The sequence below is a fragment of the Haliotis asinina genome, chromosome 4, assembly GCF_037392515.1.
Source record: "Haliotis asinina isolate JCU_RB_2024 chromosome 4, JCU_Hal_asi_v2, whole genome shotgun sequence".
Taxonomy (NCBI): Eukaryota; Metazoa; Mollusca; class Gastropoda; order Lepetellida; family Haliotidae; genus Haliotis; species Haliotis asinina.
Window position 1 is genome coordinate 8,505,183 of NC_090283.1, and position 132,883 is coordinate 8,638,065.

The window sequence follows — 132,883 nt, forward strand, 5'->3', positions numbered from 1 at the left end:
ATGTGTGACAACAGCGACAGCTTATAATGAATATAAACATCTATATATCGACAGTACACGAGCCAGCTTGTAACAATATCACATGCATATGGAGCTTGTACTTAGATCATGCATTGCATGTAATGGTATGCATGTGCAACTCATATGGATATATATATATATATATGGATATGAACATACACAATCACATAAGGGGGCTTCATATTAATTGGATATAAGACTGAATCGAATACTCACATCAGCTGCCAGAAGGAGTTCAGTTTGAAATTATAGATTAAATTAAAGGTGTTCCAATTCTATTTTGTAATATGAACTTTCACTAGTCCTAAATGAAAGCATGGTAGTCATGTGTGATTACTGTGTTGGGGGTTGAAGTATTCAGGTAGCCAAGTCAGGGGAACTTGCTGTTTGGCAACTGCTAGTAATTGAATCAGTGGGTCAGTATGCTGCATTTTAATTAAATGCACAGAAAGATGAACATCTCAAATTTTCATGTGAACATACACGTCCGTTGCATGCCGTTATATTCTGTTTTTAAATTATTGTAATTTGTTTAAAATAATGCATATTTCGAATCCCTTTAGTTAGGTGAAATTCCTGATATTTTCGTCTACCTTAAGAACACATTTTGTGTTGTTAGTTTCTTGGACAGCTTTTGGTGCATGAGCACAAATCAAACTCTTTAAGCCGCATTCAACCTCTTAAAGTTAACGCTATTGAGTATTTTCCTACGGCTATTACTACTGACTGTTGATAGACTGTTTACAATCTTTCGCATCCTGTTATCTTCCAACTGTCTGTCTTTTCGTTTCGATGTAACATAGTAAATTAATTACAATCTCAATTTTCAACGCCATTGTTGATATTTATTTGATGTCATAAACAGTCTCACGCAGATTTACATTGATTGAAATCCTGTTTGAGAAGAAACGTCAGTTATCTAAAGTTTAAAAGTAAATTAAATCAAAACAGTACATTTTGACTTTCGGTGGCCAATTCCAACTGTGTCTGCTGTTCTAGGAAAGAAACATATGAGTGCAGATGTACTTATTCGGATCTGTTTGCTTACTGAGTGAGTGAGTATGGTTTTATGGCGCTTTCAGTGTGATTCTTGCACGATCGCAACTGGGAACGTCAGCAAATAATATAATTACGTATTGTCGCCTTGCGGGGAATAGAACCCGGGCTTTCGGCATGACGACCAACAAATCTATCCACTTCAGTACCTAACCATCCGCACGTTTAATATGAAAACGTGGTGCAAATAGGTGGTATCGATTTGTGTACAGGTGACACATTTTACAGAACGGTTGTACTTCACCGTACCGTATGAGTTGAATGACAGGAACTCGAAGCTTCACAAGAAATGTATTGTAACATCGGTGAAGGGTAATCGGTATTCGGACGTTCTTCTTTAGAAGTAGCTCCACAGTCCTGGCAAACTCGTAGCAGCTGATGTATTGACGGACGTGGCGTCGTAATAACAACTGGCAGCTGTCACTTTGGTTTCATATTGTTGCATTTTCGTCCTTTTCTATACGACGACCACACTAATTGTACGAGGCGTGAACGTCCTCCTTTGGGATTTGTTTGGGCGTTTGCGCAGGTTTCAGCAATATTCCAGTAATATCATAGTAGGGGGCTGCAGAAATGGACTTCACGCATTGTACACATATAGTGAATCGAAATCGGCCTTCAGCGTGACGAGCGAACGCTTTAGCCACTAGGCCACCCGAGTGGTAACGATTAGCGCACATTTGCAATAAAAGCCATACAAGTAATTGCACTGTCTTCCAAACTGGGAATATCACAGTGGGTTTAGGAACCAGTGCTCTCTGCAAATTGTCTGATGTCCTTCAACAATATCAAGACTTTCATGTGTTACAAATCAGATGGAAACTGTCCGCCTTCAGCTTCAGCATATTCATCCGATACTCCCTCTGTGGCTGTGTTCTTGAAAGATGATAGCTAACTATTATTTAAGTCAGCTACATCCCGATTACAAAGAATTGTTCTCATAGCAAGTTATTTCTTTCATTCTGCCATATGTAAAGGGGAGAGTCCGGATTCTAAAACAAGCTTTAATGATAAAGCTGTTCTGATACGTTAAGGACAGTTTTGTCGTGAATAGGCTGGATTATGGGGAAAACTGGTTTGCTAAGAGTCCGGATCAGGCAACATTGATCAGCTGGCATTTGATATAACTGGTGAACATAGAGATGTGTCGATGAGGTGTTAAAAGTTAACTGGTTGAGTGTTGGTGTTATTTGTGGTCATCTTATGGTCATCTTCATGGGATACATTCGCACGTGCATTCAACAGACTCCAGTCACTGTACTACGCAAATGCCTGAAAAAACAATTAATAGAACTGTTTTTTTGACTTTCATTGTCCTTGTCAGGATTGACTTAAGTAACCCTACTCAGAAATCTTCACACAGGTTTTGACTACCTGCTCGTCCAGTGGAATTGTTGATGTTGGTTTTCAGTGTAGATTCATTCTTTGTGTTGAAACTATGATAAATCCATCACATGATAAACTAGAAATATTGTATATTATTAAGCAAATAACGCGTTAAACTAATAAGGTTTTACTAGTCTTAGTGTCCTATACGAGCATGTGGTTTCTTTCGCATCTGTAGTAGAGGTAATGACAAAGGGTAACAAGTAATATCGTTTAAATACTGATGACAGAAGTTTTGTACGGTAACTTATACATACATTCGTCCATGTATCTGCACCATGGAAATGAAACCTGGAGCTTGTAAATCATTTAAACGATACATTGAGAATCTGTATCTACTGTGAGACCAAATATTGCAGTAATTGCGACTTTGTTCCCATGACTGAAGTAACAAGAGAGTGACAGCATATTATGGCTAAAGATCTACATTTCCAATTCTTCTACTTGTATTTCTGGTCCAGAAGTTTGTTTCACAATAACGTCATCAAACGACCAATATAATATTAAGTATCCTTTTTCAGTTTTGTCTCGTCTTTGATAAACGTTGTCTTGTCTTTAAACAAAGGGCATGTTTGTCTGTTTGTTTTTAATGAAAAGAAATACAAGGTATATCAACTTCTATTACATGATTAGCCGGCATGATATTATTATCAACACATATTGTATGGAAACATGTAGCGATCGGGAGCGAAATATATTCGCATCCAAAGAACAAAGAATCTTATTTGTAAACGTTTTATTTTTTAAACAAAGTACAATGTAAATGGCAAACGTCGGATGAAGTTTATTCTCATGTCAGAAAACAGTTTGAACGAATTCCTGTTAGACGACAAACTGACAAGCTGTGATACGAGGTCCTGTCAACTTGTGTGCTGTTCTTGCAAACTTTCACACTAACAAAATATGATAAATAACCAGCAAACTCACAAAATGCACCACACACACACACACACACACACACACACACACACACACACACACACACACACACACACACACACACACACACACACACACACACACACACAAAAAGTCCGTTTCCAACACTTTACGTCTTATGTAGGTGAAACTTTGATTTCTCAAACTTCCATCTTTGTTTCGCAGTCCCGTCGCACGTTTTCACCCAAAGGGATGAATTGTCACCAGCTGTCAAGCATTTGTCTGAGTTTTTCAAAAGAAGGCATCCGTCCTGCAGATCAAACAATATGGGTCAAATTCTGCATGTGAAAACAAGGCCAAGCCGTAAGGGTTGGTTGTATGTACAAGCATCCTAGTGTCGTTTTAGAATTGCATTTGACACGTCTGACATCCTGTTAAGCAGGCAGAATCTCGTTCATTTGGTAACATTGAGTTTGGTACCTTTGAGATGACATTTGACTATTTGAGTGAGTCACACAGGAAATATTTCAGCCATAGTATGAAGGCGAAATGTCACGTACTGATAATAAATATGTTTATATTTATTTTAAAAATCTGTAAGTGAAAGGCAGTGTAACAACTAGATTATCACACATTGATTAAAACTGGTTTGAGTTCAGTGTAAATGCTAAATCATTTCCATACAACACAAACTAAAATCAGACTGTAGATCGCCAGCAACTGAAAGTAGATCACCCTATGTATTGACTTTGACCTTGAAGACTTAAAGACAAAACTCTGTTTTAAAACAACAAATCTTATCAACATAGATATTCAGTGAATTTGATCTCAAACTATTACAGCAATTTGCATTATTAAGCAACAACCTACTTTAATCAATAAAATACCAAAACGGTGAACATTTTTTAACGATCCTGTGCAGAAAATGTGGGCCACCCCCTTCACCGAATGAGGGGTGGATGAGTTGCCAACCACAATTACTGTAGGCGAAATGCGAGGTAGGCGAAATGGGAGCATCCATATCACCATGTTCGGGACCATACCTGATTACATTACTTGTTCTACTTGTGTGGATCCTTGCTGGTTTACTTCATCGTTTCACCCGCTGACGAGTTGTGAGGAAATTAGCCATAAATTAAACTTTCAAACATCCAACGTTTAAAACTCTGTCAATACTGGCAAGTCTACGAATGATATGGTGTTACGTACGCTCTAATTACAATTGGTTAATATCGTGTTTTCATCCATTATATGTATAACGACTTATCCTGAGGCCTTTATAGTTGTTTGATCTGTTGTAAAAACTAACCCCCACTGTGTTGCAAAACATATATTTTCTGAGCGTTTCTGTTTGCATATAGGAATCGGAAACGTTGTACTTCTACATAGCAGTTGTAAGTCGCAATGCTCTCACTGGAAATTTACTGTCCATCGATCACTTGATTGTATGATTTGTTTGCAGTACGCCGGCATGAGTACTGCTCTGCATCGTTAAGCAAAATAAGCAAAATAATTTCCAAGTGTATGAAACTGTAGTTAGCGGCGGATGAAAACGGAAGAGCGTGACATACCAGGTCTGGCATTGCTGACGAACTTTTTGTATTCCTTTATATTCCTTTTATTCCACCAAACGGGATTTGTTTTAAATAATGATAGCAACGCTCCTGGACTTGGTCAAAATTCTTTTGTACTTACATTCTACATTGAGCATGGGATGACAATGCAGAATCAATGCTGATAAAGCACTTCTTGAATTACTTTTGAGAAAAATAGGAAATTTCTGCTCACAATTACATAATTATGTGATCTCCAAATCGGTTACATTCGGTAAATGTACTCCTGTAATCATACATCGACATAGATACTACAGCAATATAAAGGCACAATGTATACTGTAGTGTTGCTGGACAGGAAAGGTTCTGACCTCCGTGAAGATCCAGTGGAACAGGTCATCCACATTGCAGTGGTCATCTGTGATCTTCCCTCCCCTCACACACAGTCTTTGGGCCACGCCCCCTTCTAACACGCCACTGGGGTATAACCGCCAATACTGAAACAAATATTGCCAGTGAAATAGGGTTTTGAGTATGTCATTTTTTAAAGCATAAGAGCTTAAAACCTGACATAATCGATAAATAAAGTATTCTTTTTCAAAATGTGCAAAGTTTTATGCTTTAGTCCGGCAAGTAACGATCAACCTGACAAAGACCCTAACCACCTAAGCCACTGCACTGCATTAAAATCGTAATGCTTCTCTTTTATCTGTTAATTCAGCTGAAGATGCTCTCTGATGTATGATTATCGGGTAAAGCAGAGTTGCGTCCCTTGAGCGCACCAGAAACCTGTTACAGTACGCTTTACTTCAGCAATCTCCCGTGTCTGTGTACGTGGGTTCAGCAGCATAGTTTTATGCTGATAACATGTCTGGGCACTTGTCACGGTACTCAGCTGATGCAGCTGAAATACTGCTCAAAGTCAAGGCAAAAAATTCCGAATTACCCAGTAAGAGACCCTCAAAAATGGTCTGATAATTTAACGCACACACAGACAAGTCTTGCCGCACGATATGGAACATGAGGAGCGCTATATGCAAACCTGATCCCGCCCGTTGCCATGACAGGGATTGAAGTTTGTTCCGTCTCTGCTCTTCGCACTCACACACAGTGTTGGGTGTGAAACGCTTCGAATCTGTGGAAGAATAGTCTCAGTCTACTGATCATGTGTACATATCGGGGATATCGTTCAGTACCAGCACGTGCAAACGTTTGTAAATGACATACATTTATCCTAAGATTGTCCGTATTATGATACAAATGGGTTACTACTGTTTTAGCGGCTGATTCTACTACTTTCAACCTAGGGCTTTATTCGGGATGCATTTGGAAACAAGACTGATCGCCATGTCAGTGTACTCTTAAATCCTATGTAGACGCTATGTAATTGTTTCAACATATGCGTGATAGTGTTATATTTTTTAACAATATGTATGTATGTATGTGTGTGTGTGTGTGTGTGTGTGTATGTGTGTGTGTGTGTGTGTATGTATGTATGTATGCATTCAATTTTTTTGCGTGGTTTGCGTATTAAACCACATAATATTCATTATTAAACGATGTATCCCGCAAGTTAATGTGTTGAAGAACGCATGGTCAATTACTAACAATGAAATTATAATTGTTTGTTTGCTGTGAATTGCCACACTCATGTGTATCCCACCTAACTGGCGCCGGGTTGATATAATCGATTCTGGACCAGACAATCCGGCAATCAACAGCCGATCTACGCATTTAAGTTGCGATAAGTCATGTGTCTACTAAGTCAGCTAGCCTGCCGAACCGATCCCTTTAGTCGTCTTCTCGGTCTTGTCCTCTATGGACGAAATGGCAAGTGATACCATGGGATCATATTACTGGAGAGAACAGGTTCACCTGTTCAACAAGATTAAAATCATTGTCACTACCTCTCCTGCATTTAGGACCTTGACGATGGGACACTCTGGGTATATATGTTCAATATACCATTGAAAGTCGTGACAATTGAGACTTTTACGTAGTTTCTTCCGGTCGGCAACATCACCATAGTCTCTGCCCTGAAAGGCAAGTGAACACTCCTCATCACTACAGCCGTCTGCTAAAGCAAGAGCATAGTACATATTAATAACATGTGATGTCATTATTACGTTGTAAAATGGCGGGACCAAACTTGTAAGCCGGTTCTGGTAGTATATAAAAATTCAGTCAAGTGAGTACTACAATTAGTTCCGGTGTCTGGTTAGTTACCATGTGCACACATGTCAGTCAAAGATGTTGGATAAAGGCTGAATTTGCTTAAGGCCTATCCTTTCTCTTTCCAGTGGAAATCCCCGAGACTGCGGCCACCCTTGGGTTTGTGTTGTCGTTTGGGAATCGGTACACCAAAACCAAAACGTTTTACGGTCATGAGAGGAAGATGATTCCATGTGCCCTCGATGTGTGTTGACAAGAACAAACGTCGAGGTGCACCAACTCATGGTCCCAAGGGACCAGTGAACAACATGTTTTTCTAACAAAACAATGCAATGTTAATTATGAATTGTTTGAAGTACGGGTACAAACCTCTGTAGCCATTGCTAGAATTTGCAGACAAGAAAAACAGATTTAGAGTTATCTGCCTTCCATCGATTTGCATTTGCAAAACATCAGCAATTTCCATAAACCATACGTGATTATATGTTATTCCAAATGAAAGATTACTACCGCGAAGTATCAATGAGCGGGGCATTAAAAGTAACAGAAGAATTATGAATAAAAAGACACTTATATGAAACTCACTGGTAGCACTGCATTCGCTTCATAAAACAGATACTTGAAATCATCAAGCCAGACCTCTGCCACCCGCATGGCGTTTGTGAAAACAGGGATACCACCCGGCTTCCACTTCACGGGATTCCTATAGCGATACACGTGACCCACGTGAGAACAAGGAAGTGTTTCCAAAGTCCCATTGCACATCCATATCTGAAAAAAAAATCAGACGATTTATTGTGACAGTCTTATTTATAACAATCCATCATGGCTGGTTTGTTCTTTAACGCCGCACTCAGCAATATTCCAGCTCTATGGCATCGGTCTGACATTATCGGGTCTTGAACAGACAATCCGGTGATCAACAGGATGAGCATTGATCTACGTAATTGGAATAGATGGTGTGTCAACCAAGTAAGCAAGTCTGACTACCCCATCCCCTTACGACAAGCATGGGTTGCTGAAAGCACTGCAGATGTATCCCCTAATTTTAACTCCGGAGCTTCCCTGTTCATTCACTTACACTAAAGAAGCAGAGATAACGCTCAGGTATACCAACCTTAAGATCTATCGCTTTTGATTCATTTCTACGATATAACAGACTCACATTACAATGTCTGCGTGATTCTGTGAAATTCTACATGTCAATGAAAGAGACACTAAAAAAAGAAAAATATGCGGCTTTCCTGTACACATATTGCGTACTGAGTAATGGCTTGTCAGCTCGTATGTCCATGCTGTCTTAATGTGCTTTACTTATTGAAAAAAACACATTACAGGAGTTAAACCCTTGACCGTTCCTGTCATTATTAAATGCTTAGTGTGGGGAGATCTGCAACTAATGATTGACATCTTTTGAACCAAACCTGTTCACTCTGAACCTCTGGATCTGATCCTGTTCATATTTTATTCGCTAATGTAAAGGTTAAGGAATAGAAGACGTACTTTAAAAGACAGTTCCATGTTCTCACTGCCCCAGAACACCAATCCCGGGTCAAACGTTCCAAGAGTTGTGAACCATTGTTTATCTATAGCAAACAAGCCACCGGGCATTGCAGGGGATCTGCAAGGAGACAGAGAGTTCCGTAACACATTGCATCATATTTGTGGCAGCGACTTGTAGCCAAAATTCCTCATCTGTTCAGTTTGAAAGCAATTTCCATATGATCTTTATAACTGACTCAATGTAATCGGTTTAAATTTTATTGTCACAAAGCAGAGAATACCAATCAGTCTGTCCTCATTTGTAAAGTCGAACAGTTAAACTGTTTTCAGTGAAGCATGAGACAATTTACCAAGTAAGGCGTCCTCCTATATTACGACTATCCCCTCAGCACAAGGGTCTGTACATGAACTCATAAACCCCGATGTACTTAAGTGGCATGCTACCAAACCAGTCAACCTGACCACTTTATTGCACTGGTCGCATAATACCGACGATGACCAGTTCTAACCCTTATCCGCCATTGCATGGCTGAAGTGTTGCAACGTTAACTTTCAAATCTCTCACGCACTGAGATCTTTGATAGTTCCACCTATATGGTAGGATAGGATAGTTTGTTATCATCTGTTCTTAATTATTAAGAAGCTTTCGTTTTTCCGTAGTAACAGTAACAGTAACAGTAATCTGCTTTCAGCATTTTCCCTGAAATTGAACTTGTCGCATGAGCGCCCGAGAAAGGGTCAGGATGCCAATCCCCACTGGTAGCCTCAGCCACTGAAACGCATGCCTCAAAACGGAAGTATTAAAAACCTGACGCTGCAAGGTACTACTGTCACCATGCGGCGAGTCGCTAAAACAAACCAGACAAGCCAAAATCTTCTTATCGAGGAGAAAGTAAAATAATAGTAAAAAACAATAACACAACTAACCTGATAGGATCGGTTGGTGTCTTGAGCTGATTTCTCCTCGCGTCGTGGACATGCCCCCATTTGAAGATAAAACGCTTCCAGGCAAACTCTCCTAAACGCTCGGTAGTATTTATAATTCTAATATCAAAGACTTCATGTCCAATATTGTCCACCATAGGAAAGGGCACATTCTTGGGATTCTGTCGAATACGATCTAGCAGCGGTTCTAGCCAACCTAAGATTGAGAGACAACATGTATTAAACTGTGTTATGATAATTGTGATTTGTTTTTGCCTTAATTTTTGCAGTGGGGCGGCGATTACTGAAATTTGACATGTAAAGAAGGCTTTGGCTTAACACATCACTCCTGCTCTCGATAAACTGCACTAGTCTGCTGTCTCCTCTCGAATTATCTTCAAGGTCTTTATTATTACCGTTACTCCCTTAACAGTGATAACTATCCTTCGTTCCTTACAGGCTTGATCTCCTTGTACTGTCCACCCATGAAGATCGGGAAAACATCTTCAATAACCCGTAATTGTCGAGGGATCATGGAATCGAGTGGTCCGACTCGCTAGTTCGTTTGACACTTGTCATCGTATCCTGAACTGCCTAGATCGTTTCAGCATCCATGTCATGAACATGGATACTAGATGCTATCGAAATAAATCATGACTATTAAATGGAGGTACGGCAATGCAGTGACTGACATTTGTTGGCTACCGAGTCTGGCCATCAGTGACTGACTGTGTAAACTCGTATTGTAAGAATTATATGAAATTCACCTGGAAAACACTCGATATGGGAATCAAGGAACACCAATGTCGGACCAGCAGCCACTTCATATCCGGTCAGCCTCGCTCTGATTAGACCCTGATGCTTCTGGTGTCTGAGAATCTTCACCTTGCCCAACTTTGACATATACTTTTTCAAAGGTGCCTTTAGGTGATCTGAGAGAAATTACGGAATCATTGGTATGAACATGTTAAAACAGTGACACAGTTTGTTCTTTGTCTATCAGATAGCAATATATGTGAGCAATTTCGGCAACGAAGGTGACTTCACAACTGATTTCTCAGGTACAAAAGTACATACAGACGAGCAGTCGTTGATCTAAATTCGCTGTACAAGAGCCACGTCTAGAGACGTTTACAACTGACACACAAGTTTTGGGTTTTTTTTCATTTAATACGTTGGGCACAAAGGGTCGACTGTATCACTAGCAAAGATCGTATGACGCTGTTTTATATCTTGGACAAAATATGAACACCAATGACTGGAACAGTTGGAACATTACTGGACACTGGACACTGGACACTTTGACTCATTATTCCTCTCAGGCTTTCTTGTGGATACTAGTTGTTTGGATTTATGTGGTATTTGATGTATGGTCATGGAGACCAGGGCAGATATTGGTGCCCAATTTTGGTCTTGGAGGTCTGTTGATGGGTGAAAATTCGACTCTTGACACTACAGCCCTGCCCCCAAGGAAGAACGCGTGACACACGTGACCTAGCGTTACCCTAGTCAGGTGAGCTTGTTCATAACTTGGTTCTGTTCACCAAAAGGTGATTGTGTCTCGGTGGTATAGGACGTGTGACTGTTAACACAATAAGTTAGTGCCTTGAACATGTTCAAATGTGTGGACCAAGCATGTTAAGATAGCCATCACTATTTATTTGACAGGTCATACCAACCTCAGAAACCCTTTCCTGTCTTGCATGGTGACTAACAGGTTAGTGTGATCATGCCCGCAGTCTTGACTCATGCGTGTAATTGATGCTAATGATGTCAGTCAATGCAATGTCTCATGCAGAATCTACTATTTGTATACTGAACAGCAAAAGAACACATTGTTTTAAATAGATAACATAAATGTAAACTCTTACATTAATGATATTTCATTTTTATTCTTATTTTTCTTTTCCTGTTCAGTATATATATATATAAACAGTGTCGAAACATACTCCATCGGTTAATTCTCTGGTACACATACCTTGAGTGGAGGCATCATCGACGAGAATAATCTCCCTTATGAGATGTTCAGGGGAGCGGTCAAGGACACTGTGGACAGATCTTAGGAGAGTGGACCAAGCCTCGTTATGGAAACAGATGATGACACTTGCTCTCGGCAGATTTTCTGGATATACACGTGACTTGCATCTGTAAGAAGTCATGCATAGTTTGCTAGAATATGAGAAAAAATACAGAAATGAGGTTGCGATTGGGTGCGAATAATCTGTGGTTTAGTTATTAACAACCAACCAGTAAAGATCCTGGTTAGAATTCGGCTGGTCAGGCTCCTGACCTGGTGTCACGCGTATCACAAGTACGTAGAGCGATGCTCATGCTGTTGATAACTAAATTGTCTGTCCGCTGCTCTGTTATTTACCGACCGCCGCCATATAGCTGGAATATTGCTGCAATAAACAACTCTGAATCAACCCATAAACTGATAAAACCTTGCAATGATGAAGATCAAACTCGCAGCGCAGGTTGGTGAGTTTGTGAAAGTCACGTAAATCAAGGATTGTATACTTACTCTTCTATCCTAGTATCCAGAAGACGCCGATGTACAGAGATCCTGTCGCTCACCAGTTGGTTGAAGCCATTTCTCCTCTTTCCTTCTCTGTATTCCTCCTCCTCCTGCCTCGTGTGTTTGTAGACGTAGGCAGCTCCCCACTCACCTGGGAACATAGTTGTCTACAGTTCATTCTCGATAATGTACAAGGTATGCGATGCGGTAAATATCTTTAAGTACCTACGGCACGGCTTGTTAATTTTATTATCTCTCTTTGCTGTTTTGTTTAAATGTAATTGGGGATGTCTACAGTTATAACAAACAGTTGGAGCATAAATATGACCAACCTTTCAAACGTCTTGCTTGGCATATAAGTTGTAGTTATGTCATGTTCATTGATTTATTTGATATAGGGTAAAATAATTCGGGGTCAATATTTACCGACCGTCTGTACATTTATTCATGAATGAGGTCACTTCATTTTAACAATAACCAATATATCACGTCTGTCACATCAAGCGCACAGAGGCAGAGGGACGTGCCGTTGATGTTTGGTTCTAATTATATGTTGATATATATCCAAATATAATAATAACCGTATTTATATAGGGCTAGTTATACATTACTGAGTCGGAGAGAAAGGTATGAGGAAGTGGTAGCGTCAGAAAAGGTGATTTGAACCAGATTTATTTGCAAATATCGTAGATGCACTCATGGAGCTAAATGGGAGAGTTGCATAGCGAAACCGCTGCATGGCAGGAGGATTCAGTAGCATATATTTAGTGTTATACGCCAGTGCAACGTGTGTTTTGTAGTCATATATGCTATGTAGTTTACTATTTAACATTAAACGGACGGTAATGAACTGGTCACAGTCACGCTCGTTCAAGATGTCATGTATCGGCTTACAGGCTTGTAAACTGATATGTGATATGAAAACTATACCGTTTCTGTTAACAAATGCGCCTACGTTCCCAGCATAGTGATATGAACTGAATATGAAATAATGCAGTTCAGTATTTTAATGAACTGAAGAGCGTCTGCCGGAGGAGCGGAAGAAGCCCGGTCGCGCTACAACGAAATACGTTCAACTGTTGAAGTTGTTAGTCCCTAGTAGCCTGCCACTCGCTATACATTAATGGGCGCATCAAGGGCTGGTTGGCCCGGATCAGTATAATGTGTCTGAGAGTGCTCTTTATGCTTATCTGTAGCAAGCTATCTCAGTCAGCTAGTACTATAACACCAGCTTAGGTCTAGGCTGGTACAAGCAGCACACACACACACACACATACACACACCGCATGCACGTTGTCATTTGAGCGACGTTAAACACCGGTTCCCCTGATCTGTTACGTACAACTTCCATAAAACCGATTCAAACGTCTGAGAATAACGGGCATGACCGAAGATTATGTGTTCGTGATGGCTGTGACATTATAGGGTTGGCCCCCACTGGGTGAAATGTTCTTTTCCCGGCACACAACACGAATCAGTGACCTATATGCTTCGTCAGGCTACTGACTTGCTTGAAACATGTCATCGTACAAGTCAAATCATTGATTACAGAACAGACTCCTTTCCTGTTTACTGGGTTCCGTCATATTGCGCAATTTAGTGCGATAACCAGTCCACATTTTATAATCTAATACATTTAACTGGATTCATAAATATTTATCAGTAATCAGTAGGCACTTGCAAATTTCTCCTTGTAATCTTTGCCAACGTGTCGTACGGCGAGTTCCGAAAAAAGTAGATCATTGTCTGAACAAATTAATGAGTCTCTTGTTTCGGTATGCGTAGATCGATGCTCATGCATCACTGGATTTTTTTAATCCATACAAGAGTATTTACAGACCTCTACCATATAGTCGGAATATGGATTTAAACAACCGAACCTAAACAAACTAAAAGCCTATTTTAACCTCTATATATACCTTCGTAGGGTGCGTTGTTTGGCGCTCTTTAAAGAAAGGTCATAATCATAAATCACAACTATCGGGAAGTTGTATGTATAAAATGGAGATTAGTTGTGTATGAACAATGGGCAAGCGTCAGTCAGCACGAAAAATATGCATTAGCATCTCTTACCTGGCCCATCCTCCGGACTGTACTCCACAAACGGCGGATATGTCACATTACTGTCCTCTCCTCCGTACTCTTCCACGAAATATTCCACACCGTGTGTGTTCTTTTGCGAGTGCTGACCCTGATGGTCCTTCGTCTCGTCCAGGCGCCCCTGGTTCCGTCTGATTCGTTCCCCTTGATAACCTTTTCCCAGGATCGCTACCTGCCCTTGTCCTTTGAGTTGTCCTGCTGTGTCATTGAGATGTCTCCTCGTTACAACAGCCTCAACAATGTCTATTTTCATAACATTTTTACCACCATCCTCAAACGTATTATGTGATTTCAATGGCGTTTTTAAGTGATGCTCAAAAACGAAATGTTTTTCTCCAACAGCACTCCCACCTTTGGTGACGCGCTTTTCAAATGTGTCATCATCAGACAGTTGCTTGTCGACAGATTGTAGCAAAGAATAGGTTGTACACAGTAACAAAAACAACGTTGACAAGACAACAACCTTGATGATCCGAAACTTCAGCCTCATCTTTGGCTTGATTCCTGTAATATACAGTGTGTTCTGCACGAGCACAACATTCTGCCCTGTCCTGTGGTCTGTCTACAGGAAATCCATATGACAGGACGCTGCACTGTTGTGACTGTATACCGATTACAACCATAACAGGCAGAGCAGACCGAAGACGTGGTGCAGATGTTTCATCATAATGGCGAGCATACTGAATTCAATACTGTTAGTACAGTGTTGTTTTGTGTACCGCCGCAGGTAACGGTATTTAATTGTGTTACTATGTCAACGACTCATGCTGGTTATTGTCAAGATCTAAAATATAAATTTCCTTGGGGACGAAAAGGAGAAAGGAAACAAAATAACCAAAACGAAAGAAAAAATCTGGAAATATGTCTATTATCTGTTTAAGCTTCAGAAATATGATTCATGACAAGGTCCATCTCTATTACTCCAAAGGGGCACAAACCAAAAACGAAATTTTGAAAAAGCAAACATACGACGACCTCCTGTGGTTGATATTAGGAAGTATTCCTCTCTTGGAAATATTGCAACGATTTCGAGTCTAAAAACGCTTTTAATTCATTACAAAGGTGCATGCTATAATGTCCCCGATGCCCAATAGTCCTGCCGTATGTATCATATTTGTGAGAAAGCCGAAATTGATGACAAATTACTGTCAAGCAGTCAACGTTTACATAACTGAACATGACAATATTTTTTTCAAAGGAAGTGGTATCATTAGTTTGAATGATATCTCATGATGTTAATGTTATAAGGTGAAAGTGCATCCGTAATGCATCAAGAGAACCACATCAGATTCCGTATCACGACTGAACACAAAATGGAGACAGAAGATGGGGAATAAGTTAAAGATCAACATTGACATATGAACGTGGCAAAGTTTCGGCGAGGCAGGAACCCAACAAGGCTGTCCTAAGTACGAAATACATGCGTTATAGGCTGATGACGCAAGTAACAAATCACTGAACGGTACTGCTAGAGACCGTTCTAATTATAACACACAAGAGTGAATAGTGATCTTGTATATTAGCATCATCGATTTTGACGCCAGCTTGTCTGCTGTATTCACGCATTAGCAAAGGAACGCATGTACAAAGGCACGCATGACAGACAATCCAGATCGATTGTCACCCTATAGGTTCAGGCTGGCGCTGAATTTACAACGCCTAGTTGTGATGATATATTGATAACTACAAGCTAGATAACGATTAGAGTGAGCGTGTGTCTATGATCCATAGCTTACAGTATTACCTTGTTTTGTGTAAATACTGAGATACAAGATGTAAGACAACAAGCGAAGTCTGCCTTCAGTACAAACCTTGAATAAGACTGACATTTTGTGTGGTTTACTTGATGCATATTACCTTCTGAGGATCTAGATGATCCTTTGAATATATCAATCAAAAGACTTTACTGCAAATACGTCAATGGATGGTGGATGTATACTGTAGCAAACATTCTTCCATCTCGTTTTTGTAGCACGTCAATGTGAAGGACATTGCACAAAAACGGCACTCCTTTCGCGGCTTGTGTATTAGTCAGGAAAATATCAGTTTATACTGCATATTAAAGCTCGTCCCCACTCATTTTAATGCAACAAGAAACACATACACACATAAACAAACAAACACACACACACGATCGCCCATCGTTTACGCAAAGTGCTGAAAATTCAGCTACCCGGGATTTTCAGGTGCGGAGTGTGTTGGTCGCTATTAGCAATACCAGAAACTGGTTTCACATGCAAGATGGGGAATCGAACCCAGGTCCTCGGAGCGATTAGCCAATGCTTTAACGATAAGACTACCTCACATTACTTTTTAGGTTAAGTGGAGCTGTAGTAGAAACTACTTCCGCTGCACATTAATGAATTACGTACTGGTAAATGTGACATTAAAATAATAACATTATGTGACATATGCTAGCTACATAAAGACACTGTGCATTGTCAAAATATGGTGATAAGTACGAAAACAATGTCAAAGGTAATATATACTTTAATGAAGGCGATCATGAGACCAAGCAAGTCAGGAGAATTCCAATTGAGTAGTCAATCACAATGATATTACGAGTCCACAAGTGAGACAGGATCAAACGACCATGTCACAAGCTCAATAATGGGTATGTCCACAATTGGCATTGAGAACAGCAGTGTATCGATAACGCGTAGAGCCTACCAAATTTTAAACGTGTATTGAAGGCTTGTGGGATGTCACGCCAGATTCTCTCAAGTTGCAAGGTCAAGAACGTTATCTGTCAGATGAGGAAGACGGCGTAGACGTCGGTCCATCTAACCCCAAACATGCTCTATCGGGAACAGATCCCGTGAATTTGCATGTCAAGGCAGTAAGTCAACGTTGTGGTGTTGCAAGAAACCCTAAAGCAACACTTGCGGTATGAGGGCGGGCATTGTCCTGATGTAAATTAAATAAATGTTAACACAGGGCTTGGACCTTGCAGAAAGAGAATTCCCACTGGTCGGAGAATCTGATCTCTGTAGCCTACACCAGTCAAGTTGCCCTGAACAATCACCAAGGCACGTCTTTGACGTGCCGTTATTCCACACCAGATCATCACGGAAACACGACCACCAAAGCGATTCCTCTCCAAGGAACAAGGCTGTGCAAAACGCGCTGAGCAAACCTTTCTCCCACGCGTCTGTAGGCACGTCGAGGTCCATCACTCTGGGAAATGTTAAACCAGGACTCATCAGAAAAACATATCTCTACTAAAACAAGGGTCTGCTGACATGATTTCGGCACCAAATTCGGCGAGCGTTATGATGATGTTAGGATAGATCGTATGGCGGGGCGTCGTGGTCTGATCCCATGATGATGCAAACGTTGTCGCGCTGTATCGGGGTGAATACGACGGAGTCCGGGGATGGCCCGGGCAGTCAGAAACCTGTAGCGAAGATGGGGCCTCTACTTATCCATCTGTCCTGTCTTAGCGTTGTTACACGTGGACGTCCAGAACGTGGCCGACCGATGACGTCATTTGTTTTCTGGTAGCGTCTCACTAGTGCAGAAATGGTGCTCCGGTGACAGTGGAAATGTGAAGTCAGTTGTCGTTGAGACATTACCCCACGCACCATCCCAATGGCATCATGACGTTGTGCAGACGTTAGCCTTGGCATGCTAGCCGTTTAATTATTTTGAACGATCGCAAGGGCAGGGGCTGAGGCAGGGGATGGGCTTCCCAAGGTGACAGTATTGTGTGGCATTCATTTGCTCTGTTTCACTTTCCCGGAATGCACATACACCAACCTGTTGCACGTTTCAAGGACGAAACCAGTGACGTCACGGAATGTGACACGTGCATGCATGTTGGATACATGTCATTGAGTTTAAATCCTTAAATGTCTATACAGGTTTGATAAATTTAGATTTTAAATTTGTGTATGCACAGTTTCATTACATGCCTAGTATATGATGTAGATTTATGATGCATTTGCTGGCACGTGCACATTGTGTTTATCTGATAGCAGGCTAAAGAAAACCCATGTTCCACGTGCCAGCATATGCATCATGCATCATGTCCAAGTATCATGTAGATATCTACAATTATTCAGCTTATAAAACGAATAGGAGTGAGATTTTTTTTCGCGTCATCGATCAGTTCCCAATAATTATTGCGCAGACTGATGGTCATGCCGTTGGTCACTGGATTTAACTGGTCCAGGGTAGGTTCCATATGAACCGCTCCGTATCCCTGGAATATTGCTGGGTGCGGGGTAACACTAACCTCACTCACATTCCTAAGTCTGTGAATATAAGACAAAGAAATAGTGTTGGTACATATCCTCTTGTCAACATTCACGGGATGTGCAGGATGCACAGGTCTAGAACATCGAGGCAACGTCATGGGCACGTGCGTCATTCTACAGTATTGTTATAAATTCAAACAATACGGTGACATAGTTATTCAATGTGCTATGTAATGCCAAGGCATTGGAACGCAGGAAGGTTTCCTCAGCGGTACTGACAATGGCGCTGTCATGACATAACACTACATGGGTAAGTGTGATTCCCACGGTGAAGTAAGCAGCAAAACAATGTAATGCAATAAGCAGCTGTATCTGAACATATTTATGTCAACGAATCAATACATATCCTTAGACAATTATCATGGTAATTACAAAACAGTAGCAGTGCAAATTCACAGCCAATAGCGCACAACCAGTGGTTATGAGTATCTAAGTAACAGCGATACAACCCGCAGGGCAGGTACAGATCAATGGCCATAACACACAAAGCTGATTATTTCGTAACTTACAAAGCGATGCTAGCTGACTGGCAAGAGTTAACTCCCCTTATATACGTAATGCAAATTTCCAAATCTCTGATCCAAAAATAGCTCACAGGCGGTAGTACCTTCCAGAATTCTTTACAAATACATCGCAAAATTGCCCAGCACTGAATAGCACATATGCAACAATAGAACACGTGGAACGATATCATACAGTGTCACTACCACTTAACACAACATTAACGCTTACATATTACTGTCGTTAAATACTTGACAATATTACAAAATATTTAACATTGCAAATGTCCACGGAAACGTAATGCGTCTTCAGACTGATCAAGTTTTCTTCTTATACCACATCGGCTATCTAGACTGGGCGATTCAGTGAACGCCATGCGACTCCTCCTAAAAGTGGTTACAGAATTCGAGGCCTTACCACAAGCATACACAGAACATTCCTCGTCAATAACAAAATCAGTACAGAATAGTGTAAATCCACTGCCGAATCTTTTAGGGAGATAAAATCCGATCTCAGTAGCACTTGATATGAGTCACTTTCGTCACTTCACAATATACGTATAAGTTCGAAATGTCAAAAATCGTACAGGTGTTCAGTCATAATCTGTACTTTGAAAATGGAATCAAAACACGAAGTCCTCTTATGCGTTCCGTGTTATGAAGCTGAAACTTAGATTTCTCAAACATCCATCTTTGATTCAAAGTGCCGTCGCACGTTTTCACAAGGAGCGTTGAATTTTCTCCAGCTGTCAAGCATTTGTCTGAGTTTCGTAGACGAAGGGCTTTATCCTGAAGATAATCATAAAATGTTTTAATCAACACCATCAAATAACTGTCATTTCTGTTTTTTCTGGGAGTACTTCAAATAGAAGAATCATAATTATATTTGAGACTGCACTATACAGCTTTGTAAATGGTAGAAATGAACGGATTCGTCTTCTAACCATCGTACACGCACAGTTCTTTTCCGAGGGATTACCCCAAAACGGAACCTCCTCCCCTTAGACCCGTGAACACCGGGAATACAATTGACCATCAGCAAGTCATGCTCGTTACACAAGGCGAATAACGGGATCGGGGGATGAGGCTCGCTTTACGTATGTACAGGTCATCGTAAATAAATTACGTAAATTTATCATCATGGGAGATTCAGTTCTTAGTTAGACTGCCAGCATATAACTGCATATACTGTCGGGTGCTGCTTTAAACAAACAAACAAACAAGCAAACACACAAACAAACAAAACAAACAAAACCGATCCCTGACCTTGGGAGATTGGTTAAACCATTTCCTGGTGTCGATTTTCCGCAAGGCTACCATGTGTGAAACTGATTTCTGGTGTCTTCCCGCCGTGGTAGTGATGGAATGTTGCTAAAGGCGTCGTAAAATCACATTCCCTACTCCCACACTATCCTTCCACAGTATCCTGCTACTAATAAGACACTATCGACTCACCGAGACCGAGGAGCACGGTTATTTTGCCAGCGAAGCAAAAATACTAATCTTTCCAAATATAGCCTAACGCCTAGTGGTCTAATTAGAAACCATTAAAGGGTGGAACACGAACAAAGTGTATAACTGGGTTACGTTTCACATCGCTTTTGGCAATATTACAGTAACATCACAGGGGACACCAAAAACGGACTTAACACATGGTACCTATGTTGGACATCTAACGAAGGTCTTCGGTTTGACGATCGAAATCTAAAACCCACTAGACAACCCCGCCGCCAAGGTAAAGTACCTGGAGACAGTATGTTCATTCCTCTGTGTACATCCAGCGAAACAGATCCTGCACGTTGCATCGGTAATCAGCAATCTGCCCTCTCTTCACACACAGGCGTGTAGTGACGTAGTCTTCTAACACTCCACCGGGGTATAACTTCCAATACTGATACAAACACGACCCGCAACATCTCTCACGTGGAACATAGTATGGTTTCTTTGATTCGGACGCCACACTCGCCAGTATTCAAGTCATATAACGGCGTTATAGTGAAGGTTAGACCTACCATTGCAGTGGTTGATATCATTAGCATCGATCGGGGCATTAACCAAACTGAAAGAATCAATGCTAATGCTGTTGATCACTAGTCCAGAAGATTATGGATACACCTACTGCTGATCTGCCTGCGCGGACACGTGTTAGCCAGATTGGATTATTGCAACACCATTATCATTATGTTTAACGGATTAAAGATAATATGTAGCAGTGAGGGTTCGGGTGATCCTGGCACAGTCAGGCTGGTAAAGCTCATTACCAGCTCAAGGCCCTAGTCCCATATTCATGACCTCTCCTAGGAAGCACTGCCTAGGCGAACCCACCAACAGCATTTCGGAGAAACAGTGAAAGTGACGACACGAAAAGGTGTGCATGTATCGGCGAACAGGTAGTACACAATCCACTCTCACAGTTTCAGAAAAAGTAAGGTTAAAAGTTACATGATCAACAACCCTTCATATACTCACCTGTCTCTGTTCAAAGTCAAGACAAGGGCGAAGACATGTTACCCTGCCCCTCGTCGCACTTACACAGACACTTGGATGGGAACCGCTCCTAATCTGTTGAACAGAAAGTCGGAGTTCCCTAGTAACTGCATTACTAAACATTAGCCATCAGTTATCTTCAGTCATTATCATATTTGCCGAAGAAAAGTTTGCTTTGGAATTGTGTTGGTAGAAGTTGCACGTGTTAATAGTTAGGGACGTATATTGGCATTAAGCACGTTTAATGTCCAAACAACCACCTACCAAATGCTAGAGTATGAACAAATCTAAATCATGTCAGGTATAGCAACTTCCACATAATGTATATACCGTACATGAGCTGGGCTGGTGCATTCAGCTACCATGAGAATCTTATCACTGCACACGCCGACTTTCTTTCAGTTACTAGTAGAAGGCAGCTTTTGCGCCAAGTCCAACCTGTCCAGCATTTAGACGTTGGTGATGGGGCACTCTGGGTATATATTTTCTACATATCGCATTCAATCTGAACGTATCACAAAACAGCACACATGTTTTCATCTTCACAAATCAGAGACGAGTGTACAATTGTACTCATGTACATGAGAATGCATTTATGTACTTTGACCATAGCATGAACAATGTATGATCAGCTCCCATCAGAACTTTTTATTTCATGCCTTTAAGAAATGTATTTATGTACATTAGACCTACCGTGATCTGGAGTCTCTTTACTAATGCTTTATTTACAAAGCGCATAAATATAGATTAGTGTCAAACACAATTTACCAGTGTAATTCGTGAAATGCCCTATTGTATGATCAGAATGTGGCTAAAAAAAGTGTATGTAATGGCCAAAGTTGTTTTATTTCATCACTGGTAAATTGTATCCATTTATTTTCAATATTAGTGTAATTTTTCTCAAACATTTTACTTTTGTAAAATATTAATAAAAAATGTTTTCTACATCTGGCTTTGAACCCACGTCTCTCTGTTTTTACTTAGTTTCAGTTAGAGGTTATATCAAGGGACTATCAACACTAACCTAGTTATTCTTGCTTGGATCGTGTGCTTGCTTCTTGATGCAGCACCATAAGATTGGAAGTTTTACCCACAAAATAATGATAGGAAATCAATTCCAAATACCAAGGAAATGTCTTTTTCTTTCATTAAGTATTATCAAATATTTTTATTTCAATTAGAGAATTTATCATTTGTAATTATTTTCAGTAAAGTCGGGGTTATTGAGGCTTTTAGAAAGTGTAATTTCAGTGTGTCGGATCACTAAGGAATATATGAACTCAAACTAGAAGAATTGTCACGCAAACAGTGTACATCACAGAATTTAGCAATGAGGTCAACGTTTGACATTGTGATTCATCCCCGTGGATATACCCCAACTATTGCCCCGACACGTGAAACCGTCCTACCAATTTGTAAGGTGTGTCACAAATAACCAGTATTACAACGCCATATTTTTCCTGCAATGTAATATTCCATTGTGTTGACAAATACATAAATTATCATACACGTACAAGTTATGCCACATCCTGCTATCTCCTACTGGATAACACTTCGCTTTGCCTCCAGTTATGTCCCACTGCTGGATAACATATTTACCCGGATAACAGTGTCGGACCTGCAGCCACTTCATATCCAGTCAGCCTCGTTCTGATTTGACCCTGATGCTTCCGGTGTCTGACAATCTTCTCTGTGCTCAACTTTGACGTGTACTTTTTCAAAGGTGCCTTTAGGTGATCTGCAGGTCGGATATGGTGCAAACTTCGCCATACACACTGGTTTCACCATTCTTCTATCACAGAAATGTAAAAACTTAACAAAAGACATAGCAATGTCATTTTGTTTCATTGCATCCGGCAATCCGCGTGGAGCTCGCCATGTGATATGCGTGCAAAATAAGATGCTGCACGGGCAACTAGCCTTAAAGTGATGAAAAGTAAACCATACTTCATTGTTCAGAACAGATGTCAAGGAACGGAAATGTAGATCAGATAGGCAAAATCAAAACGTGTTACAGAAGTGAAAAACAGTCTTAACACCCGGAAGACGAAGGAGGAGAATATAGGAAAATGTAAATTAAGGTAATTCATGGGTCATACTTTAATTGTAAGACATTTGCAAACTAGGACAGGAATTTGTCTCACTAGAAAACCCTATACAATATATGCATTCGCCATGTTTCATGGTAGTTATCGGTTTATTTTTTACCTTGTGCTGAGGCATCATCAACGAGAATTATCTCCCTCCTGAGATGTTCAGGGGAGCGGACACTATGTACAGATCTGAGAAGTGTGGACCAAGCCTCGTTATGGAAACAGATGATGACACTAGCTGTAGGGAGATCTGTCGGGAACACACGTGACTTGCATGTATAAAGTGAAATAGTGTGAAATATATCTTAAGGTTATAAAATAATGTCTCTAAAGGACAGTTCACAAGGACCACTACTTCACATTTTATATAAAATTAGTTAGAGAGCATATGAAGTAGTGCACTGTTAAGTAACAACACTATACAAAAATGGGCGATATAGCATACAGATCGCTAACAACTGAAAGGATATCACCGTACTAGGGACCATGGGGAGTTGGATTACTTTACCTACCTGCACGGGTACTTTCATTACCTGCATGCACCCACATGGACTTACATCATCCCTTCAGCAGCTGGCGATTGTGGGAAACGCATATCAATAAGGCACAGTTTGCTCCGTGCATGCTGCTACCACGGACTACTGAAGTATCGCGTGTGTCCTGACCAGTTGTTAGACCAGACTGCAAAAACACACTGCTTAACATCAGTTGTCGATGAGTATTATGTCAACATTGGGCGTATGCTTATGACTGTTATAAAAATCATGTACTTCAATGCAAAAATATAAATATGCAAAATCCCAGTTTTGTTGGACATGGATATTGAATTTTGATCGGGCAACACTTCACTGTAAGTGTTTTCCTGTTGATATGTTATTCATGAACAGTATTTTTAAAAATTACTTTAGAGTGAGTGAGTGCGTGAGTTTACTTAAATTACATCGCATTCAGCAATATTCCTCGCTCTATATTTTCGAAACTCTCCCCGAGTTAAGATGATGGTAATTGTCATACAGCAAGATTAACTTTCGACTATCTTAGCTAAAACCAGCTTCGAAAATCATGGTAATGGCGGCGGTTTCAGTGATCAACAGCATGAACATCAATCTACGCTATCGGGACACCATGACATGCGTCAACCAAGTCAGTGACTCTGACCACCCGATCCCGTTAGTCGCCTGTTAAAACAAGCATGGGTTACTGAATATCAAATCTATACCCGACCTTCACGGGTCTTTTATCCTAGAAAGCCATTTACATCCCTGTCACGTTTAAAGTCACAAGTGTTTCGATACACAAGAAAATGTTTAAGAAGATAAAGTTGTCCATTTTATTTGATTTCAAGCTTAAATAACCAGTGCATATATTTTACTGAATAGGCTTACAGTAGTGCACGTGAAGCACCGCTGATGTTGCTAACGCAACCCAGCAACCATTCTGCTATACGTTGAGGTTCAGCATGGGTTGCGTAATATCAAATATTGTTTCTTCAAATTGTTTCTATGTCAAGTGTATTTTTAAGAGTGTGAGACTGAATTAGGAGCCACAACTGGAGTGGACATGTTCAGGCCTATCCTGCAGTATTCCACTACTGTCCAGTCATGACATCCCTCTTTGCATCTAATGTTTCAAGAAGATCGCCGGTTGTATAAAGACTACCTTTCGCCCTCAACACTCAGCCTTGGCCTCTCTTTGAGATCGCCAGTTGTTACACTGATGCGAACCTATGTCATCACTACCCGTTCTACCCTTACACGTGAATTAAGAAAATGGATGTAAGTGTACGTTGTCCAAAGGTAATCGGAATACTTTCAGATTATTGAACACATTTGTTTCGAGATCCTGATACCATTTGCAAGTCCAGTAGACAAGTAATTGTGTATGTCAATCGTTCTGTGTTCGGATCGAGGCAATATCCACAGTAACATCCAATTACAGTAACTTATCTGTCCTACATGAGTAACATGACGTTTACTATTCCCATGTATTGTGAGTGAGTGAATGAGTTTAGTTTTATGACACTTGTAGCAATAGTCCAACAATATCACGGTGGGAGACACCAGATGAAGCCACTTTAAGTGAGTGAGTGAGTTATTATTTAACGTCACACCGGCAATATTTCAGCCATATCGTGACGAGAACAAACATGATTATCAAAAATATGTACATATTCTAAAACCCTGCGTAAAAGTACGGTAAAATAACTAGAGTATCACAATTTGGATTTAAAAATAGCATATGGAGTTAAAACTAACAGCACAACAGGCTATATAGATCACCAACAACGGAAGGTAGATCACCATACTAGGAACCAAGGGCACTGGCATTACTTGCATGCATGCCTGCATGGACCCTACCTGGATTTACACCATCTGCTGCTGGTGATTGTAGGAAAATGTAGCCGAAATTTAAAATGACAAAATTATTACGGTTAAAATACTGGTAAGTTTAAATTTCACTTTGAAAGTTTTGGGACTTACGTACGAAACAAGTTTGATGATACGGCTTCCCAGGATTAGTTTCCGTTTCGGTAATATCTGTTACGCATTTGCTATAATAATAAGAAAAAAAAACGCTTTAGGGCATATTTAATTTGACACAATAGCAGCGTAAGGAACAAGTCAAAAGTAGGCAATGCATCGAACATCCCCCTAGTCTCCGCGGCTTTGTGGTGTTTCTTCGCTAATGTGACCAAGAAAAAACGGGCTAGAAATGGTCTCTAGGAGCGCTTGCTTCTCGTAAGAGGAGGCTAAAGAGATCGGATGATCGGGTTCGCTCACTTGGTTGACACATATCGTATCCCAATTGTGTAGGTCGATGCTCATTGTGTGGATCACTGGATTTTCTGATCCAGAAACATACCTTTTCATCAGTAGAAAGATAACAGATTACAGAAGTTGGTATCCATAAACAGGTTACATAACAATAAAAAAAACATAATTGATTTGCCTGCATATTTGGTGAATGCACATCTTGACTTGAAGTAAGTATAATGGCAAACTTAGCATTGCCTCTAAATATTGATAGATATTTTTATGTTGTTTATTAATTTTCTAAGGTAACTGATCGGTATATGCCTTTTTCTTTTTTTTTATTTAGAATTTGTTCTGTTTTTTGGGGAGGTTGGGATTTTTTTTGTCTCTGAAGAACATACTTATGGTGTTGAATTATCTCTTTTGGCGAAGACTTTTAAGACACTTTCATTTTTAGAAGCAATATATTCTATTAATCTATTTGTGAAGACAAAAACCTTGATAATACAAATAACGCCATCAAAAGTGACAATATGTACGAGAAACGCGTCCATTTGGTCACGGACTGCTAATACATCGATGAGAAAGTACATATTTTATCAATGGATGAGCAGAAATCATTAAGCTAGTCGTTGAAAATCGTAATTTTAATATCGGAAGTTCTCTCTCTTAGCTTTGCTTAAAATCAGATGAAGATCGCAGTCATTCATGCCAAATGTTACACGTGAAATGAAATGGTGATATCAAATGAAAATAATATCATAAATAATATGTCAGGTGTTGGAATTCTTTTCATCAAGCTGGGACCTTCATAATATTGTCTCTGTGTATGCTGCTTAGAGCTGAAATAATAGCCATCAGAAATGTAATAAATTTTTTATTAACGGCGAATACTGGTAATGTGAGCGTTTATGCGCACCTGATAGGAAAGATGAGATATGTAATTATAGGAAAAGGAAACAAATAACGTATTTGCTTTACAAGACGTAGATACCTAGACTCGCCTCTGAGCTATGCTGTTTTATATTGGTTACGGGTATCGTGACAGGAATCAAGCACATTACACAGTCAGAAAGATAAATGGATTTTCGATTTGTTGGTTAGTTAGAAATCCCCCATGAACCAGCAAAATGCAACACTGACAAATCCAAAATATTCAACAATATATTGAACAAACCACGAGCAAGTTGCAATAGTTCACATTTGAGGTTTCTAGTACAATGCATCTGTGTAAAATCTAAAAAAATGGGTCACAAGTATAATGTCAGCTCATGAAAGTCTTGGTTTTCAGTGATAAAATGTTATACTAGACATTCCACAGCGAGCGGTCAGGCACAGACGTGTCTGTAGGTCGATGTTGTTGCTTCAGTGGAAGGGGGTAGTTAGAATGATGTTCAGAACCTCAGTTATTCCATGTGTAAATCCGCGTGTGTGTCCCGCCAAAACAACAACCAGCCTTAAACTATACACTCACATATTTTTTAACATTCGAACACAGTGCGACCGCATCGCCATTAACTTAGAAATTTCCAGGTCGGCAGGGAGCTCTAAAGTACTATCATAAAAGGCGTGCCGCTAAAATAATGTTGTCGCTGAACACATATGATGTGAACCATAATAACTACCACGTATTCAATGATTATACAAATTACAGATAAACACACGCTCCTACCACTTCATATACCTACTCTATAAGTCTTGTGTCTGGAAGACATCGATGTACAGAGATCCGGTCGCTCACCAGTTGGTTGAAGCCTTTTCTCCTCTTTCCTTCTCTGTATTCCACCTCCTGCCTTGTGTCTTTGTAGATGTAAGCAGCTCCCCACTCACCTGGGAACACAGTTGTCTACAGTTATGATCTTGTACATACGGACCAATGTAATGATCAAATTTCATCATTTTAATCACAATATATCGACAGTGTCTGCCGAACATATGGGTTGTAGAAATTGGTAGTAGAAGCCTGAGAACCTAGCCAACCTGATAACCTACAGTTATTGTCAAAGTAAATATCACTATCATAGTGTGAAGACCTTCTTAAGAGAAACTTTACATTTGGATGTTGTTAGACTCATCAGCCACTTTCGAGATCATCACAAAACAACATGTTCGACTGCATTTCTTTTTACCCAATCATTTTTACAATGTCGACACCAGCTGATGCATCAGCTGGAATATGCCAGTAGTAATACATGTACCATAAACTACTGTGAAAAACAGTTACAATACAATAAATTATTCACTAACGACTGTGTGGGAAGGTATGCTGTAAATGCACGTTACACATGTGGTATGGAAAGCATACAAAAGTATAGGATGACCTAAAACATGGGTGTAACGTATCGCCCACATTTCATAAGCTTCTGTCATGTCGTCAGCAAGACGTGCTCAAACATCCCTCACAACCAAAGAGAGGTAGTGAATAAACCTTTTGTCTTCCCTCTCACCTGGACCATCCACTAGACTGTACTCCACTAACGACGGATATGTCACATTGCTGTCATCTCCACCGTACTCCTCCACATAATACTCCTCACTGTGCCTGTTCTGTGCCTGTTCTGTGTCTGTTGGTCATGTTGCTCTACCACCTAGCTCGGGAGCACATATTTCTTGCGTTTTCTCAACAACTCTACTACCTTCTCATAACCCGCTTCATAAATACTTACTTGTTCCAAGCCATTGCCATTCTGAAAAATCCTTTTAGCATCACGTTCTAGGCGGCTCCTGTCCCATTCAACGAATGCCGTAAAGCTTTCAGCGATATCACCTTGTTGGTTTGACGAGTCATATTAGAACTGAGCAATGACCTGCATCAAGATCCCTCCTGCATAAACGATTACAATCAACACACCAGAAACTTTGAGGGTGTCCAGTGTTGAACGTCTCATTCTTTACGCCCAGAATGACAGCTAGGACGTTATCTCGCACATCTTAATATTTCCTCAAGTGCCGAGTACACAGTGATATCACAGTGCCAATCATAACTTTAGACTTATGGACCTCTGTTATTTAATTGATTCATGTTGTAGTAAATATAACCATGTGGTAAAGGTTATCTTGTATTTCACACAAGAGTCATCATTAACGTAGTTAGAGGTATATCGATTAAATAATGATGCTATTTTATGCTGCTATTGAATATTGCTTTAAAAACTGTGAGGTGAATGAGTTATATCAAACAAATTGGCAACATATTGTCAACAAGTAACGCGTTATCACATTAGGCGACGGTCACGAACAAGGTATAATCTGACTGTCACAGACCTGATATCAGAGGACTGTCACAGATCTGATATCAGAGGGCTGTCACAGACCTGATATCAGAGGACTGTCACAGACCTGATATCAGAGGGACGTTACAATCATGTTATAAGCTGACGGCCATGGACCTGATATTGGGTGACTGTTATAAACATACCACGAATTGACTGTCATCGATAGGACGGTGTTGGACTGTCACAACATGTTATCAACTGACTGTCATGGAACTGAAATTAGAGGACTGTTATAAACATACCACAAATTGACTGTCATCGATAGGACGGTGTTGGACTGTCACAACATGTTATCAACTGACTGTCATGGAACTGATATTAGCGGACTGTTATAAACATACCACGAATTGACTGTCATCGATAGGACGTTGTTGGACTGTCACAACATGTTATCAGCTGACTGTCATGGAACTGATATTGGACGACTGTAATGAGAATGCTAGCAACTGAATGTCGTTAACATGTCATCAGCTTAATGTCAACCTGTTTGCTTGGTCATGATTGATATAACAAAAAAAGTAACAGCAAGCAACAATGTCATCAACTGCCTGTCAACTACCTGTTCGCTGCACAGAGTGAAAGGTGTGGTATCAACTCTCTCAATTTTTCTGACTGAACAGACATCAGAGCCAGAAAATACCCTGCATGAATGTTTAACCACTGCAACATATTTTTCATTTTCATGTAAATGGACCCCTGAAGGTCGTGCGTAGAATAGGCCTTGAACATCCCATGCTTGCCATAAAAGGAGACTATGCTTGTCGTAAGAAGCGACTAGTGGCATCGGGTAGTCAGGCTTGCTGACTTGGTTGGCACAGGTCAACGGTTCCCAGTTGCGCAGATCGATATTCATGTTGTTGATCCCTAGATTGTCTGGTCCAGTTTCGATTATTTACAGACCGCAGCCATATAAGGCGGTCTGAGGCGTAAAACTAAACTCACTCACTCACTTAATTTAAAGGACAGAGAGGTTAATAGTTTTGTTAAGCATTATAATTTTAATTTTATTTAGTCGAGTGCACTGCACTCATTGTGTAATGTGGTTGACGGAACTCGTACATGGGTACTCTCTGGAGTCGCGAATCCACATACGGACATTTTGATTTGCCTTGAGCTTAAGATCTAACCCCAGCTGTATTAAATTGGATACCACACTCTGCTATAGTATTTTTTCACTAGGCTAGATCTATACTGGTCATGTTCTAGTCACTCAGTGATGAGCGCCTGGTAGGTTAAAACAAGCATTCTCTTAATGTCGTTCATGTGTCTGGTGAAGGTAACAAAAGCGTGTCACTCAGTCCAGCTAATCGGCCTCAGAAGATACTTGCTGCTGGACAAGGTGAAATCCTTTACCAAATGTTAGTTGTTACCTACAAATAAAAAACACCCCCGAAATTAACATTCTTACCTTCTGTGAACACCCGCTGTTATTACCTATTCGCAGAGGTTCATATGATTTCCCAAGGTAATATCGTCTTAAACCAAACAGAATCTGTTTCTGGGCATAGTTAGGGCTGAGCATTTTCACTGGCGTTATATACGCTCGTTCTACCTGGTGTTCTTTATAATCTTTTCACGTCGCCATGAAATTCTACATTACAGACGAAAAATGAAATAGTTCTCCTTTATTTGGTGAAGAGAACTTGATACTTTGTTAGAAAATATAACGATGTCTGATAGCAACACGTCCATGAAGGTGGCAACTTTGCCTGAAACAATTCAGTCCCATATGTCATTGATCGCAAGAGTGTATGTGGCTCAAAATTAACAAAATGCCTCACTATCAGTGTACATACTAAACCAAATAGAAATTGGATCATTGTATTTGAAGACACACTATATTCCAAAGCTTATCAGCCCATTCCGAAAACATGACTGTTCAAGTTACAAGGACAAGGACATAACACAAGTACATATGCAAATGACCATCTGAGCATACCTACACCATCTGAGCATACATACACCATCTGAGCATCTGGTACATATGGGCAAATGATAACATAACAATAGGTAGAAAACAACGTATATATGAACACTACCTACAGTTCAATGTGAAATTTAAAAATGACGACACATTTCGTTCCTATACTGAATTCGTAGAAGCAAATTTTCTTGAATACACGGGTTTATTATCTTCAATGAAAACAAATACCATCCCCTTGCAGTCAAGGCTGAGTCTGGTCATTAATAACACTGGCGTTCCTTTTGGACACTCCGACGTTACAAACAAGTATCATCTGTGCCGTCATCTGGTATAAATCATATGAGTTTAATGATAAATAATGAGGAAATTATTGAGGTTTCATGATGAAAAGCACAATGGTTCTCAAATATATTACTTGGAAAAAATCAACAACATTCTGTATATAAAGTATATATTACCCTTGGCAACACATACAAAAGGTCACTCTGAAATATATATACAAACATTCTTGACCACAATGAAGCACCTGACATCTCAAATATTCGCCTCAAAGGTGATTAGTTTCCTGTTCTTACTGCACTAAAGTGACGATTTTAGTGAACGCAACACAACTCCGCCTACTTGAGGTTTGATCTGTTACAACATTAGAGGCCTTAACACAATCTGAAAGGTCGGGCACATACTGGACCAACCCGGACACGACCCGTACATCAGTAACAAAATGATTATAGAAAAGTTGAAATGTCCAGTCGTTGTTATAATGATATAGTTACAGCAGCGTCTAATCACTTTTGTAACATCACAATATGCGTAGATACATCATGACGCTCTCTCACATAATTCAACAATGCAATCACATTTTCCAGACGCACCAAGTAAATGAACAACACACGAAGTCCTCTTATGTCTTACGTGTTATGAAGCTGAAACTTAGATTTCTCAAACATCCATCTTTGATTCAACGTACTGTCACACGTTTTCACAAGAAGCGTTGAATTTTCTCCAGCTGTCAAGCATTTGTCTGAGTTTCCTAGACGAAGGGCTTTATCCTGAAGGAAAACATAAACATTTCAGTCAAAAACATTAAATAACTCCAATTTTTGTAGTTATGAGAGTACTGCACATAAAAGAATTATGAATATGTTTAAAACAGTACTTTTTCAAATGGTTAAAATGAACGGTTTCGTCTTCTAAACTTGGCATATGCACAGTACATTCCCAAGTGAGGATCCAAAATGGACCTTCCTTTCAACATTGGACCTATGAAGATAGGGATGAGAATCGATCTTCAGCAGCTGTGCTCGTCACCACAGACGATGAACGGGATCGAGTGCTTAGGCTAGCGTAGATCGATGCTCATAAGAGGATCACTGAATTGTCTAGTCCAGATTTAATTATTTACAGACCACCGTCATATAGCTGGAATGTTGCTATGTGGTTAAACAAAAAGAAAAATACAAAACAAACAGATTCCCCGCCCCATATGGGTTTGTGGTCAAGCCACATGAAGTTAGTGTGTGAAGCCCAATTCTGGTGTCCCTCGCCGTGTGTTGATGGAATATTAGTAAAATGCCACGCAAAACCAAACTCACCCCTCCCACATTTCCCTGACACTTTCCCTGGGCCTAGCGAAATAAACCCCACTCACTCACTTATTACTCACGCTGGAACTCTATTTCAAATCCGGATTCCAATACATGAGCACGTTTACTGTGACGGCGAAACGAGAACACCTCAAACATATCTATGCTTTGGACTCGCGATAGCTTGATTCTGAACAATTAAGGGGTTGATATCGAACACTGCTAAAGCCACCATGACACAACAGAAGAGTGAATGAGTCTAGTTTTACGCCGTTTTCAGTAATAGCATGACGTATGATACCAGAAGTGCTGGGAATTGAACCCGTGTCTTCGGCGTGACGAGAGAGCGATTTAACCACTAGGCTACCCCCCCCCCCCCCCCCCCCAAATACAATGTGAGTTATAATCATACCTCAGTGTACGTCCAGTGAAGCAGGTCATCCATGTTGCAGTGGTAGTCAGCAATCTGACCTCTCCTCACACACAGGCGTGTGCTCACGTGGCCCTCCAACACCCCACCGGGGTATAACTGCCAATACTGAAACATATACGAACCACATGACCTCTCACAAGGAGCTTGGTATGGCCGGTTTGTTGCTTAATGCCACACTCAGCAACATTTCCGCTGTATAACGACGTTTGTATATTCAAATTAATGCGGTGAGAAATATTATCAGCATCGATCTACTCTTTTGGGATACAATTGCATACATCAGCTAAGTCAGCGAGCCACACCCCTAGGTCCTGTTTGTCGTCATTTGAGATACGCATGGGAGGTTTGGTTGGCGGAATTTAACCCGGACACGACTCTCACATAAATAGAGAAGTGAGGGCAGTTTATTCCTAAAGAACTCAATTAGCCATTTAGGGTTTCTTCGCTTTGCCTTTTTCTCTTCTTTGCAGGCTACATACATGTTATGAGTTATGTTGTAACATATATCTGGATTCGTCTTAGTGACTTGGTTGTGAACCGAATCATTGAACCGTTTCCATCTCAATGAATGGTCTGTGTTATTCAGGCTGAGGTGTCGACTTGTCATTGTCAAGTGTCTTGTGTGGTGGTAAATGGGAGGAACAAATGTATGTTTTCGGTCTTACACTTTGCTTTGTTTACTTTGCAAGAACGAGGAAATTCGGCATTGACAGCAATGTTTCCTAATAGCCGCATGGTGTACATTCCCAAGCTTAAAATAAAAAAAGTAAAATAAGATAAAAAAAGAAGAAAGCAACGAAAAAAACCCGATAACGCCCTTACCTAAACCCTAAAACAGATTTCATTGATTTCATTGATCATAAAGTGCAAAGACCTGTTGAAAAAGGAATAGATTGATCATTGCAAAACCAGACTACAACTCAGGTATAACCATGTTAGAACTGGTCTTCAGAAAACCTACATTTGTCGTACGATGCAGATTCAGTTTGTACGTACAAGATTCAGTTTGGTTGGTCAGGATCACTGACTTGGTTTACACATATTATCGTATCCCAGATGCGTAGATCAATACTCATGCTGTTGATCACTGGAGTGTCTGGTCGAGACGATTATTTACAGACTATCACCACATTGCTAGAATATTGAGTACAGATCAAAATGATGAATCATAAATGTGTGGTTGTGGTCGTCAGGTTGTCCGCGATCCACTTTGCATGTTTGCACATTGAACAAAGTCAGGTAAAAATAAACGTAATCAGCAGCCAATCAGATGCTCACCTGTCTCTTTTCATACTGACGACAAGGAAGGAGACCCGTAACACTGTCACGTGTCGTACTCACACAGAGACTGGGGTGGGCAGCGCTTTTAATCTGTTGGTCAGAAAGTCGTAGTTCACTAGTCACTGTATTTACGAATTGACATTCTGCTTTATCATCAACCGTTACCCTACTTCACACAGAGTGAGAGAGTAGTTAATATTTTATCTCTCGTCTTCAGTGTTTCTGACATATCGTGACTAAATAAAATCATAGGTTTACAGTAACTGACAGTAAGTCATAAAGTCCTGTTAACAAAGGATAGTGACATTAGCAGTCTAAGTAAACTAGTCTCAACACTTTTCTTTACACTCCACTACTGAGTCTAACAAAACCTAGCAGGAGGGGCTGGGGCTAGTTTACTTTGACTGGTAACATTAGATGATCACAGTTATACATTTAAAGCTAATAACTAAATCTAAACCATTTAACTACAGAATATAACACAATATAAAAACAGGATATACACTGACAGCTGAAATGTGATCTCCATACTTTGGACTAGGGACTTAGGGCACACAATTGGTATTACATCATCACTACAGCTGTCAGCTATTTCTAGCCATAAATTAAATTCACAGAGATACGACAATTAACCCTGACATATATAGAAAAAAATACTGGGGCAGATATGGACGTAAATTCCCTCAGTTGCCACAGATTTTGATATCGTCATTGGTAGACGTTTCGCGTGTTTAAATATTGAGAGCCGCTTATGTTGTTATTGATTACGCACTACCTATCATATGGTGAACTTTGTACAAATCAAAATCATGTCACATGTTTTCATCCATGTACATATATAGATATACCGAGCACTGCATGACCTAGGCTGTTGTATTCGAAATACGGCACTCTTCAGAAAGGTAGAACTATCATTTGAGATGTAGCGTAATCAGTAGCACAACGTGTTAAAGACTAACCTGCCCAGCATTCAAGACCCTGGTGATGGGGCACTCAGGGTATATATTTTCTATATACCAGCGGAAGTTGTGGCAGTGAAGACTTTCCCGTAACTTCTTCCGGGCAGTAATGTCACCAATCTTCACCTGCAACTGAGTCAAATTTCTTTTCAGATTTGATTTGTCCTCTTCAGTCTTTCGCCAAACGAAATTGAGCCAAAAAATCTTACGAAGTATGATATTTCATTTATATATCACCAAGTATCTTTGAATGTACCTTCATGACATTAATGTCATCCGCGTCTATCTGCAATTACCAGATCGTCACGAGCTTGTACATGTACATAAATTGTGAAAGCGTTAATACGTGTCGTGGACCAATATCTCCACATCGGGTGATGACTACACAATAAATTAAATTGTAGCCCATGCTCATCAGAGCACAGCCCCTCGATCTTTCCGAATCTACCCAAATGGGGTAGGACGGCATGTTTACACAACTTAGTGAGTCTGACCATCCGATCCTGTTAATCACATTTTGCGGGAAGCTTGGGTTGCAGTTCGAGTAAGGAGATTCCGACACAGACAATGGAAACATTCAAATTTAAATGTTCTGTCGATTGTTTGGGATATTCATTGCACATGATATTACTCATGTTGTGTTTCATACACCCCAATCACTAGTCGCATTTACAACTAATATGATTACAACATCTCACAATGTACTTGCTTACCGGGAGCAAACGATTCGCCTCATAGTACAGGTGCTTGTACTCGTCAAGCCAGACTTCTACGACCCTAACAATATTAGTTAGAGCAGGGTTTCCACCCATCTTCCACTTAACGGGATTCACCCAGCGAAACACGTGACCCACGTGAGAACAAGGAAGTGTTTCCAAAGTTCCATTGCACATCCAAATCTGAAAATACATGAATCATTGGCTGATGAAAACGCGTCAGCCTCTAGTTTCATAAGTATTCCTTTATATCTCGTTTCCAAATGTAAATTATAAAAGAGCGGAACTTATTGTATTAAGGGAGGTAACATGGCCGTCACACAACCACGGTCTTGATGGGATGAAGAAGGTGCTCGTTTGTGAAGTCCACATAGCTTCTAGAAAATACTAATCTCCACTGCTTTAATCCAACGCTGTTCTACAACTTTAGACACGTGCCCGTAAAATATAAAAGAATATTGAGGAACTGAAAGAAAGAATCAGTGCACAATAAACTTGAAACAACGGTAAGCTGTATATTTCATATGCGCGTGACTCTAATGCCATATACGACTGACAGTCTCATCTATTAAACCCGCAGGCTATAGCCTCTGTTTGTTGATCTGGATATGTTCGACTTGTATAACTCTTGCCATTCAGGAACAAAGTTTTTCGTTTCTGCCACTGATTGGACAATGGAAACAGTCATACGAGCGGATGTCAATAAGTTTTGGGCCTTGAGCATTTTTCATACCAAGGTGTCACAGCCTATGGCACGACATTGAACCTTGGGGTGTAGCTGATGTGATATATAAGTTTTGGTATCCTACTTTCAGAAGTTATTGAACAGCTCACATTGACAGAAAGACGCCCCCCTCACGACAGTAAAAATGAATAAAATTGAGTATAGAGCAGTAATTAAGTTTTTAGTTCTTGAAGGAAACTCGGCGAGGAATATTGAAGAAAGGCTTTCAGCAGTTTATGGGAAGTCTTCCCCTTCATCTGCTACCATCAAACGATGGGTCAATGAATTTAAGCAGGGTAGAGAGAGTCTTGAAGATGACCCCCGTCCAGGTCGCCCAACAACAAGCACTAGTCAGGAAAACATTGACAGAGTGCATAGACTTGTGCTGGCAAATCGTCGAATCACAGACCACAGGCATCGCACACGGATCCATCGAGACAATTCTTCATGAACATCTCGTCATGTCTAAGGTGTGCGCAAGATGGGTGCCAAGAATGCTTACAGACGAAATGAAGCAAACAAGGGTCACCATAAGCAACTGCTAACCAGATACAACAAGAATCCAGAAGATTTTCACTTTAGGCTAGTAACCTGTGATGAAACCTGGATCCACCACTATGATCCTGAGAGCAAACAAGAACCCATGGAATGGAAACGTGTCATTTCTCCTAGGACCAAAACGTTCAAAGCCTCCAGATCAGTGCATAAGGTAATGGCAACAGTCTTCTAGGATAGCAAAGGCGTCATCCACATAGATTACTTACCAAAAGGAAGAACAATGAATGGGGAATATTACGCTAACTTGTTGAGGCATGTGCGACAGTCAATCAAGAGAAGCACCAGGGCAAGATCAGACGTGGTATTCTTCTACACCAAGGTAATGCTCCAGTAAACACCTCTCGCGTTGCAGCTGCTGCTGTCCAGGAATGTGGGAATCTTGCCGCATCCCCCCTACTCTCCAGACCTGGCACCACGTGATTACCATCTGTTCCCAAATCTCACCAAACACTTGCGCGGTCGTACATTTCAGGATGATAATGAGCTTATTGCTGCTACTGAGGCTCGGTTTGAAGACCAAAATGGCGCCTTCTACAGAGATGGCATCAGCGACTGGCAGAAAAAATGGAATAAGTGTCTTGACTCACAAGGGGACTATGTTGAAAAATATATGTGGTTCATACCAATATTTTGTGTTTTTCTATGCAAGTCTTGAAACTTATTGACATCCCCTCGTATTACAATGAGAGTATTAAGTCATGTTTGAATTTTCTTGATGATGACGGCTTCTGGTACTGAAGTTTGCCGTTAGTGTATACATACACATGGTCCTGTATACCTAGCCCTCAGCTTTTCTACCCTAATAATTCACGAAGATAATTACAATGTGTCAAACTGCTATACTGGTTAGGGTCACACAACATTTACCCATGTAATTCATGGTAATATCCTCATTTCCTTTTCACTAGTCTGTGACTAGAATATAGCTAGACAAAGCGTACTTTGAAAGACAGTTCCAAGTTCTCTGCTCCCCAATACAAGAGGCCCGAATCATATGTTCCTAGGGTTGTAAACCACTGTTTGTCAATAGCAAACAGTCCACCAGGCATTGTAGGCGATCTGTGAAACAAAGAAAGTGTCAATTTCGAAAGACGGCATAAAATCAAGTGTTTGGTTTTGTTCAGAGTATTATCGCCCACAAAACATGTAATTGGTTTTGTTTGGGTTATTACCGATCCGTACCCGAGACTCCACTACCACTATTCTTCCAAAGCAGTAAAAGCCTTGGACAGTTAATATTCCATTTGAAAAAAATAACACCTATTCTTAACGCGGAGTGGTGTAAACGTTATGCTATTGAGACAAATGACAGACTATTTACTCATTCATCCGGTCAATGATGTATCACAAGTTCAAATCCTGTCTGGTAACACTGACAGAACCATGTCCGAAAACATTGACAAAACACACCTGGTAACATTGACAAATTAAACATCTTAGAATATTGACAAAACACAAGTCTCAAATTACGAAAATAAACCACGTAAATGCAGTGACTACGAGACGGGAGGTGTCATTCTGCGTGGGCCCACCCTTTTCATTTACATAGTCGAGTATATATCTCAATGAATATTTACTAAAGGAAGCATCTTTTAATTTGAGAATAATTGACCTTTGCTTTATAAATTATGCATGCTGCTATCTCTGTTAGTGTAGAATTTCTTTATACACAACTTGCCTGATAGGATCAGTAGGTGTCTTCAGACTACTCTTCCTGTCATTTTCGACGTACCCCCACTTGAACATGAATCTCCAGGTAAACACTCCTAGACGGTTGGTCGTGTTCATGATACGCGTATGAAACGTTTCGTGGACAATTTCGTCTACCATAGGAAAAGGCACAGTCTTGGGGTTCTGTCGAATCCGATCAAGTAGTGGTTCTAGCCAACCTAAAATGCAAACATAAGTTCAAGATACCAGGGTTACACTATACAACGCTGATTCTGCAAACATGGGACTTATTATCAAAAGAAAACAAGGACACACACTAATTTGTGAAAAAGAGCATGTGCTCGCTTGATGTGATATGCGTGCTGATGTATGTATCCCTACACAGGTGAAGTCATATTAGCTATTAGTCAAGTATGATACGACTAACGTATCAATACGTTGCCTTATCATCTGCGAGATCATATTCCATTGTGTTGACCAAATAAATGTCACACTCTTAGAAGTTGTGACACAGCCTTGTGTCTAACACATTACTATCCTGCTATTACAAATTTGATCATATTTCACTTTGTCCAACATATGTTCCACTGCTGGATAACATATTTACCCGGGTAACATTCAATATGAGAATCCAGAAACACCAGTGTCGGACCAGCAGCCACTTCATATCCAGTGAGCCTCGCTCTGATTAGGCCCTGATGCTTCCGGTGCCTGACAATCTTCACTTTGCTCAACTTTGACATGTATTTTTTCAAAGGTGTCTTTAGATGATCTGCAGGTCGGATATTGTGCAAGCATCGTTAAAGGAAATGGTATCATCATTCTTCTATGTGGGAAATATAAAAACTGACTCAAAGATAAACCGGTGTCATTTTGTTTTGTTGCAACAGGCGACAAGCACGGAGCCATGCGTATGCTATACGTGAAACTTATACGCTTTACGAACAACTAGCCTTAAAACACTTAAAAAGTATACTTCTTTGTACATCATAAAATTCACTTACTATCAATCTTTATTTAATACTCAAAGGCCACCGGGTTATAGTACTAATCAAAGTTTACATTTTTACATCAATCATCTGTGGATAGCAATACACTGTTTCTATGATTAAATGCTTTATAGATATAGATGGAGAATTTTTCTCAGTTTCTCTTATTAACATTGTTTATAAGTGATATAAATTTAAATGTTTCAGGATGTACATGGTAGTATTTATTCATATAAATTTTACGTAAATGTAAATATGTTGGACAGACACATAAAAAATGGAATTCATCTTCAATACAGTTTAGGTTACACATTTTTGGCTAAGATATTTCAGGAAAATAGAACGTAAAACAAATACCCACGACAGTGGGTAGTAGAAAATTCGAAAATGTAAAGAAAATCCATGGGTCATGCTTGTTCACTGCAAACCAATTGCAAACCAGGGCGCGACAATATTCTGGTATACCCTACACAGTTTACATTCAGCATGTATCGTGCTAATCATGTATGTATTCTGTACCTTGTGTTGAGGCATCGTCAACGAGAATTATCTCCCTTATGAGACGTTCAGGGGAGCGGTCAAGGACACTGTGGACAGATCTGAGAAGAGTGGACCAAGCCTCGTTATGAAAGCAGATGATGACACTAGCGTGAGGGAGGTCTGTCGGATACACACGTGATTTGCATCTGTAAAGTGTAAACAGTCAAAATGTCAGTGCCCACTCAACACCGAGCATTCGCCACCAAAGTGTCCAATATACCCTAAACCTTTCCCGGTATCCAAAAAAAAATGATGCCACTGGGTGTGAGAGACAATTTAGCAGTGAAATATCAAATGATCCCTTGAAACGATGACGAGAGGTGTGTTTTTGCCAAGGTGCGATTGGAGCTTTCCCCTCTTAGATGACCTATTTATGGTGACAGTAAATTGTCGATTGAGTCTTACATACCTTATGTGGCTTGTGTAGACGTAAACGCAAGGGTTGATTGGATCTCACATCCCTTAAATGATTTGGCTATGGTCACAATAAACTGGCGATTGAGCCTTACACCCCCTCAATTGTTGATTGGAGCTCACATGCATTAGATGACTTGCCTATGGTCACTGTCGATTGAGTCTTATATCCCTTAGGTAGCTTGTCTAGACTTAAAATCAAGTGTTGATTGGAGCTCACATCCCTTACATGACTCGGCTATTATCACAATAAACTGTCTTGCATCCATGATTCTTGCATCCTTTAAGTGGCTTGTCTATAGTTACAGTAAAGTCTTGGTTGGGTCTTATACTCTTAGATGGCTTGACTGCGATGGACTCTTGGTTTAGTGGTTTGTCTTTACTTATAGTGAACTGTTGATTGCTGCTTACATACTTTAGATAGTTTATCATGTCTTACAGTGTGCTGTCGATTGGAGATTGCATCCCTTAGATGGCTTGTGTTTACGTACAGTAAAGTTTGGATTGTTGTATATATCCTTCAGATGGTTAATCATTACTTACAGTTTACTGTTGATTGGGGCTTACATCCCTTAGATGGTCTGTCTTTACATAAGGTGTTACCTTATACAAGTTTGAGTTCAGAGGGGAGAGTATTCAGTGACGCAGTTAACAGTTTTCCCTCATCACACTGGAGACCGGATTCGCTCCCCATCATGTGAAGAATGGGTAAGGTCCATTTATGTTTGCTGCTAGCATTGTCACAGAGTTGTGATCATACAATCAACAAAAGTACATAGGTACAATAAACACGTGGTAATACTACGTATACAAGCGTATAAACAGCAAAGATGTGAAAAATATTAGGGTGACGCTAATTGGATCTGGTCAGTAGATGATGAGTCACATATCTATATTACCATAGGCCAACTGTTGCCGATTTGGTGTTACCTCGCACAATCTGCAACGATTTTGATGTTGTGATTCTTCAAAGGCATTTAGAATTTAGGCATTTTCAAGTTGTTCCTGCTCCTGGTGTTGACAAGGCAAATGTATTGGCTACGATCTCTACATTCCATTCCTTGTGGCCCGTGGATAACCAATGTTCCCGGAAATACCACGTTAAGGTCAAATAATTCATATGGCCGTGACTCAAGTTAGTACATCGGTACAACTACTTGTTTGATACAGACATCTGGAATCACCTAATTCAGCCTAAGCGTCCTTTATCGTTGTCAGATAAGGCGCTTCCTTGTCATCATATTGCGCAATAAATATATCATTACTGGCATGCTTTTGATGCTTATTTTTTATTTTGCAGCTGTTACCAAATTGATGTTACCTTGCATACAACAATCTTTTAAGAGATGTGAAGCATTTCGTATAGAGTTGAATACCTATTTTCTGCAATAACCTTGTCTATCTGTATTTGAGAGTATGCCTGATTGGAGGGCTGCCTGTTTGGGAGCGTCCACTGTAGATTATGCTCTAACTACATCACATTGTAATTGATTTCATTTGTTTCTATTCATATGACCAGGATGTAAGTGGATGGACATGGGTGGATTATCTTCAAGATTATTATAATTACCATTACTTCCTCAACAATGATGACTATCCTTCGTATCGTAAAGACTTGATTTCCGTGTACTTTCCACCCGTGAAGATCTGGACTGACACTGATCTTCAATAACCCATGATTGTGGTACGGATCACTAACCTGGTTGACACATGCCATCGTACTCCAATTGTGTAGATTGATGGGCATGGTGTTGATCACTGGACTGTCTGGTCCAGACGAGATTATTTCCAGACTGCCGTGTGCATGATATTGCTGATTGCGGCGTAAAATTAAGCTCACTCATTCATTCCTTCACTGATCATATAGCTACTCTCTCTCTCTCTCTCTCTCCCTCTCTCTCTCCCTCTGTGTATATTTACCATCTGAACATCATGCCACCTTGCGCATGTACATTGTCAAAATATTGACTAGAGAAATGCCCGAAGGCGAGGATTTATGGAGGTGATCTTAGTTATTTTGAGGGGCATGTGTATCCTTACTTTTTCATGCGGTGAAAGATACCAAATATAGAAATTAGCATCAATAATTGTTATTGCCTTTATATGTATCACTTAAGAATACCTACCCTAAACGATGCTGTTTCTGTAAAGTTACAAACAGTTTGACAATCCCTCCTTGATGCATCCGTGTATTTGGTGAATGCATACATCATGACTTAAGTGTGATTGCTGGCATTGTTTTATTGAACATTTCTTTTTGAATCGAAGCACTTTGTGACTTTAAAGAGTGATATGTAGATTGCTATTGTTTATTTGTTTCCTTAGTAACATTGGGTGGAATTTCTGAAAATGATCTTCCTGAAACCTCTTACTGAAATGTGTGCACCGGTCAAAATTAATTATCTACGTCTAGCAAAGCCAGACATTCCAGACAAAGCTTACTTGCATTTTCTACGACTCTTGTCGACAAACACAATTTACAAAGAAACATATAACCTTGATTATAAATATAACGATTTAAAAAGTGTCGGTTTGCACAGGGCAACGCATTTATATGCTGAATGCTAAAATATCAATGCAAATTATATGCATGAATAGATCACTAGAAATAATCAATGACAACAGTCGTTGAGGACTACTTCTGTGTGCTCTGCAAGCTGGTAGCCTCTGTTTAGCGTTGTAAACAATCAAATGTCGATGCCAGTCATTGATACAGGATTGTACACATGAAAATAAGGATATAATGAATGTGTCAAGTGTTGGAATGCTTGCCCACGCATTGTATTATAACACTTATCCTTAAATGATACATGCTTACATTTACAACAGGTATTGGTAACTTAAATGTATGTGGGTACCAGATAGATAAAGTTCCATATAATTTAGGAAATCCAAACAAATAACGTATTTGCACCATGCTTTACATGACGTAGGTGATCAGCTTCCCGCTACGTTATGCTATATTTGTGACTGCAGCAAACGTCTGCAAAGTATTTCCGAGCACCTGATGTCATCATAAATGCCAGCAGTGATTTCCAGTAGGTTCAGGTTTGATTTTCATGCATAATTATATATATATATACTCATATATATTTGGTCTTTCTATATACCTACTCTTCTATCCTAGTATCCAGAAGACGCCGATGTACAGAAATCCGGTCGCTCACCAGTTGGTTAAAGCCATTTCTCCTCTTTCCTTCTCTGTATTCCTCCTCCTCCTGCTTCGTGTGTTTGTAGACGTAGGCAGCTCCCCACTCACCTGGGAACACAGCTGTCTACAGTTTTGAACCAAATAGTCAGTCGTACATGATCAAACAGTTCGATCTTAAATGTGTAATTGCTACCACAACAGGCGTAGTTTATCAGTTGAAGCTTCTAACGCACAGACCTAAAAGATGATTCAATTATATCATTTGAATGACTATATACCCACAGAATAAGAAAGGTTGGTAAAGGCATACGAGCAACACATTTATGGTCAATGCAGTGTAATATTGAAGTGTACGGGTTTTAAAAAGGCAGACGTAGGTTTAAAATGCTGTGACAGTCATTAACTGAATTATTTTTAATCATCGCAAAAAGAGCATATTTGATTGCATCTCTTTTACATAAGAAAAATATATTGTGGACACAACTGCTGCATCTGCTGGAATATGACACTTATCACAAAGGAAAGGGAAAACAATACGGGAAATGTTCAAAATACTACACCAGCCGTATTCACATCTGTGTCTAGTAGAAAATACATTCCCATTTGGTGAGTTTAACCCATTTTGGCAAGACGAGCGAAAACACTACCTCAGAACCACATCACGAGACTGGTCTCACCTGGACCATCCTCCGGGCTGTTCTCTACAAATGGTGGATATGTCACATTAATGTCCTCTCCACTGTACTCCTCCACGAAATATTCCACACTGTATGTGTTCCCTGTGTGTCGGCCATGTTGCTCTACCGACTTGCCCAGGAGCACACTCTTCTTGCGTTTTCTCATCGCGTCTGCTACCTTTTTATAGCCGTCGTCATATATATTTACTTGTTCTAAGGCATCAACATTCTGAAAACTATTTTTGAGATAACTTTGTTTGTGCCTTTTGTCCCTTTCAATATATTTCATAACGCCTTCAACAATGTCACCTTGTGAATTTGACGAATTTTCTTTGTATTGAACAATGATCTGCATCAAAATCCTTGTTGTATAAAAGAGTAAAACCACCAAACCGAAAATTTTGAGGATGTTAAGTTTTGAACGCCTCATCCTTTGCGCCCAAAATTCCAGCTAGGACACACACATCACAATATTCCCACAACTGTCAGATGCACAGTGATTTGACAGTATCATGCAAAGACGAGAAGGTACAGGTGTATGTTGGTGTATGAACATTGTCGATGCGAAAGCAGCTGGCGATAACATCGTTGCTGGAAAATGTACTGATCAATGTATTGTTACAAGGATAGTGCAGTTCCGTTAACAATGTGGCGGTGAACTAAATACGTGCCTGTATAGTACGTACTATAGGTATTGATGTCTTATTGTAACATGTGGTCAAGTCTTTATGTCAAACATTAGAAAGTCGGTACATTAAAGTAGGCACAAGTGTATTTAATAAATAATTATGCAACTTCAGTTTTGGAAACACCACAGCGAATAATATTCAATATTAGTTCAAACAGAGTGAGGTTAATTGGTCATGTCAGACAAGTTGCCAAGGTGTTGGTAGACGGCATGTCAGAGGACTGTCACAAACACGTTACCAACTGACTGTCACCGACCTGATATTAGAAGACGCACCCATAAGCACATGTCATGTCACGAGTACTGTCACAGGCATGCTATCAACTGTCTGTCTTCAACAGGATATTATCGAACTGGCCAAAAGAAATCATAAAAGAAAACAACCAGAGAAACCATGCTGCATAAATGTTGAAACATTAAAATTACTACAACCTGCACACTGCACTCATTGTGTAATATGGCTGACAATGACATATCCTGACAGAAGACAATGGCGTATCGAGACTGACCTTGTACACGAGTAATCTCGGATGTCGTGCCTGCACCTACTCACATTTTGATTTGTCTATAGCTAAAGGTCATGTTGAACATTACTGCACTTAAATAACGGGGATAAGCATGCCTGTGTCAATCATCGATATCTCCAGCGTATACGTCCTGGTAAGTTTCCACTATACTCTGGATGCATCTGCGGTTCGACCAGATAATTTTATTACCTCCTTGCCTGGCTCCGCCTTCTCACAGAGGCCAATCAGCAAAGCTGCCTTTACAACCGAGCCTGCCAGTATCAACAAAGAAGGTTTGTTCGCAGTGCGACTCACATTTGGGGGAAATCGTGAAGACGAACTGGCAGGTCCGAATACATGCACAAATCCTTCAAACGCTTTCAGTGTATCTCCACATTATTTGTACTGTCAACTGTAATCAGTTAGATAATGTGAAAAGTGAAAGTAAGTTGTGATTGGTTCGCTCAACTTCCCAACGCAGGCACCTGATTGGGTAAAAATTCAGCCGAGGGAGGTAAAAAATTCATCTGGCAGGGCCGGAGATGCATCCAATATGTAGTGGATCCGCAGAGTCATCGGAACGTATACATTTGATATTTCGAGGATGGCCTGTGCCAGAAATGCTACAAATGATTTTTAGCGTTAATATGCTTTCATGAGGTGATAAAAGTAGAGACATTTGAAATAGACTTTACGTTTATTCTAATAATGCAGATGGTGTATAAGTATGTATTAACGTACGGTTTTCACAAACAAATAAGTGTTAAATATCGTTTCGTTATTTAAGAAATATTGACAAAAATTTTAAGTGTTAACGCATCCGCTTCCTGTCATGCATGCAAATTCTTATCTTTATCTATTCTTTATCACAGCGTTCACTATGCCAATGATCCCACTATGCCATTGTTGCAAAGGCTTATATTACGTGTTTGCACTTTAAAAAGACAGCGACTAACCTTTCATTAGTTTAGAAAGGGTTTATTACAAATTGTACAGAGCAGTTAGTATGTGTTACCAACAACTTTACAATATTGCAAACACATCAGAAAAAGTAGGGTCTTCTCAAACCGGGACTGAAAACCATTATTGACAATTCTGACAAGGGAGTGACTAGATGACTGTTATAAACGTCTCCAGAACCACGTGACTGGGTTCAAGTACAAAGCCCGTGTGATGACAGTGCGATTCTTGAGAACTGTGGCAGAGTACCACACCCTTGACCTCCAAATAGTTTACCTTGAGGAAACGTGGGTCAACAAGGACTGACCTACTGACTATATGTGGTTACCCACTAACGGCCGTGAACCCCTGTGTGGGAAGGGCAACCGAGTGGCTGTACTTCATGCGGGAACCGGTTTCATCGACTGTTGAAGATTCTGTAGTGGATTACGACGTCGAATTACCCGTCTATCGATCTGATCCCAAAGGTGTTCGACTGGGTTTAGATCCGGGGATCTGGAGGACCGGGGGAGGGCATTGATGTTGTTACTGGCCAGGTAGTCCACGGTGACATGCACTGTGTGGGGGGCCTGGCGTTGGAAAAGCTGTCATTGACTGTCAACAAGGTGAAGGACATGCTAATGGAGAATCTGGTCGATGTATCGGTTGGCCGTGAGACTGCCTTGGACAAATTCCGATCTGCGGGTGTATGAGATCTCCCCCCACACCATAACACTTCGCTACTGATTCTGTCTACCGATCTGATACAGTTAGGAGCAAAAGGCTCATGACGTTGTCTGTAGACACGGTTTCTACCATCACGTCGCCTGAGGAGTTAACGGGATCCATCGCTCCATATGCGCCTCCAGTTTGCCAGGTTCCATGACAGCACCGTGTTACACCATCTCACTCGTCGACGTCGATGTAGTCGTGTCAAGGAGGGGGCAACGTTTGGACGTTTGGCTCGTATTCCTATTTTTCGGAGTCAGTACCTGATTTCGTGATCAGACATCATGACAATCCTGATGGATAAAACCGTTAACACTAATCTTTGGTTGTGTTTGGTCAAGCATAATCTTCTAGAACATTCCTGAAACAATGCGCAACCCTAACAAATGTTTGTGTTTACATATGTGTACAAAACTGTATCATTTTTCAATTTCATTTTGCGTTTCTTTTCTTTTCTTTCTTTCTTTCTTTGCTCATTTATTTTTGGAAGAATGTATTATTTCAAAAATAAAGTGGATACCACACTCTGACATACTAGTTTTATACTCGTCAAAATCTGACTCTATCGTCCCTTGTCCTTATCCCTGAATGTCGAGAGGCTGACATAATGAAAATATGCACGTTCTCGGTAAGACGTGTTCCGGGATGGTTACACAGGTATATATCAGTCCCCGTTCACCTGATAAGTCATAATGAGTACAGAGGTGCTTTCTGTCGGACATTGTGTGACAAAGGTGACATCCTTTACCGAATGTTTCACTGATGGATGTTACCAACAGAAAAGAATATACCTGTTTGTAAACACCCGGTGTCCGTTCACATGACTTCCTCAGGTAATTTGGCCTTTCAACAAACAGAATCTGTTCTGGGGGAAATTTATAAGTGGGTATTTGCACTGGCGTTGTATATTCTTTTTTCTTTTTAGTGTTCTTTGTCTGTTTGTTTTCAGTATCCGTCAGGTTAATGGTATTGTAGACCAAGTGGAAAACCAGTCCATATGGGGTGTGACGTATGAAGCGTGCACCACACTAAGGAACAGTGTTTCACAAATTTGAGCACGTTGTAAAGAAACTTAGAATCCGAGGGCCGTATTACCGGCCTTTGAAATATGTGTAAATATGGCTGTCGTTTCCAAATACTTACAACGTCTGAAATGCCTGTTAGTGTTACTGAAATCGTGTATAACTAGATTTAGATTCATACTTGGCTATTTTACAGATTCACCTAAATGCTGGATCGTTACTATCTTCACAAAGCTAGCATTTATTGTACTGGTTAGATAATATGACGGCATTACCACTCATGGTTCTCAAGCGTGCATGGTTCTCAAAATCGCATACAACTAATTTTAAAATGTAAATACGATATTGTAAAGATCTTACGAAACATCATCCCACTATTTTTGTCTGATGTTAACACAACGGTTCCCCCAAATATTACTTGAAATCAAGAAACCTCGCTTACTGCGCCCATAAAAAGTATAATTTATTACCTGTGGCAACACATACAAAACTTCACTCGTACAAAGTGTAAACTTGAATTAAATATGTTTCATGATATTCCACTTAACAAAGTTTTATGCTTTAGTCCTTCAACCTCTAAATAGGACCTAAGCCAGTGCACTAGAGCGAGTCCGATAGGTATTTATTTATTTATTTATTTATTTATTTATTTATTTATTTATTTATTTATTTATTTATTTATTTATTTATTTATTTATTTATTTATTTTTCAGTGGGTGTGTAGGCAGGGTATTATGTGCGAGCATACGAACATATGTTTGATCACATTATAACGTTAACACTACCAGCGACATTTTATTACTCATGCTTGATTTAAGCAGCAGTGGTTAAATCCCCCATGACTCTAGAATTATATATCAATCTCAGTGACAGACGATGAGTGTTTGCCTTCAAAAACTGTTAATGAGACTCTCATTGAAAATAAGACACATTTTTGGCTTTTGAAACAGTCTTGTTAGGGAGATAGTTGCATTCAATTCCACCTCAGTGGGTCATATTTACGACTATGCCTCGGATGGGCATGGTCCGAAATGCTAAAAAAACACAGTGTCCGCATCCGTCCAGCATCCTGACAGGTGTGTTCGAGGAACCCGTGGGGCGACCTATGTCAGCGAAATGTTATGACTATAAACTTGTTTGTCAAGAGACTGGGAGTGATTTACATCTCAGAATACGTAGCAGGTGCATTGATAACATAATCCAAACTTGATATGAGAAAATAAATACCTCCGTATTTTACAGATGATGTGGATCTTTAAAATATTACTTGAACAAAATTTATACATTGTGTTGAACTTGGAGAAGGAAATGTACTGATGATTCCATCCAAATTCCCATGTTTGTCACACGCTTTTTAATGCACTGGAACTGTTTAGGAAAGTATTCAAAATGCGTTAGCTATGAGATATGTAATTTCCGATCCCCCCGGGCGGAGATGATTGTATATAAGTGTACCCTCACTGCAAGTGAAGCAGGAAGAGCGCTTTGAAACATTAGAACTAAAATAAAATCACTTACCGTCGACAAAGAAAAGATTAGGAAATATGGATTACAGATCATCCCACGTGCTGTAGTGGACAACAAAATGCATGTTGCCATTAAGCTATACAATGCAAATGATTGTTCAGACTTTGGCAAAGATTAAGAGTTTAGAGTCTTGTATTCGTAGACACATGTCGACAGAATTTGCCCATATGAACACTACCAAGCCGGCTGTTGTCAAGCGCATTGTTGCAACAGACGTTTCCAGGTCACAAGCTGTGATCAGCACAGTGTGGGCTCAGTGAAGAAAACCTTATGGCTGCCATGTGCTGTAGACATTTGTGCATGCTGCTGACACGTCACACAACTACATCCTAGTCCATTTCTTTTGTCATGTTTATTTTGGTGTTATGTGATGTGGTCATCTCGTGATGTGGCCCGTCTTAGCTCAAAACTGAAATATAGATATTTACAAAGCTAATGTTATATGACAACTCGGTTGATGAAGAACTTATTCAAATAACAATAACTATAACTACATACATACATACGTACGAACATCATTCCGTCAGTCCGTCCGTGCCTGCCTGCCTGCCTGCATGCATACATACATACATGATCACGAGGGGTCCATAAATATGCGTTTATGATCATGTATCCTCGGGGTTTGTTTATGTTCCCAGGGGCGCATGTACGTTCGCTGTTTCTTTATGTTAACACAGAGAAACTTCGAGACTACATGAGCCCATGGACCCCGAGGTACCAGTGAACAATGTATTCATCTTACCGTACACCTGAATTTTAATTTTGAACTGTTTGAAGTGTCTTCTTTTGAATATGAGGCAAAAACTTTCGTCGACTTTGTGCAGACGACACAAGGAAAACACATTTAGAGTTATCTCCCTTTCATTCACTTTCAATCGCAAAACATCGGTAAGTTCCGTGCATCATACCAAGAAGAATGAAATGAGTTCGGCATTCCCAGCGGTGTGCATTGACAAAAATACATTTTGAAGGACTCTCTTCGATATTTCATGAGATAACAACGTCTGAATTCATGCTTGCGAATGTTTGCACAGCTGCTAACAGAATGCATGACCTAAGTGCTTGTCACTACAAGATGAGATTAGGTGAGGGAGGCGTCACATTGCATAAGTTTCAAAATAACGGGAGTATCTGCAAACCTGTTCATATCAAGACCTTCCAACTGTATTTAAGCATATTTCATTGCTTACGTGCTAATGGCGACATTGCTGAGTGTGATGACAACACATTATTATTGCAATACCAGTCATAGTCTGGACCAGTAGTACACCACTGAAATATGCTGAAGTAAACATGGGGACTGCATGATATGATATCAGGTACTGATAGGTGCAATCAGGTCATGCAAGTCCTATACGTCAAGAGTGATCGCGCGTTGGGATTAGCTGGTAGTTACAGCGTTTGTTCATCATACCCAACACCCGGATTCCCATCCCCACATAAGTTCAATTTATTACTTGGCTTGGCCCTGGATAATCGCTGCAGCAAGTGTTTCACAAATGGGCTGTAATCGTCAGTCAGTACACAAACCTGTTCCGTTCTCGATTGTCCTTGACACTGGCGTGCGTCACCCGAAAGTGACAAATATATATCAGCGACCGTCATCGCTACAACATATATGTGTCTGCAACCACAACAAAGAAAAAGTCAGCATTGGACTTGCACCATACCTCCCCACTTTGCTAATAATCCAATCCTTGCATATGTGCATGGCGGTGTCATCGCTGGGGATACGCCCATGGTTTTCGCGAAAACCTGGTGTCATCATTATTTGATAGTGATTCATAAATACAAGCTCGAATACGAATCTGAGATACTACACTCGGTCCGATGTTTAGCTGGGATTGCATGTGATCGTGGAATGGGTTTTATTCAGAAGTAGCATGTTAGTACAGAAAATACAACGCTATAGTTTAATACTTTTGCAATAAAATGATCCCGAAATTCATATTTCCTAGTTCGTATCGTTACCTTTTTGTTAGCTATATGACACACATCTATGTTCACGCACACACTCTCTCCAATTCAATTTTGCAAGTCACCTTTTTAAATTTTGCTTAGTATAGTTTTGACAGTATTCTGACAATTGGGAAGACCGATTCTTTTGTGCTTCAAACGGAATGTGTATTCACACTAGTTTGTAGGCTAGTGCAAAACAAACCAGATGGCTAGCATATACATGTAGTAACCTTCACCAAACTGGTTGCAGTACCTAATTTTGAAAGACATTATATCTCAGAGTCTGTTAACGACACAGGTTTTAACTCTAAAGTACTAAGAATATCAATGTTACAAAAATATTGTTTATTTGACATATATTCATACACATGCATATATATTGATATTATGTACCAGGAAGATGAAACTTAGATTTTGGAAAATTCCACCTCTGAGTTGTTTTCCCTTCACACTTCATCATAATGAGCGTCGAGTCGTCAGCAATTGTCAAGCACGTGTCCGAACTTCGTCGATAGAGGGTCTTGGCCTAAACGTTAAAACAAGGGAAAATATAATACCAACGTTATTTCTGTGTACAACACCTGAGCCTCCGACCTACAAAACCAAATTGATCCAAATAATAGGTGGTTCACTGAGCTTAGGTGTGCCGAAAGGGAGTGAATATAGTTTACTCAGCGTTTTTGCAATATTCCAGCAATGCCACTACCAGGAACACCAGTAATGGGTGTAACACACATTTATCATGAGGTAAATTGAATCGAAGTGCAATAACGAGAACAGAGACTACATTGTCTCTGACAGGTGTTCACATACTATCCTCGTCGCTATTGTAATTATGTCGTGTGATGTATATTCTATGTATGTTAGGTGACCGCTTGGTTTGTTGTTTAACACCGCACTCAGCAGTATTCTAGATATATGGCGGCGGTCTGTAAATAATCTGGACCAGCCTCGATCACGCAACTGCTTTTCAATTATCATCGATCTACACAACTGGGATACGATGACGTGTCTCAACGTCGATAATCAATATTACAAAATATCATTTAGTACACAAGGATTCGTGCGCATGCAGGTACATAGAACATAGACCATATGGTGTCTGCCAGAAAGGCAGAGATGGTCCTCGACCCTTTTTTAAGCAATTTCTACGTTTTGTATTACTTGCCGAAACTACAAGGGACATAACAGATGGCTCGTATCTACACGGCATGGAGTTCAAGCCGTGCCATTTGAACAAGTAGCAACACCTGAAATGGTCGATAATCAATATTACAAAATATCATTTAGTACACAAGGATTCGTGCGCATGCAGGTACATAGAACATAGACCATATGGTGTCTGCCAGAAAGGCAGAGATGGTCCTCGGACCTTTTTAAAGCAATTTCTACGTTTTGTATTACTTGCCGAAACTCGATAAAATCAAAATACTCAATGTCCGATCTTGCTATAGATAGCTGAACATAACACAATCGCTTCTGGTTTACGAATGTCATTTGAACTCGCGTCTACCTAAGCGCGTCTTGGCCAATTTCACAATAAATGTCAGTGCATTTTCAAAGCATTTCAGCATGCATAGGTGCAAAATATCTTTCCGTAGCCTCCTGAGTCGACTAGAATGCAGATAACACAACTGCCTTATGAAAGAAAAAGTAGTTTGTGTGATTGTTTATAGTGTAATTGAAGAATTATTTGTGTTTAATTGGGCAGTGATAAGTTACCAGCTTACACCGCGCCATACCAATAGACATGAGTGGAAGAAAAGTAGCGTTTCCTGTGAATGATGTGCAATAGTCAGAATTGCATCAAGGAATGGAATTCACACTGTTCTGTCACTGAATTTCAAAATGAATGAATACGAATTGTTCAAGAAAGTACAATTACACTACTTTTTACTTATGTTATATTTGTAGCAGCAATGTCACTACAAGGGACATAAAAGATGGCTCGTATCTACACGGCATGGAGTTCAAGCCGTGCCATCTGAACAAGTAGCAACACCTGAAATGGTAAGGATGTCATGTACATAAAGAAGAGGGAAGAGGGACGCTACGTCGGGAAACACGTTTGACGGTTCGCTCGTCACAGTTCCTGAGGTACCGTCAGTCATGCCCATTTCGAGGAACACTCTTGGAGACAAGTGGCTAAATCAGGGTTACGTCTTTAAGGATCGTTTCTATAATGGTAATCATCATGCTGTTATCGAGTTTTTAAAAGAGGTAGAATCGACAGTAAAAAAATTAAATATATGTCTTGTAAATAGATATACTTTCATGATGGGTGGTTTAGATGAGCAAGTGTTGGTGGCTGTATCCTTAAAGGTGTTTGAAGCTTTGCATAGTTACCCCCTGAGAGACCACGTAAGTGCGGTTAAATGTGTGTAAACTGTAAACGCCTGAGGGGAAGGTGTAAATCCAGCTCGGGTCCATGCAGGTAATGAATGTACTGTAAGTCTCCATGGTCTGTTGTATGGTGATCTACATTCAGATGTTGGCAGTATATAGCCTCCTTTCACACCGTCTTGCCATTTCTAGTCAACACGTTTTAAATTCAGTTACTAGTTTTAAATAAATAGCCGTTATACACTAGCAGTTTTACTATTCTCCGTCAAAAGGTTTTAATTGATATGATATTATAATCTTAAATTGGTCCCGTCACGATTTGGCTGAAATATTGTCGATGTGACGATATTGATACAACTAATGAAAAAGTTTGGATCTCCATCACTGCATTACCTCCGTATATAACCACTTGACCACAGTATTACATTTGCTATTGCCAGGTGTTGTGACGCAAAGTTGTCGAGAGGGTGACACCTGTAATATGCCAGACGGAAACAGCTGCCATTGCTGAAATCAAATGAAAAATAATTGTTACCAATGTATATTGAACTCTGACGTGAAAATGAACAGCTACGTAGGGCTACTGAAGGACAGTGGTCAGAATATGAAATATAACAACCCATAGATGTTATTGAATACTGGGTGCCAGTATGATTCTATCAGTGTGATTCTATCAGTATGATTCTATCAGCTCCCATCAAAATGCCAATTGCATGTAATTGTTCTAGGAATGATTAAACCTTCCATTTTGATAAATCTCAAATAGAAATCGGGGTCTACTGTAATAAATCCCTGGCGTTTTATGTGATTATCGCCGTCATATTGCTGGAACATTTACCATTTCTAAAAGCGACGTAAAGCTAAACTCGGTCACACACTCACTTACTTTTCTAAAAACGAATCTTGGTGTTGCTCTGGTTAAGCAATCCCTAGAGATCTAATTGCAGGTGCTGGTGATATTTAATACTGTACTCTCAGCATTGTTTGTACAAGTTTAAAAATCACTGGCTTGTTTTGATTCTCCAACTGTAATAATCTAGTCATTTTAGTGTCCTTCGTCGAAATTTGTGTTTGATACTTTAATTGCGTCTATTGTTAATTTGAAACTTTTAAAGTCATAAGTGTGGATGAAATATTTCTGATGTGACTTTAAATTTTACTCACCCACTATTTACATTTTACATTGCATATATTATGCCTTGATTCAGTTGTTTATGATTCAGTTGTTTATGATTCGGTTATTTCACAGTGACGTGACGTAAGCGTATTTTAACATAAACATGACTTGATGTACTCACACTCATCGCTGATGTAAGCTTACCTGATTTTTACGAGGTATTTTTGTTCGTTTGTATATTTCCTGCTTCAATCGCCAGCGGTTGAATGGATGGTGTAAAACCAGCTAGAGTCCAAGCAGGTAACAAAGGGACTGCACGTCCCCATGGGCCCTAGTGTGATGAGCTACCTTCACTTGTTGGCAGTCTGATTCTTACTTGTGATAATCCAGTTATTTCACTGTCTTTCGCTGACAGGCACAAACGCTATCGCCAACATACTTTTCCACATGTCAGTGATTTGTCTTTGAGTTATTTTCAAAGCTGGGGTCAATCACAATGCGAGATATTAGTTACATATTCGTCAATAGCAAGGATTTGCATAATTGCACTAAGGACCACGCAGCGAACACGTTGTTTGTGTATAAATGTACAAACACTCTACTAACTACAATGGACAAATACTGCACTACTGCTTACTGTGATGATCGATTATGGAAAAGTAAATTGGTATGTTTGGAAGAGGTGAATCAATACTCGAGACACGGAGGGTGTAATATACCTACCTGGGTATCATAAGCCTGTCGACAAGGTCGAAGAAGTGTTGGCCTATCGAAGTCACTAGTCAGACAATGAGTTGGCTTGGAAACACTTCGGATCTGCAAATAGGGGAATGTATTCCACTATTACGACTATGATGTTTCATCACTGCCGTTTATCAGTCTTAAAAGACCAATCCTGGGTTCAACCCAGTCTCGTTGTTGCTATGGGCGTTACTAAATATCATAATTGAATATATAGAGATTAATACCCTGTTACCCTGCCAACTAAGGGGATGAGACCCTTGATGCTCCCAGTTAGAATCACTCTTCAACAGCAAATGCTTCCGTTATGTCTAGGAGACTAACGGGGTCGGATGGTTGGGTTCGCTGACCTGCTTGACACATGTCACCGTATTCCAGTTGCATAGATCGATGCTTGTGACATTGATCACTGGATTATCTGGTCCAGACCTGATTACCGCATCCAGCTGGAATATTACTGAGGATGGTGCTAAACATGAAACTAACCAGTCAACGTATTTTCAGCATTGCCGAGTGCGGTGTAAGACTAACTCATGCATTCACTCATTCACTACTAGGGTGAAAAAAAACACTAACTGTCCACTTTGTATACTGTGTCAAACACGGACGGTCACGCCAATGCCCACGCGCACATACACACATACACATACACACATGCACATACACACATGCACATACACATACACTCATAGACATACACACATGCACATACACACACATACACATACACACATACACATACACATACACACACACACATACACATACACACACACATGCACATACACACATACACATACACACATACACAAACACATACACACATACACATACACACACACATGCACATACACTACACAAAAACTCATACACATACACACATGCACATACACACAAACACGTATACACACACACGTACATACACACAAACACGTATACACACACACGTATACACATACATACATACATATACACACACATACACATACACACACACATGCACATACACACATACACATACACACATACACATACACATATACGCATATACACATACACATACACATACACACATGCACATACACACATGCACATACACACATGCACATACACACATACACAAACACTCATACACAGACACATACACACATGCACATACACACATGCACATACACACATACACAAACACTCATACACATACACACATGCACATACACACATACACGTATACACATACACGTATACACATACACACACACACATACACATACACACATGCACATACACACATACACATACACACATACACGTATACACATACACGTATACACATACACAAATACACATACACATACACACATGCACATACACACATGCACATACACACATACACATACACGTATACACATTTACACATACAAATACACACATACACATACACACATACATGTATACACATACACACACACATACATATACACATAAACATACACATACACATACACACATACACATATACACAAACACATACACATACACGTATACACATACACACATACACATATATGCACATATACTCATAAACACATACACGTATACACATACCCATGCGCACATACACATACACACATACACAAACACTCATACACATACACACATGCACATACACGTATACACATATACGTATACACATACACAAATACACATACACATACACATATACACATACACACATGCACATACACACATACACATACACGTATACACATACACACATACACATACACACATACACACATACACACATACACACATACACACATACACACATACACACATGCACATACACACATACACACACGCACATACACACATACAAATGCACACATACACAGACATGCACATATACACATATACACATACACATACATGCACATATACTCATAAACACATACACGTATACACATGCCCATGCACACATACACATACACACATACACAAACACTCATACACATACACACATGCACATACACGTATACACATACACGTATACCCATGCACAAATACACATACACATACACACATACACATACACACATGCACAAACACACATACACATACACGTATACACATACACATACACATACACACACATACACATACACATACACATACACACATACACATACACACATACACACATACACGTATACACACATGCACATACACACATACACACACGCACATACACACATACAAATACACACATACACATACACATACATGCATATATACACATATACACATACACATATATGCACATATACTCATAAACACATACACATACACACATACATACACACATACACATACGCACATTCACACTTACACATACACACATACACATACAGACATATACATACACACATGCACACATACACATATACACATACACACATACACATACACATACACATACACATACACATACACATACACATACACACATGTACATGCACATATGCACACATACACGTACACATACACACATATACAAATACACATACACACATACACATACACATACACATACACATACACATATACATATACACATACACATACACACATGCACACACACACATATACACATATACACATACACATATACATATACACATACACACATACCTACACACATACAACCATACACAAATACACATACGCATGCACATACACTCATACACGTATACACATACACGTATACACATACACAAATACACATACACATACACACATACACACATACACATACACACATGCACATACACACATACACGTATACACATACACAAATACACATACACATACACACATACACATACACACATCCACATACACACATACACAAACACGTATACACATACACACATACACATACACACATACACATACACACATACACGTATACACATACACACATACACATACACACATACACATACACACATACACGTATACACATACACACACATACACATACACGTATACACATACACACACACATACAAATACACATACACAAATACACATACACAAATACACATACACATACACATACACACATACACATATACATACACACAGACAGACACATACACATACACATACACATACACATACACGTAAACACATACACACATACACACACACATGCACATACACACATACACACACGCACATACACACATACCAATACACACATACACATACACATACATGCACATATACACATATACACATACACGTACATGCACATATACTCATAAACACATACACGTATACACATACACATACATACACACATACACACATACACATTCACACTTACACAAACACACATACACATACAAACATATACATGCACACATGCACACATACTCATATACATACACACATACACAAATAAACATATACACATACACATATACACATATACACATATACACATACACATACACATAGACATACACATACACATACATACACATACACATACACATACACATACACATACACATACCCATACACATACACATACACATACACATACACATACACATACACATACACACACACACAGAGATACACATACACATACACTCATACACACACATACATATACACATATGCACATACATATACAGATACACATACACACATGCACATGCACACATGCACACATACACGTACACATACACACATATAGAAATACACATACACACATACACATATACACAAACACATACACACATGCACATACACACATACACACATACACACATGCACATATACACATATACACATATACACATACACACATACACATATACATATACACATACACATACCTATACACATACAACCATACACAAATACACATACACGCATGCACATACACTGATACACACACACACATGCACGCATGCACATACACTCAGACACACACATACACATACACACATACACATACACACATGCACACATACACGTACACACATACACATACACAGATACATATACACATACACATATACACATACATACACATACACATGCCCATACACATACACACATACACACATACACATGCACACATACACATACACATACACATACACATAGAAATACACATATACACATACACATACACATGCACATACACACATGCACATACACTCATACACACACATACACATACACATACACATACACATACACACATGCACATACACTCATACACACACATACACATACACATGCACATATACACATACACATACACACATGCACATACACACATGCACACATACACGTACACACATACACATACACAGATACACATATACACATACACATATACACATATACACATACACACCTACACATAGACATATACACATACACATACACACATACACATACACATATACACATACACATACACATACACATACACACATACACACATACACACATACACACATACACACATACACATACACACATACACACATGCACATACATTAACAAGCACGTTAATGTTTGTTTGTTAAATACGTGACGGTAGAGATCTTGAAAACGACATTGAAACCCATTTCACCATAGAGTTTAATGAGAATACACCACTGAGAAACGCCTAATCGTGTTTATTATCCATACAGTGAACCATCACCGAGTCGATGAAAAAATCATATGTTGCGCACGTGTAACAAACCCTAAAATGAATGGTTTTCAAATTCAAACCAATGAAATGCTATCAAGTACAAAACTTTACAAACAATTTTTCACAGACAGTGTTTATTGATATGAGATTTCAAGAAAAGGTAAAAATACACTCGGCTCGAAAACGACAAATGGAGCACGCGCCACTGGCGACAAACGGCTAACTAATCACTGTGTCCGCGAACAGTTGATTCAGAAGTTGCAAAGCAATAACGTAGCTCCAACGAAAATCGTGCAAGTGTCTGGACATAAAAATGTACAGAGTGTGAACAATTGTTCACGCAATACTGATGTGCAATACTGTGAAAGTGGGAAATCCGTTGTCTTCGACCGGAAATCAGCCTGCTATGTTTCCATGCTCGCGCTGCGCGTTTTCAATCCTTCCGTCATCGGCAGTTTGTCCGAAATAAATCTAACATCCCAATGCATGTCGTACACAAACACAAGCAAAGCCTTGTCTAGTGATGTTGTTCACACTATCTTCGGAGGTCCAGTATACGGGGGGACATTCCACATCAAAATTCTTTTTCTATGGCAGTGAGTGAGACCGAGCCGTTAGAAACCGTTACTGTGTTGCTCGCTCTCCTCTCAGTCCTTCTCACGACGAGTAACTTTCCCATTATTTCTTACAGTTACTTAAGTTGATAAAGATTAAATTTCAATTCAAAATGTGTTTGTACTTTTTGTCTTCGTGCAAGAGTAGCTAGTCAATATGTCGCGCTTTTTTCATAGTAGCATTACAAATAGTGCCGTATCACTGTATTCTTACGCGGCCTTGACGTCAAGAGACAACAGCTGATTTCGTTTTACGTGGAGTTGTTCAGGAATAAAAAGTTAGATACAAATGGATAATAAAGAAATGAACACACTCGAGAGTGTCTGATATAGTTTTTACGGAACTCGTGTCAGACAAAATCCATATTTTAATATGAATTGTTTCTGACATTCGTTTCGTAAAAACAATATGACACACTCGCTCGTGTATTAATCTCTATATATTCAATTATGATATTGTTGTCATGACTGTGTACGTAGCTCCCCATCAGGCCCTTGTTACAAAGAAACGAATATTTTATGTTATTTAAATGAATCTTGACAATGAAGAAAGGAATTTAACCGCTGACGTTTAGTTGTTAAAGAAAACAAAGAGTGTCAAACGACTACATGTATGGTATCCGTTGCCTGTTCTGCAAACCCGGTGCTCAATGACAACATAATGTCAGCTTGAGAATAACAGTGCGCATAGTAAGTTTGGCTGACACAATAAGACGGTTTATTTACCTTACATTTATGTTTTTATCGGTTTAGCTAGGTGGTACAAGCATTCACTCCATTACGACAAAGTCCAGGGTTCGATTCCCTACATGCGTACCATGTGTGAAGCCCATTTATGGAGTCTCCCGTGATATTGAGAGAATATTAATTACATCGGGGTAAAAACCTCACTCAATCATGCTTTTATCTATAAATTAACTCCTAAATAAACCGAAACGCAGAATTGGGTGAAAACAGTCCTACCTGTCCAGAATTCAAACGTTTGGAGATAAAGCACTCGGGATAGACATTTTCTATATACCAGTGGAAGTCATGACAATGAAGACTGTCCCGCAGTTTCTTCCGGTCTGTCACATCACCGAAATAAATACCCTGTAAGAACATCAGATTTATCTTGAAGTCCCAAATCCTGGTTACAGTTTCAAAACAACAGCAAATAGAACACATTTTAAGTAATGCAACGTGGGAATAATTATATAAAACACCTGTTTTGAAATATTACACTGATCGATACTTCTGTACTGACAATTCAGAATCTCATTTAGAACCAAAGGTGACGTTCAAACCTGAATTGTTGAATATAGTTGTTGTTTCTTATGTGAATTCCCTTCATGTTAGAATTTTAGTGAGTACTTTTGCACATATGTATTTATCGTCAGACCCTGATGCCTATCACGACCATGGTAAAAGAAAAGAATTTCAGAGGTATTTGAAGTATGCCAAGGTCGTTCCACAGAAATTTGATGTTGATTCTGTACTCCAGTACTGCTGAATGATACAGCGATAGGAGTAAACCAGGTGAAGTCCTTCACCAAGCATGCCCAGAGTCGGTCATTCGTGAAGAAGCTTTCCTAGAAGCAACTGCATTGTGTATACATGCAGTGTGTGGAAGAGAATGACAATCTAACGGACTCTTTTGCCTGAACGAAGTCGGCCTGTTCTAAACGTGAAACGGAGGGCTTCCTATTTGCTGCTCACAGTCACTTCCCACTCACAAACGTCTAAATGTGAATCTGTGAGAAAACATTATGAAATTTACAGGGACTGTACACTGGCACAAATGGCGATATCAATAGTAGAAGCAACAAGCCATGCCATCATGTCTTTTAAGGTATGCTATCTGTGCCAAGGAAAGACATACACTGAAAAGGTGTTGCAAAGTCTCTCTAAAGAGTAAGTATTGTTAATAACATGACGTATCGGAGCGTATGCTTGCTCCTTCATCTGATGAACACGCAGTAGGAATTTCATATTTGTATTTTGGGTAAGAATCGCACAAATTCAGTGATTCAAAATATAACCATTGGCTTTATAAAAAAGGGACAATATCGTGTTTTTTGGGCTGAAATTCTTCTCGGGCTGTACGTGGGCCTATTCCACAGAAGTTTGAATGCACCACTTTCCATGACGCCCTGGACATGTTCAGGGCCGTAACTTTATTTAATCTCACAGGCAAAGCAAAAGACATGGCACAGACAATAGCAGAAACAGCGAGATAAGCCATCAGGTCTTTTGAAATATACGGTTTATGACAATGAAGGGCATACACTGACAAGTTATTGAACAGTCAGTATAAAGTAATGCACAATCGACATTTCAGGCAAGTGCTTTCGTTTAGAATCACATTTAGACGATTCGAGTAGGAAGTTACTGGACCTGGGCAGCAAAATGAAGCCCTCAGTTTCAGATTTAAGATTTCTGATAGATTACTGTTCTGTTCCACACAATGCACGTACACACAATGCAATGGCATCTCAAAATGCTTCTCCACAAATGACCGAATCTGTGCGGACTTGGTGAAGGATTTCACCTGGTTTACTCCCATCGCTGTACCGTCCAGCAGTACATCGCCTTCAGCAAATTCAACCTCAAATTTCGGATTCTATCCAACAACCTTGACACGCTTAAAATAGCTAGGAATTCCGTGCTTTCGTCGTGAGTCTTGACATGCATCACCAGAGGATCATCAGATAAATAAACATATGCAAATGTACACAATACAATTCTATCACTACGAGCCTCCACATTAATCAAACCCTGACCTCCGGAACTGGTTAGTATTTTCAATGATGAAGAGAGGAACGAGGGTGGTGTACTCTGTTATCAGACATGATCCTTCTTGTCAGGCGGTCAAGACTCTGGATATCTTATTTAATCCAGTCAACTAGTCCAAAGGGATATGATAGGACTGGCACAGCAAAAGTATTGGTGTCTTTGACCTTGTTTCGAGTATTTATCTCTGAGCTCCAGGTTTTCTTTAAACGAGATTTAACCTCAGACCGAAGTTTGTGGTGGATCTAAGCACTCTGGAGCTTGTCTAGAACTTGCAATTCAAGATGGGTGTAGGTCTGACCGATAGTCCAGAAGATGCTCAATACCCCCCCCCCCCCCCCCTCTACTCCCTCCCCATTCCTTTGTAACCTGTCCGATTCATCATTAGTTACATTGTTTTATCAAATGCAAATGTCATGCCAATATTATAAGAAAAAGACCCACTCTTTCAAACTGATATCTCCTTTGGCAATGTCCTTTGTCCTCTCGATGTAAAGGAATTATTATTATTGATTAGTCTACCTGTTATTTCATTTCAACATTTATGATGGTAACCCATTGCCTTAAGACATAAATCAACAAGAGATCACAGCGGATGTGTTCGTTATCCGATATCCGTATTGTTAACGTGCAGTGTGCGTTAGATTTACCTGCGCCAGTCGGTTTTCCTCATAGAAGTAGTGTTTGTAGTCATCTAGCCAAACTTCTGCAACCCGAATGGGGTTGACCACGGAAGGTTTTCCACCGGTCTTCCACTTTATTGGATTCACACTGCGAAACACATGAGCCACATGAGAGCAGGGTAAAACCTCCAGGGTCCCATTACACATCCATGTCTGAAAATACACAATTATTACATGACTTTGCAGAAAATCAACGTTACATATTTTGATTCAGAATTGATCTGTCATAAACTTTGGTGGTTGAATCCAAGTAATGATCATTTGGTACTTAACACGAACTTGATAATGTGTGAACTGAACATCAAAAAGGTAAGGGAAGCCACTCTATACTATCGCGGTAATGCTATTTTTAGACCACAACATTCCGCACAAGCATGTAAAACACTTTTTGTTTCAGTAGCAAAGTAATATGTTTAAGTTAGTATTTCCATGATTAATGTGGACCTTTCTGCGTTTTTTCTGCACAGTGGGAAAGTTTGCTTTGGTAGGCCTGGTGACGTTCACGTATCCCCTGTCGTGAAATTGCTGGAATACGGCGAAGAGCGGCGTTAAACTAACGTCACACACTCACTCTAATGGGTAAATTACACAGGCACGGTTTCTGTAGCGCATCGCTCAGTACCCTGTTGTTATAACGAACGTTCTTGTAACGAAACGAGCTGAAAACCGACATGTTTAGAACATGACCAGTGGCTGTAGATTGTATTCAAAACGCGTATAACGAACTGCTGTCACACCGAACACAAACTAGTGGTCGCTTTGGTCCCCAGTGGGCTCCGTAGACTAATGTACACTGCTTTACAAGTATAGTTTCACTTTTGTCTTGCCAGCCATCAAGTACGCTATGTCGAACTTAAGTGAGACTAGTGTTTACAGAATTGGGAGCAAACCATCGGGCATATATTGTCGAAGTAGGAGAGGCTGATTTATTCGTATCTTTGGAGTAAATTTCTTTTGAAAGATTGAATGAAATGCGAACGTAGGCTGAGGTTCCCAAGCTATTTAATTCCGCATTTGGAATCCTGAAACATGGTGGTGATCAGGGCAAACTTATCACTCATGGTTAAATTATCACATAGTGTGAACTCATGGCGAACTAAGTCTCGAGTTATGTGCCGCCTTGTGGTCCTTTGCATAGTTCACGAATCAGTTGAAGGTAAGGAGCGTCAAGCTTGAAGAGTTTTGCTGTTTGACTCTGACTAGAGTTTCTAGTTATTACTGTGTATGGATTGAACAGCACTGACAACGTCGAGGATCATGAACATGTGATAAGACTATATCCCAGTGAAAGAGGTTCATACTTTGAAAGACAGTTCCATATTCTCTGCACCCCAGTACAGGAGTCCCGGGTCATACGTTCCAAGTGTTGTGAACCACTGTCTGTCTATAGCAAACAACCCACCAATCATTGTTGGAGATCTGAAAAACAACAGAATGTTATGCCTAGTATCATCGCAAATGGAAATCAGAAAAAAGCTAAACAAATAAACAAAAGTTTAAAGTAAAATTGATCTTGGATCATGTTTTCAGGCTCGCTGACTTAGTTAATGAATGTCGGTTATGTAGATCTCTGCTCCGGAAAATAATCACTGAATATTACCTTATGAATACCTTCAACATTTATCTAGTCCTTGTATCACTGCGATTGCAATCTAATCTATATATCACCAGTTCAGCCAGCTATGCAATCCCAACATCATCTCAGTGCAACAAGCAGTGCAATCTCTGTATTATCAGTTCAACTGTCAATGCAGTCCATATATTACCGGTTCAAGAATTAATGCAATCACTATATCAACAGTTCAAATATCAACAGTCACTATTCAATGCAATCACTCTTTCACCAGTTCAACTATCATTGCGATCACTATATTACCAGTTCAACAATCAATGCAAACATTGTTTCACCAGTTCAACTATTAAAGCAGTCACTATGTTACCAGTTCAACTATCAATGCAATCACTTCTTTCCCAGTCCAACCATCAATTCAATCATTATATTACCAGTTCAACTATCAATACAATCACTATAGTACCAGTTCAAATAAACTGACGATCAAAAGAAAATTGTCAGTAGCTTTAGTAAACTCTAAATTGAAAACAATATCTCGCATCATGTTGACGTTTACAGATATTTACATCACTATTATCACTATTGCACAATTTAGAGGTGGTGCATTAAAAAAATCATTATTTACAGTTACTGCAAAAAGTCACTTTCACAAAACTTGTTAAATCAACAGTGTCCAATATGTTGGCAATGTCTGTGACTGGGACTCGACAGGTGTCATCAGTATGTCCTCTGGCAAGAATGCACTTTTGGCAACGTCTTTGCATAGGTGACGTCAAACGTCTGATAACGTTAGCTGGTATGCGTTGCCACGTATCGTATAAGGCATTCACCAGCTCCCGAAGATTGGTTGGGTGGTTGGGATGTATCTTAGCAGGTTATGTTCGCATGCAGTGTTGCCATGAGTCATTTACATGTCTCTCAGTTTGTCTTGGGATATTCAATTTTATTTCGGTGACAACTTTCATTTGATCGTCAGTTTAATAATACAGTTAGTATATTTCTGACAAAATTATGATGATGATGCTGAATCTAGCTATAAAATTATCGATTAAGCTTTTTATACTCAAATCCACCGCTTCAGAGATCAGTGCTCGGGCCCTTTCAGACAAATAATGGCATAAACCAATTTGCTATAACAGTTTCAGTCACTCGAATGTTACAACGCTTAGGACAAATTTATTTAACCTAAAATCTCTAGAACTGTGACAATGTGGCAAGCACGGTCTAGTTCCTGTGTGGTTTGTTACCTGATAGGGTCAGTTGGTGTCTTCAGCGTGCTCATTCTCTCTTCACTCATATGTTCCCAGTGGAAAGTCAACAACTTCCACTTGAACACCCCCAAACGCTTAGTTGTATTCAAAATACCCGTTCCGAAATCTTGGGAACTGATCACATCAATCATGGGTATTGGCACAGTCCTCGGATTCTTCCGAATGCGATCTAGCAGAGGTTCCAACCAACCTAGAAGAGAAGGCACACTACTTTACTGTATCCACTTCGTTAGAACTATAACTAGAGTGATAGGGTTTAGTTTTACGCCGCATAACAATATGCCATTTTCCAATATCCAGTGTTCTTAGCTTGCGCTATGCTAATATTAATGGCTTAGGTTTAAGTCATGTATTTTCTCGGTTTCTTACAAAAAAGCTGACACCGAGATTTTATGGGATGGTAGTGCCGATAGAGGGCAATCACCTACTTATTGCGACAGACACACACACAGGCCTACTAAGACGCCGTGGAAGGCGTTGTATTTATGGCGCGGTCACAACAGCACAGATGGCCCATGAATTAGTTATATGGAATTGACTGGTCTGCCTTTCATATTCTAATATCCTCCAGCTGATGGTGTGTCCTTGTCTTGATTACTCGACGTTATGTCTAATGGTTCACTCAGCTATATTCCCGCTGCATGATGGCGGTGTGTTAATATTCTGGACCAGACAATCTTGATCAACATTTTATCGTCACCATTACGGTGTAACCTGACACCGTGCAGTGCGCGCGAGTGTGGTGTGTGTGTGTGTGTGTGTGTGTGTGTGTGTGTGTGTGTGTGTGTGTGTGTGTGTGTGTGTTTCTGAGTATTGTATCTATTCTGATTTTCTACACGTATTTTATGTCTACTTATGTATTGGTTATAGAACAGTTAATGGGACATGCCGTGGGAATGTGTGTAGGAGCAGGAAAGAATGTGTTGGTCTTTCACCTCTTTAAGTGGTATATTACGTTTCCAATGAAAGATATACAGATATACTAGTTTAATGAGCCATTTTAAATCAATACCCAGTCTGAAACATATTTGGCAGCGTAAGCATCACCAGACCCACAAGCTGCAACATTCCCATTGGTCAGAAGATCAGGCGTGCACAAGGAAAATAGTCAAAGATTCTTGTTCACTTGTAAGGGATCAAACAGAACCAAATAAAGTTCTGGAAAAGTAGCAGCAGAGGGCAGCTGGTAAGACTTGATACACATGTCTTCTGTCTATATGAACATACTTAACTTTATTTTTGGTGCTAAAACCGCAATGCAGTCGGTAGACCAAAGACCTACCTGGGAAGCATTCGATGTGGGAGTCGAGAAAGACAAGCGTCGGACCTGTTGCCACTTCATATCCGGCCAGCCTCGCTCTGATCAGACCCTGGTGCTTCTTCATCCGGACAAGTTTGATTTTCCCAAGTTTTGACATGTACTTTTTTAGAGGGTTCATCAGGTGTTCTGAAGGACAGCATGAGTGTGTGAAAATAAAGGTACATGTATAATACTTATTGAAACTAATAGCTTTTAAGCCTTTCCTCATCTGATTTTAGTTGCATCTCGTTTCGAAACATTGTACAGAAATGATGAAATGATCTGAAGCAAAATGAAACAGATATTTATTTTTTTATATATAAAAAATATTCCACTGAACACGAACAAGCTATAAACAGCTTCGGTGATTCCTGTTGTACCTTGGGTTGAGGCATCGTCAACGAGAATTATCTCCCTTAAGAGATGTTTCGGGGAGCGGTCGAGGACGCTGTGGACAGATCTCAGGAGAGTGGACCAAGCCTCGTTATGGAAACAGATGATGACACTAGCTGAAGGTAGGTTGGCCGGATACACACGTGACTTGCATCTGTGAGAACAGGCCTATTTCACACACGTAATATTATGAAAATAACGGCTGAAATCCTGAAATGGACTGACGGAAAGAAACATAACTAACGTTTTCATCTTGAATATACATCAAGTGTGTTTAAGGAATACTCTAATATGATGTGCCTACACATCGGTGTGAAAAAAAAACAGATTCTAAAGTTTGTAAGCTATTTTGGCTAGATATGCCTGAAAGTTACTAGTCCACAAAATAATTTACAGGCCCGAAATTTCAATGCAGACATGATGTGACATCAATAACCTACTAATATGATGTTCACTTCTATCTGCCCATAACATGAATGGTTTACGTGTGCAATAACTTAAAACGTCCGAGAAAGTGACGTGTTTTCAAACTGACCCCGTGAAAAACCCCTAGTCAATTGGACAAGCGACTGTGGAGATTTACTGTCCCGATTGTGCTTTTACTAGCCACTGCTACACACTAAAACGGCGTAAAACAACAAAAGTGGTAATATCTGACTTTGTGCATCACAAAACATGACTGACAACATAAGGTGTCATTAAAAACAGAAGGTCTAACATGCAAATTCACCCTGATTGCGATGACAATCTCTTCTCTCCACATTGACATCATACTTTCTAATAAAAATATCTAATTCCCACTAAATAGGGACAGCGAGGTAGCTTAATAGTTAGTGTGATGATGATGATGATGATGAAGATGAAGATGATGACAGGTTGCATACGTACTCATGCAGCCTGCTGTCTGGCAGACGCCGATGCACAGAGATCCGATCGCTCACCATCTGGTCGAATCTGTTCATCCTCATCCCCTCTCTCCACTGAAGCATCTCTTCGCTCTTGGGCGTGTACCTGAATGCAACACCCCACTCACCTACAAACCAATGTCGCAATATGTAACTTTGATTACAAGTGTATATGTTAACTGAATATGCAGGATATGGGTTAGAACTGGTCTTCAGCAACGTAAGGATGTCATCAGTTAATTGAACATCTATGGAGGAAGCATACTGGGGTTCCGAAAAATGTATTTTTTTCTCTTTACTCGTTACTGACCCGTAAAGGTCCAGATTTCAGTCGTTGTAAGAGGAGATTAATGGAATCGGGTAGGCCTGTTGGGTAGATCGGTGCTATTTATCACTGGATTTATCAATGCATCATTTACCTTCTGCTGCATTATATCTGATATTGCAGAGTGCGACAACAAACCAACCAGTCTAGTTGTGTCACAAACAATACAGTAAAATGCATTGTGTTTTGTTTTTCATTATGATTGTAGTCAGCGATGCATACAAGCTGTGGCGTAAATATTAGAATCACAGGCAACTGATCAATAGACGGTCAACTAGAAATGCAATCACTATATCACCAGTTCAACTACAAATGCAATTACTATATCACCAGTTCAAGTAGCAATGCAATCACTATGTTACCAGTTCAACTACCAATGTAATCACAATGTTACCAGTCCAACTATCTATATAGACAGTCAGTCATGGCATCCATGATACGGTTAGATAAAATCGCCATTTTGGCGACACATACGACAACAGCGAGTGGCTAAGCAGCGAATTATATATTTAGAGAATCTCCTTATTGATTCCATATTCTGATTTTATATTTTCTCAATCACTTGTGAAGACTCACAAGAGAACAATAAACAATATATGCCAAAAACAAATCTGTGTGGATTATTTTGAAAACTGAACATGGCGTGGTGGTTAGAACGTCCACCGGTCACGGATTCCATTCCCGATTGTGAAATATGGTACTTGTTCGTCCCTATCTGACTCTATCTTAATGGGTACAACAAAGACTGGTCGAATCGGAATATAGTGTGTTTGAGTGGGCTATTCAAATGCCTCCTCGGCATGGTAGCTCAGCGCGCTAGCACTGTAAAACTAGCTTAAATCTAGGCTTGTACAATCAGTCACACATACACACACGCATGCACGTCGTTATTCCGCGAAACGTTGTAGGCACGATGTTAAACCCTACTTAAATCCACCTTGAAAGCTAACCAACAAAAAGAGAACACTCAAAACTTTAGCACCGATGTTAACTGCCATTTCGCCAAAAGAACATAGAGTAACTGAGAAATGGAAATGGAAACGATAAAATGAGGATAGACGTTATGAACCATTTACCCATAGCGATAGATACTTGAATATTTGTGGTAAATGTAGTTGTTAAAATGAGGAGAAACCATATGAGTGTTTTACCCAGTGATATTGATACCGGAAGATTTGGGGTAAAAGTAATTGTTGACATGAGGATAATCATCATGCGTATTCTTACTAGCCAGAATGTAGTGTTATAGCTAGTTTTACAGTTTTATGTCGCCACAGCCATCTGTCTCACCTGGTCCATCCTCCGGGCTGTCCTCCACAAAAGGGGGATACGTCACATTACTGTCTTCTCCCCCGTACTCCTCCACATAATACTCCACACTGTGCGTGTTTTGCGTCTGTTGTCCACGTTGCTCCACTGCCCTCTCACTCTGAATATCTGTTACCCCTGAGTGTGTCAGATTCTCTTTCCGATGAACATCACCAGTTTGCCGGAGTGCATGACCATTGTTCCTTTTAACTCCATCAATATAAACCATTTGCCAATGAAGAAATAATGTCTTCTCAAGCCCAATTTTCAAAAACGTTCCAGCTGCATATAAACACACTAACAAAAATAATAGCAAAACCACTTTAGGTGACACACGACGTAGCCGCATCGTGTTATATTGTAATGAATCGTAACTAATGTCCACATTCAAGATATTTAACTACTCTCAGGCTTGACGACGATCCTTGGTGAACACAAAATCCTTGATGGTTTTCGTAAGTGTTAGCCGTCATCCTCTGTCGTGCCAACATTCAGTTTAGATAAAATGATACAACATATACTAATTTTGTCTTTTTCCTGTAGCGAGTCAATATATGCCAGAAATTCTCCATCAGGAATGAGGCTCCAGGGGAATGCAGGTCAACGCCGAAGCATTGTACAGCAACAGATTGTGAAGAAACGTAAAGGCAGATGTCGGCCTTTATCGCATGTATATATAACTCGATCAAGCACAATGCTTATTATTGATCCTTCACATGTACTTGCATTATGTCACCTTGTTCCTAATATATAAGTTTGAGTAACATGCTTTTGAACAGAGTCCAAGGCCGGGCGGGACAACTTAGGAATGGCCAGCGAGTCCTAACTTGACACACAGAAGGAAGCAAGCAGCTACAAAGACATATTTTATATCATTGGAAAGATCTCGAGGAGATGAACACGAGAGGTTCATGTGCCAGTGTGTTCACGAGTTAATAAGCTCACAAACTGGCTCTGAAAATGCATTTCTGCAGAAATTTCTGGCAGAATTTTTTTCCTGCAAAAATTTCTGGCAGAATTTTTTTTCTGCAGAAATTTTGGCAGAGTTTTTTAATTTCACTACCAGAATTATCTTAATTTAACAAAATTAGAGAGTTTAAGTAATACCGCTGCGTGAGTGGTTTTATGTTTATTCCAAGTAATAAGCACTTAGCGTGATCAACTGATCTGATATTTTTGTTTTGCTACTAGAATTATCTTAGTTGAATAAGAGTAAACACCATCGTTATATAATTTAATATAGACTTTCTTTAAATGATGTCGTTTTCCTCTGTTTAAAGTCTATTAGTACCAGTGCAAGATTAATTTGACAGTATTGGGGTGCATTTTCCAATCCCAATAAGCCTACATTGTTTTTGTATGCGATATGGGTTGAAGGAGAATAGAGACGAAACCGGACATGTAATTGCCTCGTTGAAACAATGATTTATGCCGAAGTGGCCACCGAGTTTTCACGACTGTTAATTGGTGGTTTATCAGGTTGTCGCTATAAGCGGTCATCGTTCCGGTTCTGTTGTCCTTGAGTGGACACCGCGGTTAATAATTGCGCAAGCCAGAGAGCGGCCACTCGGGGAATACACCGAAACAATGCCAGTTGGTGCTGCATGGACAATAGACGTTTTATAGAGTATATCCAGTACGTCTTACCCAATGCATGGAACCACCTTATCCTCAGTGACTAATCTTTATCCAAACATCTTTACCTGTAACTCGTTAACCTAATCAACACAAGCCTGCACACCAATCAGTTGAAGCCTGTACATAAGTTGAAGCCTGTACATCTATCAATCGAAGCCTGTACATCAATTAATAGAAACCTGTATATCTTGTTACCCATTGTTATCAGTCTACTGTTATGTGTATATATACTACAACCCTTTAGTTTTACCCTCACATCACCTGAAGAAGAGACTAGAATCTGTCTCGAAACGTAGTGACCTTTTATTATTAAAGAAGTTGAACCATAAAGCACTTTTAGTTTGATTCCTCAAACTTCTAAATGCCTTTGAAACAACAGTACGTCTTGTCGGTTCAAGGTCACATGCAACACAAAATAGTTCTTTGCAGATTCTGATTCGGTTCGGTTCGGTAACAAATTATCAAAAATGCAAATTAAAGTTATGAAGTTGAAAAATAACACGATTAAAAAAACGCTTCCCCACCACGATGGGGGGTGGGGTGGGGTGGGAGTGGTTTCGCCACCCATAACAATGATTAGCTGGAACCGGGAAGCCAACTCGTATAAACACAAGTGATTTGCGGTCGAAGTGGGAGAACAAGCTTAAGAGATGTTCCTTGTGCTTACAAGCATCCTGGTTCGTCAGTAATAACAATACACTGGTACAGTACCTGCATATTTGCAACCAATGTTTTCAACAAAAAAATGTGTAGTATTAGAAATGCTAATTTCATTGTTCAGCCTGAAAACTGAAATATTTTAAATCATGTATATGGAAATATAGAAAATATATTGATTGTGACAAGCAGTCTATGTCACAGACAAAGCGCAATGTCTGTTTATTGTCACTTGTCTACTAATGGCATTATGCAATACTCAACTTCAATCATTGACCAACTTAACACCTATTAGGCTATACACCATAAACAAACTACATTGATTTATGGCTCGTGCACCTGTGGTCTGTTGTCTGGCACACTATGTAATTACACCGACAGGCATGTGCGATTCCTGTACACATAACATGTTATTACGTCTGTGGGTTGCAAACAAACTACCTCCATTTTTCCCGGATGACTGGGTCGGACGGAACTGGGTGCAAACTCAGATTGGCCGTTTGAAGGTCTGTATGTACAAAACCCAACATTTCAGTATATAATATTTATGGATAACAACTTATTCTATTGTGCATGCTTAGAAGTGGATGGATGAATCATAATGATTCGAGTATTTTCAAACTGTTTAACGCTGTATTTCGTACAAATCAACGAGTGACCAACCAATTCTTTCTATTCCTGTTTGAAAAACATGTCGCTGATAATATGCCGACGGTACACTAGAACAGTGATATAAACTTTCATCATCACAGACACATTTATACAATTTAACATTTCAACCACTGCCCTTTGTTACGAAAACACGCCAATAAGCTTATCTCACTAGCTTCTGTAACGATGGGACAAGAATTCCCTCACTAGGATCTTGGTTAAAGAAAGGGTAGGAATAACAAATATAAAGAGGATATTGTACCACATTAGTCATTCTTGAATGGGATTAACAGTCGTGAAAACTCAGTGGCCACTTCGGCATAAATCCTTGTTTCAACGAGGCAGTTACATTTTCGCGGGTATTGTCACTTTGAACACTGATGCATTGTCGCATAGGTATTGTTTATCATCTCATCTGGTACGCTGGTCTTCTCGGGCATGTTGATGAATTCAAATTAAAGCTCACATGTCTTACATTGTCATTATTGTATGCATGTAGTCTATGTCCGGTTTCGTCTCTATTCACCTTCAATCCATATCGCATACAAAAACAATGTAGGCTTATTGGGATTGGAAAAAGCACCCCAATACTGTTAAATTGTAAACCAAAAGTTACTGTGTTTTGTAATCTGATTGGTTGAAAAACATGATTAAATGGTATTAGATTCCCGGAAACTGAAAGACTATTCACCGCGTATTGACACATTAACAATTGTTTTGTTGTGTCATCAACAGTGGTGACGTCATGCAAATCATATTGTGACGTAAATTTAGAATGACGTCACAAATGAGCAACTCCAGATGCTACCATGAGAACCAGCTGAAACGGCCAGCTGATGACACTTCACTGCTGTGTCCGTATTCGATGTGAACTAGTGCAGACACTAAAACCCCTTTGGTTTACTTTTGTGTTTACAATGTCGATAAACATCATGTTGCTGACGCCGTCGGTTCCAAATGCATTCCCGTGCTTCAAATACTCAATAACACCCGGAAATTGGCCAACACATGATGTTTATCTCCTAAATTAATCTTGCACGACGTGAATCCACTAAGAAGTTACAATTGTGTTACAATGAAACGGATGGGAATAATGCATAAGCCTTTTAAATTGTAAAAGCTATAATGAAATACGGTAAAATTCACACTGTAAAATACTCGGTTGTCTGGTACTAATAGACTTTAAACAGAGGAAAACGACATCATTTAAAGAAAGTCTATATTAAATTATATAACGATGGTGTTTACTCTTATTCAACTAAGATAATTCTGGTGGCAAAACAAAAATATCAGATCAGTTGATCACGCTAAGTGCTTATTATTTGGAATAAACATGAAACTACCACACACGCAGCGGTATCATTACTTAAACTCTCTAATTTTGTAAAATTAAGATAATTCTGGTGGTGAAATAAAAATTTTCTGCCAGAAATTTCTGCAGGAAAATAAATCTGCCAGAAATGTCTGCAGGAAACAAAATTCTGCCAGAAATTTCTGTAGAAAAAAAAATCTGCGAGAACTTTCTGCAGAAATGCGTTTTCAGAGCCAATTTGTGAGCTTATTAACACGTGAGCACACTGGCACATGAACCTTTCGTGTTCATCTCCTCCAGATCTTTCCAATGATATAAAATATGTCTTTGTAGCTTGCTTCCTTCTGTGTGTCAAGTTAGGACTCGCTGGCCCGCCCGGCCTTAGACCTCATCCACAGCGAAACGTTTGGGGTTTATTCTATCCCTCGTTAGTCCACACGCATTCTCAGTGGGATTAAGATCTGGGGCTCCTTTCACAAAGCAACCTTAACCCCCTGGATGCCGAGTTTTTTTTTCAGGCGCACATTTTCGTTGTGCGAGATTTGCGCTCGCGTGGTTCTGGATCTGCGTATGGCTATGAAATTGCACAGACATGTAGAATATTTAATTTCCTATCCGTTGGTATAAATATAATTGCGGCTACCTCAGGGGTTTGAGAAATAGACACTGCTAAAAGTTGTCCAAAACTTTTGTGTGTGTTCAAAAACAGTAAATTTCTCAGTTTTTTATCGTGCACCAATAAAAGCATTCTGCTACGATTTTTTTAATTTGGCATCTTTATGGAAAGTGTGAGCGAAGAAAATACAGCTTGATATCTGAACGACATAAGTGTATATGAAATGGATGTATGTGCTAATGCATAACGTCATACTCACAAAATCAAAAATGACCCGTAATAAATGTCAAAAATCGATTTTCTACTATGACGTCAAACGTCGACAGAGATGTCATGCACGTACAAAGGTAAGGGGGCATAACTCCGCTATGGTTTACATTAGGTCAATGTAACTCCGATCGCATGGAGAGAATTTGCAGTGGATATGGACAGTATATTTTCGTGATGTTTTGTTCACAGTGAACCAAACTATTCCAATACAAATTTCCCCAGTGTGAGTGGATGCCATCTGGGAGTTTCACAATTTGTAAGAAAAGATGCAAGTGTACTACATCAAAAAGCAGGCAATAGGGATTTGGATGTCCCTATCCGATACATATTTTAGTTCTTATATTCCCATATTCTCTTGTTTGTGTAGATGTATTTTTATTAATTTTCCATCATTAGTAACGGAGTAACAGCCACATTTTCAAACGTAATGAAATAGCTGAAAATAATGCGACATTTTAGTTATTGTCACGGCATGTTTTGTGCATTTTGTGACGTCGGACAAAAGACTACTCTGGTTGCTGATTAGTATATATCTAACCTATTTTCCACTCAATGTGTAAAGGATCTCGGCTTCTGTGTCAGAATTCAACACTTTTTAGCCAAAATATAAAATGGATGGTTTTATCACTGAAATAGTGTCCTGAATATATCAACAATCACACGGTTTTACTACATATCTTATTGTGAGCAACACGCGCACCAGTCTAGCATCAATTTAGCATAAATGAAAATTTCACAACACCTGAATATTCATTGAGTATTCATTTAGGAAAAAGACTTTTCTTCTCATGATTATGAAATCAATTCCCTTCATAAGTATGCAATGAAAGGTACAAAGAGATCGCTTTTTCAGTAAAGAAGTATTAGAAAATGGACGTAAGGCTTGTCCAAATTAAGACTTGACCTGATGTATATATTTTTAACAATTTCCGTATAAATATTGTTTGAGTTAGACATTCTGCCATCAGACATATTTTAATCGCATTTGAATTGACTTTATTATCGAAAACAATGATAATGAATCATGAAACGTTTTGACAAACTCGCACCTGGTCAATTAATATTCATAATTGTTTTGTCTATAAAAACGACACAAACCAATACAATGAACAAGACAATTCCTTTGAATAGTAGTATGTGTGCCCCTACATTTGATAAAATATACAAATCATTTTCATTAATATTATCCGTTTTACTTATATGTTGGAATTAAATCGCTGTTTATTAACCTGTTCATATGAAACTGCAATATTTGTCCCAACGTATTGAATATTGCATATCACGGGAACTAAAGCACATGTTGCAGTAATGGCTACGTGTGATCTTCCAACACTTGTGTAGAGGCTTAAAATTTGGTATAATACAATTACTGAGTCAATTTCCCATGTAAATATTATTCAAACAATCAAAAGCTTTCAAAGAATAAAAACGGGTACCTTACATCCACACATGATATGGTGTTGAACATGGATATATGTAGATACTGAAATCAGTTTCATGAAAAAATATCTGAACGATGCGCAAAATATACATCACAATTCTAAAAGTGCAATCGGAATGGTATGGGCATTGTGTTTACTCTTGTTCAACCGACCTTCACCTCATAAAAAGGCCTAATATGTGCAACAATGTTGACGTGTGACATCACTACCGATGACCGATTTCTTTCAAAATGGCGGCTTCGCTGAGAAGGGTACACAGAATTTTGCGACGACCTTTTGCTTGATTCAGGGATCTTTTGTATATAAATGTGAGATGTAAGTAATCAGAATTATTCTGACTATCTGTGTATTGTGATATGTTCTTATCGTTTACATTGTAAATGACGGAAGAAGCCAGAAATGCCGATAAGTACCGTTGTCGTTCTGCGTGATTTTGCGTCAGTCATGGCGTCACACTGCACTAAATGTTTGACAGTTTCTTATGAATTACCAAATTATTTCATTGTATCTATTTTCAATTTGCTACTTTTTGCCACGATACTTTTCCCCAGAATATACTAAGCGTATTGAGCCATTGTAAGCAATGATTAGAGGGCTGGATGTAGGAAAATTTCCGAAAATGCTACGCAGTGTAAAATTGGAATTTTTCTTTGTTTACATTTCAGTGAAGCGCTGTCTTTCGAGCATAGCGTTCGTTTTCATACAAAGTATATTTCGTTTCGTTTTGTCTAGACAGTTGGTATTGGTGACAAAGACCATTTGTAATTTGATTCTAAGATATATGGGGAATTCAATGATGCATTTGTCGCAGCTAACTATGAAGTATGCATGATGTAATAGGCTTCTCAATACCGGCCTTCTCGAAACGTGATTTTGTAAACACTAACCAATATGGCGGAAAGCGCACTTCGGCGTTCGTGTAAGTGTATTGTCGAAAACATCCCAACCGATTCTGGGTACATCGGTGACGTTTCAGAATTATCATTCCTGGTTACATGAAAACTTGATATCAGTGATCATTAATATGCTATTTTTGAAATTCATTACTCCCAGTAATTATCCGATTTTCACATTTCAAAACATACTGCAAATAACGCTGTGAATCTCGATTTTGTGTAGTCTGAAAAATGGCGACATTTACGATGAAGCCTATTTTGAAAGGCGATTTTAAGCCATTTAACTTGGTCTGAGATAATAGTGGATGGTATCAAGAAACTGGGAATTTTCCGCAGAATTCAAAACTGTAAAGTATTTATATATGCGTGGTATATTTAGAATTTTATTGGACTTCCAAGTGAGGTATGTAAAGGAAGGACATATATGTCCCTGTGGCATCCAGGGGGTTAACTGAGGTTAACCTAAACTCCTCTTCTTTCACACTGCACTAAGGTTACCTTAGTCATATGTAACCATAGTGTCAGCAAAGGAAGAGATGCCAGTATTACCACAATCGGCGTCACAGCACTCTTTCACTGTTCACCTTCTGAAATAGTTCAGATGGCAGCTGACATCCATCGTGACGTCGGTTACATTGTGACGTAATGCAAAAAAGTTCGATTACGAGGGGGCAGACTGGAATGGCGCATTGACGTCAACACATTGTGACGTAATACAAAAAAGGGCACATTATCGTCTGATAAAGCCTTGTCGGCGCCTTTGATCTTTCGCCGAAGCATGTTAGAATCTGAAATAGTTTATGTTTTTAATCCAGTGTATCATTAAGCAGAAATGTAAATACCCGCCTGCTTGACTTATTGTGAGTTAGCTTGACTTATTGTGAGCTAATTTGAAAATTAGGACACTTGAAATGGGCCTTACAAATCGTGCCCGCACTCATGCATGGTAAACTCGTAGCAGCTGATGTATTGACGGACGTGACGTCGCAATAACAACTGCCAGCTGTCACTTTTATTTCTTATTGCTGTATTGTATGAGTTGCGAAAGTACTTCTTGTGACCGAGCCGTGTTTCGCTCAGCTTTTAGTAACTGTTACACTAAAGCAATATCATGTTGGTGGACACCCGAAATGGGCCAATGTGAGGAATCAAATCCGGTCGTCCATTGAGGCACTTATGTGTTTATCCCTCTTTGTTCACAAATAACGAAGACTAATTATTGTAGTGCTAACATGAACATATGCAATTGTTCAAATATATACCCTTGATATCCAGAGAGATGCGGAAGTTTTTAAGGCACGAGAGCATTTGAAAAAACTACATATTTACAAGTGTCTTTAAATGGCCATATTTCATAGCCAAGAAAACCTAGAGAACATTTGGAAATTTCAGCAAAATTAACAGTTTGGGGAGAACTCGAAGAGTAAGCATATACTGGGGTATTCACTTTTGAATATATACTTAGACAAGTCCAGTTTAAAATCCGGAAATTCATGCATGGAAAAGGTGTTTGGGCCTAAAACAACATTCGCTGAGAATGTGTTTCAGGAGATATCAGGAAACACACGCAAACCCAATCTTAGCATGCGTTTCCGCCTACATATGCGCTTGTTGCAATAATGTGATATCCGGCTTTTGGACCCGTGGAGAGCGATTCAGTGATTACATGCCAAACATAACAACCTCATATTCGGTAAGCCCTTAAATTGATAATGTCTAATGTTTGAGTCCGAGTCCAAGGTTCAGTAAACCACTTTATCATCCAAAACTGTATTCCTACAGGAGATATCTATTTGACCGTAGATTTTATACAATGTCCTGAGGATGTTATAACGTCATGAAGTCGATGTCGTCACAATGCTATGGCATCGCTGCAATGGAAATCTAATGGTAGTACTTTTCATTGAAAACTTAAAGAATGATTTTGAATGAGAAACAGAATCTCACTCTCCTGTCTGCTGATATCAATTATATCAACACTCACTGATAAAGGTAAATATATCCCCAGCAAGCCTCGGGTATTTGCTTCTTTATCAACTCGTGTTGCCATATTCGAAATCAGTAGGCACTTGGGTGAGGTTCTCTGTGTAGTTCAGTTGATCATATCAAATACTCAGTTGGTAATTCAACTTCAGTTGCTCATGAAACACACTGTAGTCTGAATTACAGTATAATTCACATCTCGTGCCCAGGAAGAAAGGGGCATACATTTGTATATACAGGCTTACGTGCGGAGGTGTGTGCGCATAACACACATCAACACGTGATAAAGTAGGTCGAACAGAACGATAGACTGCAACAACAACAACACTAAACTGGTCACATGTCCTGTCTGCATGTAACATTTACGCATTTGTCAAATGGGGCATGATTTATTATATGGCATGCGGCACAGTGTTCATGAAATTGGATATATGGCTTACATCAGGTATACAATAGAGGTACGATAAATGGTTCCAATGACATAGCCTGGAGAGTCCGTGACATCAATCGATTTGGACGATTTTAAACAATATGTAACTATTCTATTTCTTTTTCTTCTCGTCGATTCTCATCGAAATACTTTCCCCAGATAATGGCTCGGAAGATACAAACAGAGACCTATAGTCGTTAGACCCGACACGGGCAAAGAGACGCATAAAAGGGTCACCGCCAAACCAGCATGGTGTTACAACAGACAGGAGTCTCGACTCTCTCTCCCTGTCAACCATCACCGTTAGCCGTGTCGTCCCTCCTTCAAGTCCTATGTATATCTTCGTCACGTGACTTCCACTCTTTACTTTAAGTTCTAATTCGGTGCCTGTAACAGCTACAACAACGGTATCAATGTCAAGGCCAGATGTTCCCTGTCCTTCGTCAGGACTCGTCAAGTAAAACTTGGGTTGGGCATAAACTGGATGGTACGGGAAAAGACGTAAATGGCCGTCTTGGTAGAAAATCAACTTCGGCGACATTTGTCCAAATCCTGGAACAGGGACTGACACGACGAGGACAGATACTTCAGTGTCTTTGTCGTCAATCACAACCCACATATTCTTTCCGCGACCAGAAAACCCTTCGATGAGAACAGATGGGCGTGTTTCTGTAAAATCGGGCGTGTTGCTCAGAGCAAAACTTGGGTGCACTGGGGCGATGATAGATGATCTGTGTAATGTAGAGATGTATAGTATATTCGTGTCTCTCGACGTGACAAGAAATTTGGCCATCTCCTCCTGGCAAACAAACTTCGTGGCTCGGCGGAGAGAAATTACTCCAGAATCGCCTGTGAATACAACAGTCTCTGATCGAACAGGAAAATCAGCTGTCGTTGAAAGTGAAGACGATGCTGGAGTCATAGTCATCGTAGTACTAGTGTTGTCAGTGTTGTCAGCTGTGTCCGGTCTGTCTGCAACATGACATCACACGTCATTATATTATGATCAGTTATAGTGAATCAGCAATCAATCTTAAAACCATATAGAAATGTGCATATAGATACATAGCACTACTTATGCTTGTCGTAAGAGGAGGCCGACGAGATTTAGCGATCAATTGTCAACGAATCCCAAAGGCAAAGATTGATGTCCATGAATTCAATCACTGGATTGTCCGTTCCGATTTTAAATAATACAACTCTTCAGACGCGTGAGCTTTTGTACATGCATCATTTCACATTCCACTTCTTTAAAGGTCACATGCAACACAAACATTAAACATAATTAAAGCACAGTTATCACTTGGTCATGATATATAGAATGCATTGGTGATTGTGAAAAGACAAATAAACAAAATTATAAGCGTATACATGTAATCGCAAATCAAAAGTGCAATATTTTGTACCTGGGTTTACCTCCCTCGAAACGAAGTAGCCACGATACCTGGACCGGTGGATGTGCAGTGATGTGTAGCGACACCTTGTCACTGGCCACTGGTTCATTTGCCGATACCCTTAACCGACTCTTTGTTTATGGCTTATAAGCCCGATAGGTGCTAATTTCAAATTGCAAATTGTCAGTAAATGACGTTGTGCATTGCATATTGTCATCAGCAGAAGACAAGGTAGGAAGACATATGGGTGTGAAAAACCCAGACACTGAGTTTTCTCTCTGACAAAGTCTGCTTATCACAATCACCATGCTTTATTATGTAACGAGTATATTATTTACTTGTTTATGTACACAACCAAGATCAGACGACTGCACATAACTTCATACTAGGGGCAGGCATACTGTTTCATGCTCCGTGAACCTACTCACTGCGCATGCGTTATGAGCGCAGCGCAGAATAGCTGTTGGAACAACATTTTCCCCCAGCGCAGAATCGTTTGAACTCGTTTGATTTCGCTGGCTTTTTTTCATCGCGTTTTTTTCAACTTTATAGGTTGAATTGTCAGTAAGTGCATACCAAACGTATCAGAATGTGTGTTGCTTGAAGTTGTGTTTTACGTTGCATGTGACCTTTAAAAATACATAATGAATTTCTCTAAACAATACTACTAATTTTAAGGCACGAATGGCGAGCTGGCGAAAGCACCCGGCTAGTGATACAGCATGGCTGAGATGTCAGGATCGAGCCCATCTGTGACCGGGTGTGAAAACCTTGGAGTCAACTTCATTTGCAGACTCTTTCCGTGTCGTCACAAACTTTAATGTGATGTGACTCTGAGACTGGCATGCAATAATGGAGGGAAAGCAAAACCAGCGTCTTGAGCAAGCAATAGTTGCATGCATATGAGCGCTGTTTAAATATCCAATAATAATGAGTATCAGTCCACTTGAAAGGTACCGTATATTTTTTACCCTCCCTCCCACCACACACACACACACACACACACACACACACACACACACGCACACACACACACACACGCACGCACACACACTGCGGCAATGAATAGCTTACAATATGGCATTATGAAGTTCAAATAGATTACTGCATTAAATCGCCTTTCGCGCCCTGCACCTTTGATGTGGAGTATATTTTAAAACGTTTACTCACCTTTACCTTTGCACTGGTAAGTTGCTGGAGGAGTCTCTTTCGTGTCTGTCTCATTACACAAAATCTCATCCACTGAGATACTGTTACTGAACTCAAGCGTCAGGCAGTCAAGCTCCAAACCATATGTGTCGGTGTAAAGAGCTCTTATGACCAGGGTGCATCTCCCATCATCTATACCCTGTTGCTCCCCAATGTTGTGGATTTTGTGAAATATGTTCCAATCATAGCCAAAGTTTGTTTCATTGTTCGTGGCAATGCTTCCAAGTGTCTTTCCGTCTGCTATAATTGAGATGTTATCACTTGGTCCATCATTTGAATAGGTTAAGTGTTTGACAGATACCTCCTGTCTCCCAGTAACGCACAGGTCGATGAACAAACTTTCACCCTCGTACAGCAACACAGTCTTCTGTCTAGACGCGTTAGATCGAGGTTTTATACGACAGCTGGGATACTTTTGAGCAACAGCAACTTCTTCAAACTCTAACGTCAAGATATCCGTTGCACCAGTGAAGCCACAAGCCATGTCATTACATGTAATACTTGTATGATCCACATCGTTATGTAATATTGTAATTCAATGTTCCATGTACGTGTAATATATGGAGTTGATAAGTGACGCCTTCTCCCACTTTATCCGATGTCCGCCCTCACTCTTATTGAGCTGAGGCTTTGATGTGTGTTGCAGCATTCAGAAAATAGGTTGTATCCTTGTCGGAGTTACCACCAACAGTTGCTTCCTGCCAAGGCATACTGAACATAACATTGCAAGTCCGTATTTCCGTCAACTGACTCGACGGTCCGGCTGCCAGTCAAGGTTGTAGCAACAATTGTCTAGAAATGTTGGGATACAGGGGACCCTCCAGATGATTCACTAATTATTTTCACAGACGTTTTAAAAGGTGGTTATGCTACGTATAACATAATTATTTGAGACTACATTACATGTGGAGATAAAATCATAAACGCTTTGAAGGGAACTTTGAATCTCATTTCATATCCTCATTCCATGAATTTTCTTTTCCACAAAGGATATCACGTGGCAATCAATATACACCGATTCTGATTCGCTCTCCATGAGGTTAGAATGGGTGAAGCACAGATCTGGTGTCCCCCGCCATGATATTGCTTGATTATCACTAAAAGCGGGGGCGCTGATGCTCACTCACACACTTAAGAGGGCAAAGAGGGCACGTGTTTTGAATTCACAGCATGATAACTTGTGTAACTGTTGGAATAAGATACAACACAGACGTCCTTAGACTAGACATGTGTCTAACCAGGATGAAGTGTTGACCAGGGCTCGGCCGCATATACTCTCTAGATATAAACTGACGCTATAAACGAGACTGCATGTGGTTTCAAATCTGTTTTCATGTGTTTTGCTTAATCACGTGAAAATGTATGCATGGAAAAATATGCATGAAATGATACCACCAATGCATTATGGACGAAATCACGCTTTAGTCCTGGACAATAATTATCAGCATGTATAATAATATTTCATTTTTTAATCATGTACTAGTAAGTTCAACATTTTTATGTGGATTTTAATGATTTAATTGTGTCTCATAGGCCATATGGCCGGATGGTTTACATTTGGGAATTTTGTGAGATTTTATGCCAAGGTACTAGTTAACAAAGTATATTTCATCTTCTTTCTTCGTCTGTTGATAAGTAAATGATAATGAGTTGTACAAGGGGGATTGAGTTGTCATTTGAAAGTCTTCTAACAAGATGTAAAGGTCAAATCTTGTATCATGCTTTCAGATAAATGCAGTGCTCATTGTGCCAGGAATGTACATGATCAGTTATCATGATAATGACCATTAAATAATCACATTATGTCATTGATAAATATTGATATCTGTGACATTGTCAACATATTTTACCGTATTTATTATGTACTATTCATTTATTTATGTCCGTTGAACCAGTGTGCTGAATGGACATAACCGCTTGTCTACCTGGTTATACTGAACCAATATCAGGTACCATCTTGATGATTAGTTGAGCACTGAAACAAATATGTTGTTGTTTAAGCAGTCTAAGATATACAGTTTACCTTCCTCAACCGTCACCCCCACCCCACCTACCCCCTGTACACACACGTTCGCAAGCACGCACACGGACGCATACACACAGACACGCACGTGCACCTTACTCCTTTATACTTTTGTTAAAGATGAGATGAACTGAATATACGAGACTCAACCGAGTGATTGTAAATAAACAGATGCTACTTTAAGTTATCATACAGTCTAGTCAAACGTCCGTGATATTTCAATCGATCCGGTCCGTGTTACAACGAAATCCGCGTTTGCAGGATGTCATAAATATACTGGACAAATACAGTTAGGGATATTTCTAAATTTTGAAACTATGAATAATGATATATTTATTAATTGATACACCGATACAATATCAGACATAAAAACACCAATATCCCTAACATATTTTGTCCAGTATAGAACAGAATCGATGTCCCCGGAGACGCCATGTGAAGAACTGAACCCGGGTCTTAGGCGTGACAAGTGAACACTTTGACCATTAGGCTACTCCGCCGTCCCTGGACGAAATGAAACAGAGAGAGAGAGAGTTAAACTGATATTTAAATGTAAGTTTGTAGTGTGAGATTTCATGAAAATACCTTCTCATGAAATTCATTTCTAAAGATCCGTGTTAAAGTCAATCTTCGCCAGAACGTGCTTGCATGAAATCGGGGAATGGTATTACGCGATCGACTTTCCATAGATCCATTACGAACATTCGTACCAGTTTTATATTCATATCTTGCACGGGGAAAGTCGACTATTGCCAGCTGATCAGAAACATAGGACTACAAAACGCAGTCACGTGTGTTGTTATGCCTGTGTGGATGTAAACATGTGTAGGGGAAACTATGTGCAGGTAAAGGTATGTCTGGATGAAATTGTGTGAAGGTGAAAGTGTGAGTAGATGAAGCCTTGTTTAGACTAACGTGTGTCATGCTGAACGTGTGATGGTTTAACTCTCCTACAACATGTAAGCAGAAACACATGCGCGGGCACTGGGGCAGCCAATCAGATTAATCGACCAGTCCCGACGTTACGGGGCTTTAGAACCTGGAGTTGCCTCCCCTTAACCATTACAAATGAGTGAGTGGCGGATATATGACGGCGGTCTGTAAATAATCGAGTCTGGACCAGACAATCCAGTGATCACCAACATGAGCATCGATCTGCACAAATGCAATCCTAAGACATGTGTCAAGGAAGCCAGCGAGTCTGACTACCAATTAGTCGCCCCTTACGACAAGTAGAGTCGCCTTATATGGCAAACATGGGTTGGTGAAGGCCTCATCTAGCGTGGACCGTCACGGGCCTGGCACAATCTCGCCCACAAACGAAACCACAACTCTGTCGCCAGAGCCCTCCAGTGACGTCATATGAGGAACGATTTTCAGTTAGTTGTGTAGAAAACATGTGGGAAGCTCGACGATATTTTGCAGATTTCTTGACGTCAACAAAGACATGTCGAATTGTTGTGTTGCCGTCAGTTACTCCTTGGGGCCGGGTGATGGTGTCACTATGCACAGATTTCCACTGGATCCCGTAGTTCGTGCTAAATTGGTTGCCTATATGTGCGACACGAGCGTTCCGGAATCCTGTGGTATATGCTAAATCGGATGGTTCGCCCTCTACCTCGCTTCTAGGATAGAAAATGCTAGTGATAATTGCATTCATCGAGTTATAAAATCAAGACTACTTTCTACACAATGCTGACCAAAAGGATTTTGCATTTCTTCCTCGGAATCGCTTCTGTCATGGTCATGTCACTTGTCATGGGCATGACAATAATATTATAAGTAATATTATACTGACCCCAGCCTTGGTTTCAAGAGTGAAATTGCTATGTTACAAGCAATGCCATGCAAAATCCTACTGTCCATCAATCAAATACATATGTTGCTATCAGTAGAAAGTAATTTGGATTTTGTAAGTCGGTGAAAACAAACTTAAATAGCAATTATCCTCAGAAAGGGCTCCGCCATTCTTGAAAATCATGAAGTCACGGGCTAAAGTGCGTTAGAATTAATGAGATTTTGGTTTGTTTTCATCAAGTTAGAACATCAGAAACGAGTGATATACCATTCATCTGCAGATTTTCCAAGTGATGTGTCTTTTAACTGTCTAATTTCTTTTAAGAAAAGTAATTTAATTAGCCAATAATGAGCAATCAATCAATGTATCAACAGTTAATTTTTGAAAGAAAGTTGTTGTTTTTACACAGACACAGATACGACAGAGTGTATTCAGTATAGATTAGTAAATGTACATACATAAACCCCACCTTACGACGAATCCGCGTTTTAATCCGCATAAAAGTAATTAATCAATATGCGTGTTATCGGTTAATCCTTTGCTCAATCCAGACACACGAAATGCCAAAAGGGGACCTTTGTCGGCTAATATAAGTGGCGTTTCCACTGTTATACATTCATTAACTGAGCATCAAGTGAATGATAACAAACAACGTTTAGGTTTATACCACTTAACACGCATTACAACCTAACGACACCATTTTGACAGAACCGTCCATGAAAACAAGTTGTAAATCACAAACTAGGCAAAACATGATAGGCATGAGTAAATGATACTCAATTGTGAGAACATATAGTTTACATTGTTCAGAACAGCTATCGCGATTTCGGGTTTATAGAAACTTGTAAACGAAATAATTTACCCTCTGAAATGTAGATGAATTCTGCATAGGCCCTCATATCTATACCTCATATTACGTCACGGAGACGCGCCCCGATTGAAATTTCATTCGCGGCTGAGCATTGTGCACTGTCGTCAAAAAAAGGAGTCCATTTAAGGTAATTAAAGATGGATATGAGTAGTTTTAATGACGAGGTGTCAATGAGTGATTTATGTGTTTGCACCCCATGGAGTATATGTGATCTATAAGTAGTTCTTTTTATTCGTGAGGTTTTATCGATCACGCCTTATTTTAATATACATTTTATATTTCGTCCTGTCTGGAGTGCCATTTTCATGCTTTGCAAGCATATTTTATATCTCTCACTAAGATATGATACAAAAATGAAATTGTCTCCATATGCATACCCACACTGACATTAGTGTGCCCGTACATACATAATACGCGGACTAGAATGCGCCAGTTCGTGTTCTGCCAGCATTTATTTGTTCCCTGTCAGCGTATTTAAGGGTCGAAAGCGTGGTAGGGTCGCGTTATGGCCGGATTTTTTCAATTCGCTGTGGCCTAATCATTGCATTGGTAATACTGTAAACGATAGAGAAAATACTCTGAACATTTAATTTTAAAAGAATACAGAAAGAAATACAGCAAGAAAGTACTGTGAAGCAACAAGGAGATGCTCGAAATTTCATGTTTTGAAAGAAATGTGAAATAACGAGAAAATACGTGGAGCAGCTATAAAGTAACCGAATTAACGACAAATTATTCGAACTAACGACAAAATATTCGAAACAATTAAACTTGATTGCTACTTGATTGATAATAGATATTTCAGGATTTTGAAAGACGGGAAAATAGAGAGTGACTACTGAATGCTGGAATCGATTAGGAAACACTCGAAGTAATGACAGACTAATTGAAATTGTGAGAAAATATTCCAAGCTACGAAAATCTAATTAAACCTACGATAAATAATATATCCTACAAAAGTGTCATCATGCATTTTTATTGCTACACCACACGTTTGCATAAAATCTTCGTGGCAGCCCTGAGGTTTCGATAATTTACATGGCTGTCCTTCAAATTATTGATAAACTTGGATCTCATACAGTTTATGTCAGATGATGACAGGTGTTAACATGTATCCGCGGTGACATAAATGTAGCCATGTACATTGCATTCAGTGTCTGATGTCCGAGGGGGGAATTTAATATCGTAAATTCAATAGTTCAATTTCTGGTCCGTTTCTCTGGCTGAAACATAAACCCAACGTGTGACATGTCTTTGTTGTTAACGTTATCAGTTAATATCAACTTGTAACACATTCATAGGAACACGTCTTTGTCCCGTCCAATGGTCTTCGCTTCCATCCAATGAATGGGTGAAAAGAAATCAGCTGAATAATATCATGAAAAAATGATTTGTAAAACTCTTTGAAAAACGTGCGTATGCCCCACAACGAAGCACACGAGAAGTATGTGGTCTCTTGAACTGCCTCTGTTCATCCAGAAGTGAATGGGTACCCAGTGGGATAAGTACCCAGTGGGATAAGTCACATATCAGTTGACCTTCTAGCCACTCACTTCAGGTTATTACTCACTTCAAGATATTAATCTCTTAGCGCATAGAGCACTGACACATGCTTGGAAACAGGCGCTTTAGAAATAACATAATTTTTAGAATAATTATTTGTAAATGAGTGAGTGAGTATGGTTTTATGACATTCTTAGCAATATTCCAGCAATATTACGGTGGGGGGCACCAGCCATGGGCTTCACACAGGTGCCAGTCTCGGGAAATGGAACCTGACTCTCAGAAGATTTTCTTTTTGTCACTGGTTGGTGGTAACACAGATATGATAACATCAAAAGGAATAGGACATTGTGTTGTAAATCACTATTCAGAAGCAAATGCATTATTACGTCGGTCTGAAGTCAGTATGTTTTGATAAGATCCACTCAGTGATTTGTTATCATTTTCATTGAATCGACCGAGCGATGTTCAGAGTTTTAAACGTCTGTCCGAAACGCGATGGTATGTACTTTACAGTACTGGAACTTGGACCTAATGATACCCGGTCATTCAAACGGACCGAAAGTCTGAGTTTGACGTTGCAGTCAGATTCATTTCCCATACCATCCGCTCACTGGGACGAATGTGCCGAACGACATCGGGCGTACAAATACTCAAGTCCCGAAGAACCATGTTTTCGCATTTAATTGTCCAAGACTTGATCCAATTTTCCCGTTCATTTTCATAACGTCCGATCTTTAAATCGATTGCTTTACACATAGCGTGACCAGGTAACTCTTGGACGAGCGATGAGAAGGTTGTGGTATGCGGCCGAGCATTATCATGCTGGAACTGTAGACGTGGGCCATGAGACGCCATGAAAGGAACGAGTTCAGGGGTAAGCACCTGGTCGCGGTTAGCAGCAGCTGTGAGGTTTCCACGGATGACCAGAAGTCGGGATCAGTTGTTCCCACAGAAAACACCCTAAACTATGCAACACACCCGAATCTGTCGATTTCCTGTACACAATATTGGGCATACCGTTCACGACGTCGTCTCCAGACTGTATGCCTGCCGTCCGCGAATCTGAGGGTAAACCTGGTTAAAGATGACTCGATTCCAGTCTCTTGGGGTCCATCGGAGGTGACGTTGGACCCTCAGCAGACGCTGACGTCGACGAAACGGCTTCAATATTGGCCCACGACGTGGACGTCGAGAATGGAGATTCGGAAACCGCTACCATCTCATCCCTGGTTCGTGTAGCCGGCAGAAATCTGTCACGTAGGTGACGTAGGACGATTTGACGGTCTTCTGCTCGTGAAGTCACACGTGGACGACACGACCTTAGGAAGTGGTTTGATGTAGACGACCTCGCAAGTCTTGCTCTTACCACGTCAATAACTGATCTTTCAGCTTTGCAACATGTCAACAGCACGTTCACGTTGCACATGTGACAATCGTGCCATTTAAAGTACCGTTAGAACTGTGGTTTCAAAGTTTTTTTCAATTCTTGAGGCCAATGCAAAACACGTGCAAATAAAGAAAAAATCGATGCGAAGATCACGTGATCGACTGCACGTGCAAAACCTGATTTGACACTAACGTCATTTGCACGACGAATGGATGGGTTTGAGTGGGTTTTGCTAACGTCGAAAGATAGGGATCCCATTTCGGATACATAGATGTATCATCAGAAACAATGATTCAATATTTTTAAAAAATACATTTTGTGAAGGTTCCTGTTTGACTCAGTATATATAAAATGACAAAATGGTCTCCTGACAGTAGTTAAAATTCACACCATTACACCTTCCTCACGTTGCTTTAACCTAGCTCCACGTGCCGTATATGAATGAAGAGATATCATAAAAAGCATAACATCATAAGCACTGCTCCATATACATATTGCAGTCATGAACTGCAGATGCATTTTGTATGCGCACACTGTTCCATTTGAATCGTGTTTCGTCTTTGTGTTGACATTAGTGGCTCGTACCACGATCTCTCTGACTCCAAGTCGTCATCTAGAATCACGGGAGATGACAGAGTTTTACGAAAGGACACCGAGAATGTGCTTCAAAACTCGAGTCATTCACTAAAAAAATCACTCTGATACGCGCCATTGATGAATATATATGAATTTTATGAGACATAATGGACATTTAAGTGTAATCAATGACATGAAACACCTTATGAAATTCTCTGACAAAATCTGCCTCTTCTCCACATACCATTCCTTACACGTACACATGCACACACACACTCACATGTTTTTTCCTACTCTTTCACACGGCCATTTACACTGAGAAACTGACACTTAGTTTCTGGTCAATGTTTCTTGGGCAGTATCCACTGTTGCCATGACGACCCAGTACAAGTCTCCATTTTCAGTTTGAAATCCACGCCCATTTGGAGGCACATTTTTGTTGGATTGTGAACAAGGGTTCGGTTCTGAAATTTGAAAAAAAAACACTATTCATTTGTACACTTGGTATGAACATATCTGTTCTCTCTACTGTGTCAAACTAACACAAGATGTAATTTCATACAGGCACTTACAGGTAATTCGCTATGAGACAGCAATATATGCAAACGGGGGTAAGTACGCACTGGTTCATTAATATTCAGGATAACTGCGTTTAACTTTTAAACGTGCACGTGAGTATATCATTTTTAATGCCCCAGTTATTCCTGTATACCTGACATATAACTGGGACCCGCATATGTTCCAGTCTGTGCAGGTATAGGCAATGCTCTAGATTTAGACGACTAAATATTGGGATAATGCGATGTAAATTGGATACACGTGCATTTTGTCACGTTGACAAACACTGTCTTTACATTTGACTTAAGTTGAAATGCGTTATGTTTCAGGAAGACGTACACAACTGTAACTTACATGCTATCAGTAACGTGTGTGATTAAGTGAGCGAATGCTTTCACGCCGCGGTTTATAATATGCAAATAAATAGAAACAGGACACGGAATATGTCACGACATATTGAGCATGGAGATACTTTGACACAGAATCAAACACGCTTCCAACCCGTCGACTGAACTAATTTGCCGGACTCTCAGAACCATCACCATATCTCGAAACGATCGCAGCTCCAGGAATAACTTTGATCGTATCCAAGAAGGGGCTTATGAAGTTTGTAGGGCTATTGACATTTCGGGAAAAGCTAGCCAGGTTTCTCGTTGTCAGTCGGTTTCTAATAAATACAAATACGCCTCGAGCACGATTTGAAAAGGTGATTCAGCCTTTGGTGGATATTTCTTTTGACCATGGAAGACAAAGTTTCGCTTAGACTTTCAGACGCCAGAATTTCATTTCGACTGAGCTGACATACCTGTTCGTGATAGATCCAGTAGGGCTTAACGTTGGTACATTCACCTGCTTTAAGTACAAATGATCCATGTTCGTAACACATCTTAAATCGGTCATGAGTGATCACACCATCTTCATGGATGAGCCATCGCTGCAAAGAAATATGTGTTGTTGAGTGAGTGAATAGTGAGTTTAGTATTAGGCCACCTTTAGCAATATTCCAGCAATATCACCGATCATGATGTGTTGAAAATTTCCAAGTCCCCTGCTGGAATTCGAAACACCGACCTTCTGACCTGAAGTGGGACGCCTTGTCCACATGACCAAAGAGGTCAACGCCGTCAACAAGGTGACATCCCTTTTACACATACACACAGAGAAAAAAAAGAACATGACTATTTACAGTTAGAATGCTCACAGAAGAAAATATCACGAAGCATGCACAGAGAGGAAACGTGACTGTTTTTAGTTAGACATGCACGGAGAGAAGAGAAAGGGGGTAAATGCCGTACCTGGTTGATTCCCTGTCCGTGGCAATGATACATCCCAGGGATCATGGTGTAGCCCTGGATGTCCATGCACATAGGTTTACTCCCGTGGCGTATCTGCAAGAAACACAAAGCACACATGCAATACTGTTACTTTTTGCAATCGGTTCGTGAATGTTTCTGTACTATGATTTAATTTATAACCTTGTAATGTGTAGTCAGGTCTCGCAACACATTATTCCACTTCCATGTCATGGAGTGTTTTATATGGGAGGGACGTCCGAAGTAATGAAGTTCGTTAACATATGTCATGAGCTCAAGTATTGTTCAGGCAATCCAGGAAACACAATCAGGACGGGTTGGGACTCGCACCCATGATCTGAGTTTTCACGTATGCCAAAGTAGGCGGTAATTTTGTCCTAATCGAGACTGCAACAAAAACAGTTTTGCCAGCCAGTACGATCACTGCTTTTCCTCCAACCGGTTCATTTGTTTTGAAACTCTGAAAAAAACCCTGTTAAATTGAACAGTTTGATGGTCACAAACGAACACCAATGAGTCGAAGGTGAAGGGACCACACTTGCTACTTGCTCCACACATTCGAAAAGAGATCGCTTAGTTGGGAATACGCAGAGACCAAGCTGTTAATTATATACATGTACAACGGTCACACAATGTTCACTTCCAAATAACACTATATTAACTGAAAATTGGCTCACTCACCTCACCCGAGGCAAGAGAACGTTTAGGTATTGGCAGAGGAAAAACATTTTCAAGATACCACCGGAAGTCATGACAATGTAAGCTTTCTCGCAATTTCTTCCGTGCTGAAACATCGCCAAAATCCTGAAAAAATATATAAGTGAATGGTTTTGCATTCAGGATTGATCATAGAAGAGATAAGAATCGCGAAAAATGCATTTCAATCAATAAATGTCAGTCTGTTTACTGGTTTGGGCAGATGAATCGGAAGAAATCGACATTCGGACCCATGCGCCGATCAACTTACGATTCGGTGAATCGTTACTGTCTAGCAAATACTTTGTTTCGTTCTCTGTGTTTCATATATCCACCCACAAACCACGACGATGCAAACTGAATGGTAATGCCAACCACAAACGCACGCACGCACACACACACAAACACAAACACACACAGGCGCGCTCTGTACCTTTAATGAAACTAGTAGATTATTTTCACCTATTCTTTCTTTGAGCAAGTATCGAGGTTGATGTTGGTGTTGCTTCTCACTTCAAGGAATATTTCCTTTTGATACATCGATGTCAAAATACACCGAGGCCTGAGGGAAGACATAATGTCACATCCCTGTTTGTCCTCGTACCTACATCGGTGCCCAGACATCTAATATATTTACTGGCGAATAGATTGGCGTGTCAACGCTTGAGAAAAAAGAGGGCCATATGGCGCATGTGTTTGTGTTTCACGTCGATTATTTGATATTACTGATTGCGATACTTAACCACGAGTAGACCACGGTTTGCTTTTTACGAGAAATTTATACGACTATACTCTTGAATAGAAGCCAGCTTATACCCATAGCTTCTTCCTGACGTTTTAACTGTTACTACTCACAGCTTTAGGGTAGGAAGCATCGTAGAAGAGCTCCTTGTATTCGTCCATCCACACTTCGGCCACACGCATGGAGTTACGGATGATCATGGCGCCGGAGTTTTCGAACATGATAGGCGTAGAAGAGCGGAATATATGTCCGACTTGGGAGCATGGGTGGTATTCTATAGTCCCGTTACACATCCATACCTATAACATGAACACAGACTTGTTCTCATACATGTACACATGCCACAAGGTTCTCGCGAGTGCGGCACGTTGTTTAATGATTGTCGTTTGCATTCAGGTGTAAAAACATCCCATCGCCCGACGCCCGGGACAGTCAGTCTTTATTTCGAGCCATCAAATAGTGGTATCTTACTTGTCCATGAGCTACTAGATAGTTTCCGCCTACGGTTAGTAAAACTGCAAATGTAGCTGGATTTCATTTCATATCTGCTCATAATGTAGCTATTATATTTTGCAATGGCAACAAAAGTAGAGTTATCTTTCTTCGCTATTTCTCACTTGCCGATAGACAGTCCAGTAAACATTAACATCAAATACCATGTTGATTTTATCGTGCACAATTACATCATCATGTCCTGAAAATAAGAGCAAGGAGAGAATTTTAAAGTCATTTGCCATGTGGCATGCGGCTATTGAAAATGAACCCTTGACATTATACTTCACCAAGCTGGAAATACATCACAATCGTATGTGTAGCAATCAGGTGCTTTCCATGAACACACATTGGCTTTCTCGGACTAATTATCAAAAATTTAATCCACCTGATAATCACCGAACCGTGAAGATCCGGGTTAGAACTGATCTTCAGCAGCCCATGCTTGTCGTTTTGGGCGACTAACAGGGTGTCAGGTTGGCTGACTTGATTTACACATGCCATCGCATACAAACTGTGCAGACCGATGCTCATGTTGTTGATCACTGCACTGTCTGGTCCAGGGTCATTTGTCTACAGACATAGCTGGAATACTACTGAGTGGGGCGATAAACAACAACCAAACCCTAACCAACTAATCTTCTATGAAGACAAGAAGCATCTTCAGCTTACCAACATTTCATGGTTACATCTTGCCCTTTCTTCTCGTGAATATTGAATTCGACACTTGTAAAAGATTGAAGACGAGCAGCGGTGTGAAGTTTTTTTGTCATTGTCTCGTGCAAGTTCTTCACCCTCACTGACAATGTCATATACACCGTTCTTAATCTGAGGGCCTCCATCTCTCGATTTCTCACTATTACTGACAATAAGTTTTTAACATGTTCCCTACCTTTTCCCAAGATGTTCTACAACATTCACTTTTTATCCGATTTTTCAATGCATAAAGCCTGAAGGTGGGGTAGCTTGGCGGTTAAAGTGTTTGGTCGTCACAGCGAAGGTCTGGGTTCGATTACCCTCATGGGCACAAAACGTGAAGCTGATTTCAGGTGTCCTCCGTCGTGATGTTGCTTGGATATTGCTAAAAGTGACATAAAACCATATTCATCCACTCACTCACTCAATGCATTAAGCAACTTTCGCTTCTTTCCCCGAATGATTGATTGATTGATTGGTCGATCGAGAGATCGATTGATTGATTGACAACATTTCTCTTGTAAATGACAACGTCTCGATGCCTAGACACATCCCAGACTCAGTGACCCTTCATGCTGTTAGCTTCACGTGTTGCACACTCGCATTATAACAAGCCATTAATTCAAACGATAGTATCCGATTGCTATTTAGGCTGACATGATTTCCGTCAAAATCCAGAATTTTGTCCCAGCGGGTTTTATGGCTGCAGTGACAGATCCACGTTCTCGTAATGATTAATGAAAAGCGATATATTTACCTTGAATGGCAGGCAGCCCCTTGTTCTCTTGTTTATAGCTAGAGCGACAGAATTACCTTGAACGACAGTTCCATGTTCTCGCCACCCCAGTACAACAGATCAGGATCATACGTTCCCAGTGATGTGAAAAAGGCCTTGTCGATGGCAAAGAGCCCACCAGGCATGGTAGACGATCTGAGAAAAACACAACCAGATTCAGGGACACACAACCGAAAAATGAGTGAGTGTTATCGAGGGGGAGGGTGAAGGTGTCGGTGTTTTGCCACGTGTGTTCGTGACACCACAATTACGGAACAAATGTTACCATTTTTAGCATGTTTATACAATGCAGGTCTTTCGTACAACACGACCCGTCGATCGAGGTCTTCGTTTCGAGTTGTGTCTCCATCATCACAACGCAGGATGTGGTTCAATACCTGGAGTACCATAGTTCGCCCTGGCCTGCATTCGAATTTCAGTGTACCTGTAAACGCTGTTTGCACTGTCCCATTCTTCGTTTTGTCTGTACATAGAACTACCCAGGCTAACAAAACGGTAATGGTAAGATGACTTGCTCACCCACTTAGTGATACAGTAATTACATCACACTCTCAGTCTTATTCAGGGTTGTTCCTTAATACAAACCTTGCAGGGTCAGCATTACTCTTCCTTCTCTTCTTCTCTTTCTCTGGAATTGGTAGCCAATCAAAGGACAGATTTGTCCAACGGAAGTAACCAACTTGATCCATTTGAGCGCCAGAGGTTGAGAAGTCTTCAGTCTTTATAGGGAGCACATGGGGAAAGGGAACCGTGGTGGGATCTTTGGCGATGCGGTTAAGTAATGGTTCCAACCATCCTGTAGACATGCAAGCAACATACAGTTAATATCTACATTTTGGTTCATGTTCTACATAATATTTATCAAGTGTAAATATTTTAGGTTTTACATTTCATATGTACGGAACGTATGGGTAATTTTATGATTTTAATATTTCGTGAAAATTGTCTGCGTGTGAAGGTAAATTGATCGTTGGTATTTTCATTGTTGTGTGTGACAATTTGTTAGTAAACAACATGGGAACGTGTAGACCTTTCACTTATGACATATATTACGGGCCATGTCGGCAAGACGTCACCGTCCTAATGTGTAACACTCTCCTCCAGTGATTGTTCATCTTGATGTTTCATTGCTCTACGTGTCAGCCTGTTTGTCCATAGTAATCTAAACTTGCAAGACATTCTGTTCTTGCATCGCTGCACTCGGCATATCTACCCAGGGTCTGTGTCATCAGTGTCAAGGTCGGTGCTATCAGTTTTGGAGTCTGCGTCGTCCGTTTCAGGGTTTGTATGACAGGCTACTATGTTACCGGATAACAGTATAATTGTCCCCGACAATAGTTTCAATTTCCCAAATACAAAGAGTAAACTACACACTTCTTGATAAGGCTGACGTCTTCACTCACATGTGTTGAAATACTACCTTCAAGAGCGAGCAGTTTTGATCATGTGTTCGTTTTTATGTCAGAGTATGTCGGTGACAAATCGTTCTAGTATAAGCATGGTTCTGTTTATGGCCAGTGGTTGAACTTCCATTGTGGAGAAGACCTTAAGATATTATGTACTTCGTTATTTGCACAAGTTTCAATTCTTACGAGGTAACAATGGATAGTGGCCAGCGTTTCCGTGTTAGGTTCAGAGTACAAGTTCACTTGGATAGAGGTAGAAGTCATCCCTATGTGAATAGGAAATCATTGGAAGTACTTCCCAACGACGTGAAATAAAAATCATTTCACATTGCTGCATATTCATGCATATACCTGGGAAGCATTCGATATGAGAATCCAAGAAAACAATGACTGGTCCTTGGGCATTCTTGTATCCAAGCAGCCGAGCGCGTGTAAGGCCCCCTCGTTCTGGTGCCCGAACAATTTTCACCTTCGGATACCGAGCCATATACTTGTCCAAGGGTGCTTTCAGATGTTCTAGAAAAAAAAACGCTTTTCATATGTCTATCATCAAAAATTCAGAGTCGATTCAACAAGACGATTAAGCTCACACTGTCACGTAATACATCCCAAGTATACCTGGGCACCATGAAATATGTCCATCAGTTTTCATTACTTTGTCAGCATTCAGCATTTATACCAAGGTCCAGAACTTGATATTCAACGAGTAACACCATTGATCCTATAATACGACATTTTGTCCACCACCGGGTGTCAGTTAGCTGCGATGTGATTGGTTCTCTAATATGATTTTTTTAAATTACTGAACAACTGTTTTCGAGTTTCAAACTGGTGTCGTTCACGTCAGAAAAACGGTTCTGATTACTCCCCGAAATGAAGATATGCATTTATTGGTACACAAGTTTACACATACTTTGTTTAACTGTTCTTAGCTGGACCGAAAATACACTGAAATTTCCATCAGTATAAATGTAGTCATATGACCATGAGAAAAACTAACATGCATATTTTGGAAGGTCCAGTCATTACTCATCCTGATCCTTCTTCAACAGAAACACGGATGATGCAAAACATTTCCCATAACAATCATGGAATACCTTGTGCAGAAAAGTCATCCACCAATATGATCTCCCTTAGTAGGTGTGGCGGTGACCTGTCCAGTATACTGTGAACGCTCCGCAGAAGAACCGACCAGGCTTCATTATGGAAACACATAACGATACTCGCCATCGGGAGATCTCCGTACGTGATGCTTTTACACCTGGACGGTTGACGTTATACGTTTCAATATGTGTAACATACATATACTTTCACTTGATCTTCTACAGTCTACGAAAAGAATTGCTAAAACCAAGAGACATTCTGTAAAAACAGTGCACCATTTGATTAAACAGTAATACTGCTGGTGGTAGCAACAAAAGAAAGCAAACAAAAGAAGCAAACAAAGACACGAACATGTGGTTCATGCTTATATCTTTCGGAGAACATTGATCCTCCTTTGAAATGACCCATCCCTGTTGAAGTCACAAAAAATGTGTGCCTCTCATTGTAAAGAGGTTCAAAATAACTTCTTATTTATAAGAAAGAAATATTATACTTCTATCACGTCAACAGCACAAGGTATGTGGTTAATGTGACGCAATGCAAAGGGGAAATTCCCAGATCCTCTGGAAATAGAGACTCAAGTAGTGGGTTTGTTCCCATAGACCTTTACGCTTCTTCTCTATGGATGCATTCACGGTGACTGGAAACACGTGTAAGTGACACGAAAACCTCTCTAGCGCTCTATCGCAAGCTTCGTCTCGACATTGTCAATACTACTGAAATTTATGACTTGTTTGCACTTGCCACATCTTGAGGCCAGTTCGATGCTGGTGTCAGAGTTTTCCTATGTTTATGCCACTTCTCATTAATAAATCAATTCACGCACTCAGACATTCTTCAACCCAATATTGTCACCAAATGTCACCCGAAGAGTATCACTGACAACAAAATGTCTTCCATATGGAGATCATAAGGGATGCCTACATGAAAGTCGTTCTTCGATACGTTAAATCCAACATGATCGTTACCCAGAGGGCACTAAATGAATACTCATAACGTTACAAACACGCGATGTTTCTTTTTCTTTTTTCGGTAAAAGCCAAAACGAATTTTTATAGTGCACTCTATGAGAAATGTACACAGTGGTACACATTCAGCAAAGACGTTTAGATCTTATTTTCTTCTCTTTCCGCAGAATATTAAATTAACATATCTAAGCATTCGAGAAGAGGACAAAAGGATGACCTCTTTTAACAATTTAACTTTCCCTGAAATTCCATGTAACCAAACTTGCGTGTCACACTAACAACTAGTTTCAAACAGTTTATGGCGAACCACTTCTACCCACCCCCTTCCTCTACTTCCTGTCACGTGATGACCCAGCCAAAACGCGAAATATGTGGTTAGCTTTGCGAGCCGTTAATGTTTGCATTATGTTGTATTTTCCACCATTGCCTTATGTCTCGAGAGCTTGTGAATTGTAATGTCTTGTATACTTCTCTCCAAATGCTCATAATGTTTTGTACATTCTGACTGGTGAGTTTCCTGCGGTAGTTTACATTCATATCCTAGTCTGCGACAGCTGGAAACTCTGTAATAAAATGTTCCAGTGTGTACGGTGGTTAGTTATGACACAATTATACACTTGCCGCCTGCTAGTAGACGCATTGTTGGGGTATTTCCGCTTTATTACCATGGAAGTGGTCTCTTGCACACTCTAAGTCTATTCAAAACCGCAGTGATATTGTTGAGTTATCAACAACATGTCTCGAGCCGAATCAACAGTTCATTCCTTTGAAAGAAATTGTACCGTTGGGCCCGATCAGACTGTTGATAGCTGCAACAAGGTATTGTTCAGAATTGTGTTGGATTTCTGCTCATCGGTGCAGAAGCACTATTTCTCTTCCTTTCACAGTCGAAGTATTGACAAGCGCAACAGTTGTTAGGGGTGTTATTGCTACGGGGATATTGATGAGAGTTCTGAAGTAATTTGTCTTGTATGTGTGCACGAACTGTTGTGGAAAAGTCATCTTCTCAATCCCTTCTGCGTTTCCATACTTCCAAGAAGTCTAATTAGACTTGTTCGTGTGTATAGTTCGTGAATTTAAACATTACAGAATGACGGAAAAAAGTGTCTCTTTATGTTATATTTTCCAGTTTATTTCACAACCTATTGAATATGAAGCTTGTGAATAAACCTGAATAAATATAAAGGAATACCTGTCCATGTGATCCCTTATTTTCTTCACTCAGTTTATTATGCATGCAATAACGTAAGGTTCCATGATTTATAATCAAATCTTATAACTAAATTTATAACCACTTTTAATATTTGTTGGTTTATAAATTACGACTATACTTAACTGAGAACCAATTGCATGCATAGAGGTTGCAGTTTTGCTAAAGAAATATACATTACGCATTGAAGATCCTGACAGCTGGCTACCTACTCATCGGGTCTGGCGTCAGGGAGACGTCGGTGGATGGAGATGAGGTCACTGACGTAAACGTTGAAGCGGTTGATTCGGCGTCTTTTGTCCATTGTTTTTTGTTCTGTGATGTTTAACTTTGGTAGGTACCCTCTTCCAAACTCACCTTTATTATCAGAACAGTAATTATGTCATATATTGTTATTTTTGGAAATACCTTTGCATTACCTACTCTACGTAATCGCGTCTGGATCAGACAATCCAGTGATCGACATCATGAGCATTTGAGCAACGCGAATGAGATACGATGTTATGTGTCAGCAGGTCGATGAGCCTAAGTACCCGATCCTGTTAGTCATCATTTACGACAAGCATGGCACAGCGGGAACTATTATCACATCTTACTGGGAGAAAATGAACGTTAACATTCATTTACAAAATAATGTTTTACACCATGACCTAAATCTAAAAAAAACCCCAAAGTTTTAAACCTGAACTTAGTGCAAACGCAACTGAATATTTAATTCAATTCTCATGAAATGCATGCTTGCAATATGAAATCCGGTTATTTCGACTTAAATGCTATGCATTTTGATATAGCCACAGAGCAGGAACACTGAGAGCAGTAAACACGTCACATGAAACCTAATACGATAAGCACTCATGCTGGCTACATGAACATGCTGGCATCAACGTTTTCCCCATGAAATAACGATATCCGAAGGTCGGCAGTACTCTGAAGAAGGTATAAATCCAACATACCTGGCCCATCCTCAGGACTATATTCAACAAATGGCGGAAACTGCACTTCCGGTTGTTGTGAAATGTGGCTGACCGTCTGTATTTCATGTCCTACTTTGTCCACACGGACATTCACACCCTCATCCTGCTTCACGGGGGTAGTCTCCCTTCCTTTCATTGACAGCGCCATTGCATGTTCCTTGAGTGCCTCCCTGGCTCTCTGTACATCTGTAATAATTGACTGAAGCAAATCCCGGACGTTTGAGACATTTTGTGGGAACATCTCTTGAAACATATCACGTACCAGTAGCTTCATGTACTGCCTGTCTTCGCTTGCGAGTGTCTCCCTCCTTCCATGGATATGGGGGTTGTTCACTGTCAACGTGTCGTCATATACGGCCGGAAGTGCCCATTGCATAGAACAGAGTACCAGCACAATACAGCAGAAACTGAGGAGGCGAAATGTCACTCGCTGATATTTCCTCATCATTCCTCAATCAGAAGGACGGCAATCACACAATCATAAATACAGCTTGTCCTCACCAAGGCGCCTGAGATAGAATTGTCAAAGTATTAAGAAATATCACATAAATATGATTTTATGGTTACTTTCTGGAAGAGTTGATCATTCGGGTGACGGGTGAGTATATAAACACATGCATTAATCACCCGGGTTGTGTTTCGGCTTCTTGTCTTTTTATTTACGTACATCAAGTGTCTGAATGGCGGAGCGGTGAGTTGTTTTTACCACCCAGTAGCAATGCCGTTTAGGTTAGGGGAAGACCAGAAATGGTCAATTTCTAACATTGTTTCCGTGTGAGAAATAGAACGGGGGTCTTCAACATAGCAAGCAAACGCTGTGACCACTGGGCTTGTCGAGGGACGTATTTATTTATCCCTTGTAGGTATGTAAAACGCATCTTTGTGGAAACGTATCGTGCACCGCAATCACCATGATGTAAATAACAAGGAACGATCATCAATGGTAGTGAAAGAAAACAATATTTTGTACAAGTATTTTAAAAATATTCAATTCAAGAAATCCTTACTTTTTAAATTTATACCGAACTAAATAAGTTCGGCATATTGGCATTTTATGTATAAATACATCTATAAATAAATACAACATCATTCATAATCTTAAAATGTTCAAATATCTCTAACAGTTTTTGTTCAGTGTATTGTTTCAGTAATCACTTGAAATCTGTGAGCGTAAAATAAAACATATTTGTTATATTTTCTTGGGAAACAAAGTTTCAACTTTCGATAAGTTATGGCTGTATTGACAGCAGACAGCTAAGACAAAATTTTGAAACATAATATTTTGAAATAGTTAATCCACATATGAATAAAATGTATGAAATATCTATCTATGTGACCATAAATATTCATGAATATCAGAACCTTATTTTCATATTTTAGAATATCTCAGTATTTCCAAATATTATTCCAAAGAATAAAGGTATCTGTACAACTGGTTCAGCTTCATGTTATGTTGTTTTGAAAGGCATTTAGAAGGTCAAATAACATGAATGCAGGACCCTTTGTTTTTGGATAACAACTTTTTTTATTCTTTACACAACGTCTTCTTCACGCAACGTACACATGTAGACATTAAACGTTATGTAAGGTTTGATGCAGAGGCTTCAATGGTTCAATAAAATGCATAAATTTGTATTTCTAGATTGTACCGTCTACGTACCACAATGTACTCTCTCCTCTCTCCACGTTGTCGTGCCTCTCATCGGATGGTCATCCTATGAAATGATGTCTACACGGAAATGTCTGTCTACCACCAGGTACGCACAGCTGCCTGGCTGCAGATCATAAAGTCATCGATTGTAGCGTTGACATGCACCACATGCGTCATGCTTGTATTGTAGTCTTTTCTACGGGTTTGATGGAGGTAAAAAATCGATTCAAAACACATTGTTAAACGGCACTTGTCAACTTGAAAAAATAATGCAATCCCGAATTTGCAGGTAAAGGCACTTGTGTTAAACAACCAAAGAGCGATGTATTATTAACAGTTCTAAGATCATTACATTTACAAAGCAACAAAAGTATTGCAAAGGAATACAACTGTAGCGCAAAGGCAGTACAAATACAATAAACACATAATGTAAAGTCAGTGATTACTGTAATAAATTATACATTGATGTTAATACTCGCCTGTCGGTACTGGTGGTCAAACGTCCAATAAAGGACTGGACTTGACATTAACTGTGACTGAGTATAATCTTACGTTGCTCAATATTCCAGCAATGCCACGGCGGGGAATTCCATACGTGAGCTTCGCACATTATACCAGTGTGTGGAATCAAACCCTTTTCTTTGGCGTGACGAGTGGACGCTGTAATCACTTGGATATCCCCCAATCCCATTTCCTTGTTCGAAGGTCCCCAAATGGCCCCAAGTATAGTGATCTACCTACAGTTTTTAGAGATCTGTAGCCAGTGTTTAATATCGTGTTGTCTTCTTTAGTTACGATGTTTTAGTTTTTCATGCTATAGTTCAGTTTCCATATCTGTGAAATATTAGTACTTTTACTGTCCATCGACGACAGGTTTTACTCTTCAACCTTTTTTCATTTTTATTACATGAATTGTTTTCATCATGGTATGACAAATATTAACTCACTCAGTCACTCACTCCTTGTGGGAAGTGATCTACAAACAGCTGTCACCCTTAATGCGACGAATAATTGCAGAATGGGGTATTTGACAAACGCGTATGCCTGTACTGAAATTTCTTCAGGGACACCTAATGTGAATTCGTTATTGTAATTTCTTGTCTACAAACGTATATAAAATATCTACAGTTATATAAGTCCTCTGTCTGGTCAGAATCACAGCAATTCAGTCTTAAGTCCATTTTCTGGTGTCACCCGCCGTGATATTCCTGGAATTAAAAGCGACGTAAAACTGAACTCACAATTTATTTGCGCAGTTACAAGAGCTAACTTTATGGCCTAGTTTAGGTGGATGCATGCTCACATAATAGACACGTGAATATTGTTAGACACACTTGACACAGGTATGACCTCATTATTGCAGTATTAGACGGGTTTCGTTACAAAGCAGGGTGGGTTGTCGTTATCAGACACTTTTAAGTTTATTTCGTCAGGAATATCGAAAGCGCCGAATATTTAGTCGCGAAAAATCCTATTTTAATCCTTCTAGTGGAAACACCTTCGAAAATAACATTTTGTAAAGACTTGAGTGTCATCTGTGTGTTTTTCCTTCCACGCTACTAAGTAGGGATCAGGGCCATATGACGTCATGACATGTCCTTTTTTAGCTCTGGAAACATGCCAGTGCCCTTCGAAATAGTACATCATGTTAAGGTCAGCTGTCCTGACGGCCCAAAATAGCCCTTGAATCACTCGAGTCCTTGCAATACACCTTCTCAGGGCAAACATACGAACACATACACACGCTGAAGAATGAACATCAAAATATGGTCCGACAAGTATTCTTTTAATTAAATCAGATTATGCAGTGATCAGGTCCTGCAAGTTTCAATAAAATCATTATGACCTTACTTCCTGTGTGTATCTTACGATGTAATTCGAATTTAATCTTAAAGTTGATTATGATCTGTATTGAAAATCCACAACACTGTTCCCATGGCAACATGAAATTCATCCTAGTGGTGGAAGTCATTGGATACTTCCAGTATTAACATGTGTCCCCTTGAAGATCCGGGTTAAAAAAAATCACACGAGACGATCATGCCACATGACTGTTGTGTAACTGGATATACTGGGACAGGTTCAGGAAACTGGACGTATACGGCCGCCTACATATCCCAGGAAGATTTAGAACTGAAGGAGTTTCCAACATATCGGAAGGTAATTTGTGAAACTGTTGTCCACCACATAGGGATACATTTGATGCAATGCTCTAATACATGTTCAGTGTTTCGAACATTTACTTCAAGCATCATGTTTAGTTAATACTTACACATTTTATGGACAGACAACTTCTTTATAGCATCAGTTGCAATACAGAACTTGTACATCCATAAAAAGCGTTCATCCTCCCCATGCCAGCTTGCAAATGAAACTAAAGAAGGTAGGTTTAATTGGAGGAGCGTGTTGCGAATATTACACTGTCCCTCTCTGGTGCACGGCGTGAAGGTGTTATTTAAATATGGACCAGCAACGTCGTATTTTGTGTTATTGGTCAGAGTGAAGGATTGCTATTAGCCTGTGTCTAAGTGACATATAAGTGGCATCTAACTTGAACCCTTAGGGGACGCCTCGTTTGTTGTCTAACGCCACTCTCAGCAATAAGTGAGTGAGTGACTTAATATTTAACGTCACAACGGCAATATTGCAGCCATTTCGTGACGAGAACATTCTTGAAGAAAGAAATTTATGTATATGGTAAAACCTGTCAACAAAGGACAGTAAAACAACTAGAGTATCACAATAAGAATTAAAACTAGCGTGAAAAGTTAAAACTAATATCACTATTCAGACAATACAATATAGAAACAGGCTAAAGATCACCAACAACTGAATGTAGATCACCATACTAGAGGCCATAGGGACTTATAGTAGTTCTGCTACCTGCATGGGCCCTAGCTGGATTTAAACCATCACCCCAGCTGCTGGCGATTGTATGCAGGTTAGCCACAAATTAAAATGACAGAAATACTACGGCTGAAAAAATGGACGTCATATGTTTTGGGACTTACGTACCCTCTCAGATGGACAATAATTTTACGGTACTTCAGCCCCCTTCGAGGATACAACCACTAACAATCTCAATTTCTGATCAACTTACAATCATAAAATACTTATTTATTTACATGTCAGGCCACAAATCTAATTCTTTTAAAAATGCAATAGTTAAATGAGAACTTATGTTACTAAAAAGGTCCTTCATAGTTCTTGATTTGAAATGAGTGTCTCTTGTGATGGAATATTCGACACAGTCAAGCAAGGCATGCTTGACTGTGATTATCTCATCACAAGGGATGCAGAACGGAGGATCCTCACCTTTCAAAAGGTATTCATGCCTATACCTGGTGTGGCCAATACGACATCATGGTATAATGACCTCATCAAATCTGGACCGACAACCCAAGTAGGTGTAACCAACATATGGTTTTATTGCATGCAATTTATTGATACCTACCTGGGTTTCCCACTTCTACTGCATCAGATCACGCATGTAAGATCTAATGGTAGCTTTATAATCAGTATAGGGAATAGGAAATGGTGTCACAGATTTGTTGAGTGCTGCCTTAGCAGCAAGGTCAGCCAAAGTGTTATCAGAGATTCCAACATAGCTAGGTAATCAACAGAAGACAATGTCGTATTGGCCAGTCGCAAGATAATTATACATTTCAATAATTTCTATTAAAAGTGGATGTTTACATGATGTTTTTAATTGCCTCAAGGCAAGAAAGAGAGTCTGAAAAGATGATATATTGTTTACACTTAGGATGTCTATTGATATATTTTAGGGCTGTTAATATAGCGTTTGCGTCCGCCGTGAAAATAGAGCTGTTATCAGGCAATCGGGAAGATATTGTTTTGGATCCAGTGACAGTGGCACAAGCTACAGTGCCACCATCCTTGGATCCATCTGTAAATAAGGATTTATATGAATAATATTTAGTACGTAATTGACTCAGTTCTTGTTATATATTAGTTCATTAGTTTCTGATTTTCTGATTTTTTTAAAGTGGTAAAGGTTAGGTCCACTTGGGGCCTAACCAGTTGCCGGGGAGGAGTTTTAGTACCCAGCTCAATGCCGGCAGCTGAAATAAGTGGTTTTATTCTTAAACCAAGAGGCGGAACAAAAGAAGATCTCCTATTCTACAAATCCTCGTAGAGAGGGTTGAAGACACAGTTATATGCAGGGTTTAACTCACTGGAATATAGTTTTGTCGTGTACTGTAGAGCTAATTTTATTTTAATTTGTTCAAAATATGGTTCATCAGCCTCGAGATATAGGCTGTCAACAGGTGAAGTTCGAAAGCACGCAAGGCAAAGTCTTAGACCTTGATGATGGACATAATCTAATAGTTTTAGGTGCAGGCTCTTGTATTGACAGGCTTTGCAGGCTCCACCATATACAACTGAGCCATCCATAATCAAGCTTCGAGCGGACAAGTGGTCTATATAGGGGTAGCTTGATCCCCTCCCCACTTTCAATTAGACACGACTTTCAATAAATCAAGTGCCTTCAGGCATTTAGTTTTTAAGGATTTGATATGCAGAAGAAACGTTAAATGGGAGTCGAAAATCAGAACTACGAATTTGGCCTCCTTGACATCTTTTATGGGAGCGCCATTTAAAAACTGTTCTGGGTCTTTATGAGGCTTATATTTACGGCAGAAATGTATGCAATGAGTTTTGAATGTAGAACATTTTTAGCCGTTCAAGACACCGTCTATTTATTTTGTTTAAGCACAACTGCAGTTGCCGTTCAATAGTATGCATATTCTTAAAGCGACAAGAAATATTAAAATCATCCACAACAAGTGATCCATCGATTGAATCAAATAAAGGTGACAGACAAAATACTGCGTTGTGGAACTCCCTGATCCTGATTATAATGATCAGACAGAGTTGTACCCACTCGGACTTGAAACTGTCTGTCTTCTAAAAACTGTGATATGTTTTGGGGTAGACGACCCCTTAATCCAAAATCATGAAGATCTTTCAAAATACCATACTTCCATGTCGTATCGTATGCCTTTTCTAGATCGAAAATATCGACACAGGATGTTGTTTATTTATCATGGAATTTTTAATGAAAGACTCTAAACGTACTAAATGGTCAATGGTACTTCGATTTTTGCGGAAACCACATTGAATGTCAGTGACAAGGTTGTTGGTTTCCAGGTACCACACCAAACGATTCTTAACCATACGTTCCATTGTCTTACACACACAGCTAGTTAAGGATATTGGTCTGTAATTAGTTAGATCTGAGTGATCCCGGCCAGGTTTAGGAATAGGAATGACAATGGAGTCTCGCCATGACGATGGGAAGGATCGTTGTCTGAATTAAAATTGATTATCTCTTTTTCTTGCTGATCCTTAAATTTCTGAAAGGTTGGTAAATAATTGGACGTAGAGGAATGTTTAGCTAACGTTTCACCAATCTTATTAGCAATGACAGATTTATCTGTTAGAAGAGTATCACCCTCCTTAATATGGTGAACACAACATTTAGATCCTTTGCCTGTAATTTTCTGCACCATATTCCATACGTGTGAAAGAGGTGTTCGTGAGTTAATGTTAGAAACATAATTTTGCCACGACTGGCGTTTATTTCTTTTAAATGTGCGGCGAGCTCTGGCTTTTGAAATCTATTGATTTTAAGTTATGGACTGTTGGACGTCGTCGGAAATATCTTTCCGCCTTCTTCCTCACCTTTCTAGCTTGCTTGCAATCACTGTCAAACCATGGTTTGCGAATATGTGGAACCATAGAGGACTTTGGAATACAATCTTCAGCAATCATAGTCAGTTCATCAGAACAGGAACAGAACTTGAACAGGATCAGAAACATCCAGAAATATCTCGGGATTTAATCTATTATTACACAAGGTCTTGAATAAAGACCAGTCAGCTTTTTCAAAGTTCCACCTTGATGAAGATGGGGCATCACTGGGGTGTATGGCTGAAAGAATAGCAGGAAAATGGTCACTTCCACAAAGGTCGTCGTGGACTGACCATTCAAATTCATTATATAAAGTAGGCTCCGCAACCGAGAGATCCAGAGAATAGTAATAGCCAGTTGCCGGGTGAAGATATGTTTTAGAACCATCATTGAAAATACACAACTCATTATCTTTCCTTCTGCATTTGTGGTGCTACTACCCCAAAGCGGGTTATGACCATTTAAATCACCCATGATTATACGTGGTTTTGGAAGCTGGTCATAAAGCATCTGAATATCACGTTGCTGTATAGAAGATGATGGTGGGATATAAAGTGAACACAGAGTAAGTACAACTTGTAGAGTCACGCGGACAGCCACAGCTTGAAGATGGGTATCAAGAGAAATAGGACCATGAATCGTACCCCGACTCACCAAAATAGAAGTGCCTCCAGTGGCAATATCACCACATGGAGAATACCGATGATAACAGTCATAATTCTTTAAATCGAATTTATCTGTGGATTTCAGATACGTCTCTTGTAAGCACAGTGCAGATGGTCTGAAATCCTGAACCAAAAGACGTAAATCTGAAGTTGTTTCCTCTACAGTTCCACTGTAATATGTGCGAAGACATCACCTGTTGTGGGCATTAATTGGGGATCTACCCCGCCCTTTCTTTGAGGGCGATAGACAATGTGTCCTGTGCCGAATGTTAGCAGACACATCCATTTCTTCAAGGGAACCATATTTGTTAAACAAATGGATCTTGTTGTCAGATCATTTAGATGGCCTGCCACTCTGTGACTTTTGTGACGATTCCGTCCTGGGTTTGGGTTTGTTTTTTATATCATGTTTTTGATGACGTTGACTGAGATGACAGTATGTTTTGACAAGTTGTTTGAGAGGAGGTAGATTCGAGGATAACAGTTGAATCGGTAGTGAACGACATTCGTAGAGGAGACTCTGTTGTTTTCCATGTGGAAACTGTTTGACATCCAATATCTTTACATGAAATATGCTGACTAGCAGGGTACTGGGCACACTATGAAGTTGGTCGTGACACGGCTGCAGAATGGGAAATGTATGTGGTTTCTTCATCTAGAACGATTTTCTTCGCATCCTGACATGAGACGTTCCTTTCATGTTTGATTTTAATTATTTTTGACTCCCGCTTCCATGTTGGGCATTCCTTTGAAGACGAAATATGATCACCGCCGCAGTTAACACATGGAGGATTTCTCGTACACACGTTACTGTCTGCATAACTACCACCACAACAATGGCAAGCAGCTGGTTTAGTACATGTGCTAGATCCATGGCCAAAGCGTTGACACTTGTAGCATCTCAGTGGATTAGGAATGTACATATCCACTTTGATACTACAATATCCTGCTTTAATTGAACAAGGAATTTTCGGAAGACCAAACGGGAAAAGGTATGTGTTGGTCTTAAAGATTTAACCATGCCGTTTTGAAGAAAAGCGTTTTACAGCTACAACATGTTGGGTTTTCAGTTCTTCCAAAATGTCATCCTGTGTCATGTCAGCAAGGAGACGACCATTATCACGCACTATGCCTTTGCAGCTGCTCAGGGGCCGATGCGGGGAAATCACCAGTGGAATATTTGCCAGAGTCTTGATGGAAAGAATACTAACAGCTTATTTGTGTCGTATACATTTTATCAGTAGACACCCACTACGCAACCTTTTGGTATCTTCAACATCGCCAGCGATTCCTTGAATGGCCTTTGCAACAGCAAAAGGATTTAGTTTCAATGGATTACCATCTACTGAAGTGATAACCAAAACTCTGAGCCAATTTTCATTAGTCACAGGAGGCGTTCACAGTTCATCAGTATCATACAAATCATTAGATTCGTGTGAACGTTTTTTCATCGGGGGCTCCATGGTTGTAGTGATTTAGATTCATTCCCCTAAGTCCCCACCCACCACGGAGTGTCAACAAGGACGATGCCTTACGCCTGTGGATCTCCAACAGGCGACACCAGGGATACCAGGGGAATATACTCAAGTAAAACCATTACAAAAATGGTTTACCAGATTGGCCCATGAGCCACCGCCTTCTGGCATGGCGTGAGTGAGTGAGTTAATATTCTACGTCACATCGGCAATATCTCAGCCATATCGTGACGAGAACAACTAATATCAAAATCAATTATATGTCTACTATAGAACCTGTCAACGAAGGACAGTAAAACAACTAGAATATCACAAATGAAATTAAAACTAGCATGGAAAGTTAAAAATAACATCACCATTTGGACAATACACTATAAAATCAGGCTATAGATCGCCAACAACTGAAGGTAGATCACCATACTAGGGACCACGGAGACTTACAGTACCTTTGCTACCTACATGGACCCTAGTTGGATTTACACCATCCCTTCAGCCGCTGGCGAGTGTACAATATGCTAGCCAAACTTAAAACAACATGAATTCTACCATTAAAAACAGTGGTAGACTTAAATTTACTATCAATGTTTTTCGACTTACGTACCCTCTCAGGAGGACAATAATTTTACAACACTTCGACCCCCTTTGAGGGTACAGCCACTAACAATCCTAGTTACGAATCCAAACTACCAATTATTAAAATACATCTTTTTACAGAAACATATTGCTCAAAATTAAATGAAAAAAATCCATTTCTTTTAAAAAACCAGGAATTAAATGAAAACTAACGCTGGTAAAAAGATCCTTCATTGTTTTAACTGTAAAATACATATCCCTTGTCATGGAGAATTCAACACAGTCAAGCAGGATATGCTTGACCGTAACTCTCTCATCACAAGGGATACAAAAAGGAGGATCCTCACCTTTTAACAGGTACGCATGAGTATATCTAGTGTGGCCAATACGACATCGTCGTAGAATAACCTCTTCAAATTTCGACTGACAACCCAAGTGGGTATAACCAATGTAAGGTTTTATCTCATGTAATTTATTTATACCCATTTGGGTGTCCCACTTCTGCTGCGTCAGCTCATGGATATAACATCTAATGGTGGCTTTGTAATTACTGTAAGCAATAGGCAGTGGTGTCACAGATTTGTTGAGTGCTGCTTTAGCAGCAAGGTCAGCCAGTGTGTTACCAGAGATCCCTACATGGCTGGGTAACCAACAGAAGACGATGTCGTATTGGCCAGTAGCAAGATCATCATACAATTCAATAATTTCTATTAAAAGTGGATGTTTACAAGACATATTTATAATAGCCTGAAGGCAAGAAAGAGAGTCGGAATAGATTATATACTGTTTCTGTTTAGGGTTTCTTTGGATATATTTAAGAGCCGTTTGTATGGCGTTAGCTTCAGCTGTAAAAATAGAACTACTATCTGGTAGTCTAGAAAATATTGTTCTGGATCCAGTGACAGCCCACTGCGCCACCGTCCTTGGACCCATCGGTAAATAAGGGTTTGTAATTGCTATATTTATGTTTTAATTGGTTATATTCTTGTTTGTATTGTAATTCATTAGTTTCTGATCTTTTAAATGTGGTCAAAGTTAGGTCCACTTGGGGCCTGACCAAGTGCCAAGCAGGAGAAAAAAGAAGACGGGAGGGAGCTGTTTTCCAGCTCAATGCCGGCCGAAGAAAGAAACGGTTTAATTCTTTGTCCTAAAGGCGGAACAAGGGAAGACATTTTGTTGTATAAATCCTCATAAATGGGATTGAAAACACAGTTATAGGCAGGGTGTCTTTGATTAGAGCATAATTTAGTAGTGTACTGTAAAGCTAATTTTATACGACGCTGGTCAAGAGATGGTTCATCGGCCTCAACGTAAAAACTTTCAATAGGTGAAGTCCCTAGACAAAGTCTTAAGCCTTGATGATGGACAGAATCAAGTATTTTTGCTTTTACAGGCTCCACCATAAACGACTGAGCCGTAATCAAGTTTCAAACGGATGAGAGATCTGTATAAGTGGAGTAGGGTAGTTTGGTCTCCTCCCCACTTTGAATTGGAAACAACTTTGAACAAATCAAGTGCCTTCAGGCATTTAGTTTTAAGGGATTTAATATGAGGCAGAAACGTTAAATGTGAGTCAAAAATTAATCCCAAGAACTTGGCCTCCTTGACTACCTTGATGGGAGTGCCATCTAGGTATAGGTCAGGGTCATTATGTGGTTTGTATTTGCGACAAAAATGTATGCAATTAGTTTTCGATTTAGAAAATTTAAAGCCGTTTTCAAGACACCATTTATTTACAATGTTTAAACACAACTGCAGTTGCCGTTCAATGGTATGCATATTTTTACCACGACAAGAAATATTAAAATCATCCACAAATAACGATCCATCAATTGAATCGTTTAAGACTTTTGATAAACTGTTTACCTTTACACTAAAAAGTGTGACTGAGAAAATACTGCCTTGTGGAACACCCTGATCCTGATTGTAATGATCAGACAGCGTTGACCCCACTCGGACTTGGAATTGCCTGTCGCTCAAAAACTGTGATATAAAACCAAAATCATGTAGATCCTTCAAAATGCCTTGCTTCCAGGTCGTATCATATGCTTTCTCAAGATCAAAGAAAATTGAGACAGCATGTTGTTTATTGATTATAGCATTTTAAACTAAGGATTCTAAACGTACCAAATGATCAATTGTACTACAATTTTTCCTGAAACCACATTGAATATTTGTTATAAGATTATTGGTTTCAAGATACCATGTTAATCCATTATTTACAATTCTTTCCATGGTTTTACAGACACAACTCGTTAAAGAGATTGGTCTGTAATTCGAAGGCTCAGTATGATCCCGGCCAGGTTTTGGAATGGGTACTACAATGGCTTTACGCCAGGAAGCTGGGAAGTTCCCTGGAGTCCATATTGAATCAAAAATATTTAGCAACATTTCCAGACATGATTTGGGCAAATGCTTCAGGAGCTGATAGTGTATATCATCAGCCCCTTTTGCTGTATCATGAGCTTGCTCAAGGGTAGTATGTAGCTCGTGTAGTGAAAATAATTCACTATAATCTTCACCATTGTCTGAGTTAAAATTTAAGCTTTTCTTCTCCTGTTGTTTCTGAAACTTTTGAAACTCAGGAACATAATTGGAAGAAGATGAATGCTTGGCGAGCGTTTCACCAAGTTTATTTGCAATGTCAGTTTTGTTAGTTAATAAATGATCACCATCCTTCAGATGGTGAACAGTAGATGTGGAACCTTTGCCCTTTATTCTTTGAATCATGTTCCACACCTTTGACATAGGCGTGCTAGAATTTATTTTAGAAACGTAATTTCGCCATGACTGACGCTTATTTTGTTTAAAAGCACGTTTAGCTTTGGCATTTAGAATTTTAACTTTATCTAGATTATGTACAGTAGGGTGTTTGCAAAAATACTTCTCAGCTTTCTTCCTACACTTTCTGGCCTGTTTACATTCGTCATTGAACCATGGTTTACGAACCTGTGGAACTGCAGAGGACTTGGGAATAGTTTGGTCAGCAATACCATTCAGTATATCGGAAAACAGTTGTATTGGGTCTCCACTTGTCGCAAAAACATCATGTTTTAAGTGATCAGGACATAGTTTTTCATACAATATCCAGTCAGCCCTGGTGAAGTTCCTTCTGGATGAAGGTGGATCATCACCAGGGTCAATTGGTTTGAGAATGGTGGGAAAGTGATCGCTCCCACATAGGTCGTCATGGACCATCCATTCAAATTCATTGTCTAACATGGGGTCTGCAAGAGATAAATCTAGGGAAGAATATGTTCCTGTAGCTGGATGTAGATATGTAGCTGCATCGCCATTAAAAATACATAAATTATTATCTGAAATGAATTCTTCAATAAATTTACCTTTATGATTTGTGTTTGAACCTCCCCAAAGTGGGTTGTGGCCATTGAGGTCACCCATGATTATGAATGGCTTTGGAAGCTGATCACATAGATTTTGAAGATTAGGTTTTTGAATGCTAGAGGAGGGAGGTATGTATAAACTGCATAGAGTGAATGCAATGTGCATGGTTAGGCGAACAGCTACAGCTTGAAGATTCGTATGAAGCAGGACAGGGCTATGTATTATGCCCTGTCGTACCAAAACGGATGAACCTCCTGTTGCTTTATCTCCTGGAGGAGAGAAAGAGTGATAATTACTGTACTGTCTTAAATCAAAAGTATCTGTATTTTTAAGATAGGTCTCCTGAAGACATAGTGCTGACGGTTTTAAGTCCTGCTGTAATACCTGGATCTGTTAAAGTTATTCTTCAGTCCTCTGCAATTCCATTGTATGAGATTACGATTTTGACTCATGACGGTTCTATTGGGGATGTCTCCCGCGGACGTGTTGAGGAAGAACCCATATCTTTGTGCTGTGAAGATGGAGACACCTCCATCTCAAGGGGTTCAAACGAGTTATGAACCTGCACAGTGACCTGTTCTTCAACAGGTACGAGTTTCTCTCCAGTGGAAGGGGTTTTAAGCCGTTTTCGCTGTGCTTTTGACATTCCAGTATGTTCCTCAACGTCAACATTTGTGTGCGTAAGCTCAGGTTCTGACTGACTCAAAGTTTGAGAGACAGATGTTGTTACAGGAGAGTGGCAGTCAAGAGTACAAGAAGAAACAGCTTTTACTGGCTTAACAGATTGTATCCAAGTCAGTGCAGTCTGGCATGGGATAGAGACTGTTTTGGATTTTCCAGAGACAACAGCTGAGTAGCTAACAATCGGCGATATTTCAGATTGGATCTGGCTTGTAACTTGCCTTTTAGCTTCAACAAAGGAAATATTGCTCTGATTTTTCAATTTGAGGATTTTTGTTTGTATCTGCCACTCAGGGCAAGATTTTGACGAAGATGCATGGTTACCACTGCAATTTGCACATTTAGGATATTTATCGCAGGCAGGATCATGGTGATCTTCACAGCACCGTTGACAATGTTGAGCATTACGACAGGATGTAGAACCGTGTCCAAACGTTTGACAGTTATAACACCGGAGTGGATTTGGGATATATACCTCCACTCCGATATTGAAATAAGCAGCTTTTATGGATTTAGGCACAGTACTTAGTGCAAATGTAAACAGGTAGGTGTTGCTTGGTTCTGTGGTACCATTCTGTTTCTTTACAGAAAAGCGTTTGACTGAAGTAACATTTTGACTATTCAGTTCAGAAACTATTTCCTCTTCAGACATGTCCGCTAAGCGCCGAGCTCTGTCTCTAACAATACCTCTGCTAGAATTCAGCGTTTTGTGCGGCGAGACGACATTAATATTTGCAAACTTGTGCTGTTGTAGTAAATTAATTGACTGCTGCCGACGCAAACACACCACAAGAAGCAAAGCACCACGGAGACGTGAAACATTCTTTTCTTCTCCACATATAGCCTGAATTGTTTTTGATATCACAAACGGACTGAGTTCAAGTGGTTCTCCATTTGCAGATGCAATGACTATAAACTTAGACCAAGGTTCTTGCTGCTGTGAAACTGGAACACCTTCATGACTTGAAAGATGATCAGCCTCTAGACATCTTTTTGTCATTTCTACTTGAACCAGAATTCGTAAGAGACATGATGTATAAAGTTAAGTTCAACACCACTGCTCCCCACCCGCCACCGAGTGTCAGCAAGGACAGTGTTTTATTGCAGCGGATATCCGGCATGCAAACACTAGGGATACAGCGGTGTTATACTCCGATAAAGACGCCATAAATAGCTATTTTCGTCTACCAAATATAATGTTTTGCTGGTTCGGCGTTAACAAAAACTTGGAGACATACAGAATTTAGAGGTTAACATCACCGGATTGGCCCATGAGTCACCGCCTTCTGGCATAGGACTCTAGGCAATTTAATATAAACATAATCTTTATATTTCAAATCAAAAGGACGAATACCCAACAAGTTCAATGTGCAAAAATAAATTCTATGCACAGGGCATGGCGTGACCAGCCGATTGATAGAACCAGGCCAGTTCTGCCACCCGTCTAGGTGAAGTCAGGGCCAAAGTGGTGTGTTAGGCAACAGGAACACGGTTCCAGGCCCCTGTTGCCCTCAACCACCAGGATCCCTTCCTCCACCAACACAGGGCCGCAACCCACAGCAAACGGGTTGGTGGACCAAATATCCCCCCGGGTCCACAACGGGGGTGTCGGCGAGCTCTTAGAGTTACCCAGCACCCACTACGAGGAGGTGGCTCGCCTCGGGTGCCCTTCTGGCATGGGACTCTAGGCAGTATAATATAGCCAATAAGGTAATACAGTACATATCACAATTGCCAAAACCCAGTAACAAGTACAATGTGCAAAAATATTCACCACGCACAGGGCTTAAGGTGACCAGCCGATTGATAGAACCGCGCCATTTCTACCACCCGTCTAGGTGAAGTCAGGGCCAAAGTGGTGTGTTAGGCAACAGAAACATGGTTTCAAGATCCTAATGCCCTCAACCACCAGGATCCCTTCCTCCACCGACATGGGACGCAACCCACGGCAAACAGGTTGCCCAATTCGGTCGCTCCTTGCGACCAGCAGTGGAGCGCTATGGACCTAGTTGACTCGGGTCCACACGGGGAATTTGAAGAGCTCTTAGCATTACCCAGCAACCACTACGAGGAGGTGGCTCTTCACGGGTGCCTCTCAGCAATAATCCAGCCATATATCGGCAGTTTGTAAATAATCAAGAGAGGGTCAAACAGTCGAGTGATCAACAGATTGAGCATTGATTTTCGCAACTGGGACACGCTGACACGTGTCAACCAAGTGAGCGACCCTGACCATACGAACTCTTTACTGAAGACCAATTCTTCAATTGCCTGACCACTTTAAAAAGTACAGCCAATAGCGATGCCCAGGTGCTAGGGTGACTGAGCAGTAACGCGATCGCTAGTCACGTCGAAGACCAGGATTCGATAAAATAAAATTATTTTAAAACATAAAAGCTCAACAACTCACTTTTTATTGTAATGTGAGTGAGTGCATAGGGATTTAGAAATATTACAGCAATATTCCAGCAATGCCACGGCGGGAGCCACCTGAAATGGACTTCACACATGTTAACTATGTAGGGGAACGAAACCAGGTGGCCGCACAGCATTGTTAAAAGCATATGTCCTGAGTCGAAAACGCAGGTTCGAATCCCCACATGGATACAGTCCCCTTCCTGTGTTCCATAAAAGTCTTGACATTTTGCTAAATCAGCATAAAGCCACACAGGCACACGCACATTAACAATTCGGATAAAGACGTCTGATAGGGGGACGCTAATGACTCTAGATCTGTCACCGTTAGCAATTATACAAACAATATCGGTTTGCTTTTTAAAACAATCAAATTATGGTTAAAAAGCATGTTTCGTTTTCCATAATTGTGAAATTTATCTATTTTTGACAATGGATCTATTAATAGTTTCATTACTCTGTATAAGCTCCTGACCAGGCATGTATACATGCGCTGTGTTATGAGCATTGTTGAAAGGTCTGATCTAAGTCTGTCATTTGCATTTGGTATGCATCCACATGGTTGTCTCCAATAAACCGGTCAAGGGTATTGTTGCTTTCGTGAAGAGCAGTCACCTGTTGCTGACTATGTAAGGCTAGTTAGTCTCTCCCCGTGTGGGCCCGGGCTAGAATAGTTCAACACAGGGAGACCGAATTGGGTAGTTTTGCCGAGGATTGCGCACTTGTGTCAGTGGAGGAGTGAGTCATCGAGACTGGACCAGACAAACCAGTTATCAACAGCACGAGCATTGTTCTATATAATTAGGGTGTGTCAACCAGGCTAGCGAGCCAGACCCTGATCCCTTTAGTCGCATCTTACAAGTATGGGTTATTGTGGACCAATTCTAACCCGTATCTTCACTTGTGTCAATGCAAGAAGGGACTCTGGAGGTCTGTTTGATTGGCATTTTAGAAGTTGATGGATAATATAATTAATTCGTCCTCTGGTGACATTGATCTACATTAAATTATGTCACACACTTCTTGTCAACCTGTCGGTCATTGGTTTGGTAGACAAGTGAATCAATTATGCTAGCACACAGGCACACTGTAGCGCAAATGAGGTTGCGCAGCACAGAGAATGACTAGTTTTCTTATATGCAAGCGAAGACAGCAAAGGTTGGCACGTACTTTACTCGCTTCGGATCGAAAAATATTTTTCATGTCAAAATAAAATATCGCCACAATCAAAGGTACACTCCCATTTCCCAACTTGACTGTGCTCTCACATTTCTTACCTTATGTTTAGTAATTGCACATGTGAAATATGTTTTATTCAACATTTTAAGCGCCACTCGTGGTATTCAGATCTTTCTTCGCCTCCATTACCCCTGCCAGTTTCCGGTTGAACGGAGTGACGGAACAAGAATAATTATAATTATAAGAATAATTATTTGTCTTATCTGTCGTCGCTATTGGTAGAATTTTCGTAACATTTATTCTACGTGAAGCACTTCTGGCGCAGTGAAGCAGGGGAGGTAACTGTAATTATTCCATATAGAATAATTACCTCCTGCTCCTTCACTCCGTTGAATCGAAAGCTGGAAGAGGGGGTGGAGGGGAAGAACGATCTGATATACCACGAGTTGCGCTTAGAATGTTGAATAAAAAATATTTCACGCGAGTAATTTTTCAACATGGGGTTGGAAATGCGAGAGCACAAATCAGTGAAGAAATGGGTGTATACTTTTGATGGTGGCGATATTGTATTTTGAGATGAAAAATAGTTTTCCAAACGAAGCGAGGAAAGTACGTTGCCAACCTTTGTTCACTTCGCCCGCAAATAAAAAGATTGATCATATTCTCTATGCTGCGCAACCCATTTATGCTAGAGTTTGCCTCTGGTCGAATCAGCCGCTGGGTAACCAAAGGGCGATGTTGTAAAAGCCAGTTTCAAGATCATTGTATAGTTCTAAAATTTCCGCAATATGTGGATGAGTTCAAGGCAAATTACGGAATGCTTGAAGACATGAAAGTGAATCAGAAGATATTATAAACAATTTATACACAGACGGGATTTGGATGTACAAGAAGGCTGTAAGAAGAGCATAGATTCTGCATGGGCTATTTTATTTCTCACATGCTATTTTGCCACCGTCTGTCGGTAACAATGGGAACTGCAGTTATTTTACAGTTGTCGCTATTCCAGCTGATAAAGCAAGTGATTTGTATAAGACTTTTAAAGCCTGTTAGTGTGAAGTCTACTTTTGGTCTTACCAATTGCTGTTCAGGGTTAAACAAAAGCCTGCGTGAAACGATGATGTCAGTATGTTCAGCCGCAGCATGCGGTTTAATGCGTGTGAGTGAGTGAGTTAATATTTAACGTCAAATCGGCAATATTTCAGCCATATCACGACGAGAATTCTTAAATGAACACTTAAATGAAATATATGCATATTGTAAAAATCTGTCAACGAAGGACAGTAACACAACCAGAATATCACAATTTCAATTAAAACTAGCATGCAAAGTTAAACCTAATCTCACTATTTAGACAACACAGTGTAAAAACAGCCTGTAGATCGCCAACAACGGAAGGTAGATCACCATACTAGGGACCAAGGTGACTTACAGTACCTTTGCTATCTGCATGGACCCTAGGTGGATTTACACCATCCCTTCAGTGTACAATATGCTAGCCAAAGGTAAAACAACACAAATACTACTATTTACCCCTTGTGATGGAGAATTCAACACAGTCAAGCAGGATATGCTTGACCGTGACTCTGTCATCACAAGGGATACAAAACGGAGGATAATCACCTTTTAAATAGTATACATGAGTATATCGAGTATGGCCAATACGACATCGTCGCAAAATAACCTCTTCAAATCTGGACTGACAGCCCAAGCAGGTATAACCAATATACGGTTTTATTTCATGTAATTTGTTGATACCAAGTTGGGTGTCCCACTTCTTCTGCATCAGGTCGTGGATGTAAGATCTAATGCTAGCTTTGTAATCAGAGTATGGAATAAGAAGTGGTGTCACAGATTTGCTGAGTGCTGCCTTGGGAGCAAGATCGGCCATTGTGTTCCCAGAAATGCCTACGTGTAACCAACAAAAGACGATGTCGTATTGGCCAGTAGCAAGATTATTATACAATTCAACAATTTCAGTTAAACGTGGATGTTTACAAGAAATATTTTTAATAGCCTGAAGGCAAGAAAAAGAGTCGGAATAGATTAATTGTATACTGTTTATGTTTAGGGTGTCTTTGAATATGTTTAAGAGCTGTTATTATCGCGTTAGCTTCAGCTGTAAAAAGCAGAACTGTTGTCGGGTAATCTAGAAGATATAGTTCTGGATCCAATGACAGTGGCACAGGCCACTGCGCCACCGTCCTCAGACCCATCTGTAAATAAGGTTTTATAATTGCTATATTTCTGTTTTGATTGATGATATTCTTGTTTGTATTGTAATTCATTAGTTTCTGATCTGATCAGTTTTTTAAATGTGGTCAGTGTTAGGCTCACCTAGGGCCTGACCAACTGCCAAGGAGGAGAAGAAAGAAGACGGGAGGGAGCTATGTTTTCCAGCTTAATGCTGGTCGAAGAAAGAAAAGGTTGAATTGTATGTCCTAGAGGCGGGACAAGCGAATATTATGAATACCCACATAGGGGATTGAAAACACAGTTATATGCAGGGTTAGATTCATTACAGTATAACTTAATAATGTACTGTAAAGATAACTTTATACGGCGCTGCTCAAGAGATGGTTCATCAGCCTCAACGGAGAGACTGCCAATAGGTGAAGTTCTGAAGGACCCAAGACAAAGTCTTAGGCCTTGGTGGTGGACAGAATCAAAAAGTTTAAGGTTGCTTTTGCAGACTTCACCACATACGATGGAGCCATAAGCAAGTTTTGAACGGACCAGTGATCGACATAAGTGTAAGAGGGTCGCTTGATCAAGTCAAGGGCCTTCAGGCATTTAGGTTTAAGGAACTTAATATGATGGCAGAAATGCTAAGTGGGAGTCAAAGATTAGGCCCAAGAATTCTGATGGGAGTGCCATCTACAGATAGTTTTGAGTCCCTATGTGGCTTATATTTTCTATAAATGTATACAGTTGGATTTAGATTTAGAAAACTTAAAACCGTTTTCAAGACACCATTTATTTATTTTGTTTACACACAGCTGCAGATGCCGTTCAATAGTATGCATATTTTTCCCACGGCAAGAAACGATCCATCAACTGAATCATTTAAAGCGTTTGATAAGCTATTTATCTTTATACTAAAAAGTGTGACAGACACCATACTGCCTTGTGGAACACCCTGATCCTGATTGTAATGATCAGGCAGGGTAGAACCCACGCTAATTTGAAATTGTCTGTTATTTAAAAAATGCCTATAAATTCAGGCAAACGACCTCGCAAACCGAAATCATGTAAATCTCTCAAAATGCCGTATTTTCCAAGTTGTCATATGCTTTCTCAAGATAAAAAAGATAGACACAGCATGTTGTTTTTTAATCAGCGTGTTTTTCACAAATGATACTAAACGCACTAAGTGATCAACAGTACCTCTGTCTTTACATTGTATATCTGTGATAAGGTTATTAGTTTCCAAGTACCAAACAAATATATTATTTATCATGCATTCCATGGTCTTGCACAGGTAGTTAGTGAAATAGGTCGATAATTGGACGGATGGGTTTGATCACGTCCGGCTTTAGGTATTGGTACTACTGTGGCGTCACGCCATGATGGAGGAAAGTTACCCGATGTCCAAATATCATCAAAAAATATTTTCTAAGCAGGATGCTGGTAAATGCTTCAGGAGCTGATAATGTATGTTATCAGCTCCTGTAGCAGTATCATGAGCTTGATCAAGAGCAGTATGGAGCTCATGAATAGAAAAGGTTTCATTATAATCTTCCCCATTATCTGAATTGAAATGAATAGTTTTCTTTTCTTCTTGTTTTTGATGCTGCTGGAATTTAGGTTCATAATTAGAAGAGGAAGAGTGTTTAGCGAAGGTTTCACGCAGCTTATTTGCAATATCTGATTAATCCGTAAGTAATTGATCTCCATGTTTCAAATGATGGACACTAGATTTAGTACCTTTACCTTTAATTTTCTGGACCATGTTTCAAAAATTCGACATGGGAGTTCTAGAATTTATTTTGTTGGCAAGATTGGTGTTTATTCTGTTTTAAATACGCCGCGCTTTAGCATTTACATTTTTTTTTTTAAATTATCCACCATAGGATGGCAACGGAAATAATGTTCTGCTTTTTTTTCTTGCCTTCCTAGCTTGTTTGCAGTCATCGTTGATCCATGGTTTTCGAATATGTGGAACTGCAGAGGACTTTGGTATACATTCATCAGCTATCGATTTTAGTTCATCAGAAAAAAATTGATAGCGTCAGTAACATCAATAAAATATTCAGATTGAAGCTTGGCAGCACTCAACGTTTCATATAAAGGCCAGTTAGCCTTTTTTCAAATTTCATCTTGATGATGGAGGCACATCAGATGGGGTTACATATTTTAGTATAGTAGGAAAATGGTCACTTCCACATAGGTCATTGTGGACTGACCATTCAAATTTATTTAGTAAGTTGGAATCAGTTAGTGACAAATCAAAAGCTGTGTATGTTCCAGTGCCAGGATGTATGTGTTTGTACCATCATTATACGAGGGTTGGCTGAAAACTTCTAAGCCTCACTGTGAAAAAAAGTTACAAAGTCCACGTTTGTAATTTATTTTTCTACATAGTCCCTTTCCAAGTTCACACACTTTTGCCAGCGATGCTGCAAGGCCCGAATCCCGGTCAGGAAGAAATTTTCTTCAGCTACCCAAAAAAAATCAGTCAGCGGAAATGACGTCATCATTACTTGCAAAATGGCGACCGGCGAGTTCCTTTTTCATTTTGGGGAACAGGTGGAAGTCAGAAGGAGCCAAATCAGGTGAATAAGGAGGATGGTCAATGAGTTCAAAGCCACAATCGCGGATTGTTGACATGGCCACCATCGATTTGTGAACAGGCACATTGTCTTGGTGGAAGAGGACACCTTTAGCGATCATCCCTCGTCGTTTGGCTTTGATTGCTTCTCGCAACTGGTTCAGTAGATCAGCATAGTATCTGCCGTTGATAGTTTGACCTTTTTCAAGATAATCAATGAGCAGAATACCCCTGGAATCCCAAAAGACTGATGCCATCACCTTTCCAGCTGAAGGAGCAGACTTGGCTTTCTTCCATGTATCCAGGTCTCATCCATGGTTACAAATCGTGCCACAAAATCATCGGGATCTGCTTCAAAACGACGCAAATTGTCAAGGGACGTCTGGAACCTGACACGTTTCTGTTCTGCTGTCAAGAGCTTTGGCACCCATCTTGCAGAAACTTTAGTCATTCCTAATTCGTTGGTGATAATATGCTCAACCCTCTCATGAGAGATGCCCACTACACTAGCAATATGTCGAGTAGTCAATCGTCGATCATCCATCAACATACCGAGCACTCGCATGATGTTTTCTGGAGTGGTTGCCGTTGAAGGCCTTCCTGAGCGTGGGTCATCATCAAGGCTTTGTCTGCCACGCTTAAATTCTGCAGCCCACTTCTTTACTGTGGAAAATGAAGGAGCATCGTCCCCTAGAGTGGAGACCATGTCAGCATGTATCTGTGTTGGGGACATCCCTTTCTTTTGCAAGTACTTGATGACTGCCCTATATTCAGTTTTGTCCATTTCTGATGATTTCAAAGGCTTGGTTTACCAAAAGAGCTGTAGTTGAGATAAAACTATTAGTACGTTTGTAGTTCTTGTGTCTATGATTCACTAAATGATTGTCCTCATTGGTGGCAAACACCTGTCTCTACCTGGTGGGGAAAAACCACTCAGGCTGAGAACTTTTCAGCCAACCCTCGTATATACATAAATTATCATTTGAAATGAAATCCTCCAGAACCTGACCTTTTGTGTTTATGGTTACAACACCTCAAAGTGGGTTGTGCCCATTCAGATCACCCATGAGTATACATGGTTTGGGTAATTGATCGTAAAGAGTTTAGAGATCAGCCTGCATAAGAGTTGATGAAGGTGGAATGTACAATGAACACAAAGTAACGTTCAAAGTAACCCCCACTGCAACTGCTTGAAGATTAGTTTTGAGTGCCAGAGGACTGTGAAGAACATCATGTCTTACAAGGATTGATGATCCTCCAGTGGCTCTATCACCAGGTGGGAAAAAGTGATGATATGCATTATACTGAAGTAAGTTAAAAGTATTTGTCTGCTTTAGATACGTTTCTTGCAAGCAGAATGCTTATGGTGTAAAGTCTTGGACCAATAGGTGGAGCTCATTAAGATTAGTCGTTAGGCCCCTGCAATTCCACTGAATAACATATGAAGAAACTATTTCTTCAGGGGATTTATTGGGGATTTACCCCTTGATTTCCTTGAGGGCGACAAGCTATGTGCCCTACTTTGGATGTTTTCGGACACATCCATGTCCTCTAAGGATCCAAACTTTTTAAAATGTTTGATGGTGTCATTTGAACCTTTGGAGGTTCTGCTACTTTGATATTTTTGTAAGTCATTTCTGGTTTTGATTATATTTTTGGTAAGATCTTTCCCATTATTTTGTGATTGACGCTTAGGTTTGGGCTGTGATGATGAGGACGATTGTTCTTGAGAAGATGACCGTCACTGAAATGGAGCAAGTGTTTTTGGAAGTGATTTAGCTGTCTGGGTCGCCTGGTTGGGTGTTGGGTGTTGGGTGTTGGGTGTGTATATTTCAGGTTCTCTGTATCCACCCATGTCAGATCAGTTTGGCACACCACTGATGAAGTGGATACAGTTGCTTTGTGACTGACGGCAGAGGGTATTCTCGTAACTGAGGCATAGGAAGTGGTCTGGTCTGTTGGCATCAGCAAAACTAATGTTTTGCGTGAATTTAATTTTATTTATCTCCATTTGTTGCATCCAGATGGGACAATGTTTAGAGAAAGATGAATGTGTCTCAAAGCAGTTTGCACATTTTAAATGTTGTTTTTGCAATCCTCAGTAACATTAGTTTTCTCCCTGCAATGAGGCGCATGTTATACTGAGATTGCAATATCCTGCTCTAACCGATTTTGGAATGGTTGGTGAAGAAAAATGGAAAAGGTAAGTATTAATAGGTTTTGTAGAGTTTATTCGTGTGGTAAATCTTTTGAGAAAAGTCACTTCTTCTTCTTTCATTTCTGACACGATATCAAGTTCCGACATATCAGAAAACAGTCGATCTCTATCTCTGACAATCCCTATGCTCGTGTTCAGAGTCCTGTGAGGGGAAATTGAGACCAGAACTCCATCGAACAACTCAGTAGACATCAGGTTGGTGAATTGTTGTTTTCGACTACACTCTATAAGGAGAGAGCCTGAACGTAATCGTCTGACATTTCTGACCTCACCCGCAATACCTTGTATACCTTTTGACACTGCAAAGGTTTTTAATTGAATAGGTGATTTGTCAAGAGTTTCCATAAAGAGAAATCGTGGTCAGTATTCGATTGAGCTGGACGGTCGAGGTTCATCATCGTCATCATCATAGTCAAGCTGACGTTTGTTTCTTTTTAGGGGGGTTGTGTAAACCATGGGTAATGTAGTATGGTTCATCATCTGAGCTCCCCACCCACCACGGAGTATCACAAGGACAATGCTAAAAACAAGTGGGCCTCCGACTAGCAGCACCAAGGATACTCAGATGATATACTCTAGCGGAGTGAGTGAGTGAGTTAATATTTAACGTCACATCGGCAATATTTCAGCCATATCGTGACGAGAACATGTAACACTGAAGTGGATGAAATATATTTCATAAATAAACCTGTCAGCAAAGGACAGTAAAACAACTAGAATATCACAGTTACAATTTAAAACTAGTCTGGAAAGTTAAAACTAAGATCACTATTAGGACAACACAATATAAAACACGGGCTATATATCACCAACGACAGAAGGTAGATCACCATGCTAGGGACCATGGGGACTTACAGTACATTTGCTTCCTGCATGGAACCTAGCTGGATTTACATCATCCCTTCAGGCGTTAGCAATTCAGAACATTTAGCCATAAATTAAAAGGACACGTATTCTACGATTAGAAACAGTGGAATATTTTGATGTACTTTAATTGTTTTTGGACTTACGTACCCTCACAGGAGGACAATAATTTTACAGTGCTTTAACCCCCCTCGAGGATACAGCCACTAACACTCTAAGTTACTAATTTAAACTTCCAAGAATAAAATATTTATCCATTTACAATTCATTGAGCAAATCTAAGTCTTTTAAAAATGCAATAATTAAATGAGAGCTAACATTATTAAAAAGATCTTTCAAGGTTCGTGAGTTAAAAAATTTATCCCTTGTGATGGAATATTCAATACAGTCAAGCAGGACATGCTTGACTGTGATTCTTTCATCACAAGGGATACAAAACGGAGGATCTTCACCTTTTAATAGATATTCGTGAGTATACCTCGTATGGCCAATGCGACATCGTCGCATAATGACCTCCTCAAATCTGGACTGACAACCCAAGTAACTATAACCGATATACGGTTTTATTGCATGTAATTTATTTATACCTACCTGGGTATCCCACTTCTTCTGCATCAGTTCACGGATAAAAGATCTTATTGTGGCTTTATAATCTGAGTATGGAATAAGAAGTGGTGTCACAGATTTGGTGAGTGCTGCCTTGGCAGCAAGATCGGCCATCACATTCCCAGAAATGCCTACATGGCTGGGTAACCAACAGAAGACGATGTCGTATTGGCCAGTAGCAAGATTATTATACAATTCAATAATTTCAATTAAAAGTGGATGTTTACAAGAAATATTTTTAATAGCCTGAAGGCAAGAAAAAGAGTCCGAATAGATTATATAGTGTTTATCTTTAGGGTGTCTTTGAAGATATTTAAGAGCCGTTAGTATGGCATTAGCTTCAGCTGTAAAAATAGAACTGTTGTCTGGTAATCTAGAAGATATTGTTCTGGATCCAATGACAGTGGCACAAGCCACTGCACCACTGCACCACCGTCCTTGGACCCATCTGTAAATAAGGATTTATAACTGCTAAATTTATGTTTTAATTGATTATATTCTTGTTTATACTGTAATTCATTAGTTTCTGATTTTTTAAACGAAGTTAATGTTAGGTCGACTTGTGGCCTAACTATCTGCCAAGGAGGAGAAGAAAGAAGACGGGAGGGAGCTATGTTTTCCAGCTCAATGCCGGCCGAAGAAAGAAAGGGTTTAATTCTATGTCCTAGAGGAGGGACAAGCGAAGCTTTCTTGTTGTATAAATACCCATAAAGGGGATTGAAAACACATTTATAGGCAGGATTAGATTCACTAGAGTATAACTTAGTAATGTACTGTAAAGCTAACTTTATACGGCGCTGTTCAAGAGATGGCTCATCAGCCTCAACGTAGAGACTGTCAATAGGTGAAGTTCTAAAGGACCCAAGACAAAGTCTTAGGCCTTGGTGGTGGACAGAATCAAGAAGTTCAAGGTTGCTTTTGCAGGCTCCACCATATACGATGGAGCCATAATCAAGTTTTGAACGGACGAGTGATCGATATAGGTGTAAGAGGGTTTCTTGATCCCCTCCCCACTTTGAGTTGGAAACAACTTTCAACAAGTCAAGAGTCTTTAGGCATTTAGTTTTAAGGAACTTAATATGAGGCAGAAATGTTAAATGGGAGTCAAAGATTAGGCCCAAGACTTGGCCTCCTTTACAACTTTGATGGGAGTGCCATCTAGAGATAGTTCAGGGTCCTTATGTGGTTTATATTTTCTGCAAAAATGTATAGTTAGTTTTGGATTTAGAAAATTTAAAGCCGTTTACAAGACACCATTTATTTATTTTGTTTAAACAAAGCTGCAGTTGCCGTTCAATAGTATGCATATTTTTCCCTCGACAAGAAATATTAAAATCATCCACAAATAACGATCCATCAATTGAATCGTTTAAAACTTTTGATAAACTATTTATCTTGATGCTAAAAAGAGTGACTGACAAAATACTGCCTTGTGGAACACCCTGATCCTGATTGTAATGATCAGACAGGGTAGAACCCACACGGACCTGGAATTGTCTGTCATTTAAAAAGTTGGCAATAAATTCAGGCAAACGACCTCGCAAACCAAAGTCATGTAAATCCCTTAAAATACCATGTTTCCAGGTTGTGTCATATGCTTTTTCAAGATCAAAAAAGATAGACACAGCATGTTGTTTATTAATTAGTGCGTTTTTAACAAATGATTCCAGTCGCACTAAGTGATCGATAGTACTTCTGTTTTTACGGAAACCACACTGTATATCTGTTATAAGATTATTTGTTTCCAAATACCAAACAAGTCGATTATTTATCATGCGTTCCATGGTCTTGCAAACACAGCTAGTTAGTGAAATAGGTCGATAATTGGACGGATCAGTGTGATCACGTCCAGGTTTAGGTATTGTTACTACTATGGCGTCACGCCATGATGGAGGAAAGTTACCCGATGTCCAAATATCATCGAAAATATTGAGAAGAATTTCCAGGCATGATTCCGGTAAGTGTTTCAGGAGTTGATAATGTATGTTATCAGCTCCAGTAGCAGTGTCATGAGCTTGATCAAGAGCAGTATGGAGTTCATGAATAGAAAACGTTTCATTATAATCTTCCCCATTATCAGAATTGAAATTAATAGTTTTCTTTTCTTCTTGTTTTTGATATTGCTGGAATTTTGGTACATAATTTGAAGAGGAAGAGTGTTTAGCAAGGGTTTCACCCAGTTTATTAGCAATATCTGATTTATCAGTAAGCAAGTGATCTCCATGTTTAAGATGATGGACAGTAGATTTAGTACCTTTACCTTTGATTTTCTGGACCATGTTCCATACCTTGGACATGGGTGTCCGAGAATTTATTTTGGACACATAATTTTGCCAAGTTTGGCGTTTGTTCTGTTTAAAAGTACGCCGTGCTTTAGCATTTAAAATTTTAAATTTATTTAAATTATGTACCATAGGATGGCGACGGAAATAATGTTCTGCCTTTTTCCTTGCCTTCCTAGCTTGTTTGCACTCATCGTTGAACCATGGTTTTCTTATGTGTGGAACTACAGAGGAATTTGGTATACACTCATCAGCTATGGAATTCAGTTGATCAGAAAAAGATTTGATA

At 39.8% G+C, this 132,883-nt stretch overlaps 5 protein-coding genes across 5 annotated transcripts; all 5 read right to left on the bottom strand.

The window, feature by feature from the left end:
• Positions 1-2,577: 2,577 nt before the first annotated feature.
• Positions 2,578-14,812, bottom strand: LOC137282187 (polypeptide N-acetylgalactosaminyltransferase 5-like). Its single transcript, XM_067813919.1, has 12 exons — positions 14,086-14,812; positions 12,019-12,163; positions 11,473-11,639; positions 10,262-10,426; positions 9,498-9,711; positions 8,571-8,688; positions 7,653-7,838; positions 6,803-6,931; positions 5,938-6,030; positions 5,267-5,392; positions 3,491-3,652; positions 2,578-3,081 (listed from the first exon to the last, which is right to left on the bottom strand). Exons 1-11 carry the CDS (start codon positions 14,600-14,602, stop codon positions 3,512-3,514), a joined length of 2,001 nt encoding a protein of 666 aa, XP_067670020.1. The 5' UTR covers positions 14,603-14,812; the 3' UTR covers positions 2,578-3,081; positions 3,491-3,511.
• A 17,030-nt stretch (positions 14,813-31,842) lies between these two features.
• Positions 31,843-46,338, bottom strand: LOC137282191 (polypeptide N-acetylgalactosaminyltransferase 5-like). Its single transcript, XM_067813923.1, has 11 exons — positions 45,100-46,338; positions 44,386-44,530; positions 40,837-41,003; positions 39,936-40,100; positions 39,336-39,546; positions 38,599-38,716; positions 36,373-36,558; positions 35,660-35,791; positions 34,698-34,790; positions 33,399-33,524; positions 31,843-32,452 (listed from the first exon to the last, which is right to left on the bottom strand). The coding sequence occupies exons 1-11, from the start codon at positions 45,527-45,529 to the stop codon at positions 32,312-32,314; spliced, it is 1,914 nt and encodes a 637-aa protein (XP_067670024.1). The 5' UTR covers positions 45,530-46,338; the 3' UTR covers positions 31,843-32,311.
• A 6,457-nt stretch (positions 46,339-52,795) lies between these two features.
• Positions 52,796-73,189, bottom strand: LOC137282193 (polypeptide N-acetylgalactosaminyltransferase 5-like). The gene is made up of 11 exons (XM_067813924.1): positions 72,523-73,189; positions 70,891-71,035; positions 69,990-70,156; positions 69,592-69,756; positions 68,286-68,499; positions 66,767-66,884; positions 65,433-65,618; positions 62,974-63,102; positions 56,653-56,745; positions 55,206-55,319; positions 52,796-52,995 (listed from the first exon to the last, which is right to left on the bottom strand). Exons 1-11 carry the CDS (start codon positions 72,887-72,889, stop codon positions 52,855-52,857), a joined length of 1,839 nt encoding a protein of 612 aa, XP_067670025.1. The 5' UTR covers positions 72,890-73,189; the 3' UTR covers positions 52,796-52,854.
• Positions 73,190-82,506: 9,317 nt separating this feature from the next.
• LOC137280731 (uncharacterized) lies at positions 82,507-85,522 on the bottom strand. The gene is made up of 2 exons (XM_067811952.1): positions 85,000-85,522; positions 82,507-83,407 (listed from the first exon to the last, which is right to left on the bottom strand). Exons 1-2 carry the CDS (start codon positions 85,520-85,522, stop codon positions 82,548-82,550), a joined length of 1,383 nt encoding a protein of 460 aa, XP_067668053.1. The 3' UTR covers positions 82,507-82,547.
• Positions 85,523-93,334: 7,812 nt separating this feature from the next.
• Positions 93,335-105,931, bottom strand: LOC137282194 (polypeptide N-acetylgalactosaminyltransferase 13-like). The gene is made up of 12 exons (XM_067813925.1): positions 105,815-105,931; positions 104,134-104,663; positions 103,393-103,537; positions 100,996-101,159; positions 100,250-100,414; positions 99,078-99,288; positions 98,510-98,627; positions 96,622-96,807; positions 95,752-95,874; positions 95,053-95,145; positions 94,563-94,691; positions 93,335-93,663 (listed from the first exon to the last, which is right to left on the bottom strand). The coding sequence occupies exons 2-12, from the start codon at positions 104,600-104,602 to the stop codon at positions 93,541-93,543; spliced, it is 1,926 nt and encodes a 641-aa protein (XP_067670026.1). The 5' UTR covers positions 104,603-104,663; positions 105,815-105,931; the 3' UTR covers positions 93,335-93,540.
• Between the last annotated feature and the right edge of the window lie 26,952 nt (positions 105,932-132,883).

Excerpts from the sequence above, each read along its gene's own strand:
- LOC137282194 (XM_067813925.1), bottom strand. The coding sequence starts at position 104,602 with ATGATGAGGAAATATCAGCGAGTGACATTTCGCCTCCTCAGTTTCTGC. Across the intron at positions 95,875-96,621 it reads ATGCTTCCTACCCTAAAGCT|GATTTTGGCGATGTTTCAGC; the intron begins GTGAGTAGTAAC and ends ATATTTTTTCAG. Across the intron at positions 95,146-95,751 it reads GTTCTCTTGCCTCGGGTGAG|ATACGCCACGGGAGTAAACC; the intron begins GTGAGTGAGCCA and ends TGTTTCTTGCAG.
- LOC137282191 (XM_067813923.1), bottom strand. The coding sequence starts at position 45,529 with ATGAGGCGTTCAAAACTTAACATCCTCAAAATTTTCGGTTTGGTGGTT. Across the intron at positions 44,531-45,099 it reads CAGCCCGGAGGATGGTCCAG|GTGAGTGGGGAGCTGCCTAC; the intron begins GTGAGACCAGTC and ends CTGTGTTCCCAG. Across the intron at positions 33,525-34,697 it reads GTCAGTATGAAAAGAGACAG|TATTGGCAGTTATACCCCGG; the intron begins GTGAGCATCTGA and ends TATATGTTTCAG.
- LOC137282187 (XM_067813919.1), bottom strand. The coding sequence starts at position 14,602 with ATGAGGCTGAAGTTTCGGATCATCAAGGTTGTTGTCTTGTCAACGTTG. Across the intron at positions 5,393-5,937 it reads ATGGCAACGGGCGGGATCAG|TATTGGCGGTTATACCCCAG; the intron begins GTTTGCATATAG and ends TATTTGTTTCAG. Across the intron at positions 3,653-5,266 it reads TCCACTGGATCTTCACGGAG|GACGGATGCCTTCTTTTGAA; the intron begins GTCAGAACCTTT and ends TTTGATCTGCAG.
- LOC137282193 (XM_067813924.1), bottom strand. The coding sequence starts at position 72,889 with ATGCGGCTACGTCGTGTGTCACCTAAAGTGGTTTTGCTATTATTTTTG. Across the intron at positions 68,500-69,591 it reads CCACATCGAATGCTTCCCAG|GTTGGTTGGAACCTCTGCTA; the intron begins GTAGGTCTTTGG and ends CTTCTCTTCTAG. Across the intron at positions 52,996-55,205 it reads TCAAGTGGTTATATACGGAG|GCCAAGACCCTCTATCGACG; the intron begins GTAATGCAGTGA and ends TTTAACGTTTAG.
- LOC137280731 (XM_067811952.1), bottom strand. The coding sequence starts at position 85,522 with ATGGCTTGTGGCTTCACTGGTGCAACGGATATCTTGACGTTAGAGTTT. Across the intron at positions 83,408-84,999 it reads TTACCAGTGCAAAGGTAAAG|ACAGACCGGACACAGCTGAC; the intron begins GTGAGTAAACGT and ends GTCATGTTGCAG.